Raw genomic sequence first — 144,179 nt, 5'->3', positions numbered from 1 at the left:
CCACGACAATGGTAAAGAGCACGTAGGTCGCCTTATTCCTGCGGAACCACTTAACGAATAATCCTGGCAAAGGCCAGCCTACTATAAATGCCGCCGGTATGTTGGTATGAATGCGTTCATTTTGGATTATTTCCGACAACCTTTGCAAGTGACTGCATGTGACCACTTCGTAGCTTCTGTTCAACTCAGCGATGGCGTGTGTTGTTCTTTTAGGCGAATAATTCTCATAGCAAGCTACGTAAGTAGACAAAATATCATGTGGAGCTTGGGCCTGAAGATCTGCGAGGAAAAACTCGATCTGGTTAGAAAGAGCCCAAAAGTGTTTTTCGGATTCAGGTGTTTCACACTTAGCAATAAAGCGGCTGGACAGTGTTGCAATAAAGCCGAGGAGAAGAAACTTGATTAGCATTGTTATAACTTTTCGTGAGTCGCTATATGCGTCTAGGAGGAGGAGGAATGCCTTTGATGATGAGTAGAAGTCAGCCTGGCAGCAAGAATGGCTTGCTACTACACATGAACATGAGAGGTGCGAAAGTGAAAGGAAGCGAAGACACAAAAACTCATACAGACACTACAAACACAAATGGGCACACACAAACTGGCAGACGCAGGATCGCGGTACATTAAAAAAAAAGAGGTTACGGAGATTTTTGTTCTGCCGAATGTTCCGCCTTGCCCCCGAGACTTGGACAAATTCTTGATGTCTTTGTTCCCGAAATCGCTCTTCAGGAATCGGAGTGAACTGAAAAGAAAACAATAAATGTGACTTTGTTGATCGTAGACACTGTTATCAGCGATACGAGATGTTACAAAGGTTTACGCATTTCAACGCTGACAGGAACACCCCTGCTTAAAAATTGAATCGACTTTAAATGTACGACCCTTGTTTGTGCTCATCACTTTGGTTGGCTGTCGCTCGACAACTTGCCAAAATTGGTAAGTGAAAACCTACCTTTTTTAAGTTAGTGATCGCTCACTTGTTGATTTGTAAACAGAGGGCTGGGGCGCGCTTTTGTTCGTTTAGTAGAATAAGAATAAATATTTGGAGTTAGAAACATTAATTTTTTATTACCTCGAACTTTTTTCTCGAATATTTAGCTCTAAAATTCTGTTCTCAAAGTATAATGACGGTGATGTCAAAAAGAGAAGTGTGTTTTAAAGGGGAACCGTGCCAGGACAAAGAATAAAAACAAGGAAGGCAGACACAGCGCTATAAACTGGCGCATATTATTCGGAGGAAGAACATATATAGCTTTGTGAATGCTTACTTGGCTTGTACAAAACAAGTCGCCTAGCTTTACTGACATAAAGTCGCGAGCGCTGTCAACAGCGAAGCTGCCTGGCTTTCTTCCCTAATAGCAAGGGTAATAAGCTTAATAGAACCTCTCGAAGCCAGCAGACCGACTACCGTTCACGGTAATTCATTTTTCTCGTGTTTAAGTTGCCTGGATTCACGCTCGCCGATGCCGTGTAGCGGCGCTGGCATCGAGGCACCCTTACCCTGTTCCGCTACTCGCGCCATCTATTCGAACCTTTTGTGACTTTTTGTTTTGCATGCCGTGTTTTTTTTGATATCGCAAAACTCAAGCAGCAATGTATTTTTATTTAAAGTAAAATGCAGATATCACTTATGTATTGACGTCTTGCCTCATATATTCCAACCGATTTCCTTTTGTTTAGCAATTATGGCAAGAATAAACACTGCCACCAGATTTAGTACTTTAGAGAACCTTTGCCTATATCAGCGTCTCGTTGGAGCATTCTTTTAACTTTCTGCATGCGTGCTTGGCGCTTTCTCTCCTTCATACTAAGACAGTCCCTCTCCACGTCGCTTCGACCGCGTTACCACATTTCGCCCCACGGAAGCCTCGACCAAGAATAGCTTCGGTGTTAAAAAATGAAATTATACTGTGTGAAAGGGCCTGCAGCAGTCACATAGCGTGCACGGCTCGGACAACCACACCGAACACGCTCTGTTCAAGCACGCCGCTTCTGCACTCAGAAGCGCGAGAGAGGGCGAACTCGCATAGCCTGCGCCTTTCTGGGCCTGTGCTTCGAAGGTCTCGTGAACGTCACAGTGTCTCCCGAGGTCTAAGGGGAAATCGTCGCTGCCGGCTCGAGCTACGCGTCGCTTCGCAAGTTGTTGAGCTCTACTGGCGAATGATTATCGCTGTTTTGCCAAGAAAGGCGCGTCGTCGTGCCATGGGCCAGCGGGTGCATACTTTTGTGGACGGGGAAGTCCGTAGAGATCCTGGAGGTACTACGCCTTGAACTGAAGTTCTGCCTGCCTTCCGCGACAGCTGTACGGACCATACTGTCTCTGGTGGGAGGCTCCGGCTCAGGGGCCAATGCAGACGTCCAAGATAGATGTATCGTTGAACGCGTGAAACAGCCTCCCCAGTGACCCTGGGACCAAGGTAGCCGCCCGCATCACCTGAGTGCTCCTTCAGCTGACCTCCGGCCCCTGCTGTGCGACTATTCGCAATGTTTCGGGCACATGAGCACAAGGCAAAAGCGGAAGAAGCAGTTGCGCGAATCTTCCGGCTCGTAAAAAGACCAAAACCGGAAGGAATCAGAAAGGACGCACTCCATCTGTGCGGAGGTACGGACGGACAAACCTCGCATCGCCAGTCAAGAAGACTGTGGGCCTGAGTTTTGGAGTATTCTTTACAGCCAATGCACCAGCGAGAAACGTTATTCAAGGTGAACGTTTGGTCATCAGCATCGACAAAAATAACAACAGCCTATTTCATCAACATATCAAAGCTCAGCGATTGGCAGAGAGCACTTGGTGACTTCTTGCAGGCGTCCTTATCTCAATTAAATGTTGATGATCCCTTCGTTGTCGGGAGCCCGCAAGCAGTGACCGAGTATTTCGAGACTGAATGACCAGGTATCCTGAGCTATTTCTCCACCGAAATTAGGGACCTGTAATTCTCGCTGCCGCAGGATCTAATGAGAGAAGCGGTCCAGGATACGATTGACATCTTTCGGGCGGTGTGCTTTGGGAAAGCCAGTGGCATGAATATTGGCAACTATTTTGAGAAACCAGTCTACCTTCTACATGCCCCGACAATCATCACGTTCAAAAACTGGATCTATACGTCCAGAAAGATATATGTACCAAGTCCTGCATAGCCTAAGGATGGAGAGCTTGCTTCGTGTACTGAACACTGACGTAGTAAGAATTTTTCGCTACGTCGATGATTCCCATGTTTTGATCACGCCCAGCACTGACTCCTTCTCACATAAAGTGGAAGAAATTTTCGGAATGTTCTGTGGTACAATGAATACGCTTTTGCTCACGCATGAAGTTCCAGTGCAAGGTCAGCTGCGGCTTTGCGACACCTGCTGGTCGTTACAGAGTACCGCGTCTGCTTTAGCTCCCTCTGCCCACACGATCCTTGTGAAAGGGGCATCGATACGTCCTCAGGAACTCGCTGCAGCAGTTCTGCCCCCACAAAGTATGCTCAGCCTCAACCCGGAAGTTCAGCGGTTGTTAGCAGCCGGATTTCCTAACCCCTTCCAATTCCCCGACTTTGAGACGCTGCTGTCGCTGTCATCCACTGGGAGGTCCCAAACACACCGGGGAGATACTGTAAGTGCGCTGTTATGCCGTAGGTCCACGGAATTTCGCTGAGCAGTGCCAAAACGCAAATGTTTGGTATACGTCATTGTAGATCGTTCATCTGCGAGTATCTGTAACGTTTACCTTCTTGAATGGCAGCCCGCTCTTCCGCAGAGCGAACTACGAGCGGCCTACTCAGGCCGCCCGAGAAGCTGTGACTGCCCGACGAGAGCCAGCGCCTGCACTTGCAATTTGGCGTGATGCGAGTGATGATGACGACGACGAGCGACATTTGTGCCCGCACGCACACGCCAGCTGCGAACTTCGAGCGAGACCTGCACCCGAAGAGCATGTGAGCAAACTTGGCTTCGCTTAATAAAAAATAATCAGTTGCTAGTTAGCGCCGTGTGTTTCTCCCTCCTTGTCTACTCTTCGTTCATTCGCTGTTTTTCTGCTACCTAATATGCACGCAACCCAAGTTTAAACTTCACACAGTTCTACCAAAGTGTTCTGTCGATTTTTTTAAGTTACTGCGAATTCTTTGGTAGAGTTGGCTTTAATAGTCCCCGTGAGTTTCCGTATAAACTACGCAGCGTACCAGCCTACAGCTAGGCGATGTTACAAACGTATTTCTAACAACTTCCCCTGAATTCCATTCCGTCCATCTTTTTGCACTATAGAGCCGAACATAATGTCACTCACCGCAGAATGCGCCGTTAAAAGGTTCTCTCTCGTCGTCGCGCACGGTTTCTTGTATCTGTGACGGTCGCCCATGCATTTCTACATCATGCCATGACCGAAGCATGAACCGGGACGTAGTGTTGGTTTCTTATTTTATATACAACGGGCATCCGTATTCGAACACTTTTTGTAACAAGAAGATCAACATAACTAACGCCTGTGCGTAGAATTTTCACATACAAGAAGTAGTGTTTACTGTTCAATAGAGCGCCACTTACTGCAAAAGATAACCCACGATTTAAATGGAACCGATCACCGTTTCACACACGGATAACAACGAGAGCTTTTATTTTTCGTCCATATTGACCTCTATCAAATAACTCTTCGCCCGGAGTGTTTTTCTGCGACAGACTTTTAAAGTGCTCGAAGCTCATGCCTTGAAGTTTCGATCGCAAGTCCCAACGTATTCGTGAAGACATGCAGCATTGTTTTTCAATACACTCTTTCTTCGAGGCGGCTAAGTGGCATAAAAAATGTTTGTTGACGAGTGCAAGCTGTGGCAGACTGGTGTGTTAGGGAACGAATCCATCTAAGGGTAAAGACATGCCAAACACGTTAACAGCCCTGGCATTGTATAAGTTTGGCGTACTTAATGTTCAAATACTGTCTTCATCCACATGGACTGAAATGATTTTTATGCATGTCGGTAACTGCCATAACAACATCAGGCCCAACGAATCCATCTAAGGGTAAAGACATGCCCAAACCTGTCAAGAGCCAGATCATAAGATTGGCGTACTTATTCTTCAAATACTGTCTTCATTCCCATCGACTGAAATTATTTTATGCGTGTCGGTAACTGCCATATCAACATCAGGCCCAAAGCATTAAGCGACCCTTTCTACAAAAATCCACGCCTGATGTTGTCCGGTCAGCGTGTTTCCAAACGCTTCGCTGCACAGAGCACCCACGTGACATGTGTGATGTCACTGCGCGCGCTATTCTTTTGAGCGCCTGCTAAAAGATTCTCTCCATTCGGGCTCGGTGCCCTCGATGTAGAGTACTGAGTACTGGCTCTGGCGGCTTGGGTTCGAGCCCCAGCACGTCTATCTGTTATTTTTTTAGATGCAAAGCATCTCTTGCTCGGGGCTATGTCCGTCCGTCGGCGTCCGTCCGCACCTCTCCCCCTCTCCCCACCAGCTGTGCGATAACGCCGCTCGCCTCCTCTCCCTCTCTCCACGCCACCTATGCGATAGCGCGCGCGCTGCTCCTTCTCTCCTCCTCTCCGCGTGCCGCTCCCTCAGTTGCAGCTTGCCCGATAAACTGAATGGACGCCAGCAATTCTGTCAGCGAACTGGCGAAAGTGAAGCCGCTTCGAAACGCCAGCGTCGAGCAGCGTCGAGAAAGCGAAGCCGCTTCGGCATGCCAACGTCGCCAAGCGGATACGGATGCCGCTCGTCAACGCGACCGCGCCCCGAAAGCGGCCGCGCGCGATACGGGGGGGTTGGGAACTCCGAGGTGCTTTGCATCACCACATAGTTCCCTTCCTGGAGATGGTGTAATTTTTTCATTGCTTAATTTCTTTATAAATTATTTTGCCTAAACACAAATCTACGTGTTTCTTTTGTTAATAATAGTAATGTGGTATGTTTTAGGCGGTTTAGGTTTGGGGCGCAGCCAATGGCGACATTGTGCGAACAGACATGTCACGTGGGTGCTCTGTGCAGCGAAAGGTTTGGAAATAGCGCGTCCGGTGAAGGAAACGGGCGCCATTGTAAAGAGCAAATAAAGAGAACGCGTGTGATCCGAATACTTTTTCGGAAGGAGGCGAAAAGCGAAAACGCTTGTGTCGACATTTTGGCGCACGTTAAAGATCCCGAGGCGGTCACAACTACTCCGGAGCCCTTCACAACGGCGCGCCTCATAGCCCGGGTGTAGCTTAGGCACGGTAAACCCCACAATCAATCAATCAACGAATCCATCAATCAATCAACCAATCAATCAACCAATCAATCAATCAATCAACCAATCAATCAATCAATGAACACAGTTCTCCTCAGTATCAGCCCGATGCACTACCACTATGTTATCTTCGCACTCTGTAGCGGTACAGCAAAAGTTGCCATGTTGTCCCTTATTTCGAGGCACATACCCTCTTAAGGGATTCGCTAGGAATCTTGAGCTTTGAGGGGCAGTGTGAGTGCTCCACAAAATTCACAAAATTTTGAAATGAAAACGTAAGAGATGTAGAATACTTCGTGCCGCATGACGCCTTCAAGGGACCCCGCAAAACTTTCGATAAACGCTTTCACTCTTTCCTTCGCGTCTGGAAGCACTCTGAAAGCTATAGTTATCGCCAGCACGGAGCGGCAGTGCGGGATTTGCTCGTCGCACCAGATACGTTTTCCGTTTCTGCTTGGTATTATGGCTTTATTTTTAAAGTTTCTATCAAAAAGCGTTCATTGTTGCAACTGAAGAAAAGCGGGCCCACAACCGCTACATGGCCTTAATGACGTAATTCGAGCGGTCGAAGAAGGTTAAGACTGGGAAATAGAGAAAAATCTTTTCAGCGAGTTTCGAAGTTATCTGATGGGCGTAGAGCAGTAATTTTTGTCTGAGGTGCTTTGCGACCCCCTAATCTAAGTAGTTGGTATGCTGGGTGACTACGTTCTGCAAGCATTTAAGATTTCAAAAAAAGTTCGAAAAAGTGTTGCAGGGCCCCTTTAACGTGGTGGCGCGTGAATAAAACAGTTGCACAGAGCCCCGCAGTACTCAGATTCTAGGGAATCAGTGGCATGTGCCAGTCTGCTTATCATCGTAAATTTGGCGCCAGACGAAGACACCAACGCGATGAAAGAGAAGTCAACACGGTGTAGCAAAAAGGATGCCGGTTGAGTAATTAGCGCCAACAACAAAGAAAACGAGACGCAAGAAAGAGAAGCAAATTCGATGCTGCAGTAAAGAAATTGACCATAATTATCTCCAGCATCTCGCCTGCAAAGGATGTAAGCAGAGTGAAGTGCCCCAGCAATTTGGTTCGCCAGAATTTCGCTTTTAACGTAATTTTCCCTGCAAATTACAGCGCCAACAAAGTACGGTGAATAGAAAAATAAAGGCTAAATAACGTCTTGCTAGCCAAGAAATGGCACTTACTGTTGTGGGCTTTGACTACAGATCATGACTTTTTTGTGTAAAAATATATATATATATTTTAAACCTGCATATCCGGCGTTGTTTCCCAACCATTTTTGAGACGGGGATACGACCCCACCAGCGTTGCGCTAAAATGCCGCCCAGTAACTACTAAGTGTTCCTTGAGGAATAATCGCCAAGCTAGCTTTGTTCTAGTTGACTCTGGGGGTAACACAGAGGCAAAAACTTTCTCGGTGCACTCAAGTCACCTTAGGTACTTTGAAGGCGGAAGTCTGGCGATACGAACTCGTTTCTCTTTCCAATCTGCCTCTCCTTCTTCTCTTCCGTTTTGTGGATCTTTTGGTGGAAATTACTTCGAGCGGCTTTTTTCCTGCCACGACGCGTACGCGTCTCTGTTTTCGTTTTCATTTCTTCTACTTACGGCGCGAATTACGCCAGCACGGCCACGCCACCGCCTCCCTGGAGTCCCGGTACTACGATGGTTCTGCGCCTCTGGAGTGCCCCTGTTCTACTCACGTGTAATCCCGTTCAAATTGCCCACTGCACGCAATTAAACTGCTGTTAAACTGCATATCTATAACTCGTTGTGTATGTCTCAACTAAGTTACTGCTTTCTTGTGTGGGGAAACACAACCAAAACAAACCTGTACCGAATGCACGTGTTACAAAAAAACGCAATACGACGTGTAGCTGGCGTAGAACATAATGCACATACAAGAAACCTATTCAACAAACTCAGTTTGATTTGTGTTCACAAAATTTATAACTTACACCTAGCAAAAACATATAAATCTCAATTAATCATCATGACACCTTCATGACATCAATTGCGAACCTAACATAAACAGCATACAAATATCCAACACGTTCACAAGAGATATATAGACTGCAACATTTTCACGTACTACCTTCGGAAACTAAATTATTCGACACATTTTGCCTTCCCTTTTAAACCACCGTGTCGCCAAATGAGATTACTACTGAGCATGCAAACTGTGCTTTATTAAAACATTTCTTCGTTACAGCAGAATGATTTCTCAAAAACTGTGTATAATGATGCAACAGAAACGATTTTATTTCAAATATATATACTTTGACATGTCCATTGCTGACTGTAACTGGGGCTCGGACTATTTCAAGTGAATTAATTTCACTTTTTCCGAGCCCCCCACTTGTCTGGAATAAGGTTTTATCTTATCTTATTTATTGTTCTACAACTTTTACGTTTCAAATTAAACGTTTTGTACATTTGTGAAGCGGGCACATCAACGCCTCAAAGCTATCCCGGCTATGCGCTCGCTTCAGAAAATTCACAAGACGGCAAATTTGCAAATGCAAGACTGCTAATAGCGCGTGCCGCGTGGCCCTCGTACATGGTGGCACGTAAGTAAAGCAGTTGCACCCCAGCCAGGCAAAACCCTGATTCTAGGGAAGCTGTGGCCTGTGCAAGTCTGCTTGCCGACGTAATAGACCTTATGCGAAATTACTTGGTGATCTAGCAACACTGATGTAAACGAGACCGTCCGCCATACTGGTACGGGCGCCGATCGGGAAGTCTCGTATTGTTTACTGTGGAAGACTAGGTGACGGTAACGAGTTATGGCTCATACTGGATGGCGTTTTCCGGCTCCCGACCGTGGATTGTGGAGGAAAGACTTGTCTGCGCTGCCGACTGTGTCTGAAGACTCATTCCACTCGGGGTGCGGCGCCAAAGACCCGTCCGAGCGGCAGCGGAGCAGGGCATGCCGCCTAGCCACCGAGGCGCATTTCTCGCCTTCATCGGTGCGGACAAACACGTGCGACTCGCAGTAAGTAAATCCTTCTTTGTTTTTTCCTTGACGCGAGTTAACCGGTATGAGCATTTGTATAGCACTTTGTTCACCGTTGTTTACCATGCAAATGCGTAGCGGCGACGCCGTTGCAGTAACCCTGAAAAAGGAAAGCGACAATCGCCAGATCGTACCGCTAGTGGGTGGATTAGGTATTTTCAAATGCTGTACATCGAATTTACGGGATGATTTTTGGCGAAGATGTTTACGGAAAGGTTGCGGCCGTTTTCAGTGACTGTCGTCCGCCCGCGCGTTTGCCGCAAAGCAATCGCGCTTTGCGGCAAAGTCAACTACAAAAGCGCACATACGCCTTGAATTTTCTTTTTTTCTCATTATTTATGGCGCATGTTCTGCCGCAAAAATCTGTTTCTGTGTCTTTCTTCTCCTTTTTTGGCGGTGGGATGGTTGTATTTGTTTCTAAAGCGCATGTTTTTGGTGTGCACGAGTAGATAATACAGTAAAACCTCGTAAGCTCGAACTCACTGAACTAGAAGATTTTTTTAATTCGATGGGTCATCGGTATAGCCCGAATGTTTACCTGTTTATCTCGAAAGGTTCTGGAAGTGAGTTCCAGATATTCATAATATTGCTCGCTTAAGTTATGACGAACACGATTATGCGGGTACTGGTATCATTCATTACCAACGGTGAGGTTTTTAAATGTTAAACTTCCTTCTCTTGAAAATGCATTAACAAAGCATGCAGAGATACTTGCACGCTCCAACTTGACAGAAAAATTTGACATCATTGCTGTTTGAGGTGTAGATTATTACCCTTGAAAGAGTGTTAAGGAAGACACAAAATCTGGTCATTTTGAGTCTGTTCCTTGCGGCCACTGTTTTCTGCTCCGTCCCTTTACCATAAACTGTAGCGGACTAGTCCTGTTCTTCCCTGAGTGATATTTACTGTTACTCTCTGTTCTTGCAGGTTAGGCCTCATCCATGTGCTCAGCAGCTGCTTTCGCGCCCAGAAGAAAAGTGGCCCGCCCTATGTTGTTTGCCACACCTTTGAGACGGACAGTGGGGCGATTGTGGATGCAGCATGCGAGTGCCGGGCGGGTTGCAGTGGAGCATGGAGTCACATCCTGGCTGCTGTGCACCTACTCGCGCTCTTGCAAGCCGAAGGTTTTTAGAGGCGCCACCGGAGCTTGCGTGCACTGAGCTGCCACAACAGTGGGGACGTCCGAGACAGCAGGGCATCAAGCCAGCGAGTGTCCAAGACATTGACTGGAAAAGCTCGGAGAAAATGGCCCCTCCCTTCCCTTGCCAATGCGTCTGTTCGATGCACGTCGAGTACAGGAGCAATGCGAGCAGCAACAAAGTGCCGTGCAGGTGCTTGGGAGAAAACTTAGTAGCCTTGGCAATGGGTTTTTTTGTCCCAGTTGTGCTGGCCTCACCCCCCACATTGACAGAAACAAGGACTGGCATGGCACCTGAAGGGTCACCTATGAGCTACCAGCAAGCATTCATGCCACATTTCGCCGTGGTCATCTCGCGAGCACGCAGAGGCTGGGCAACGTCGTGTTTACTAGACCGCGGCACGCAGGGGTGCGCGAATGCTTCCCTTTGTTCCATTTATATCCACAGTTTGCTATACTGCACGTGCTATAAATCAGCGAAGTAGTTTAATTTATTGAGATTTTTACTGTGGATACAAAAAATGCAAAAGCACTCAAGCTGATGCGCGGCGGCCTGATGCAACTCTGTCCGTCTTTTTTTTTTTTTACTAAAACTTGAAAATTGTCTCAGCTACCTACATCAATGGCCACTATCATTACGTCGGAGGCATGCATGCAGCATGTGACAAACTAGAGGAGTGAGTGTGTATTGTAGTCGCAAAATATTCGACAGTAAATACATCGTGGCTGAAATGACAATGGGCACCAAGTTAACTTGATGTAACAACAAACCTTTCAGTATACAAATCGGGAACCAAGGGCAAAAGCTCGAATTTTCCACCGTTAGATCATCATAAAACAGTTTACGCCACTTCTGCAATGACACGCGGCTAAATGCAACGTAAAAGAAACCAACAACGCACTCCCATACCGTGCGCGTCCGCCACAGAGGAAATCTTCAACCGCGCCGTGACGGCGTAGTGCGGCAAGAAAAGTTTGTTTACAGCCCTAGGTAAGATAAAGGCTCGTGTAGGGGCTAAGCGGTACCATTTAACAATTAAAAGAAGCGGGTGCAGGGCCACAGGGACGAGTAAAGAAACAGCCTAATTTTGGCAACGTGTGGTAGTGTTTTCCCGATCGAGCGCCGCTGTCAGTCGCGTGAATAGGCGGCGCACGCTCAGGCTTCATTTAGAATACAAAGGCTGCACAACAGAACTCCAACGCAGCTGTATTTTTCATCCGGACAGCGACTACGGAATTCCGCGCTTAGCGAACCAACGACAAATATTGGCTCCCAGCGCACCGCGCCCGCAGCGTCCCACAAAGGTTGCTGGCGACGGCATAGTTCGCGTCAGAAAGTTCATTCCAAAGCGTGGAACTTCACATATCTTTTCTCCATTTGGACCGGTATTCCCGCATTGCGTGCTCTGCGGCACGAAGCAATGCTCCGGCATTGTAGTCCATCGCCAAGAGCGGTCAATGCCCGCCTTCTATGTTTTGCTTATTGGTTTCGGTTTCAAACGACCGTACCAAAATGGCGGACCTAGTTACCGGAGTCGACGTGAGATGGTGGGGCGCATTTTGCATAGGGTCTATTAGTGCCAGACGAAGACACGAAAGCGACGAAAAAGACACGTACAGTGTGTAGCAGAAAATTAGGCCGATAAAGCAATTCGCGCCTCAATACGAAGAACCGAAAGCGAAGAAAGCGGTGAAAATACGATGTTGCTGCAAAGTAGTTGTCGAATAAGTATAGCCAGCTTTTCGCCTTCAAACAATACAAGCACACTTCGGTGACCGAAAATTTTTTTGTTTACTTCCTTCATATCGTTTTAAGAATATTACCACGGAATGCAACCTTTAAAAATAACTACGTAAGCGCTGATTGCATCGCAAAGCACCGCAGGTTCACCAGGGCTATGTGGCGCACCAATTTACGGCAGGCTGAATAATTTAGACCTTCTGTGCACGGCTCTTGTGCGTAGTCAAATTACTACGCCCACTTTCTTTTCTGCCTCTCGCAAAAATACGTTTCCGATACCAGCAATAGACCTGTGGCCTAGTGCACCACCCAACCAATGGTTAAACACACAGTTATTCGTAGTTGTGTGTTTGCAGTCAATTATTGGTCGGTGGTGTAACGTTAATTTTAAATAAATTTAAACAGCTCACGTCGTTGTACTGATCAATGTGCTGGCAGTATTTTCGTCCCACTGTTTAAAATATTACGGCAATAATCTTTGAAATTGTCAAACCTTTGCATTTCCCGTAGGTGAACCAAATACTGAAGTATGAGGACTACTACAGCATAGTCTTCACTAAACATTTTTCGCCCCAATTTCTAAATCTTGTGAGGAGGGGAGGAAAAAACTCCCACCTCCCCTCGCGGGAACCCCTGTGTAGATGCGACGCATAGGCGGAGCGGCGAAGGGAACGCGTTTTATAGCGCTCATAACGTTGAGGGGACTGCGTAAGCTGGTCCCAGTCGATGACGACGTTGGCGTACTTGTAAAGCGGCGTGGACTCTAGGTGTTTGAGCCAAGCGTGGATGTTGCTTCGCCGGAGAACGGCACACCGGTTATATGCGCAGCGCGCCCGAAGGAGAGGAAACCGCGGAAGAGAGAGTACTGCACATGCGCCGGCCCCAGCGCGTCTGCCGCGGCTATGACGCAACGCAATCCAACACAATCCACTTTAATCCAATCCAATCCAAATCCAATCCAACCGAATCCAATCCAAGCCAAGCCAAGCCAATCCAATCCAATCCAATCCAATGCAATCCAATCCAATCAAATCCAATCCAATGCCCCTCGCGAGAGAGTGTTCGTTATCGGAGAGGAGAGGGGGTGAGCGGCGGAGTGCGGCGGAGAGCGCAGCTCGCGCGGCGAGGAGAATGGCAGAGGGGTGGACAACGCCGACAACAACGACGACGACGCCGGAGGGACAAGGCGAGTGAATCAGATGCTCTGCATCTAAAACCCCCTCTGCAAGTTCTTGAGTAGTGTGTATTCAGTGGCGACTGGGGGTAGACACAGTCACCAGTTAATCAGACGAGGGCGCTTTGAGAGGTTATAAAGAAAACATGTATTACAGAACAAAGCACGATGCAGACAATAATACTTAGACGAGAGACTACCAGAGAGCTAACAAAACACGAAACGTCTAACTAATGCACAGGAAACCCTATAAACCTAAGCGCTAGAAAGTGCCACAAAAAAGTTCATAACGAGTTCACCGTGACGTGGCGTAGTACTCGGGGCGTCGGGGTGTCTCGGTGCGTTGCGCTGAGGGCTGCGTCGGGAAGTCTCGCGTGCTGGGCCGTTGACGGTGCAGCTCCGTCGCTGCTCCTCCAAGAACGGTACTTGCGGGAGCGGTCGTGGCCGGAACGGTCGTGGCCACGTCACGGAAGGCCGCGGGCAGTCGGCACCCGGGAGCCGCCGGTAGACGATGATCTCCCGGCCGTGGTCGTTCAGGACCGGGGCACGACGCAGCGCGTGTGCCTGCCACGGGCCAGGACACTGGGGAATAGGACGCTGGTCAGGGGAGGCTTTGGCGTCAGGTAGATCCCTTTGAGCTTGGATCCCCGAGACCCGATGAGCTCTCGATCTGCGCCTGGACGCCGCTCTCCTCGAACCGCCCTCTCGGAACTCCTCCACTGGAATGGCCGTCCTTCCTCGTTCCCGTCTGGCCTCGTCACCGCTCCGTCGTGGCCGACTCTCATAGGGCCCTCGCGTTCACCGTCATCGGCTCGTGTGACCTGCCACTTCGTCTTTTTCGGCCGTGCCGAACCGAGGACAATCCCTTCACGGGCATGTGTCCGCGACGTCGTCGTCGTCGTCGTCCCCGCCGACTGAGCGCTTCACCTTACATGTGTTCCCCCTTTAGAAAGTTTTTTTCTTCCGTGAAAAAAAAACTGCACAAGGAGGTGAAGAATCACTGCTGGGTGGTCGGACGGGGTAGACGTAGTTGGCATCACGGTGAACACCATCCCGCACACGGTGAACACAATCACTTACATTCAGTGACTGTCACACACTCTCGCGCACTACAAGTCTCCCGTGAGTCACCACAACACTTCACGATTTGCAGTGTCATGCCACCACTAGGTACAAAAAGAACGTCTCCAAGAACACTTGGCTTGAACCCAACAACACCAACCACTGCACCGTTACCCTATTACCTCAATTATCTTAGTTATCGGCTGGCGGCAACAGGCGACTCATGTAATCCGCTCCTACGTTCTCGGACCCCTTGATGTACTCTACTCTGAATGAATATTCTTGTAGAGTTAGACTCCACCGGAGAACTCGACTGTTAAGGTGTTTGGCGCTAGCGAGGTACTTCAAGGGCTGATGGTCAGTCTGGACAACAAATGTTGTTCCGTACAAAAAGATGTAAAATTTCCCCACGGCCCAAACTAGTGCCAAGCATTCCCGTTCGATGGCTGAGTACCGGGTTTCACGAGGCAGGAGTTGGCGGCTGGCGTAAGAAACCGGGTACAGCACTCCGTCATGCTCTTGCATCAGTACAGCACCTAAACAACTTTCCGATGCGTCGGTGCGCAGTACAAATGTCTTCCGGATGTCCGGAGCTTTGACGACAGGTCCAGAAGACAAGGCAGCCTTCAAAATCTCGAAAGCTCGCACCCGTTGAGGGTTCCACTCGGCTTTGTTTTTCTCGTTCTTTCGGGTCATTTCAACCAAAGGCTGTGCCTTTTCAGCGTAACGTGGGATGAGGTCTCGGTAATATCCGGCAAGTCCCAAAAACGAGCGTACTTGCTTCTTGGTTTCTGGTCTCGGCGACTCAATGAGTTTCGTGACCACACCTTCCACAGGTTGTATTTTGCCTTCTCCCAAACGATGTCCGAGGAAAGTCACGGAAGTGGCGCCCAATTCACACTTTTGCGGCTTAACTGTCAGGCCAGCAGACCGAATCCTTCCGAAAAGTTCCCGGAGAGTGGCGAGATGCTCCTCCCAGTTATTCGTGGCGACCAGGACATCATCGATGTAGTGAACAACGTTATCCATGCCCTGCAATAACAGTTTCATGAGGCGTGTGAAGACCGCCGACGCCGTCTTGATGCCGAAAGGCATGTACTTAAACTGGTAGTGCCCAGAATGCGTTGAGAAGGCAGTCTTTGACCGTGAAGCTTCGTCCAAAGGCACCTGCCAGTACCCTTGGGTCAGGTCAAACTTCGAAAAAAAAACCTTTGTTCCGACCTCCGCAAATATAATGTCTGTTCTTGGGATAGGTTCCGCATCTGCCACCAGGATGTCATTGATGCGGCGGAAATCTATGCAAACTCGATAACTGTTATCCTGTTTCTTCACCGGAACTAGCGGGGAGTTGTACGGCGATTTGGATGCTTGTCTTTTACCTCTTTGTCCACAATTTCTTGTACCTTGAACGGTAGAGGATATTGCGGTGTGTTGATGGGGTTTTCCGTGGTTAATTCCAATTGGCACTCCAAGAGATTAGTCTTTCCTGGAAGCTCCGAGAATATATCCTTAAAATCTTGTAAGAGGTCATGCAATTGTCTCCTCTGGTCGTGATCCAGACTATCCGAAAGTTTAACGGACTCGACTCCACAGTGGTCACGAGCGCTGTAGTCAGGAAACCGGGATTCTGATTCTGCTTCCTCCACCACGATGAATGATGAGGTCTGCAACGCGATCTCCGGTTTTCGCTCTTCACAGCGTTTGAGCATGTTGATGTGAAATAGCTTTTTGGAGTGTCCAAGGTCGAGCCAGTAGTCAAAAGAATTTTTCTTTCCACAGACCCTGAATGGCCCCTTCCAGTGCATCAGTAGTTTGTTGTGAGTCGTTGGGAGCAGAATCAAAGCTTGATCACCGATCTTGAGTTCTCGTGCTTTAGACCGTCGATCATACCACCTCTTCTGGGACCCCCGGGCTTGGAGCAAGTTTTGTCGAGCCGACTACAGCGTCTTTTCAAGCCGTTCGCGGAGGTCTAACAGGTAGCCATATGTGGTTTTCGACTCTTCGTCGAGCTTTTCTCCAGTCCACAATTCTTGAAGGATAGTTAATGGTCCTCGCACCTGCCGTTCGTAGATGAGCTCAAACGGGGAAAACCCTGTGCTGGACTGGGGCGCCTCCCGGTAGGCAAACAGGAGAGGTGCCAAGTAACGATCCCATGCCTTAGGTTGCTCTTGGACCAATTTCCGCAGCATCTGTTTCAAAGTGCCGTTGAACTTTTCAACCAAACCATTGCTCATGGGGTGGTACGGCGTAGTGCCGAGATGTTTGATGGACAATATACGGTTAACTTCCTCCATCAACTTTGAATTGAAGTATGAAGCCCGATCTGTGAGGATGTCTTTGGGAAAACCTATCCTTGAAAACATTTCCACTAAGCCTTCGGCCACCGTGGCAGAGTCAAAATCTGGTAGCGCTACCGCATACGGGTAGCGGGTAGCAAAGTCGACCAAGGTCAGAATGTATCGGTTGCCCTTTGATGACCTTGGCGATATGGGACCAATGATATCGACCGCTACTCGTTCAAACGGTGTATCAATGAGCGGCATGCACCCAAGTGGTGCCTTCGGGACTCTTCCTTTTGGAAACGCCCTCTGGCAAGCGTCGCATGATCGGACGTACCGCTGCGCGTGCGCTTGCACCCCGGGCCAATAAAAGGCTTCCAACAGACGCCCAACTGTCCTCTTGATTCCCAGGTGTCCCGACATTGGACTCTCGTGTGCCAAGCTCAGTATTTGGGACCGAAACTTCTTCGGGACTACGACCTGTTGAAACACGTTGTCACTTGACATTTCGTATTGCCTCCAGAGAAGTCCGTTTTTGACGAAAAACGTGTGAACTCCCGCTCGCTTGCCGGTTACGGGTGTTCCAACCCTGTCCCAACATATCCGTAGAGTCGGGTCTTTTTCTTGTTCCCGCCGAAGCTCCTGCGGGGTTACTTGGATGACGTTCAAGGCCGCTGTGGTGCTCCTGCGTGTCGTAGGTCCTTTCGTCCCCATGACGACTTGGGTGGAGGGTGCGGCAGTCACGTCACCACTTGTCTCTGTGGCCCATAATAAGCTGCCGTTTTCCCTCCACGCGGGATCCGGATCTGAGGCATCGCGTGCCCCTGGAATATTTCCCACAATTACATCATATATTTGGGTCTGCATACACCTTGCGGTAGCCTTTCGGAGAAATAAGGCGTTAATACTTCCACAACTGCCTCTTCGACCTCGACGCTCTCCCCATTTGCTAGAAGCAACGTAGCTTTTGTCCCTGTCATCGCCGAATCGGTAACCAGGGACCTACGGACCACCAGTGTATTGCTTCCGGTGTCCCGCAACACAGAAACCTTCTTCCCGAAGAGTTCCCCTTCGAGCACTGGAAGACCAGGCCGCGTGGAGTTCCTTTGTACCACGCGGGCAACCCTCATTCATTGCCCCCTCTCTGGACAGGAATGATCACAAAGACGACTCCCATCCCTGTCCTTCGAAGAAACGCATTGGCGTTCTGTCAGTGACATACAGCAAGATGCCGTCTCCTTGCTGTTGGCTCGTTTAGGGCAAGACGACGTTATGACCAACTTGACGGCAATCCGAACAGTACGGTTGCTTTGGCCTCGACCGACAATCTGAGGCTTGGTGACCCAGCTTGTCACACAGAAAGCACCGAGGGGTTCTGGCTGGGTTCATCATATTCCTCGCCTCCTTTGACAACCCAGCGTCCTGCGCTCCATTAAAGCGCAGCAGGTTGATTTGATGCTGGGCCTCGAGGAAGTGATCGGTGGCCTGCGTCATTTCCGAGAGTTTCGTGCAGTCCCTTTCCCGTAGGAAAACTGCTAACGTGCTGTGGCAGTTGGTCAGGAATTGCTCCGAGACAATTAACTCTCGTACTCCGTCATAGGTTTTAGGAGTACCTCCCATCTCCACCCAGCGGTCGAAGAAACTCTCCAGTCTTGTCGCATATTGCTTCGCCGTCTCACTGTCTTGCGGCTTGCTCTGCCGGAACCTTTCCCTGTATCCTTCAGCCGTGAAACGGAAGCGTTGCAGCAGCGCCAGTTTAGTCTTATCATAATCGACGGACTCGTCAGGAGACAGCCGTCCGAAGACCTTCAAAGCTCCTCCGGCTAGACACAAACTGAGCGCTGTGGCCCATTTCTCTTTCGGCCAACGCTGTCCGTTCGCCACTTGTTCAAAGCGCTTCAGATAAGCGTCCAAATCATCACGAGCTTCATTGAAGACGGGAATGAAGTTGTGTGGATTGACATTAAAGACGGGGTTTTCCGCAGAATGCGCGTCACCAGCAATATCCCCAGAGCCTCTACTCTCCCCAGTTTCTGCCAACCTGAGTCTTAGCTGCAGGTTCTTTTCTTCCTGCTCGAGTCGCAATCGTGTAGCCTCTCGCTCTGCCGCCCTCTCATCTCGCGCCTTCGCTAGAGCATCGTCAACCCACGTACGCAACTCCGCCCCACGCAACCCAAGACGCTCCCCGACAGCAACTAACTCCTGCGCGTTCATCGTCGACCGATGTAGAGGTAACTGTCGCACCGTAACCTCTCAATGCGCAAACGCCCTCGTCCTGTCGCGGACGCCAATTTTGTGAGGAGGGGAGGAAAAACCCCCTCTGCAGGTTCTTGAGTAGTGTGTATTCAGTGGCGACCGGGGGTAGACACAGTCACCAGTTAATCAGACGAGGGCGCTTTGAGAGGTTATAAAGAAAACATGTATTACAGAACAAAGCACGATGCAGACAATAATACTTAGACGAGAGACTACCAGAGAGCAAACAAAACACGAAACGTCTAACTAATGCACAGGAAACCCTATAAACCTAAGTGCTAGAAAGTGCCACAAAAAAGTTCATAACGAGTTCACCGTGACGTGGCGTAGTACTCGGGGCGTCGGGGTGTCTCGGTGCGTTGCGCTGACGGCTGCGTCGGGAAGTCTCGCGTGCTGGGCCGTTGACGGTGCAGCTCCGTCGCTGCAACTCCAAGAACGGTACTTGCGGGAGCGGTCGTGGCCGGAACGGTCGTGGCCACGTCACGGAAGGCCGCGGGCAGTAGGCACCCGGGAGCCGCCGGTAGACGATGATCTCCCGGCCGTGGTCGTTCAGGACCGGGGCACGACGCAGCGCGTGTGCCTGCCACGGGCCAGGACACTGGGGAATAGGACGCTGGTCAGGGGAGGCCTTGGCGTCAGGTAGATCCCTTTGAGCCTGGATCCCCGAGACCCGATGAGCTCTCGATCTGCGCCTGGACGCCGCTCTCCTCGAACCGCCCTCTCGGAACTCCTCCACTGGAATGGCCGTCCTTCCTCGTTCCCGTCTGGCCTCGTCACCGCTCCGTCGTGGCCGACTCTCATAGGGCCCTCGCGTTCACCGTCATCGGCTCGTGTGACCTGCCACTTCGTCTTTTTCGGCCGTGCCGAACCGAGGACAATCCCTTCACGGGCATGTGTCCGCGACGTCGTCGTCGTCGTCGTCGTCCCCGCCGACTGAGCGCTTCACCTTACAATCTGTAACCCAAGAGCTGAACATCATCAGCTGCCTTTTTTCAAGGCATCTGGAATGAAAGTTAAGGTTGTTACTTGGCCTCAAGAAACCAAGGGCTCTTTTCTAACGTATTGATGCCATGGTGTGAACAAAATTTAACATTTTGGCATCTTTATACTTTTCATCCTTTCTCAACGTCGCATTTGCTTGCGAATGGCCCGTTCCCGTTGTCGTTTTTATACGTCGATCGGCCACTTACGCGTACCTATATCAACATATACTCATACTCAAGTATACTGATACGATCCACCCACCTCCAAAATATTGTTTCACCATGCGGGCTTTCCGCCACAGTTTTTTTAGTTCTTCGTTGCTATCCTATATTGGTATTCATAAAGGTGCCGCCACGTGCTGAACCAGTTATCGACACCACGCACGGTATAGCATATTCGATCCGGACATCTTGACCTGAGAACTCTGAATTTCACCACGATGTACAACCTTCACTTTATCGTGTCACGCAATAGCGACGCATCTACGCACAAAAACGGTGATACTGCAGCAACGGGTAACAGTCTCACGCCACAGCGTTTATTTGACGTAGGGAGCACTCGACGGAGTAAATAGCGGTTGTACCCGACAAAAAACCAGTTACATTATTAAGACGAAGGCCTTAGGTGCACAAGTCTCATAAACATGAAAACTGACCATATAGTTGTGTCGCTGTCGCCGTCAGCAGCAATTCTACCCAAACTGCCGCCGCAATTTGGGTAGTATTCGTGTTACCCAAATTGCACCAATTTGGATAGGACCAAATTGGGTTCGTGTAGAATTTGAAACCAGGTCGGCAGAGGAGCAGCCAGGAACGCTAACCACAGCGTTAAGCCAGCGCCTTCCGAGAACGATCAGTCTGATGTGTGCGCCGCAAAGGTGCACGCGGAGAGCTCCGACTGTAGGGATGCTGTCCGATGTATTGCGACCAGTTTCGCTGTCGGAGTGATTCGAGCCCAAGACGAAAGAACGAATTCCGAAAAAAAATGCACGCCAATCCACTCCGTGAAGGTGGTTGGAAAGCGAAGCTGTAAACGACACTCACAACGATTACCCACGCGACGTCACTTGAATTCATACGCGCGGCTCTACAAAGAATGAAACCAGAGACAAGTGAAATGCACTTGACCACACCTTTTATTACGTCAAAGAGATAATCTTTGCTAAGGTTAAATAAACGCGTGATCTGTGAACGGTGGTTGGTTGAGTTGTGATGAAGCACGTGAGTGGAAACTTCTTATATAAATTTAAAGGAAGCTCAAACATGGTGTTAGATGATGCCACTTCTCCTCCGTCTCTGCCTCCACCGGCGGAGGCGACGAGATCGGTGCCAGACACGGAGAAGTGCGATGCCATGCGCTGGTGTGAGCTTCCTTGAATTTTTATAACTCTGAGCGCATGCGCGAGGCGTGCACAGCCGCTACACGTGCCATGGACGGAGCGCACAGCAGCACGAGAGGTCGCGTGACGCTATCAAGTGGCATTCAGCGAGAACGCAGGACGTAAACCCGCAGCTGTGCTCGGTGAGTGCACCGTCTGCACCGCCCCCCTCCCCGTCTCCTCGTGGGCTCTCGCTTTGTTTCACTATTCGTTCAAGGTTCGTCGCCTGGGTGCCAGTAACTTATTTTATGTGTTGTCGGGAGTTTTTTGTCGGTCCTAACGGTCGCGACAGAAGCCTTAAGCGCGAGAGACATGGACGAGTGGTGTACGCGATTCGCATGCGCCTGGTCCTCACGAATCAGTCGCGTGCGAATCACATGCACCAGTCGTCCATGTGTCTCGCGCTTGATCGTTAGAACCGCTCTTGGCGTCGTTCGCTAGTCGGAGGAGGCTCACCACGTGCCAGTGGCAAGCCAGATGCAGTCGTGCAATCGTTGTGATCGCCGGGCGGTCACAGCCAATCAGAGCCAGAAGGTGTCATAGCTGACAAAGTTTCTTTCAAGGCCCCGAGAAGGGGCCAGTGGCAATTCCGAGTATACTGTGAGGGCAGCTCTCCATCGCCACTGCCAACCCGTGCGCTTTCCGCCTGGTAGACACATGTTGCCAACGGTACCTACAGCATGGAAGAGCGGTATCATGGGTGCTAAATGTTCCCCCACCGCTGTACTGAGCATATAAAAATGCAGTGCATAAGGCAATAGCACTACTCATTTTCACTTCAAGTTGAAATATTTTTTTTTTCCTGATCGGATTTCTCTCGCACATATCTAAATCGGCATGAGTGCGCCTGAGCAGGGAGGCAACCATGGAGCAAAAACAGTTGGCTGAGCTGCGCCAACGACCCATCGCACGCGCGCATCGAACCATCTGTCACAAATTCACGCGTACGGCTATTCGTTGCGACAGTCGTAACGATCATTCGCATGGCAATCGCATGCTGTAGTCATGAATGTACCCCGCGCTATAGGGGGTAGAGGTAAAAAGCTTGGCTTTAAAAGAGGCGAAAACACGGCGTGTCAGTAAAGAAGTCTGATAATCGCAACGCTTAGGCCTACCGAGAACGTAGACAGACTTAAGCCTCCGATTAATGTAGTATATATGTTATAACCAAAGACTGCCTGACTTTTTTATTTCTTCAAACATTGTTTATGTAATTTCTAATGGCAGGGTAGTCTTGCAATAGTCGATTTCTGTGAGATCCCCAATGCATACAAGGAGGTAGCTTCAATTGACAGGTAGTTTAGGGAAAATAATGTGTAACAGATGCTAGTTCTGCACAAGGGAATGCAAAGTCATTGATATGGTCAGTGAGATTTCAAGTGTGGGCAAGGGCAGTCGAAATACATTCCCAGTTACAATTTTGGTGGACGCTTCGTGAAACAAAGCCGAAGATATTTACTGGGTGTAAAAACACTGCGAAAATTATGCGCCCTATTCAGCCGCGGAACCAACGACCACTTTAGAATAACAATCAGCAAGAGCGGTTTCCAAACGTCTCTAACTGCAACACTTAGGATATTGTGGTTGTGATTCAAGATGCTGCACGTGAACTGTAATTCCTACCAAACGAATTACTTGTAGAGAGCCAATTTACTCGCGGCTGGTACAAACGCAAAGTTTCGGCGCTGCTAAGCTACCATGTGATTAGCATTGTTTCTGCGTGTCGTTGCGTACGTTCTATGACCCAGCCAATAACAAACATACCCGGTCGAACATCAGCATTCACAGGTTCATTACTTCCCAATGAAAAAATTTGCCGCGTATCTGCTCCTTTCGTTGCAAATGACGTCAAAAGACGATAGACTTTATCGGCTTTTGCGAAGTAAATGCCTCCCTTCGCTTTACCGCTCACCTCTCATGTTGTTCCTCTTGCGTCGCGCTCCTCCCAAGGTAAAGACGCCAAATGTTTGCTTAAATCATTTTAAATTTCCCGCGTTCCACTGCTCCAAACCGGGTGTCTCGATGCGAACGCTGCCGTACGGCGAAGACGCGCGTCAATCGAGGCACCCTACTTCAACGTTTATAGAACCGCGTTTCCCTACTTTACGTGAGTTGCAAGCAGAACGTGGAAACTATCTAGTGGAACCTTGCGTAACTGTTGCCGGTTGATTTCTTAAAATGGCGCCAGAAGCTATAGTGGCGCGGGCGACAGCAGGCGACGGCGGAGTGAATTCTTTTTCTGCAGTTGGTGAAGTATTTAATTTCGCAAAAGTCAAGCATGTTTGAATTTGTATAAAGGAACGCTGCAAATATCACTTCTGTATTGATTTGTTGTCTTATATTTGCGTAATGTCTTGTTCTTTTTCAACAATGTTGACAAGTATGAACATTACACCGGACCAAGACGGGTAGATTTAGCTGTGACTATATAAGACTATTGCGCAGGCATTGTTTTGCTTTGGCCGGGTGGCTGAATCGAGTCACAGACAGACAGACGGACAGACAGACATACAGACAGACCAAAATTTCTGGGTTTAAGTAGCCCAAGAAAGACTATCGTCTTTAATAACCCTTTGGAATTCACTACCCGACCATATCGTAGCATGCACTGACCGCGCATCGTTTCGAAAAAAATTGGACCATTATCACTGCTCCGAATAATGCTTATTCATACTCCTTACTAGTTGGAACCTGTGGAATCGCTCTTGCTTGTCTTTTCTTTTTCTGCGCTTTTTTAGTCTTGTAACTGAACCTGTGTATTCGGTATTAGTTTTCTCTTATCTCCCTTTTTTGTTGTTGTTGTGCTGACTGATGCATGTCAGTCACTATTTTTATTTTTTTATTTTTTGGGTGCCCAGTTGTATTTATTTTATACTTTTTCATTGTCTCCCCTATATGTATTTCCCCCACTTAGGTAATGCCTTCGGGCCCTTAAGGAACTAATAAATGAAATGAAATGACAAGTTTTCGCTTGCACGTAAGCTGACTTACTGTCTGACTTTTTTGCTTGGGTATTGAATATATCAGTTCCAAACAAAAATTACTCTAGCGTTATAATATAAGACACTCTCAAGATTACACGAGTTTTAAGAACGTAACACTCAGCGAATTTAAGGCGACGACAGTGTTATTAGAACGACTGGACATAGGTACAGATTTGCACTTCTAATGTTTAGTTTCATTGCCCATTCGAAGCAACATTCCGAAACACTTCAACGCCATGTAGGAGCTAGTGCCAATGAACGGATTTTGTATTGCGCTGCGCAGTACGAGGTAACAGTCGTAAAGTATATAACTGCTTATCAAGCCAAGCAGCATCAAAGAGCGCTTTTATAAGTGAGAAAAATGTCTTAGAAGGGAATTTTGCAGAATGCCGGATTTTATCGAAACAGCAGCCGGTGACCAATCATTAACAGGCCGGCGTACAGTTCATCATCATCATCATTTATTAAGCCCTACGGACCCCGGAGGGGTATTACATAAGGGGGGGGGGGAGGGCAGAGTTATTGTAGTACATATGTGGCACATGCAAGAAAAATACGGTTCAATACATGGTTCATTAGAAAATTTATACAACAAAATTAATTTGAGAATTTAACAACCAAAATTAATAATAAAATAGGAAAGGCAGCAGGGGCAAGTCGTGGGGATTATATGAAATTAAAGGCTATGGTGAGATGACAATAATTCTTTGAATTTGGCCGCATTGCGTTCACGGACAACACAGTCTGGCAGCTCTACACATTGAATGCTTTAGATGAGCCATGCAATCGTTGGATGCTCATGAAATTGAACAGACGGCGTGAGTAACGGGATGCTGTGACCAGTAGGGAAGTGCGGAGATGGCGAAAGTGATAATAGTTTGTGGAAGAGGAATATCTGTCTAATTTCACGTCTAATTGTCAGGGAGGGGAGAGAGAGGGGCGCTTTTATGTCGGTGACGCTGAGATGCCAGTCATATTTAGAAGTGATGAAGTGGGCTGCGCGGTTCTGAACTGATTCGGTGGCATTGATTAGGTACGACTGATGAGGGTTCCAAATAGCAGATGCGTATTCTAGCCTTGTTCGGATGAAGGACTCGTATGCCATTCTGCGTATGGTTGGGAGCGATAATAAAAGGGCGCTTGAGATGCTTCCGCAACGAGTTTTAGTATGTGTAGTATGTGTTCGGACAAGGTTAGGAAGGAAACTGTCGGTAAGTGCAACTGCAAGTGAGTTGATGTATGGCTGAGTCACATTGATGTCGAAGAGAACCGTAATGCCAGCAATACCTTTCGCCCACTCCAATCCATAAGTTGCAACTCTTCGTCGACGGCGACGATTTATTGCGAGTTCGGGGAAGGCCATTTAGCAACGACGCGTACGGAGCAGTTACCCACACTTCTACCGAAGGACACGCACTTTGCATAGCGCGTGACCCATAATGCCAACATACAGTTTCGACAGAGGGGCGCCAGACTACTTATCCCAATCCGGCCACAATTTTCGGATTCAACATGCCCGATAACTTGTTAGAACAGTGTTCAACGAAGTTTTCCTTGCCAGTGATTTGATTCGAAGTACCTAGTGCAAGAAGCGTCTTCACTCTGCAGAGACCGTTCGATTGTTGCCCACTAATGTTATCTGTCGGTGGGGGAGAGTTTTGGAACTTCTTCCTCTTCTACGCGGTAGCAGGCAACGAGGCATCATCATTACTTTCATCAGCAGCGTCCGACTGGTGGCACGCGCTCGCGCTGCATCCGCAGCCAGTTCCATTAAAGCTCTACCTCGCCCACCGTTCATGGCAGCAACGTCTCGTGCTTCAAATCGCGAGCTTGTGCATTGGGCTTCTGGTGCGGAACCGACTCTCTTTTTTCGGGACTCTTCGATTTCACCGTCAAACCAGTACTCTAAGTCCTGTTTAGCATATGAGCGTGTACAATTCTCTACGTTGTGGCTTTCTTCTCTCTTAACAATTCTTAAGGCGTCGGTAGCAGTGTTCTATTTGTTTGTTCTGGCGTGATGAAAGTGTTTATAGACGTCTTTTTTTTCTGTAGGCTCTGGTTGGAAAACCAGCCGAAGCTCCTGAATTTCTCGTATTCCACAATATATGAATGTAAGGTGTCACTTGTCTTTTCCCGTGACCTCTACATGGACCCTTTCCGAGGTCAATAAAGCATTGGAGGAAGCGACACGCTTTGTTTTCTGCAGATGCACCGGTCGTGTCCGAAGTGAAGTGGTATAAAAGAGACCGCAATATCGTCCATGTTTCGGTTACGTTTGTTTCGGTGTCATTGTAAAGCTTCCACGCTTGACAAGAAGACGGCGCCCTTCAAGGACAACAGGCGGCTTTATTGAGCGTCTCGCAGACCACTCTCAGTCCGCCTCCATGACCGAACATGAAGAAGACGAAGACGAAGTGCACGAGCTGGGCCTATACCCCGAGCATGCCGTGCAGGCCCAGCGCCACCATTCAATGTCACTTCTTTTTCCTCTAACAAAAAAGTTCCAACAGGCCTCTCAGGAAGCTTCGTCGTGACCAGTCAGGGATGTGAAAGATCGCATTTTTTCGTCCTTCCAAACAAAAAACTTCACTCCGCAGCTCCTGCCAAGCTAGAAAATCATCAATGTGCTCTTCTTTTCGAGCGCTTGGGCTTTGAACTTGCGCAGAGATGTCGAACTCTTCAAACTCGAGCAGTAAGTAATAAACTAATCGATGCACCACCCTCAACTGCATGTGAAGCAAGTCTAGAATTACAAAAATCCTCCGTCGCATGCCCCCGCGCGAGGGACACGAGTAAATGCAGAGCATTGGGGTCGTTTACGTGGCGTAGGGTTGGTGGTGGTGGTGGTGGTGGTAGTAGTTGTTGGTGGTAGTTGTTGGTGGTGGTATTCGGGTTTGAGAAAGAGAGAGACATACAGGAGAGAGACGTAAGTAGGTAACGTCAACTTCCGTGCACCCCGCCGGGAGCTTCCATCGCTTATCAACTGCGACCGCCGACGAACACAAGAGAGCGCAGGAGTTAGCCCACGCCAACCCGCTTTATAGGGGGTGGTTGTATTGCGGTAACGTTTAGTGTTTGGGTGGTTGGTGCTATCACGTGTACACCACGCAGCTATCACACCGCTAGCACGCCGCTGTGTCGCCAACGCACGCCGCTGACGACGTAGTTTGAATGAGTCAAGGATATAAGGCGCGTTCGTAGCCTTTGATTCTGTGTCGTTTTGTGGCGCAGTGGGCAGAGCACCATGTACCCTGCGTTCCGCCCGCAGGGTTCGTGGGATCGAAGCCAGGCGCCGGTAACTGTTATTTCTTTTTCTTTTTATAGTGTAGGGGGAGGCTGGCTGCTGCGGACGCCGACGAACGGGTGACATCGTGAGTTATACAAATGCTCTGCATTTAAAACGGGGGTCGATGTGAAAAGAGCCACGGTGCTAAACTCCATGAGTCATCCTGTCACCGTCGGAAAGCATGTTCTCTTTTGTCCAAACAAATGGAACTCCACTAAAGTTCTTCAAATAGATACTTGGGCTGCTCCGTTCAATTTCATTTGCAAAGGAAAATGGGCACGGGTATTTTGATGAAGCTAACTGCAAGCCCAAAAGTATCGCAAGAAATTTTAAGTCAGCGGGCAGGCATACCCTTAAAGGGATCTTCACTTCATCTACTATCACGTATCCCCTCTCAGCTACCACGTTAATTTCATCCAGCAATTCAGAGAAAGTTTCCCTTAACGGGAAAAAGCTTTCCGGAACATCAGTGATAGCAACAAGCCTGTGCAGCTTGTGGTTCTGCATGCGGTCACTTCGTCGAATGACCACAAACAACAGAGCAAACCACGAAGTTCGACGACTGACCTTGCAGCCATTCTCTTCCAGCTTTACGACGACTTGATCCTTGCCGAGGTCTGTTGAGTTCTTTGGTTCACTTTTGCAGACATCTTCAAAAGCTTTAACAAGCTCTGTAGCAAATCACACTTGTGCTCCTCGAAACTTCCCTGGCGTAGGGAAGATTTCTGTGTGGTGATTGAGGTCGTTCCTTAGCCTATAACAAGACGCAGTGACAGGATTTTCGGAATGTACTTAAACAGTTTCTTCCGAAAACTGTCGCTGACGTAATGATCGTCCAGGAGAGCTACTATATGTTCCAGAACCTGTCGATCTTCAGAACCCAGGGAGGAGAGAGATTTTTTTGTCGCCAAAAAACCTGTCCTGTGTTTTGTTCCGCAAGGACGACATCACGGTCTAAAATTGTCTTGTGAAGGCGGCAGTCTGCATCTCTGACAACGACAGAGCTTAACTCCAGTCCATAGCTCTGAAGCTGGTTGTCTAGCGAGCCATTATTCGACGTTCCAAATGCTTTGAGCTTGCGTTTTCTGGTATCCCTGCTGCCATCACCGGTGCGTTTTCCAAGTAGCTTCGTGGATTCAGATATGGCACATTGTTCTTCGAGTTTTTCACTTTTGCTTTCAATTGCGCCACTTCTTTCTCAAGCTACAGGACTTGCTGTGATTTTTCTTGGTCGACCTTTTCCGAAGTGGGTGTGCCAAGCTCTCCAAAAGCTGGAACAAAATGACCTTGTGTGGAGCTCACCTTCTTCATGTATTCTTGCTTGCTGCGGCCTTTCAGTTTTGAAAAACGGTGCGCCGCAACAGTGCAACGACATCTTAAGCGCTCCTCCAACTTTGGGAAGTGCTTGATTGCGTTTAGAGTGGTTGGCAGGTATTGTAGGATTATTTCGACATATCACTTTTCCAAAAGACGCTTTTCTTCATGTAGGGTACGTAATGGCCGTATTATTGTCAAATGACAAAATCAAGAAACCATCAAGTTCAGCTTAGCGAATTTCTGGGGAGACGTACGTGTACATTTTGTTTCTTGCAGTCCTATGCCGACGAAAACGAGGTGAAACTAATAGCAACTTACCTGCAGCTGGTCATTGGAGCTGTTTCTCTTTCAATCTAGTCCTCCATTTTCACACTTAGTTGTTAATTTCGCACGGGAATTTGTTAATTTCGCACTTAGTTGTTAATTTCTCATACGGAATTTGGTGAGCAGTTTGGTGGTAGAGCAGCACAGTCGTTCAACGGCCACATCTTGAGGGAAAAAAACATGGTCTCTTTTTGCATTCGCAGTAACCCTCGAATCCTAACTGAAAGCGATATTGACGTGATTTCTCCAAACTTGTTTACGGAATAATACCACGCCTATGGAGAGTCAAGACGATTGAAGTCCGACTGCCCGAAAAGTAGCCAACTGTGCTTGAGTTTGAGGCTTTTTTTTAAACACACAACGAAACATGCCCAGTTCGAAGTTTGGGATGAACAGCCTTCCATTTATGTTTTTTGAGGATGACACCTCCTTCTGGACGGCGCAAAAAAAAACTCGTTGTAGCTGCCTCCAAGCGACCTCGGGATGGTGGTGAGGGTAATAAAATGTACAGAGACAAGCATAGTTACGGTTCACTTTGGACTCAAACGTGCATCCCCATCTTGGAGCACCTTTCCACTGGACGAGGTAGTTTTTTTCTCTGAAATAAAAAAAGGCGCTTTCATTAACATGTGTAACCAAAGAATAAAAATCAATTCAAATATCTACGAATATTACCCACGTGAATAGAAATGATGTACTTTGTTTGAGAATAACATAGAACACATTGAGTGATTGATGGTGTGATAAAGGTAATAATATAGTTCACCGAATGCAGGGAGTAAATAATAGGTTCCAAACCAAAAACTTAAGAAAACATTCTGTTTCAGAACTCACTAAACACCTTCCAAAATCACACAACGACTATCTATAAACTTGTGGTAAAGGTAATTCTGATATTTTGGATTTTTATTTTGTCTTAAGGATTGCTCCTTTTTATTTATTTTGGTAGACCGAGTTCGTGCTAAACCAATGTTTCCGCATGATCGCCCAGTTACCGAATCCGAGCTACCCCAGCCTGAAATCAAACCCTCCACCTCGGGCTGGTGGCGCTAGCTCTCAGCCACTCAGCCGACGTGGCGGATAGAGGCGATCTGGCTGCAGAACGTGCACTATTGCGAAAACTGTGCACATTACGGTCTCGGCGTGCAGCCATGTTCTAAAGCAAAGCTCAAATGCCTAAGGTGTAATACACTGTTTTACACTTCAGAACAAAAAGTCCCATGTCCTTACAGTCCGGCGGGCTTTATAAGCGTGAGACGTTTCAAATCGAATTTTCGGTGTGTGGGCTGTAATAACGTGGTCACCACCAGAATCGCATGCTGTCCAGAGCAATGATTTGGATGCAGAGTACGAGGACTCGGGTTTGATTCCTGGCCGCGGCGGCCGCTTCTCTGATGGAGGCGAAAAGCAAAAACGCCCGTGTGTACGAGATTTCGGCGCACGTTAAAGATACCCAGGTGGTGAAAATTAATCCGGAGCCTCCACTACGGCGCACATCATCGTCTGCACTGCGTCGGCGCGTCAAAACCTTCAATCAATCAATCAATCAATCAATCAATCAATCAATCAATCAATCAATCAATCAATCAATCAATCAATCAATCAATCAATCAATCAATCAATCAATCAATCAATCAGTCAAATCAAGCGTGACACATGCGCTAACCCCCTCTCCTTTCGCATGTCCATCTTTCCGGCTCATGGCCAGTAGTACTGGCTTTGGCCACCACGTGCCGCATTCAGTTCAGTTTTTAAAATTCCAGGCTTCAGCGTCAACGTTTGTTTACCAAGCATAAATGTAGAAAGAAAACAGCCGACTTCTTCCTGGCAATGCGATTGTCGAACCCCGCTCCACCGACTGCGAATAATAAGGCAGCTGTAGTGCAGCATTGGAAAACAGTGGCCGTTACGCTGCGTTTTGATAGCGAAGCGTGGGTAGAGATGAATTGTTGGCCGGATTAAGAAGGTTGCTTTGGCGGTGGAACTTGTTGCATTTTTTTTTTCACGAGTGAAAGCGAGAGGCTACACTAGAGCCAAGCTCGCATAGAAAATGCAGGCAAACGTTAAACGCCCCCAGCTTACTTGATTCTGGGTTGAGCCCAGTTGAATTCGGTTGAACCTTCTTGCTCTCGAAGGGCTAAGCATGATGTTTGGCACTTTTAGAGCAAGATGGTTTTTGCTGTCCAACTTGCTACAGGTCGCGGGCACAGTACCGGGGCGCCGGTTAGACCCCGGCAAGCACTTTCTAAGACCCACTGCGCGCTATCTCAGTTGTCTTGTATATATGCTATATATTCCTGTACTTTATATAAAGTGCACATAATTTGGACACCAGACTTTCCCGCGCCCAACGGCGACACTAGACACGGCAACGCATTCCTGAAGGAGGAAAAGGCCTGAAATTTACTGTGATGTATACACAATCCCGAACATATGACTCATATGGGTGTTGTCCCACTCGTCAAAAAGCCATTTTTCGAAGGCCAATTCCTCCTAGTTAAACTGGTAGGGAATGCCAGCTTCTCATACGGAATTTCGCACGAGGAATACTTGCGTTTCGGGAATTGTCATCACAAGCAAAACTTTCATGAAGAGCTTGTTTTCAACAGTTCAAACATTGTTTGCGCCTGCTATCGCTCTTATAAAAAAGGTATAGGTGAGTGTGCATAGCTTTTAACGCAGAGAAGTAAGCTTGAATATATATACCGTCACACCTTATTAATTATATTGAAATGCTAATTGTAGTCAACTTTTTTATTATATGACACAGAAAACATAAAAAAGTAACGGTACAGATGACGCAGTAAACAAGTTGAGCATGACATTAACAAAGCTGTTTATTGCTCTCGGTTAACACGTCAGCTCAGGAGCGGATGTTCCGGGCAATTTTTCGAAGCATGTTGACTGGCGCTCCGCTGAGGGCAACAAGGGTAGACGAAGTTAACGTGATTTTACCGCACCCTATTCTTTCTGGCACTTACCAGACAGGGCTTCGTTTACAATGTCACGGAGGAACGAAATGCATGCACTAAAAGTCAAGGAAACTCACACTAACGCGTAAGATTTGAAGGTAGCGAAGCTGTGCGCCACCTTCACGACCATCACGACGCTTTAAGTCCACGATTGCAGCGGATTTGCTTCTTCTTCACTTCCACAACGACCTTTATTCCATTCTTGTTGCTATAAGTGTAGCTTCCGTCAGTATTTTTTTTAGTGTTTTCACGATTACGGTGAACGCTGGAGTTTTTTGCCAATCTTGGCCAATGCTTGGCTTGATAAACGGTGCCTGGGAGGCTGGGCGGTCGCCGCGAGGCACGCGCTCACGGCGCTCAGCGTTTTGTTATTTTTTTAACCGTCGGGTGGTCCCCGCGAGGTAGGCGCTCACGTGCGCCCGGTATTTTTTATTTGTCGGGGATTTTCGGATGCCGTAACCCATGGATTGCCCGACAGCATCTCTGTTAAAAAGGCACTCTGCCAGGTGGACATACTTTACGTGCACAAATTTGCAGTGTGGATTCCTCTGGTATCAGCCCCTCTTCCAGACACATGTGCAGGACGCAAATGATTTCTTCCGCCCCCCCCCTCCCTCGTGGAGAGTACTTATTTTTTTATAAATACTGTAACCCTTGTCAGGCTCTCGCAGGAAGTTAGCAGTCGCGGCGCGTAACATGCATGAATACAAAAATGGGTGCACTGCGTGGCGGTGCCTACTCAGCGGTAAAATGGACGAAACATCACAAATCGGCAACGTCGCTGTCAAAGCATGCAAAAAATATTTATGCGCTTTCTCAGCTGTACGGTTCAGTTACCACCCAGCTGTTGGAAAAACAAGTTATAATAATATTGTCACGAAGACAAGGACGATGCAGTTGTGTTGAATGAGAAACACGTTTATTGGAGCGAACTTGTGCTCCCCTAACAACTCAAAAGAATACAGAGGCGGCGAAGCAGCGGTCAACAAAGAGACTTGCACAGGCGAGTGTCGTGGAATCGAATGCCCCGGCGTTTGCTCTGCAGGCTTTTTATCTTTCGGCGCGCGTGGTTCTGGAACCGTCGATTCGCATCGAGAACATTGTAGATGCAAGAAGATTATTCCGGGATGTACACGTTAGACCGGAATGCTCTCCCTATCAGAACAGATAACACATGCGGCACAGAAAGAAAGAATGGAACACGCACTTCCCTTGGCACGGAGATAACACAGACCGGCGCAGCCGGGCGGTAAAAGCAAAACACAAATAAACAAACCCAATGCATGGTTCGCGGCATTACCCCCCCCCTCTAAGAGTGCATCGACCCGATGCTAACATAAGCGACAGTCCGAAAATGAAAATAAAAGTTCGTCATCGTCCGTAGAAAGGTTTTAAGCGAACCACGTGGACGACTTCAGGCCGTGTGCGTCGTCGTGATGTGCCGGAGTCACCATCGGGGATCACTTCGTAGGTAAGTTGGCCAACACGTCGTAGAATCTGGTAGGGTCCGAAGTACCGTCGCAGGAGCTTCTCACTGAGTCGGCGTCGTCGGATGGGAGTCCAGACCCACACACGATCCCCTGGTTGGTACGCGGCGTCTCGGCGTCGGAGGTTGTAGCGGCCCGCATCCACCAGCTGCTGGTCCGTTATACGAACTCGAGCGAGCTGGCGGGCCTCCTCCGCACGTTGAAGATATCCGTGGACGTCGGAGTTGAGGTCGTCGTCATCTACGTGCGGAAGCATGGCGTCGAGCATCGTAGTCGGCCTTCTACCGTAGACAAGCTCGAACGGCGTCAGCTATGTCGTCTCCTGGATAGCCGTGTTGTACGCAAACGTGACATACGGGAGCACTTCGTCGCAAGTCTTATGTTCAACGTCAACGTACATTGACAGCATATCTGCGATTGTCTTGTTCAGACGTTCTGTTAGTCCGTTCGTTTGGGGGTGGTACGCCGTCGTTCTTCGGTGATCCGTGTTGCTGTAGCGTAATACTCCTTGCATCAGCTCCGCAGTAAATGCCGTTCCGCGGTCTGTGATTAGGACTTCCGGGGCTCCATGTCGCAGCACAACTTGGCTTATAAAGAACTTCGCCACTTCTTGTGCAGTCCCCCTCGGAAGAGCGGCGGTCTCTGCGTAGTGCGTCATCTAGTCTGTCGCTACGACAATCCACTTGTTCTGTGATCGTGACGTAGGGAACGGGCCTAAAAGGTCCATTCCAATCTGTTGAAATGGTCTCGATGGGACGGCGATCGGTTGCAGAAGTCCGGCGGGTCTTGTCGGCGGCGTTTTTCCTCGCTGGCAGTCACGGCAGCTCCGGACGTAGTGGGTGACGTCAGAGGTAAGGCCGGGCCAGTAGTACCTCGCCTTGATTTTTTCAATAGTGCGGGCTGTGCCCAGATGTCCGGAAGACGGGTCGTCGTGGCACGCTTCCAAAATTTCGTCACGAAGGTCCGCGGGGATGACGAGAAGGTAATTCGCTCTTGTTCCGGGGCTGAAATTCTTCTTCACAAGGACGGAGTTTCTCAGGCTGAATGCTGGTAAGCTGCGTTTGAAGGTCCTAGGAAGGGCAACGTTGCATCCCTCGAGGTACTCGATTATGACGCGTAAGTCGGGGTCGGCACGCTGCTGGGCGGCTAGGTCGCTCTCCGTCACGATGCCGAAGAACGCGCTGTCTTCATCAGAGTCTTGTGGTGGTGGGTCGACGGGGGCGCGGGACAGGCAGTCGGCGTCGGAGTGTTTCCTGCCGGATTTATAAACGACTGTAACGTCGAACTCCTGCAGGCGCAAGCTCCACCGCCCAAGACGGCCAGAGGGGTCCTTCAAATTGGCGAGCCAACACAGCGCATGGTGGTCTGTTACAACCTTGAATGGCCTTCCATACACGTATGAGCGAAATTTTGAAATCGCCCATATAATAGCCAGGCACTCTTTCTCAGAGGCAGAATAGTTTTTCTCCTCCTTCGACAGACCACGGCTAGCATAGGCGATTACCCTTTCGCAGCCGCTTTGCTTTTGGACAAGGACGGCACCCAAGCCTATATCACTGGCGTCCGTATGCATTTTCGTTTCGGCATTTCCGTCGAAATGAGCGAGCACGGGCGGGCTTTGCAGGCGTTTTTGCAGCTCGCCGAATGCTCTTTCTTGGTCGTTTTTCCAGCTGAAAGGGGTGCTATCTTTCGTCAAGCGCGTGAGTGGCTCTGCAATGCGTGCGAAGTTTGCGACGAAGCGCCGGTAGTATGCGCACAGCCCGAGAAATCTCCGCACGCCCTTCTTGTCTTTCGGCCTTGGGAAGTTCGCAATGGCTGAAGTTTTTGCCAGGTCAGGTAGGACTCCCGCGGCGTTGACGACGTGGCCCAAGAGCTTGAGTTCCCCGTATCCGAAACGGCACTTTTCAGGCTTCAGCGTCAACCCCGACGTACGAACGGCCTCGAGTACAGACTCCAACCTTGCAAGGTGTTCGTCGAAAGTCCGGGCGAATACCACTACGTCGTCGAGGTATACGAGGCAGGTGTGCCACTTAAGGCCAGCTAGCACAGTGTCCATGACTCTTTGAAACGTCGCTGGTGCTGTCCACAGCCCAAACGCCATCACCTTGAACTCGTATAGGCCGTCTGGGGTTATAAATGCAGTCTTCTCTCGGTCTCTCTCGTCCACTTCAATTTGCCAGTAGCCGGTCTTCAGGTCCATCGATGAGAAGTACTTCGCGTGGCAGAGGTGGTCGAGGGCGTCGTCGATTCGGGGGAGGGGGTACACGTCCTTTTTCGTGATTTTGTTCAGTCGCCGGTAGTCAACGCAAAACCTTAATGTGCCGTCTTTTTTCTTTACGAGTACGACGGGCGCAGCCCAGGGGCTTTTCGATGGCTGTATAATGTCATCGCTCAGCATGTCGTCGACTTGAGTCCGGATGGCTTCCCGTTCGTGTGCAGAGACGCGGTACGGTGACTGTCGGGTAGGTCGGGCTCCATCTTCGGTTATTATTCGGTGCTTCGCTAGAGGGGTCTGACGTAGTTTTGCGCTCGACGAAAAACATTCTCTATAGCGACGCAGCAAAGCCAATAATTTTTTCCGTTGTTCTTGCGGTAGCGCCGGATTCACGTCGAATGGCTGAGGGAGCTTGAATATTTCTACAGGTGTGCGTTCAAAGTCGGCGACTGCGATCACATCACTTGCTTCTTGCGTTTCTTCGAGGAACGCAATTGCAGCTCCCTTGTTTAAATGCTGGTACTCTTCGGTGAAATTAGTTTCCAAAACGTGAGATTGGCGTTGCTTAAAGTGCGCAATGCCTCTTGCGACGGAGACACCGCGGTCGAGAAGCAACCTTCGATCACTCTCTACGATAGCGTCGATGTCAGAAGCAGCATCCTCACAGTAGACGGCGATCATCAAGCTTGCGTGGGGTGGCAGGGTGATGTGATCGTCGGCGATCCTGACAGCAGCACGGTGATCGGGGTTCGGCTGCGGCGTCGTGGAGTGATTGGAGGAAAATGTTATGGACTTGGTCTGCAGATCAATTATTGCGCCGTTGTCCGTCAAAAAGTCCATTCCGAGAATCACGTCGCGGGAGCAGTTAGGGAGAACGACGAACGCCGCAGGGTACGTTGTGCCGTCTATGGTGACGCGCGATGTGCACGTTCCACTTGGCGTCACGAGGTGGCCTCCTGCTGTGCGTATGTGCGGACCGTCCCATCTGGTAATAACTTTCTTCAGTTTAGACGCAAATGGTCCGCTCATTACCGAATAGTCAGCTCCCGTGTCTACGAGGGCGACTACGTCAAAGCCGTCGATGGACCCCTTGACGTCAGATGCAGTCGTCCTCGAGTTCCGGGTTCGTCGGGGCGTCGTATCTCTGCTTGTACGTGTTGATAGTCGGGCACTGTGCATCGTCGTTGTCGTCGTCTTTTCAACGGACGTCTCGGTCAGGTCGGGTACGCGTCGCGCCGTGTAGCTGTCGCGGTGTTCGGGAGTCTCGTCAGGGTTAGGTCGGGTCGTCGGGATGAGGGCATGTCGTGAATCACTGTCTTCAGCGCGTCCTTGCGTCGTTGGAGGGTTTCTAGTTTTTCGCCGTAGAGCAACTTCACATCGAGAAGTTGCCGCCTTTAGTTTCCCCCGCGTGGGCTGGGGGACCTTCCACGGGCGAAGTCAGCGTTGCTACGGAGGTTCGGCGATTGGTAGGGGTAGGGCGACGGCGAACGGTTGAAACGCGCTGGGCCACGGCTGGTTTCAGATAGATACTCCTCGATCTCACGTGGTCGTTGGCCAGGGAGAGGGCGAGGTGCGTCGACGGAGAAACCACGCAGTCCGAGTCTCTTGTATGGGCAGCGACGGTAAATGTGGTCGGCCTCTCCGCAGTGGTAGCACAGAGGACGGTTATCGGGAGTTCGCCATACGTCCGTCTTCCTCGGCGTCTGGTTTCGGGCTACCGGGGGTCGGGCAGGTGACAGTGGGCGGCGGTATGGCGGGGCCTCTTGACGGCGTGTTGGAGCAGGGCTGGGTCGACGAACAGCCGCGGAGTATGTCATAGCTTGTGGCTCTCGGGGTACCTCGGATGGCGTAGAAGTTCCCAACGCTTGTTGCACTTCTTCTCTAATCACGTCGGTGAGGGAAGCGACTTGGGGCTGCGGCGGCGTTGGGAGAAGTTTCCGCAGCTCCTCTCTCACTATTGCGCCGCGGATAGTCTCGCGTAGGCTGTAGGCCGGGATCCGCGTGCTGCCAAAGTCGTTCGCATTGGCCGCGCCAACAAAGTTGCGGTCATACTGCTTAGCACGCATTTCGAGGGCTTTCTCAATGGTGCTGGCTTCGGTCACGAATTCGGCGACGGTTTTGGGCGGATTTCGGACAAGTCCAGCAAACAGTTCCTCCTTCACTCCGCGCATTAAGAAGCGCAACTTCTTTTCTTCCGACATTTCGGGGTCCGCGCGGCGAAATAGCTGCTTCATCTCCTCAACGAAGATCACGACACCTTCGTTGGGGTGTTGCGTGCGCGTTTCCAACAAAAGGGCGGCTCTTTCTTTCCGCACGACGGTAGTGAAGGTCTTAGTAAACTCGCTTTTGAACTGAGCCCAGTTTGTCAAGGAGCTCTCGTGGTTCTCGAACCAAGCGCGAGCCGAATCTTCCAAGTAAAAGAAAACGTGCCGGAACGTTTCTGCGTCGTCCCACCTGTTGAATTTCCGGACGCGCTCCAGTTTCTCCAACCATTCTTCTGGGTCTTCTGCGGGGGCTCCTCGGAATGATGGCGGTTCCCGGGGCTGCTGCAGGACGATTGGCGACGTTGTTTCTTGCACCATGGTGTTGGTTGCAGCGTTCCTTTTCTTGGGCCCTTCTGGCATCAAACCGAACTCGGGCGGTAAATCTTGCAGGCGGGGGCTGGCTCTTGTTGGACTGGCTTGGCGGCTTTTCGAGGTTGTAATGGGCATGAAGGGTGCGTACCCAGCACCTCCACCAGATGTCACGAAGACAAGGACGATGCAGTTGTGTTGAATAAGGAACACGTTTATTGGAGCGAAGTTGTGCTCCCCTAGCAACTCAAAAGAATACAGAGGCGGCGAAGCAGCGGTCAACAAAGTGACTTGCACAGGCGAGTGTCGTCGAATCGAATGCCCCGGCGTCTGCTCTGCAGGCTTTTTATCTTTCGGCGCGCGTGGTTCTGGAACCGTCGATTCGCATCGAGAACATTGTAGATGCAAGAAGATTATTCCGGGATGTTCACGTTAGATCGGAATGCTCTCCTTATCAGAACAGATAACACATGCGGCACAGAAAGAAAGAATGGAACACGCACTTCCCTTGGCACGGAGATAACACAGACCGGCGCAGCCGGGTGGCAAAAGCAAAACACAAATAAACAAACCCAATGCATGGTTCGCGGCAATATTGTACAGACTTTTCTAACACAAATAACAGAGTAAGACACTATTAAACGCTACACATCATCGGTAAAACAAGGCGATAAATTGTAAAATCAAAGAAAGGCATGCATGCAAGAACAGGTGACGACCTGCTTGCCTTGTAATCTCGGCTGTATTAGGCACAAGAGCAGGATTAAATAACGTACAGGAGCCGTCGTAAGTAACTGGAACAAGGATTTGTGAATATCACAAACCACCTTGTCTTATAGGCTTTATGACATCCATTAGCGGTTTATAGGAAGCTTTTTCTATTGCGATGACTTATGTAAATGCACACCTATGCAGCCAGGCAGTTTCCGGAAGAAAAAAAGTTGCAAATTCACGAGACCATGTTCCAATTGCATTTCACGGCTCCTGTACACATTTTTCAAACGCCTTTACAGCTCCTTGGATGAAGTGAACCACAATTCTGCCTTCTTAACAAAGCGGTCAAACGATCCGGCGTTAGTAACATCGCTGGTACTAATACGTTCCACGTTTCAATGCATCAGGGGAAAAATACTTGAATGCATTTTTATGCGTGTTAAATGGCCTTGTATGTTTTTCATGATTGGTTCTTGTCCAGTTCCGATGTGGAGGTTGGATGTAACCACTTTTCTATATGTTTATAGTTCCCTAATACAAACCGTACATGAACTTCATAGCAGAAACACAACGACGTGACGACAAGGTTTAGAATTCGTGCTCGAATGCGTAGTGAAGTTACACTATCGTGTCTAGAATATTTAAAATAAAAATGCTGCTGAGCGCGAGGACACAGGTTAGATTTCCTGTCGTGGCGGCCGCTTTTCTGAGGGAGGCGGAAAGCAAAAACGCCCGTGTGCACGAGATTTCGGCGCATGTGGTCAGAATTAATCCGGAACCGTCCACTACGGCATGCCTCATCGCCTCTGTTGCATCGGCGCGCTAAACCCTACAATCAGTCAATTAATCAGAGTAAATGAAATGGAGTGCCTTATTCTGAATTTTTATCTAATTTGTGTACAAGATATTGCTGATGTGGGTTCCAAACTATACCGCCATACTCGAGGATGGGTTTTAGAAGCGTTTTATATGCTGCTAATTTGACGTGAGGCTGTGGCGCGGAAAATTTTCTACGGGGGAAGCACAATTGTGCGAATGCTTTGGTGCATGTGATTTCAATATGGGCATCCCATTTAAACATATGCGTGAAAGTTAAGCCTAATATTTCATAGAATTTGTTGGCGACACTTCGGAGACATTGATTGTGTAGGTGAATTCTGGACGTGACCTTTTCTGAGTTATGCTCACAGAGTTTGTTTTACTAGTGTTAAATTTTAAGTTCCAGGTCACACGAACGAGATGTACTATAGAGCAAAGAATTTAGTGTTTATAATTCCCATGTATTACGCACGATTGAATAAATCACTCAATCCTCACCAAGCAGTCGAACTGTGACTCTAGTGTCCCTAGATAAGGCTGTAGAGTGTCGGCACTCTTTTATCCTATTGTTCCAAGCTGCCGCCGTGATCATTGCTCAGTTCGCATCGCGTGACATTTGTTTACACTGCGACGCTTCATGGGTACCGCCATTTTGTTGTTTATGCGTTTTCTGTCGGTCAACTGTGGTCGTTTCAGCTTGTCCTGCCTGCTCTGGGGCAGCGCGCCAGTGGCCTTCTTCCGAACGCCGATCAAAAATAACGCGCTTAGCAGCATTTAAGCTGCATAGGTGACTCCGAAGATGCAGTGTTGCTGTGTCTTTGGCAGTGTTGTTTACAAATAACCTGGTCAATGTTAGCGGTGACGCCGAAGAAGCGGGACTTGGCAACACTGATAAACACCGAAATGGTTGCAAGCCTCAATGACGGTACTCTGTATTTTATCTAACGGCACTAGGTAACTCCATCTCAAACGCAGTAAGCAACGTCAATAAACATACGAGAAAAAGTAAGGGGCCCAAGAAGGAAACCTGTGGGACCCCTGAAAAAACGTCCAGACATTCAGGTTCCGATTTGTGCTGACTGTGGTTTGATAAATACGCTCTTTCCTACGATATTATTTGAGATTTTAGGCTAATTTACTTCAGTTTTTCAAAACTTGCGATGCCGGACATGGTCGAAGGCTTTAGTGAAGTCAGAAGTATTGTATTAACTTGGAGATTTGAATCTATTGGTGATGCAAGTGAGTTATTTCAAGAGGCTGAGTCCCCGCGGACAAACCCTTGCGAAAGCCGTGTTGCTTTGAGTAAAGCAGATTGTTTCTTTCTAAGTAATATATTATTGCTGTGTTGAGAATGTGTTCCAACAATTTGCAGCAGTAACTTGCTAGTGAGATTGGCCTGCCTGCAGTTTGTTGCCGCCTTAATGGATGGGAGTGGTTTTTGCACAAAGTCAATATTCGGGCAAAGTGGTCGTCCTCAGGAACGTTGTAAAGATTGCATACAAGAATGGAACTAGATGTTCAGAGTATTGTATAAAGAAAACACTTGATAAATTATCAGGACCGGCACTTTTTTAACGTCAATCTGCAAGACCAAGTTTTAAATGCCGGACTCTGTTATCTCTATCCCCGGCATTGCTGATGGAGACGTTGCCAGCGGTGCTACTACGACGACCCTAACTCGTGTAAGAACACTTGAAAATACTTATTGCAGAAGTTTGAAATCGATTTTGCGTCGCTTACAACAGCACCTGCTACTTGCACTGTGGTGTTGGGGGCAACTTGCTTAGACAAATATCGCCAAAACTACTCTGGCTGATTTATCATAAAACCTTTCAGTGTTGTTGAAAATAAATTATCTGTGGCTTTTTTTTTATTCTGATCTTTAATGTTCATGCGAGATTACTTTTGTCTGTTGAATCATTTCCCATTTTTCGTATTCTTTCTTTCTTTTAATATCAATGATAGCACATGTAATCCTAGGTGTTTTCCGCTATGTAGGATTCTATTTAGCAGGAACGGAGTTGGCATCGCAAAACTCTATTGCTTGTTTAAACTTTAACCATAACAAATTAATGCTTTTGTCAGAATAACATGAAAATTCCTCAGACACTATTTCTCAATGATCGATAATGGTTTCCTCGTTTGCCCTGTTATACTGCTCGATTGGAACCCTTAAGAGATTATGGTTGCGGCTGGAATTCTGATTTTATTTACCAAATGTAAGTACAAGCATATGGTGATCAGAATAGCTTTCTTCTATACTTACTTCAGGAGTTAATCGTCGGTACGGGATACAAAGGCCAGATCAAGTACTGAATGAGCGCTTTTATGCACGTGGGTGATTTTGCAAACCGACATAGCAAGTATCTATACATTATATGTAAAAGCCGCTCACAGCCTTTTACGTCGTGACTACCAGTTATAAGCTGATCCCAGTCAATGTCACCGAGATTGAAATCACAGTTATCAAAAGTTGAGTGCGCTCAATTAAATTCTGAAAAAGGAAATCGTGCATTTAAATGAGGTAATCTTTAATCGTCGTTTGGTTTTCTATCAATTCTCTCTATAGGAATTGCAGTATTATTAACCTTAATAGTGCACCAGGTACTTTTGTGGTACGGGATGCCTTGATGAGCGAAAAATGAAAGACTATTTTTATGGCAATAGGTACGCCCCTTATCCGTAGGTAGCACTATTCGGACGTCACTATTTGTACGTAGCAGGGTATATGGCAAAGAATTATGTATGCCAGTTTTAGACACGTTTCTGTTTTAACTACTATATCAGGGGAATACAGTAACAACAATCTTCTAATTTATCTGTTCAAAATACTTCTCGCATCGAAACATAGTAATGCAAGCGGTGTAGTATTCCTGGTGCGTCACGCTTCGGAATTCCTGGCATCAGAAGGTAAATCGTCATAGGATCGGTTTATTACCACTCGCTTATTCTGTGCGTGGTCCCAAACATAGGAGCTTTTTTTATTTTAGGTTTTCATACACCAGAATGCCTTTATCGCTGTTGTCAGGGTTAACTTTTATCCATTGCCACAGGTTCCGACGCGTTTCACAGAGAGTCAGTGAAAAATCATGCGAAACAGATATAGTTGAACACTTCAGTTTGAAAGAGTTCCGTACCACTGCCATTTATTTCTGTGGAGTAATAAAATCGAATCACAGGAGGTCGCTCTCGCGTGTTTTTTTTTTCTTTCCAACGCAGTATTTGCTCTCGACCGAGGTCACTTTTACCTTCACCCCGCCCGCAAAGATGTTGGTCACAACAGTTCCCAACAGAGCTCTATGAGCTTGACTGTCCTTTTCGTTTACGCCATACACAACTAGGCTGATTGATTGATTTTATAGTTTAACGCGCCAACGCTACACAGGCGACGAGACTTGCCGTAGTGGAGGGCTCGGGATTAATTTCTAGAACCTGGAAATCTCTCACATGCACTGAAATATCCAGCTCACGGGCGTTTTTGCTTCTCGCCTGCATCAAAAAAGCGGCCGCCGCTGCCAGGAATCGAACCCGCCTCTTGGTGGTAGCTACGCCGCACAAATACACAACTAGATTGTTCCGACGTGTACGATTGTCTAAATCATCGATATCTTAAATTCACCTCCTTGACCTCACCATGAACGGCAGTTACTGCTTCGGCACAGTCATCAACAACCTTCTCGTGGTGCTGTTTAGGTGAGGCAAGAGTGGCCACTATGTACGCAGTTGTGGTCTCTGTACTCTGTAGACCCGTCTGCAGAGTTTGTTGTGAAGATTTAACCGGTGCAAAGAAGAGTATCTCTTACAGCTAAGGGTCGGGACCAGGGTTTTTCTCGGTGTCGCCACTAAGTTGCAACAGCAACCCAATAATGCGCCATGAGTCAGACCAACAATCAATGATACGCTGATTCAGCAATGTTTAAAAAGTTCAAACCCATGTGCAGGTCGCACCATCGCTTGGTCACAAAGACCTCTCCACATTTTCCACAAGCACAGCTGTAACCACAAACCAGCTAGGTACCCAAATTCAAAGCCCCTGTATGATCAGCGCTTCAAACAAATGCAGGTCGCGCTTTCACAATCCACAATCCACCATCCTAAATTCCAAAATACAAACAGTAAAAGTCCGAAGCCAAACTCCTCTTCTACTACGTCCAAGTCCAGAGCCAGCGCATGCTCTATGACGGCAAATCGAATCCGTTGCGAGGCGAGTGCGATGATGCGTGCAATTGCTTGCCTGAGTTTTGATCTTTGTTCGACTGATGTCCTTGCCCTTTGCTGTCTGTTAGTGTTTATATTGTGTGTTAAGTGTCTTGTCTTTTGAAGTTTTCTAAAATTTCCAAGCATTAAAGAAAAAATGGTAGCGAAATCGGATAGATGGCGCTTTTATAATACGAGAGACCCTGGTTCGATTCCGACTAGGGGAGGCCTTGTTTTTCTTTCCAATTGGCTGCACATTTTGCTATTCCCTGCCGCTAGTAACCCCGTAACCCTCGTGCCTTTGGGATGGCCAAGTGGTAAGGTACCATTTTGAGGGCATAGAGGTTCGGGGTTCGATTCCCCAGATCCACCCCACCCGCACTTCTTTCTTGAAGTGCGCACTCTCAACACCTGCTTATGGGCTCCTTGCCTCCTCGCCACATCCGCAGGGACAGAAAAACGCTTCTACAGCTCTGCTCTTAGAAAGTAGTAGCAAGCAGTCGGCATACTTGCTTCGTACACCTAACGATAAATGTCCAAATCTGGCTGTGGTGAAACAGGCCAAGGATTTATCAGAAACCTCTGCCGAGTATTGTAACGTAATTCTGTCATCCTGCTGGTCTGTTTCCGTATTATTAAATGAATGTGCACCGCTAACGCGATAATCAAGCCTTACTAAAGCCGCTAATGCTGCAGAGGCACGTCTATGCTAAGATATCAAGGAAGAGTTGTAGAGGACATTTCTCTTCTTGAGATCTATGACGCGATATCGTTGTATTGGCGCCCAGGAGGCGTTTTGGAATAGAGTTATTGCGCTTCACGAGACTTGCGCTTCACGAGCAATGAGTCATCAGAGAAAGACTAGCAGCAAGTATTTTAGGGGCGAAGCCTCTTACTGGCACGGGCTGTTGGCGTCTCCTGTCGCCGTTTTATAAAATCGTGGTCTCGTGTAGTCACGGTGCTAAAACACAGGGAAACTAGTTTACGCCTCGCGCTAGAACATAACGCGTACTAAAAAAAAGCGCGACACTCGTTTACGCCTCGCGCAAGAGAGCTTCGGGCTTCGAAGACAAAAGACCTTTACAGCAAAGCCGTATACCTCTTCGCCCCCCCCCCCCCCCCCACGGTTTCATCTCTGTTGGCAAAAACGCCAAGGCGCCAAGAATACTCTTATACACTACACGCGTCGCCCTTCACCAGGTTTTACGTTAGTGAAGATGTCCAGATATTTTTAATCACCGCTTCCTAGGAGAGATAGAGGCCTCTGCGGTTCTGGGTATAAGGTGGGATCGTGAAAGATTGTAGCTGGGGGTGGTGGTCAATATAGAGAAAAAAAGCAGGGCAATGGTCAGTTTAGCGAGAAAGCGACATTGTCAGTGTTTTAAAGTGTTGTGCTATATTGTCTAGGCTGGACTGAACGGTGCAGTTTTGTGTAGGGAAAGAGTGAAGATGTTGGTTGTGGAAGGAGTTGTTAGTCTAGGAAAATGGGGTAGACAGATGGTAGAAAGTTCAAAGGTGTAATATGCGAAAGCTCAAAGGGTAGAATATGAAAAAGCTACTTTTTGTGCCCTCTCAGTCAGCTCGCGGTGACCTTGAGGTATCGAGGTAGTACAATCTGCCTTCCACGTGTTGATAGAAGAGGAATATACCGCATTGACACGATTATAAGTACCCCAATTCTAAGGACCCTCCCCTACTTTTGGGGAAAAATCACGAAAAAAAAAGTTTCATGCGAATCTATGCATCCCGTTTTCTAAGCAGCCATCGCAAGGAGGTGGATTTCAGACGACTGGAAGCTGGCTCTAGTTCACGTTATGTAGCTTTCAATTACAAACCGTGCACTCCTACGGAACAGAAGACGATCTGCTGGGAGATACTCAAAGCGGCAGCGCAAGCGGCACAACTAACTCGAATGGTAGTGAAGGTGTCTGGGTATCACACGAAAGCGGTGGGTTCACTGTACCTATCTTTTTGGTTCAATATTTATGAAATAAAACATTGTTCTTTGCGCCCATTTCGTCGGAAAATGGCCGCCAAAAAAGTGGCCCGGGGTGGGAGGAAATGTGGGTTTTTCAAATCTACGCACCCCCTCACTTTGGGTACGGCGATCTTGGAAAAAAAGGGTGCTTAGAATCGAGTAAATACGGTATAATGTTTGAGTGGTTCTCCCCATAGCATACGCTTGGAAATGGCTGGGCTACGCGTAAGAGGATGGATGTGTTCACGAATTTAGCAGAGTTTAAAGCTTATGTTTCATGTTCCCGCCAAACATATTCGCCCACGTAGATTTGTAGATACTTGTGTTGGTTTGTCATCTACAGTTTGTGATTCGTCAGAATTGAGACGCCTTATGGCACGGTGAGGTATCGTGTTTCTAGAGTACGACAAGGAGACGTTCTTAATGTTTTTTTTTGGAAATGGCTTCTCGATTAATCGCCAATGGCTCCTCGCGACCACGAATATTGCGGTAATCGTGGTCGCGAGGAGCAAGGTTCATGAGTTCACGTGTCTCTTTGTCGGTGCCTCGTTCTCTTCAAACCCATTCTGCCCAGGTGTCCAGATAACATTAACTTCTTTATTGTGGATGGGAGTATCTTACCAAAGCGTTTGGGTACTGTGGCTGAATCCTGTCTAATTATGGCTGCAGCCTAAAGCCTAATACAGACTCTAATGCCATTTGAGAGTCTATAACGATATCAGCGCATACATTCAGTGCTTGAGCTAGTCGGAATGCGGAGAGGATCGTGCCAACTTCCGGTTTTTCGTTCCAGCATGTAGGAGAGTCACGCACTCACAAAGATTGCCGCAACAGTTAACTACGACAATAGCTTCTTCGTACTTTTGCACATGCCGGAGTCAGTGTAGTGCTACCATAATTTTGAAATCCTGTTCTCATAATTTAGGGTCGACTGTGAACCCATGCTCTCACCTACCGGAGAGCGGAAGCCATCGCGGATATTTGCGGCCATCTTGGAACGGCTGCGCCAATGGCGGTATGCCGAACAATACGCATGGTCCATTTCGCGAGCGGAACAAGCCAAATAGGCGGCATATGGAAAGGATCTTTTCGTCGCCAGATAAAGATGACCACAGAAGGAAAAAGTTCACAATAATCACAACATATTCTCACGGAACATTGCTATTTATTACTAAATACTTCAAATCCAACCAACGTCAATCAGTCACTTACCCAGCTTTTTAATCAATCCTCAAATCAATCTCATTGTTTAATCGCGTACTATATATAGCGGTGTTTCAGCTAACTAAGCCGGACTTTAAAATATGCCGATGCACTCTAAGACGACGAGACCAAATGCATGTTGCTATATTTTATACGTAGTGTGTCACACTATTTTTTGCATCTTGCCTAATCGGATAATCAATCACGCTTAATTAGCCAACTTCTGAAGCAACGGAGCTAGGCAAAAATTTTCAATTTAACGTTGCACAGAGTTTGTAGTATTTCCGAACAAAAGTTTCCGTCTTTCTATCTATTCACAATTAGGGTTTTTTTCTTACTGGAAAAATACAAAAAACACCAGGTAACATGCCCGCTTGCGTGTCCTGACTGCAGTGCTCCCAAAAGTTTCGCCCGCAAACATCCATAGGCGTGCTGCCGCTTGAAAGGTGACAGGCGATGTGGGCGTGGGCACGGAGCAAGAATCTCATTCCTCCTCCGTGGCGTTGGCTGTGCCGTTTACGCCAGCGATGTGCTCCCCTCGCCACAGTTCGTTATAGCGATAAGCAAAGGCAACCTTTATCGTTTGCATCGGTGACCTGTCGCTTATTAAGCGGCAGTGTGCTTATGGTTGTTTGTACACCGAACGTTTGGGAGCACTGCAATCACGATACGCACGCGGGAATGCGACGTCATGCTTTTTTTCATCGCGGACGTCATGCATGAGTATGCTGAAAAATTCTACGGAAACTGTTTGTTCGGAAGCTTTGCAAACCGTTTTGCAACTTTATATCTGGATTTTTTCGCCTGCATTTGCTGCTTTAAAAGTTCGCTAAATAATCTTCACAAATTATCTAATTCGGCTAAATATAAAAAAAATATGGCTCCAATTCACGCTGTGAACGTAGTTGAACTGCGAAGCTCAGAAGGACACGCACAATTTTTACCAATGTGACGTCACTTCAGTTCTCACACGGAGCTCTACAAGAGTGAAACCAGATTCAAGTGAAATGTACTTAACCAAACTTTCCATTACTTCACAACGACATTTACGGCTGCTTTATGTTATTCTTCTGGCTGTTTCACTGATGTCTTTACTTTGGTCTACCCAGCGTAGCTGGGATTGAAATTAAGGAGCTGCACGCACGCACACACACACACACACGCACGCACGTGCACGCACGGGCGCGCGCGCGCGTGTGTAGGTGCGTCTGTGTGTATGCGCGCGCGCGTGTGTGTGTGTGTGTGCGTGTGTGTTAGCGCACGCACGCATGCACGTGCAAGCACGCATGTACACACACACACACACACACACACACACACACACACACACACACACACACACACACACACACACACACACACACACACACACACACACACACACACACACACACACACACACACTCACGCACGCACGCATGCACGTCCACACACGCACGCATGCACACGCATGCATGCACGCCCACACACGCACGCACGCACGCACGCACGCACGCATGCATGCGCACACGCACGCACGCACGCACGCACATTCACACTCACACAAGCCGCCGCGCGCGCACGCACCCACCGACGATTTGTAACAGCACCCAAAACCCGAACCGCCGCTTTATTTTTAGCTCCACATTATCCGTTTCTTCTTCAACGCGCCACTAACACGCGTAGGCTTTAATTTAAAAATGAGACTTATTTGGAACCCGGACTGATACAACGACGAGGCAAAGCACCCATGGAGTGTGGTCTTCTCTGGGGACGGCAGGAGCTTTTCCGCAATGCTTGAAGCTTCTCCTCAATACTCACACTTTAAACCCTTCAGGAACCTAGGGGAACCAATATACTTAAGCCATATTTTATATACGGGTAGTTTTCACTCCCAGAATAACCTTATCAGAAAAAGATTGCAGACCATTTCGAAACTTATGAGTAATCGCACTCAAAAGATCGCCGCCCATACAGTGACGCTCGTTCCACAGCGCCTAGTGGCCGATGCCTGATCTAGGCGTGAGCCAGAAAGCTGGGGATGGAGAGAAGCTGCAAACCTAATTTTACCAGAAAAAATGGTTGGGGATGAGGGTCCCACTGTTCACTGGCGCCATGTCATCCATCATGTGGTTTCGATGCTTTTATTGTGGTTTATTTTTACACGAATGCTGAGCTGTATCCTGCACGACTGATTAGCCTGACGCATCCTCTCGGTGTACTGCGCGAGAACTGCTGGGTTGGCACGAAATTTTCCGACCAAGGAAATACTAACAGCTTCGCTGTAAAATCCCTCATAAATGTTGTTTAAGTGCTGTTCATCGCGTATAGTTTTCTGTTCGCGTGTTTCGTCCATTGTGAAGCTGTCCGCATTATTTAGTTCTTTTTTTCGTTTTCCACATACTCCCTTACCACAACAAAATAAAAGCCTAAGGATTTTATCGCACAATAAACCGCAATTTCGGATGTATTAATAACGCTCTAAAGTTTGTTTTGAAAGCTTTCCTTTACAGCCTACGCTAAAGTGGTTTGTGGTGTAACTATACCGCGAAGGACACGACAGAAAAGAAGATGAAAAAAATTACACCATCTTCCCTAAGGGGAACCCAGAGTAGTATGCAAAGCAGCCATGGGGTCGATTCAAGTGCCCATCTAGTTTTCAGTTCGTCGTTTCCAATAGGTTGAGGTACGTAGTTACCGTTATATTTACAGTTTGGTTTCCATGGTAGCTACCACACTTTTCACTTACCGGGACTACGAAATGGGAAATTGCGTTGAGCCCATGGATGCTTCCCATACTACTCAGGGTTCCCCTATGGGAAGATGGTGTGATTTTATTAGATGCGACGGGCCTCCCTCCCTTGTCGTTGTTGCGCCGTCCACACCCCCACTGCGCATGCTCGACTTGCTTAACACCCGGTGATGTCTTACTCTTTAATAACTCCTGGAGCAACAGTGTTACCAGTGTCTTCCTGGGCTGGCCCAAGATGAGCCGAGCATGCGCAGTGGGGGTGTGGACGGCGCCACAACAAGGGAGGGACATAGCCCCGACCGTGAGATTCTGGAGCGACAGTGGTGGCGGTATCTTCCTGGGCCGGCACGAGACGAGTACGCTTCCCCTTAAAGGGCTCCTGGAGCGGCAGTGTTGCTGGTGTTTTCCTGGGCCGGCGGATGGGTGGACGACGGACGACGGAGCCGAGAGCAAGAGATGCTTTGCATCTAAAACACAGGTGCTGGCTCTCAACTGAAAATTTATCGGCAAGTTCTATTCATAAAATCAGCAAACATGATTTTGCGCATGTGCTGGCAAGACATAGCTGCACAGAGGAACAGTCATGATGAATAATATGGAAAACAAATAAAACAACAAGACAGGAAAGACATACAAATACAACGAAATACAACCGAGAATTGCAATGCAGACATCAATGGACTCGAGCAGCGCAAGGCAGGAGCGGCTGGAGGTCACTGAGAGAGGCCTTCGTCCTTCAGTGGACGTGAACAGGCTGCTGCTGATGATGATAATGAAAAAGTACAATGTTGTAAGCAGCGAAAAACGGGAAGCTATTCTACTCAGTTCCACATCGCAGACCCAGCTCACTGCAATCGAGATGGCAAAAGCCACCGCCCACGGCTGAGGGGGAGGCGGCTTTCGTGCGCGACGTTTCCTTTTCAAAACCCTCCGCGAGGATTAAATGTGGTCAGCTCTCTTTAACAGACTAACCCTTCTTGTAATATTCTCCTGCATGTTTACGCGTTCATTTTCTCATATATGATAGCTTCACTCAGCCCCAGCTCATCAATGTGGAGTACCAATGATGTGCTCAATGTTCCGGCGAAGCTCCCACGTCCTTGATGATCCTATATTCACAATGGCTATAAGCGAAGGCACAGTCTCGGTTTCAAGGCATCCATTGTTCCCACCCGAAGGAAAGCAGGAACTGCTCTTGAGGTATACTATTCGCCGCCTTGTATGTCTAATTAACTTCCTGCATTTACAGTTTACACTTGACACAAAGGCCTTATCGCAAAAGCCCTTCCAAAAATGCATAGTGTCGTCCCTCGGTGCGCGGCAATAACGTGAATTCCCGATTGCGCTTTCCGCCGTCTTTAGTTTCTTCCGTGCGAGTAAAGAGTCAGGCCGGTTTTGTTTCACACGGTATGGATGAGAGTCGATCTGGAACACTTATCTCGACAAAAACGCATAGAATGGACGATTTTGTCGCCCGTGCAAAGTTTACATGCACAATACGAAATGAACATTGTGCCGACCCGATAATGCGAAGTGCGACTTATCACATGGCGCAAGTGGGTAGGCCCTCAGCGTCTTCCCCCTTCGAGGCGTCACGTGACCAACCTTGCAAGACGGGGTTTATACGTTAGTTGCTCTTGGCAACTTTCAACTCCTTCCTTGCTGAGCACGATGCGTCAGAAACCCGCATAGTGGTAAGAAAAACTGGATTGAAGTAGTGAAGGCTTTTCGTTCCCTTGATAGCCACTGCTGTCAAAAACCTTGGTGCCAAATGGGCTCTTTCGCTGACTGCGGCTTCTGGCACCCACAGCACGCGCAAACCCTTTCTCTCTTGCCCAACTAAACAGGTCTTCCTGGGTCTGTATTTGATCCTAAAAGGCCTTTGAAGGCTTGCTCTTCCTGCGAGGCGCTCAACTGTTCCACCAATCCCGTCACACCCGCTCTTGCAGTTGGATGTAGCAAAAAGGTTCCAGTCGGCCTGAATCCGGTAGTTACATTAGTGCTGGCACAAGCTCAGAAAAATTTTGTTTTTGCATCGTGAAGAGCTCCGTCAGAGAAATAGTGAATCTCCTTAGTTCAGGCAAATCGTGCTTCAAACATTTTATCAGCTCATTCTGAAATGCCGACACCGCTATGTTATCCTGCTCGAGGCACTCAGAAATCATAGCGAAAGGCATCACAGACGGTCCTCCGGCATTTTTCGAGGCGTCGTACACGACTACTGGATGTATGGTGGCTTGCGCATACTCACCGAGTGATATGCCTAGGGTGCGTCTTCAATTACAAAGCTTTAGTTCCCCGCTAAGTCCAAGAGTGCCACCGCTTTTTTTGTTTTTTTTTTGTTTTTTTGTTTTTTTTTGCTCAGGTTTGCGTTCAGCTCTGGCAAGTATTAAGCTTGCTGCTTACTTAAATGGTGGACAGTCAGCTGACTTAACATTGACACGACTTCTCCAGAAATTTCTCTGGTGTCGAAATAAAAGATTCGAGCGTGCAGCGAATACCTATAATCCACCATAGGGTGTATCACTGCGTTTTGAACCGCGCGCGGCGCTACCTGCGCTGCGCCAACGACGCCATACGTGCGGTTGCACTCCGTCGCGCGTGCAGCGGGTTTCCCGACGCGAAACGTGGACTGCGGCGTGTTGTTGCGGCAAGATTGTCCATGTGGACGGTGTTTTTTCTGCGTGATTCCTGGGTTTGAGAATGCCCTGTCATGACGAGTGGTCGTTACGTGAACACACCTTAGTTACCTGAATACAAAGCCTAGTGAATACACCCTACAGAATTTGGACTTCGCCGTTCTCAATGTCAAAAACCGCCGCTTCGGAGAAAAGTCGGCGTACGTCGTTCCAGGGCAATCGCCACACCTCCCAAAGATGCACTTCTCACTGCCCAGTTCACAGACCGTTGTCTTCAACAGCTCTTCGACCATGCAGCTAAGCCCAATAGCATGCAGCAGCAGCGTAAAGTTACCATGCTCAATGCGGAAGCACACGCTGTGTGTGCCACTGGAGCCATCCAGAACACAGTTGGCTTTCGCAAACTGGGAAATTTCGAAGAGCCGCACCTTGGATTGTGCACCCTTTTCCACTCGTCGTGCATTTCTTTCAGGTTCATCAGCAGAAGGAGTATTTGGCGACCCTTAAGAACGTCCTTCCTACCAAGCAGGCAGTAGGAGACCGAGTCGTCCTCAAAAAAACTGAATTATGGAACACGCTGACCGCACGGCCTTGTCAGTTTTGTCATGTTCATAAAATGCCTTCAAGCACTTTACCTTTCAGTGCTTCACGCACCTCACTTTCCGACACGCTGAAAAATGTCATGATTTCATCGCTGGACCATGAATTCGGAGCCAAGTTTGGGAGCTAAATTCTCCTCTCTCAGCTATCTTCACCAGTTAACTTTTACTTTACCTCGTTCATTTGAACAAGGCAATCGCTAAGTCGAAAGTCTTCTTTCGTTTTCTGCCCCTCTGCTGACGGCTCATCCAGGCCTACGGACACACTCATTGCTTTCCCTGCTTTCGTTTGAAATTTCTGAAGCTTGGTTATAGCACAAGGCACCCGCCGTTTTCTCGCTCGCTTTGCCTGCATGGACCCTTCTCCGAAAGCGACAAGGGTATCATTGATTGCTTGGAAATTCGTACCTTGAACCGCACGCTGCTTTTCAGCAAGGGCACTACCACTTTCAAATAGCGGTACATGGGCGTTGCCTGACGAGTTGTAGAGAGGTCTTATGCGGTCTTCACATACTCCTTCTCCTGGAACAAGTGGCCAATGAAGCGTTCGCGTCCACTAAAGTCAACGTTTCTATTGTTGTTTCAACACCATTTCACCAGTGAATTTGAAGACCATTTTAAAGCAATGATTGACCTGTACTTTGTAAGGTAGAGGTGTAGATCACACAGTTTAGCGCCCCCCTGTAGTTCACGCTTCGAACGCAAAGCGAGAACCCTTCAATGTGTGTCACTTAACCCGTGCACGTAGTAAGCCGCTGGCGCCTGCAGTACTAGGTCCCAACGTTACTAGATAGGTTCAGTTGTAAAACTCTCCCCATGCGCCGTGCATCGCCGGTGTCTCCGTTTCTCGGCGTGCCGCGAGAGGGCGGGACCGCCGCATTTTGCTCTACCCGGCCGCTGCTCGTCGGGTGCAACGGCGCCTCTCCCAATGCCTCTTCGGCCTTTTCATGACGTTAGCGCGCGATAATATTAAAGACTACCCGCTACCCGCCAAGTTATCCGCGTCCAGACTACATCTAGGCCAGAGTACTTTCCAGTAGCTGCTCAGGATCGCTTAATGTGGGGCGTAAAAGCCGTTAGTTACGGCTCATTGTTTTGCTTTCTTCAACAGGTCAGCCGAAGCGCATCGTAGTTTGCGCGCGCTTGCGTCGGCTGCTCGCTGGCAGTCAACCACGAGCGTGAACGGTCTGCAGCGAGCTGGTAGCGTAGAATAAGCCTCCGTTAAAGCTTATTTTGATTGACTCTTCCGAATTTTATAAAAAAATCATGAAACCGCTCATTTTATTTCCAGCCAATTAGAAGCAAGGTCACCATCAATTGGAGCTACGTCACTTTGTGGCTCTAGTAATTAAGGCCACTCGAAGACGAAACTTCCTAATTTTATCGACGTCCTTTTTAGAATAGTATCTTTTCCATGTTTTGCCCTGACAACAGTTAGCTTTACCAAAAGTACGTCACTAAGAAGCGACGTTTCCGCAAATGCGAAATATCTCTAATTGAAAGAATTATTGAGTCATTTAACTGACGAAGTTAAACCAGCTTACATGTCAATAAGCATAAAGTTCTTTGCAGCAATTTATTGGTTTTTACAGTACACACTTTACGGCAGACACAAAGTAGAAAAATATATGCAACGTTTTTTTTTATTTACAATCAACTCCACATCGTTTTTGCTTAAGGTGATTATGGCTCGTTAAGAGAAACAAATTAATGAATAGAAACATGCAAGCATTTTTATTTAGAAATCAACTCATCTTTTTTGCTTACGGTGAATATGGCTACAAAATACCAAAGCATGTTAACAGAAAAAAAGTAATAAATAGATACATGTATGCAAGGTTTTTTTTTTTTTTCATTTAAATCGAACTCTACAACTTTAATTGCCAGCGTGCTTGCAGTAGCTTAGCGCGTTGTGCGCCGACTTAACCTGCACATTCAAGGCACATTCTCGCTGAAGGAATCTGGAATAGAAATGCACGTCACCAAATACGATTTGATGACGCGCGCAGAGAATTCCTCAGAGAGAACGTCATTGCATGTACGAACCATTTGTCGATGTCCTGTTCGTGAAAATGGCAATCGCACACTTTGGACTTTGTCGAAAGCTTCTTATCCGCTACAAAGGAATTCGAACAGCGCACATTTTAACGAAGGACGGACAGAGTTACACACCACAATGCTTCTTCGTTAAAATGTGCGCTGTTCCTTCCTTTGTATCTGACCGCCAACTAGCCCAACATGGTATCCTTTTCCTTACCCGCACGCGGGATGGCCTTAATTCATAGCGAGCGAAGCGTCGCATTTTTGGAAGACGAGAAGAAGTGCCTGTCCATGTTGCTCTTAATTGTTGCTGCTGTAGCCACTGGTACACCCGGGAATAAAGCAGGTCGGCATTGTCTGCATCAGCTTCACATGCAGAGGCCCACATCAATGGAATACAGTCGCTGGCAAATCACTAAACGTGCCACTCGAACGGCATCGCGCATTCAACACTACTGAGAAAGACCGCGCGAACAAGAAACGCCGGAGACCGCGGCACTGAATGCGCCGGCTACTGCGAGTACTGCTCTTCGGCAAAAAAAGGACCCGGAAGAACCACACAAGGGGCGAAAAAAATGTCATTGTGTCTGCTGTTCATTGTAGCTATTTGCTTCCGAGAATGTAATAATTACCAGATGTGTGCGCCTACCCAAGCGCCCGCGCACGCACAAGAAACGTACGCGCCGGGCGCTGAACTAGGAACGCGAAGGGAGAAGCATCTGCGAGCGCCCCGGCTGCCGAGCCGGTTGCGACTGCAGCGCCACAGAGAGAAGGATCGGTGGCGGTTCCGGGCAGCGCCGCCCAGTTTTACAACTGAAAATAATCTAGTAACGTTGCTAGGTCCTGCGGCAGCCGCTTGGACGTAGAAAGCGAGGGGCTTTACTGGAAAATAAAAAGGTAGTCTCTCTGTCGGATCACGAGCACTACTTTCGAGTACTGGTAGGCAACGGTGGAACAGCTGCACTGCACATTTATCTCCACGTAAATTCAACCCTGTAATAGAACTGAAATAATAGGTCTAGGTACAGTGCCCTTTTACAGCTTGGTAGCTGTGCCTTTCCATGTTTACACACGTCACCTTTTCTGCATTGACGATAGCTCATAGTGTAGCTTCTTGTGTTTCACTGTTGGTGCTGTTATTGTGCTTGACTCTCTCATTAGGCTCGTTTTCTAATCCCAAGTGCGAAAAAAGTTTTGTTTATTGTTTTAAATACCACCAACTTCAAACCCGGACCTTCCCTCACAATACACTATGGCATTGGATCTTCCCCACCCCTCACTCACCGCAGTGCAAGCTTTGCCCCGGAAGAGGTACCCTTTACCCCATCGTATGGGAATGCTCCCACACACCTGGCCTTCCCTCCCAATTTCCGCCCTTCCCCTTCACAGTGGGCGACGCAGCTGTCCAGCTCTGAACCCGGCTTCAGCTTAACCTGGTGAGACGGGCCCGGATGGCCAGCCAGAGCCAGAGACTCCTGGACTAAGGAGTTCCCCCACTGGTCTGCCTCCACACACGGAGTCAGATTGGGATTCAATAAAAGTTTATTCCTCCTCCTACGACCAACTTCTCTGCAGTGAACATAGGAGTGATGGCAAACGAGGCTAATGTAGAAAGTACCTAAAAAGCTGCCGCTTTGCGCGTGTAATTCTTCCCCACGTTGCCCGTGCCCATGAGTGCTGTTCGAAAAAAACAAGGTCATAAAAACGTATAACTGTACCTGTATCTTGAGACTCGGCGCGTGCGCAGTCGTCCATTTTATCAAGCCTGATCACACCATCAGTGTATAGGCTTCCGTGACCTGCAGGGGCAGCTAAATCTTCATTGCGCTTGGCACCAGTTTGAATTAGGTCCCATCGCCACCAGACACTTCAGAAACTCACGGCGTATTGCGCAAGCAAATGCAGCGATAGCAATTCCATTCACTCGTACGTTTTTTCGCTTAGACCCGAGCAGACGATACGTTTCGCGTCACCATCCAAAAACAGCCACTAAAAAGCCCAGTGGTGCATGTTAAAGCACTCCATAACAGGGAAGCTTTTCTGCAGTCTGGTAATTTTTTTAAAAGACGCCGAAAAAAGCAACGCGACTTTCTCAGGTCTACTATGTTAACAGACGATACGAACAATCGTCATGGTCTGCTATAAATCAAGGGCTCACAAACGACAAGTCGAGCTTCGCTTTGTGGTTCCTTGTTTCTTCCGTTTTCTCAGGAACGTCGAGCCGCCGCAACACCGACACATCATTATGGGCTTGATACAGCTACAGTAAGTCATTTATGAATTGCGGACAAGCACAGCTACTGATAAAAGCGCTGCACTCACGAAATCACTGAAAATAAAGGTACAATAAGATGTCTTTTGTTTATGCGAAAGTGCCATTGTATTGAACCTTACAAAACACGCCCATAAATGGCTCCTTCCGTAGTTATTATTCCGCGTTTTTTTTTACTCGAAGGGGCCATAAAGACAAAATACAACTGTTTTATTTGGAAGAACTGGGCTTCACTATCAGATCTATTGCAGCCACGAAAGACGCTTTTTAAATGAAAAAAACGCAAGAGGTATTGCAAAACCTTCAAATTTCGCGTTATGAGTGACGTCACATAGGCCAGCATTAAAAGCAACTTTCTCTGTGTAACGGCACGTTAGCATTCAGGGGATGAAATCAAATGGAACTAGAGACCAGCCCCAGTACAATAGCACAGCATGTATCTTAATTAAGCATGAACCGAACGGAGCGTTTTTTGCAAACGAAAACGCGCCGCGCGCAGGCGCGCTGACGCCGCCGCGGAAACCACCCGCATGGTGCCTGCGGCGCGGCAGGCACCGTGGCGGCAGCACCAGCCGTGAAACAGCTTTTAACGGCTCTGTAAAATGCCACTCAACGCACAAGCAAATTTGCTGGCGCAGGTAAGGAACTGATAATATTGGCAAAAACGTCACTATAAAACGCCATCCGCGCCGCTTATTATGAAAGCACCCAGCAAATATCCACCGCGGTGGTACGTGTAAACAACGTGGCGGGGCTATACGGCTGCCTCGAGCGCTTCGTACTCCCGCCATGACTTGCGTGCCTACCCATTGGCACAAATCATCAGGCTCCTTCCACTGCCGCGCGCGATGAGCGTTATTCATTTTCTAACCGGGGCAGAAGCCGACGCGGGCGCGGAATTGTCGACGCGGGCGCGAAAGAAACGCAGGCGCAACGCCTACGCGCACGAATAGCGTGCAAAAACGCGCCATGCGGTTCACGCTATTTCGATGGGTTAGCTCGCCGGCTTCCATGCAATAGCACAAACCACAATCTATGACGTCAGAGGAAAGTTGGCAGAAAGGGGCTAGGGCGTCGCAACTGCTTCGTGTGTTTTTATCATCTGCTTTGTTCAAGGTTTGTGATAAAATTGACATTGTTGCTATCCGGACAAAGCAGTTTCTATAATGATACAAACGTATTTTGCCTTCCCATGGTCCCTTCAAAGACAATGGTGGCAGTTCACCTAAAACCACGGAGCACCCGCCGCGGTGGCTCAGTGGCTAAGGCGTTGCGCTGCTGAGCACGAGATCGCGGGTTCGATTACCGGCCGCGGCGGCCGCTTTTCTGATGGAGGCGAAAAGCAAAAACGCCCGTGTGTTCGAGATTTCGGCGCACGTTAAAGATCCCCAGGTGGTCAAAATTAATCCGGAGCCCTCCACTACGGCGCGCCTCATCGCCTGCGTTGCGTCGGCGCGTTAAACCCCACAATCAATCAATCAATAAAACCACGGAGCAAGAATATATAGGAGAGGAAACGCCCATTGCGGCCGGCGCGATCGAGCGACCAGATAATGTCACAATGATAACTACGGCGACCTACGTTGCTGCGCAGATACGGCGGCGAACAATTTGACAGCGGCACCTGTTGAATGTATTAAAAGCAATACTGCTGTCTGCAGCATTTGACATAAAGCTTGAATCGGTATGCGCTCGAGCTGCTGCGCGACGCGGGGACGGAACGCGACGTTGCGCGCTCGCGCGCGTGCGCGCGTCATAAATTGGCCGGTGCACTCACCTCGCTTTGAGCGCTACGCACGCGAGATAACGCCGTGCGTTTACAGGTTTTACATTTTTTTGCGTTTACAGGTTTGTATTTCGAACTTGGGGCTCGCGCAAGATTGCTGACGCATTAAGAGAAAATGCCCCTTTTATTGGCTCGTACCGGCTGGTTTAAATTTGACAAAAAATTAGTCGCGAAGGCGGGCTCTTCAGCCAACGGAAGTGCAGAAGAGCGCGCACACTCTCACTTCGGCCAAGGAAAGTTTTGGCGGCCCGGCGAAATGCCGACGCGATGCCGCGGCCGGGTTGGACTGGGCGAGCGCGAACAGAACGAGCGCCGGCCGTGGCGATGAGCTTGCCGCCAGATGCCGGAAACTTGACGTTCACCAAGTGCTTGTGACGTTATCAGGCTGCCCCAGGAGGCTCAGTTTCCCCACCTATTTTATTCTTGCTCCGTGCCTAAAACCGTTACGGGTTTAAGGTGAACTGAACGCAATTTCATGGGGCACGAAATCGTGCCCCTGAAAATTGCGCTTTTATGCGTGTATAAAAGTGTCACCTGGAGCCAAATTCTCTCAAACGACGGCAGTCACTTTGAAGCGACGCTTTAAACACGGCGCAGAGTACGTCGTTCACGGTGTCACTTTGGGTCATGGAGCAACCGCAGTCACGGGGGAACGCGCTGTGCGTTTTCTACAGGTCCTCAGCCAAACGCAGGACCCCGAACCATGGAATAAATGCATTTTCCCACCATTATTGTGTTGTTTCAAACTTACAGCCAACCATTCAACCTCTCTGATCTGTGAGATAACCTGATTACCAGCAACCAAGTTGCTGGACGTCCACAAACTTCTGGCATCTGGGGCATCAGTCGTATGGTCAACACTTAAATTTCCAGACTAGGGAACCGCTCCTGCTTCTTGGTTCAATAAACTTTCGTACTACTACTACAGCCGTCGTTTTAGAGATCTTGGCCACTGCAGAAATAGGGGCAGTTTGATTTTTTCATATTGTATTACTACAGCAACGTTTCGTAAAGGATTGATTCCAAGCTACACCTGGCCTATGAGTAGCACTGTAGTGGAGCACTATGGATTAGTTTTGATGCAATGTGTTAAATGGCATCACGCAGAATTTTTGTACGCATCACAGTTCACGTGGCCAAAATAGTGAGCAGAAACACTGAACAAAAAATGGCAAATTTCAATGCACTTTTTCCACAAAGAATACTGCCGAATTTGCTAAAAAATTCGGCACACGGACCACACATTGTAAACAAGAATTTAAGTGAGGACATCCAACAATGACGTAAAGGCATCTGAAACTGCTGTGCAGTTCATTTTTGTTCACTGCGTACAAAATTCTCCACTCTCCACAGAACCGTCCGTGGGCGTGCTAACAGATAGAACCAGCATCATGTGATAGCGACCGATTATCAACATGGCTGCACATTGATTAAACCAAGCACTGAAAGTGCGACATATGTGCATATTCTTTTATTCGAACACATGCAAAAGCATCATTTATGGTAACTGTAGTATCAGCCAACGTCACTTTGACACGAAGCCTGGCCACAAACAGCAGCCGCACCTAAACCTGACCCTGCGATAATCACTGGAAAGAAAATAAATACCCAATGACATTTTCCACAGAAAGTGGGCAAGTGTGCAAAATGGGAGTTGCCAAGTGAGCCAACCAGCAAACAAGTAATCTTTAATTTGGTGCACAACTTTTTCATTCTTGGTGCACGATATGCCTCATACAACACACCACATGTACTGCTAACCGCCTAGGTCACTTCGATTTTCTTGACACGATCACCGTTAAAATCAGCGTGGCAACTGAGAGGTCTACACGTCATTAGCCAATCCTCGACGTATGAATGTGCCGCATGTGTATGCATCACCACTGTCGGTTCTCCTGGTAGCAAGTAATCCTCCATATATAAATGGTTCATCCTTGCCATTACCAATTCCATTTGAGGCAGATCCTACAAAATAAACTCTAGGAGTGTGGAAAAATTGGGTGAGTTGAAAAGATATCATGAACCGAACCAGCGTATAACTGTGTAAAAGCATAAAAGATACCTGTGGATCCAGTGAATGCATGGTAACCATGACAGTCTGTTCTGGCACAGGTACAAGTTCGGAACTTCCATTGTTGATTATTTGATAATGGGGGTTTAACGCGCCGACGCTTCATAGGCGATGAGGCGCGCCATAGTGGAGGGCTTGACCACCTATAGTGCCAAGCCCTCCACCTAGCGAAAATTCGACCACCTAGTGTCAAATTTGACCACCTAGTGTCTTTAATGTGTGCCGAAATTCTCTAACACGTGAGCGTTTTTGCTTTCCGCCTCTATCAGAAAAGCGGCTGACGCAGGCGGGAATCGCACCCGCATTCTTCGGCACTTCCAGTGTGACATAGACCATTATTAACATGTTAGTAGGCTGCAGTTCATGCCTAAACCCACATAACAAAACAAAATAACTCTTTTTCAAAAAGAATGCATAAAATGGAGCTAAAGAACACTTTGTAAAAAGAATCACGGGTCCGAGCAAAAAAATGTTGAAAGCGTGGGGGCTCGAACAAAGTCATTAGCGTCAAAACCTTCCCTCCAACCTAATGCAAGAGGTCAAACAGCACAGTCATTTTAACAGTTGCTCAGGAGAATAAAAGTGTTCCAAGCGAACCAGTATATGGTGCTAGTACATACTGATGTGCCAGGCTGGTCCCTACATGAGTGCCGAATGTCTCGCTGCGAATGTTCACTTAAAAACATGTTAGAGTGTGAATGTTCACATACATCTTGGAGACATGAACTGAAGCCTCCATGAGTAATTTGCGCACAATATTTACAGTATCAGCACATGGGCAAGTGGCAGTGTATGTTACAAGAGAATGTAGTGTTTTCTGTGGGTATGTTCCACACAATAATAACCAACAACAAAAAAAGGGTGCTCACATGTGCTCATACTTTTTGCATCAGCTTTGCAGCTAACATTGATATTTCACAAGTGAAAATTATGACTCTTCCGACTGTTGGGTTGTAAAGCACAGTTTCTCACGAGTTATAAAAAAACTTACATTCTCAGATTGAAAATCAAGACCTACATATGTGTTTTGATGTTAATGTGTAGTGCTGAGTGTTGTAATAAAGGAAACGGGGCTCTCTACGAGCATAGGACAGGAGACAAGCTCACCCATCTGGGCCAATGAAGAGGCAGTAATCACGCCTCTAAGTCGCCTGTAGCTGGCCACAGTACGTCCAGTTCCAGTGATGATCCTACGCCAAAGGTTAAGGACTCCCGTCTCGCCAATCCTATCAGCCAGGTCGCTGATCTGCGGGGTAAGCCATCTCTCCTGAGCGGCTCGAAGCGTGCACCAAGCAAAGTCAGCCTTCTTCGGCGGACTCAGGTGACGCGGGAGGCACTGACGATCCTCGCACTGCTGGCCCCTCCCTCGTTGTGACCGACCCTCGTCTCACCAACCCGATCAACCAGGTGCACGACTTGCTTCCTCCCCGACCCTCTCCACCGGATCGCCTAGATGCGTCCAAGCGGGCGTTGCCGTCGTCAGCAGCAGACACCGATGATGCCGACGACAACAAGAAACTGAGTCGAAGTCGACGTGCTGTCCGACGATAGTGAGTTTTGAGGATGGGAGGGTTAACGTGGTTTGTGCACTTATCACCTTATGCTGGTGCGTTTTCTTACTTTGAATGTCCAGGGCTTTCGGGACTTGGACAAGCAGAGGGAGGTGATGCACTATGCTCGGGCGCAACACGTTGACCTTTTTTTGCAGGAGTGTAATTTTCGTGCTACGTTCTCTCTTTTCGCGAGCGCTTTTGTGTGCAAGCTTTTTTCACCTTGTCGGACAGGATGGCTTCGGGCGTAGGCGTTGTATTTCTTCGCGAGAGCTTGCGCCGCAAGGCTTATTGTACCTATGGGATCGGAGGGCGCGTGCTTGCAGTTGATTTTTTCCTGCTTGCTCGTCGCGTCCGAGCTGTTGTTGTGTACGCACCCGCGCAACACTCTGACTCTTCCTCTTTTTTCGCATCCCTCGACGCATTCCTGCTCGAACCTTACCCAACATTTTTGGTGGGGGATTTTAATTGTGTAACCGACCCTCAGCGTGATGTACGGGGACGTGGGCAAGGTCGACCCTATACCGGTGCCCGGGAGTTAAGAGTTAAAGGACCTGATCGGTCAATTCCATCTCTCCAATGCGTGGGTGCAGCTCCACGGCGACGGGTTTGTCGCTACTTGGGAAAGAAGACAATCTGGCAGTCGGCTAGATAAGTTTTATTTTCCACCCGAGCTGAGCTGCTACGTGGAATGCTGTTCCGTCATCTCCTCTCCAACGGGGGCTCGTCGCGTGTCTGATCTCCGGCCCGTGTTAGCGACGCTTAACCTTGGCAACTGTGTGCTCCGCCACCAGATGTGGCGAATGGACTAGCGTGTGCTAACCGACAGGGACAGTTCAGCAGCCCTTAATGCTTCGTTGACTGCTCTGTGCGAGTTCAGTTCTCTGCCTTGTGATGAGTTGAAGGACCACTGGCGCGTGCTTTTAGTAAAGGAGGGTCGTGCGCGCAAGGCGCACATCACGGCCGCGCTTAACGACACGTTGTGGAGGCTTCGCATCGTCCAGAGAGGGGGCACCTTAACCTTCGCGATGCGGGACTATGTTAACCTGCTTAAGGTACGCTATGAGACCCTCTTACGGCAATCATCGCAAGAAGCGAGTTGTGCGCAGAACTTGGGCAGGCCCGTCTCGGACCCATCTGTACTAAGGCATATTAGAGCGGGCTCGCTTGACGAGGGTGGGCTAGCTACTGTTCCAGAGGTTACACTCGCTGACGGGTCGGTTAGCACGAGGGCTGAAGATATAGCCGAGGTCTTCGTGGGACACTTCGTGAACCTATTCTCGACCGAGAACGCGTCTTGGGATATAGAGGATTTTGAGGATAAGCTTAGTGCTTTTTGTGGGGTGCTGCCGTGCGTGCCAGATCACCTTGTTGATTCGCTGTGTGCTCCCGTGGATGCTGACGAGCTCCGCGAGTGTGTTAAAAAAATGAATGGTGCGTCGGCGCCTGGGCCTGACGGAATTCCTGCTGGGTTTTACAAGAGGTTTTTCCCGGCCATTCAGGGTGTGCTCCTTGACATGGTGAACGGCTTTTTTCTCCATGGAGTAAGGCCAGAATCCTTCCGTGAAGGTCGCGTAATCTTGATCGAGAAGCCAGGCGGGGATCCCACGCAGCCCCAGGCGTATCGACCGATCACACTCCTCAACACGGACTACAACATCGTAGCATACAATTTGGCTAGACGCAGAAGTACCGTTTCGCCCGATATTATAAGCCAAGCGCAAACGTGCACCGTACCAGGTCGCTCCATTTTCTCGTCGTTGGCATTGACGCGCGATTTGTTCAGTTACGCTACAAAGATTAGCGCTTCTGGGTGCTTCATCTCTCTCGATCAAGCCAAAGCTTTCGACAGAGTGGAGCACCGATACTTGCTGGGCGTTTTGCGCCATTATGGCTTTCCGCCAGAGTTTGTAGCTATGCTCGAGCTGTTGTACTCGGACGTGAGCGTTCGAATCCTGGTTAACGGGGTTTTAAGCAGTCTGTTCTCTGTCACCCGTGGGATAAGGCAGGGCTGCCCCTTGTCGCCTTTGCTTTTTGTCATTTGTCTTGACCCACTGCTCCGCCGTGTTGATGCAAGCACTGCCATCCGGGGCTTTCCATTGCCAGACATAGGCCAAGTTAGTGTCCGCGTATGCGGGCGACGTGTCCCTGTTCATTCTGGACGAGGGCAGCTACCAAGCGTTTATGCGGCTATTTCAGGAGTACAGTGAGCTGTCCGGAGCTCGACTGAACAAGGGAAAAAGTATGGCGGTGCGTTTCGGCGCATTTGCGTCTGGCTTGGCGGGCGACGTAGAATGAGTGACAGGTGTTCGAGTACTTGGCGTGGTTTTCCATTCCTCGGGTGAGGTGGCGCGTAGTACAAGGAAGCGCCTCCTTGAGACTGCGGAGCAGCGTCTTGCGGTTGCAGGAAAGTTCAGGCTTTCCCTCGGAGAGCGAAGCTACATAATTGAGTCGTCCGTCTCGGCGGCGCTTTTTTACGTAGCACTCGTAGCAAAACCACCGCGCCATTTCACCCGACAGTTCGCCACGAAGTTTGGATCACTCTTCTGGGCGGGCAAAACAGAAACAGTGTCACGAGCGCTGCTGAGGCTGCCCAAGTCAATGGGTGGTTTTAGTCTACCCTGTTTGGAAACCATGTGCAGCGTGCTGGCGGTACGTGCAGTGATCGACCTAGTAGACTCAGACGAGTATCCAGGGAAGGCGGTGCTACAGTACTTTTTGGGGACTTCCCGGTCATTATTTTATGACGTGCACATCGCCGGTCCTTCTGCTGAGCAGCCACCACCATTTTACGCGTATGTTATAAAAAAATGCGAAATCTCCAGTCTTCCTTGCCAAGCCTAAGTTTTAGGGAAAGTACGGCAAGTGAAGTGTGCGAAAAATTGGCAATAACCCAATTAGACAACCAACAGATAGGAAGGTCACGCGGTGTCCGTTGGCATTAGCTGACTTCGGCTGCACTTCCGGCTGATGTTCGGGATTTCGGATGGTTACGTGGCTGGGAAGTTCTCCCGACGTGTGATCGTCTGGCGAGATTCGGTGTTGTGCGTTCCGCACGGTGTCCACACTGCGGCCACACTGAAACGTTAGAACATGCCTTGTTTCACTGTCGTGTAGCGGCAACGTTTTGGACTGTATTAAGCAGGATGTTCGGACTCACACTTCGAATGAACACTCGTTCAAATGATGTGTCGGTGCATTTTCTGATGTGCGCTGGTGCTTTCGTTTTGTGGAGAAATCGTGGTGCTGCGTGTCTTCGAGCCCGGCCGCAACGGGCAATGTACCCTCTGCTGTGGCGTGTCCGGTCGATTCTCATGAGTCATTTGGAGCATGAGTTGGCAGCTCTAGGGGAAGAAGCCTTAATTTTGCGTTGGTCTACGCACTTTATAGTGGTCAGGAGCAACATCCTGAGCGTTTTCCTAGTGCCGTGCTGAGTTCAGTACAGTTTATGAACTCTTTCTTTGAACTCTGGTGGACTTTATGTGACTTCATTTGCAGTAGCTTGTTGCCCACGCCAAACATTTTTGTGCAGTGTGTAGAATGACCAGGTTACATGAAAACTGATTGGATAATTTTCTGTACTTAGGGCGGTGCTGTTATCACTAGTCGCTTCGCCTTGACATGTGGGTTATAATAAATTCTCTTTACCCCCCCCTTTCCAAACCCTTTGTCTTTGCAACAATAAACCAGGCGGCCACAAGCCATGGCCTGCTTTATTTACCCTGCCAAGCATGCACCTAATCGAAAATACGAGCCCTGCGGAGACCAAAGCCACAAGCACAACACTCTTTGCCGATTTGAAACCAAGTCGATGACACTGCTTTGATGACTGTGCTTACATTTTGTCAGCAGGCACAATTATGGCGAGATGAGGCAGCAGCACTCATCCCCACCAATACTTCAGATCACCAAATTTCTCCTAGGGCCATTGCAATTTCCATATCACAATATTGCATATCTCCCTAAGACGAAAAGTCTCCACTTGGGTCATCTTTTATGTTTTGGCCTGCACAGCACTTGCACATAGCCTCACTGATATTGCTCGTAGCTTTCATGACGCAGCGCTAGGGTGTATTGGTTTGGGCACATTTGCACATGTGTTGATAGATTTGAAGACCTGTACAATATGAATGATGCAAGCCCAGAGGTGTGTTTGATCAGAACTTTTGCAATGACTTAAATGCACAGAATGGCAAATGAGGAATGTCAGTGCATTTTTAAGAGAACCTGCAACACTTTTTTCAACTTTTTTTGAAATCCTAAATGCTTGCAGAACCCAGAGCTTAGATTAGGGGGTCGGAAAGTATCTCAGCCAAAAATTACTGTTCTATGCCCATGAGATAACTTGTAGTAGTAGTATGTGGGTGTTTCTGGTGCAAGGGCAGCTAAGGCCAAAGAGCGCCAAGAGCATATTTAGTGGTCCTTCGCTGTCATTTTAGTGTCTAAGATGTGTATGGTATGAGTATGATCCTATTACTAAAAGAGCTTAATATATGGGTGTAATGGTCCCTGATATTAAAAATATGAGGATGGTCATAATCGTGGATGAAGATCGGGAGAACGGGCAAAGGAGCTTTTGATGTAGTCATCAATTTCTTCCAAATCTTCCGTAGATTTTTGAAGGGGCTCCACACAGACCTGAACACAACTAAGAAGAGACTTTACGGTGCACTCATTTGCACCTTCAAGGTGCTCAGCAAATGCTTGGGGGATTCCATGGAGATTGCACCTTCAGGCGGCAACTCCAAAACCACCACTTTGAGGAAGCGTCTTTAGAGATAAAACGTCCCTGACTTCGCTATTACCACAACGGATGTTTCAAATCAAATCTTTGATGACCTACAAGTTCATGATTGTGTTCCTTTCACCGCCACTTCATGGTTGGAGAATGAAACCTGCAGAAAAAAATAATTTGTCATAAAAATAATTTTGATGAATGTGCTGCGCAGATCACATGCTTTGCCCCATAAGCTCAAAACGTCTCAACTGCTGAGCCCCGCATTTCACATCAAGATGCTGCACCAAGGTGACCGATGACAAGCAGACAATAAAACCAAAACATAATTTTCGGTCTTTTATTTAGACACATGTATTTGGCATCACAATTCTATGTTCTTTACTCGCATCCACCCTAACATACTTGTTCCAAATCAAACTACACGTATGCAGAAAACAGGTGCAGTTACCCCCGTTTACCATGATATGCTAGGGGCTGTTGAGGCCAATTTGAGCTGCTATGCCAGTGTTTCAACGCTGGTCCACTGGTTGTTGAGGTCATCCAACACAAAAGAAGTTCAAGGACTTGCCCAGTGTGAAAGCCTAAGAACCCACCCATTCTAGATGTGCAGGTCCCAGTGCCCCATAAAAAAAAGAAATGCCTCATACGGTATACTTAGGTACGAGTTTAAATTGGTTCCATGCCATGTGATTTGGTGGCAATGATGAGGAACCAAAGAAGCAACACACAGAGACCATTGCTTGCTAAAACTACCTTAGACCCTATTAATTCAGTCCCCGTCAGTTAGTACATTTCATTACATCGTATTTTTAGTACCCTAGCTTCTCTGATCTCAAGGGTGTTGGTAGGGCTTTGGAACGGGTGCTAGCCCCGTGCTGTCGCTACATATTCTTATTTCTGTCTTCTTTCTAACCAGGATGCCGCCTGACCTGTTGTTGTGTACTTTTGGCCTTTGCCATTGCAGAGCCAAAATGTGCCTTACTGGTACTCTTATTTCGCTCGCGCTCGCGGCCATCAAAAGCCAGCGGCCGAAACCGACGCCTCCACCTCCCGCGAGGGGGGTGCGAGGTATTAGGCAGTAGGTTTGCCCCTGCAACGTGGGCTTGAACGCAGGCCAATAAAGATGTTGTTTCTCTCGCTTTCTCTCCCGCTTAAATTTCTCCATCATGTACTACTGTTGCATACAAACCCATTCGTCTAGTACGAGGAGATGATGATGTGTCATTCCAGCTACAAACTGCAACCTTTTCGAAAAAGAGCTGGCAGTTTGTGTCAATCAACTACATTTCTAGACACTTCCGTATCAATAGCAAGGTGCACAAGCTAAAAAAAGGCGTTTTTCAGCGTCTTCATACAACGTTGACCCTCACCCCTGCAGTCCATACCTGTGCAGTGCAGCGGTTCAAGACCCCTTAAGCACGCCGAAACGTTTGGGGAGGTTGAAGCAGTAAAAAAAGAAAAGAAGCACTGTCCACTGTATCTAATTCTGATGCACAATCTGTTTAACTGGAAGCTGAGGAACATCAGTTTCTTTTCGGCTGCTTGTGTGTGATCAGCATGTGCTCTCCCACCTGTGAGGTCGCGACAACTTCAAATTAGGGAAATATGAGCGCACTGGATACTCATCCAATGAATGCTCTTTCCGGTGTGGCTTCCCGGTTCACTGTGTCAGTTCAAAGCTGCAGTGCAATCAGCCAAACACTGGCGAACCAGAGCCATAGTGAACGTGCAAGACCCCTGTGGTTGGTGCGCACGAATAAAAATTATAGACCCTATCAGGAGCACTTGGCCCAGACAGGAACCACATATTGCATGCGCTGCAACGAGCAGAAGAAAAACCTCATTTTGGTACATAGACCAAGGTCAGCATTATAAGCACAAGTTGAAGTGGCTATTGCAGCACAGGAAGTAGAGAGCATAGAAACGGGCTCTTCAACTTCGAATTGCGACTCTTCAGCAGGTAAACTGTGGCAACATTTTCTTGCCCCGCAATACAGAAATTCAAGGTCGCAACATTTTATCCACGCTATCGATGGCTACAAACATTTCATCAGCCTTCTTGAAGCTACTCTACAAGACAGATTGAAGGTGGGCCAGTTGGTACATAACTGACTTGTAAAACAGCGCTAGAAACAGGATCCTGTTTCTAGAGCTGTTTTATAAGTCAGTTACTCTACAAGATGATGCAGAGAGGATCAGCTGTTAAACCAGTGAGCTTTCCCACAACAGTCTCAACTCAACCCTGCCAACGCAGAAAAAGATAGCTAAGCCCGCCATTCAGTTTTGATCATCTGCGGTCACTTTTCTGTTTCTGCATACAAAAAGACAGGCTGGCCACACTTGTGACAATGCTCTTGCTTCCGCCAGCCATTATTCACAAGAATTACACAGACAACCACCGTGTCAACAGTGCAGGTGATCTGAGACTGGAATGGCTTCAGAACACATCCATTACCTCTGTAAACTAAAAGATAATAGCTGCCTACAGAACTACTTTACTAACAAAACCCACCCAGAACTTGTGCATACCACCATTTTGTTTAATGACAAGTGTATTTGTATTTGTTCGTGAAAAAGTTTGCATTCATGACCACTTTAAAATTTTCAGGTGACATCGAGAAAAGGTGGGCAACTTTTTGAGGAGAATGGCAGGCTCCAATGGCGTTTTGAACACTCCAACTGTCGATATTCTTATTGCCCTGCTCAAAGGGGGTAATATGCTGAACCAGACTACTCACCTCCTTGGTTGTTGCAATAAAATGACACCGATAGAGGGAAACTGGTGAAACATTAAAACAAATGATCAAGAGACAATTCAGCATCGGTAGAGAAGCCTTGTGAACAAGGCTTCCATAGCAAAGCCACTTAAGAGAACCGGCATGACACACACATGCAGCAGGAAAGCATTGCCAGGGGACGCTGTAAAGCTTTCATATTCAAAGGATGTAAGCAGACTTTATTGTACTTTGAAAGTAGTGTCTTGTGTGGCACAGGTGCACAGTAAAAGTTGGGCCACCTGCCTCTTACGCACAACCTTCGGTTTGACTCTTGAAATGGTATATTTTCTTTTTTAGTTGACGGGAAGTGGAATTTCGAGGACATCCACTACTTGCTCCACTATGTTTTTCATCCCACTGGGAACATAATGGTTTCGCATTAACAACTTATGTGGTAACCATATGGAGTGATGTTTGTAGGTGGCATGATGGCGATCCGTAATCGCTTGTCCCAGTTTCTCGCTCTGGTACTGATTCGGTACTCAATAGCCACATTATCGATAACTTTGAGAATTCATCGAATGAAGCCAGACCGTCTTCATGCACTGCCCTAGCCTTTGCTTCGAAACAGCAAAAGGAAGAAAATACCCGGCGCACTTGATTTCATCGTTCGGCCTGCTTCGGGTCTGTGGTTGCAGGAGACGTGAACAAGACATCCGGAATTTCGCTGCGAAAACAATGCCAGCTACTCGTTACAGCAAGGCATGGTAGACGTCGTCACCACCATACAGGTAGCGGCACCGCACGGTCCAAAGTCCAGTGAATACACCCTATAGCACATGGCACAAACAATGGTAGATTGCCGCCCCACCACTGAAAAAAGAGAAACGTTTTCCCAGTCCAGTCGACGTGGAACTCGCATAAAGAACTTGGAAAGACACACATGAGAATAGGGTTACCAACCGTCCTGGATTTTGCAAAACTGTCCTGCCTTTTCATACAATGCCCTGAGTCTCACGCCATCCCTGTTAGGACAGCTATAGCAAGAGCAATTGTTGCGGGCAGGATGTAGCCAGCTTAGGTACCACTTCAAGGGCCCGCAACAATAAAGAAACCATGGATTTGTCTGGAGGATACGGCAATTAAGAAAACTGATTTCATTGCCTTCCTATGTTAGGGTACCACCCCCCCCCCACCCTGCCCCGACTCCCTTTATTCAAGAGCCTGTAACCATATATGAGAATTGGGTTTAGCACAAATAAACAATTTTGCCAGGTGAAAAGTGGAATGGCTGGCTAGAGAGGAACTAAGACGCTCCAACCAGCTACTTTGCCGAAATTCAGTGTCAGAATGTGGATCCAAGAGCACGCATTTAGTTTCACAACTGCTTCGATAATGATAGCAATGCGCATAATTTAGGAAGCACAGTTAAATCTTGTTGATACGAAATTCCATACCATTCAAATTAAACACCGCATTCCACGGGGACGTCCGAAAAATTGCCGGGAGCCCAGCCGCTTGCTTTGAATCGGGTGCCTTTGCATTGCCAGGCTCCGTTATGTTGCTAGACAATGCAAATGACATCTTCAGGTGATAGTAGACAGAGAGGGGCGGGAGAGTGCGTGCGTGCGTGCGTGCGTGTGTGTGTGCGCGCGGGCACGCACACGCATACACACACACACACGCACGCACACACACACGCACACGAACACACGCACAAGGCGGCTCGGGACGTAACGAATGGAGTATCAGTAACCACAACTTCTACAGAAACAGCGTTTTTGCAGGAATGAGACAGGCTCCTGATCCTGCTTCTGCTTGACCAGTGCAACAGAGTGGCTAAAAAACGTAGTCATGGCCTATTCACACACACACACACACACGCACACACACACACACACACACACACACACACACACACACACACACACACACACACACACCACACACACACACACACACACACACACACACACACGCACACACACACACTTTCTCGAAAGAATGCATTGCGCATTTCACGTTTGCTTTTTAACACTTAACTTTTTAACAGCGAACGGGCTTTGCAGGCAAGTGACATCCGAGCTACCGAAGCTGTCCGTTGGACTGGGAGCCCGTACCACTTCACTCTTCGTGTATCCGAGATTTTTGCTGTTGTTGCAGTTGCCCGCAAACATATTATGCCCTTCATGTATGTTCCGTCCAACGCCGCCTGTATTAACATTGTCTGACGTGTCGCGCGCTTTTCAATGGGAAGGGTAGGGCGTGGCCTCCGCAATTTGCTACCGGCGGCGCGCCGTTGCTCCGGCCGTCCCATTCGGCGCGTCCACCAGCAAAAAAATGTAATGAGGCCCATTCCGCAACGTGCCGCGAGGTGGAGGTGTTAGCCGATGGTTCGGCCGCTCGCACCGGCTCCTCTGAATGGCTTGGCAGAGATTGCGCGGCTGAGTGTCTTCGCTGTCGTAATTTCTCTTGCCTCCCCTGCGGGCGTTTTGTTTTGATGAAATGAGAGACTTGACAATGATTTTATGAAGTAGGCTTGTCTCAGCAGCTTAGAGAAACTTATTTAACTTTTTATTTAGTAAATAAATTTTTATTTATTTTATTTATTTAGCCCTATTTTTGTATTGTTGCAATTGGGTATAACCGGTTGTACTACGGTGGTACCGGGGAGCTATTGAAAGCTCCATTTACTCGATGTGTGTCATGAGATCGACACCGGCACGCACGCGCCGTTGCGACAGCGACCTTATTGCGTGTCCTGCACCGAACAACGTGTCATTGATGAACAAGTCGCGGACATGCCGAAACGCAACGTCATTCGACCATCCGTGAGTCCTTGGACTTCTCCTGTGGTTTTTGTTAAAAAAAGAATGGGTCTATTCGATTATGTGTGGATTATCGCCCCCTGAACACAATCACGCGCAAGGACGTTTACCCGCTGCCTCGCATAGACGACACGCTCAACTGCCTGCAGGGAGCCGCGTTTTTCTCGTCATTAGACTTGAAATCCGGCTACTTGCAAGTGCCCACGGCCGACGCTGATCGTTCAAAGACGGTTTTTACGACGCCGGATGGCCTTTACGAGTTCAACGTCATGCCGTTTGAACTCTGTAATGCGCTGGCCACATTCGAACGAATGATGGACAACGTACTGCGGGGCTTGGATTGGAAAACCTGTCTCTGCTATTTAGACTACAATGTCGTGTTTTCGCATGATTTTGCAACCCATCTCACAAGCCTCAAACACGTGTTGACATGCCTTGCCTCCGCTGGTCTGCAGCTGCACCTTAAGAAGTGCCGCTTCGCTGCTCGAAAACTCACCATTTTAGGATACGTTGTCTCGAAAGACGGTGTCCTCCCGAGCCCGGGAAAACTTCGTGCCGTGTCGGAGTTTCCGAAGCCAACCACGCTGAAGGACCTACGAAGCTTCATCGGGCTCTTTTCGTACTTCCGCCGCTTTGTACTAAAATTTGCCCCCATCATTGCGCCTCTCACACAGCTTCTCGGCGGAAGTAAAGACATTGCCGAATGGTCCCCCAAGTGTGAGAGCGCTTTCTTAACGTTACGTCGGGTCATTAGGTCACCACCGATACTGCGGCACTTTGAACCAAATGCGCCCACTGAGATCCACACTGATGCCAGTGGTGTTGGCTTAGGTGCTGTGCACGCTCAACGAAAGGACGGATTTGACGAATACGTGGTGAGTTACGCGACCCGTACACTGACGAAGGCCGAAGTCAACTACTCCGTAACAGAGAAAGAATGTTTGACTATTGTATGGGCAATCAGCAAATTTTGTCCTTACCTGTACGGTCGCCCTATCCACGCCGTAACGGATCACCAAGCTCTGTGTTGGTTATCATCGCTGAGGATCCCGCCGGCCGTCTTGGCCGCTGGGAACTCCGCCTTCAAGAGTACGATATCTGTATTGTGTACCGATCAGGACGGAAGAATACCGACGCCGACGCTCTTTCTTGATCCCTGTTTGCGTCGGATATAGATAGCTTGTTCGCGGCAGACCACAGCCCGACCTCTCTCGCCATGACGGACATGGATGCGGAGCAGCGCAAAGACCCTTGGGTTTCTTCGATCATCGAATATTTGTCGCACTCACGGGCAGCTCCTGTGCCTCGATCACTGCGCCGTCAAGCTGCCCACTGCACTATTCGTGATCAGCTCTTATGTCACCGGAAATACTTCCCCGAAGGTCGAAAATGGCTACTCGTGATTCCTCGCCACTTGCGCAAGGACTTTTGTACTACGTTTCACACCGACGCGCAAAGTGCTCACGCTGGAATCCTTAAAACCTACGACCACCTCCGACTTCGCTACTACTGGCGCGGGATGTATACCTTTGTCGCCAAGTTTGTTCGATCTTGCCCAGACTGCCAACGTCGCAAATCTCCACCGCAGCACGTCAGTGGCCCACTCCAGCCGCTGCCCTGCCCACCGCGGCCTTTTGACCGGGTAGGCATCGATTTCTACGGCCCACTCCCAAGCACAGCCGCCAGTAACCGCTGTATCATTGGCGCCGTTGATCACTTAACGCGTTATGCCGAAATAGCTGCGCTACCAGCTACCTCGGCTCGAGACGTTGCGCCTTTCCTTCTACGCCGTTTTGTACTTCGGCACGGTGCTCCTCGCGAACTACTGAGCGACAGAGCCGCGTCTTTCTATCCGGAGTCGTGGAGGCCCTTCTAGCCGAGTGCCACGTGGTCCACCGAAAGAGCACGTCCTACCACCCCCAGACTAATGGCCTGACCGAAACATTTAACCACACACTTGGCGATATGATCGCCATGTACATCTCCTCGGACCATTCTAACTGGGACCTCGTTCTTCTTTCGTGACGTATTCTTATAATACTGCCACGCAGGCGACCACAGGATTCTCGCCGTTCTTTTTATTCTATGGTCGTGAGCCCTCCTGCATGCTGGATACAGTACTTCGGTACCGACCTGACGCCTCCGAGTATGCACCACTGTCTGACATCGCTCGATATCGCCAGCTAGCCCGACGATTTACATCGGAAGAGCAGCAACGCCAAAAGGAGCGTCACGATGACCCCATTACAGCTCCAACGTTTACGAAAGGATCACTGGTCATGCTTTCAGTACCGTGCCCGGCTCCCGCTCTTTCGTCGAAATTTCTTTCTCCATACCAAGGTCCTTACCGAGTTCTGGAACAAACGTCACCTGTGAACTATGTTGTTGAACCCGTAACGTCCACCTCGGACCGCCGACGTCGTGGTCGCGAGACGGTTCACGTCCAGACGCTGAAGCCATACTATGATCCGCTCGTCTTGTGTTCTCCGTAGGTCGCCAGGATAGCTCGCCTTTCGGCCGGTGGTATTGTAGTAAGCATGTCACGCCTATGAGAACTGTGATGAGCATCAGCCACAACGGACAAATCCCTCTACGTGGATATGCTGCGCCGGATGCCGCTAGAGGAAGAGGACGCGCTCGTTCAGTGTCAGTCTCGCGAAAAGCTGGTCGTTTCGGGTCACCCCGTCTGCGTCGACGCCTCGTTCGTGAATAAACAAGTCCAGCCTCTTACCGGAACGCCGACTATCTTCTTTCCAATATATATATATATATATATATATATATATATATATATATATATATATATATATATATATATATATATATATGACCGGCGATCGTCATTCTGACGAAGGCCGGTCCTTCGGCCGAAACGTTATACCATTCCTCTTTCGACGTGTGTATTTCTTTTTCTTGATATTTGCCGGTGTCCAAGAAACATTTATTCTTGCACTATATATATATATATATATTGTGAGATTAGTGGTAGCTTCGTTTGTGGAAGTTCGGAGCGCTGTATGCAATGTCCCAGTGGAATGCAATCATCACTGGCGCCCGGTTGGGGCCACGGCTTCTTTATCTCTGTATATACTCATCATCACTGATTCTTCTACCTTCTCAAACTATAATCATCGGTTACCTGGTTGGGTCGCCATCTTGCCGCGTTGCAGCTCGGCCTGCGCATAAAGCGGTTTGCGCTTACTGGTCTGCCTTCGCCTACCATCGGCCTTACAAGTGGTGGAAGGTGCGTTTCGTTCCCGTAATACACCTCTCAAGCTGCCCCACTGGAGCTCCGCTCGGGTCGCCGCCTAATGCCGGTAACTACAGCGATGACGCTGGAATCGGCATTCAACCGCTGGGACGATAACCTCAAGCGGCAAAATGTTTCGTTCTCCCTAAGGTTGCCGAGACGTGGTATCTAAATAACCGGCATACCATCACCGACTGGGCCGATTTCGTTGCTCAGTTCCGCCGGATTTTCAGCTCTTCTAAAGCTCGGAGCGACAGCGCGAAAAAGAAACTCGAGATCCGTGTGCAACATGCGCATGAAACGTACACCTCATATATCGAGGACGTTCTGGCGCCGTATCGTCGCGCCGACAATAACATGCCGGAAGCTGACCGTGTACGCCGCGTTCTGAAGAGAATCGGTGAGTTCGCGTTCACCACACTGGCAACGCAGAACCCCACAACCGTCTCGGACGTGATCTCCACTTGTAAGCGTCTCGACGAACTACAGTCCATCCGCCTTTGTCAAGACACGGCTCCTACCCACCATCTGGGAAATGAAGACCTGCGTGCGTGATATGCTCTATAATTCGCGAGGAGATTAACGCTAATATTTCCCAGTATTCATTTCGTTGTGTTCGCGAAGCTCCTTCTGTGCCTGGCCTACATGATATCGTTAAGGAGGAGCTCGCGGCAATGCCCGTACTTCCGCCTCCCACCCAACCTGTTTGTGGCAACGCCATCTTACTCGGATGTGGCTGGTCGGCATCCTCTACCGCTCACTCCCATTACGACACAGGCCCCGCCCGGTTATGTGGCCGCCATGCCTCGGTTGCAAACCACGCCGACTTATTTCCCGCCACACCACGACCCCAACGTTGGCCTGGCAGTCTGCTATTATTGTGGCATCCGGGGCCACATCTCCCGATTTTGTCGAAGGCGCCAACGTGACGAACGACGCGGCTACGCAGCCTGCGAACGCGATTATGTACGCCCGAATTACTTCGACTACGTGCAGCGTACCATCGCCACCCGAGCCACCAACCGACCTTCCTCGTAGGCCGCGCGATACGCGACGCCGCTCACCATCGCCAGGCCGTGGGATGCTGTCGCCCCTTCGGCCTGCGACCTACGTCACCGACCTGCACTCGGAAAACTAGTTAATGCAGTTTTGGGAGGGGAAACTGCATCAAGTGGGAAACTTACAATGCCTCCGGAGCGTCCGTCGAACATGTTGTCAGTTTTGGTTGAAGGTGTTTGTGTAGATGCCCTTATTGACACTGGTGCCAGTATTTCGGTGATAAGTATGAAAATGTGTGCACGACTACGCAAGGTTCGAACACCCTACAATGGACCTTCTTTGCATGGTGCCAATAGCAGCACGATCAAGCCATCCGGACAGTGCACGGTACGAATTTCATTCGGTCAACTTTGTCAGCACGTTCAGTGTGCAGTGTTGTCACCGTGTGCGCATAACCTTATCTTGGGCTGGGACTTTTTGTCATCCGCATCCACCGTCATTTCGTGCCAGCAACCGCAAATTGAGCTCGCAGATACGGAGGACACCAAGATTCTGGAAGAAAAGCCACAACTGAATTTGACAGCAAGTGCCGATTACGTTTTATACCCGGGCCACGATACAATCTTTTCAGTTCACTCAACCCAAATTTGTGATGGTTATGCGGTAATCGTTCCGTCTGCGTGTTTTATTCCTCAAGGAATCATTATCGCGACCTGCTTTGTCCGTTTTGCACGTGGGTCTGCGCCGCTCGTCGCTACAAATTCCACTTCTGAGACCACACTCCTCCCTGAAGGCACCACGCTCGCTTCCGTTGTGGCTAATGACAGTCTGTCTCTGGTTCCCCTCTGCTCTGTGTCTTTTAGTCCCCTGTCTTCAGATTCCAGCCCCTCACGTCCCACCCTGGCAGCCACGATTAGCGAAGACCTCACGGCGTTCGAAACGAGACTCCTACTTGAGCCGCTCGAAAAACACACAAACTCATTTGACTGCATCTCCACCAACCTTGGACAGACGTCTGTGGCAGGGCATCGTATTGAGACAGATGGGACTCACATTGTTCGCCGTCGCCCGTACCGTGTGTCGTCGTCGGAACGAAAAATCATGGAAGAATACGTCGCGGACATGCTTCAACGAAACGTTATTCGACCTTCCTCGAGCCCATGGTCTTCTCCTGTTGTTCTGGTGAGAAAAAAAGACGGTTCCGTACGCTTTTGCTTGGACTATCGGACTTTGAATAGGATTACCCGGAAGGGTGTATATCCGATGCCACGCCTAGATGACGCGCTGGACCGTCTACAAGAGGCTGAATATTTCTCTAGTCTGGACCTGTGATCTGGCTACTGGCAGATGCCCATGCGCGAGTCTGACAAAGAGAAAACGGCGTTTGCGACTCTAGACGGCTTGTACGAGTTTAACGTAATGCCTTTTGGCTTATGCAACGCCCCAGCCACATTTGAGCGCATGATAGATACGGTCCTTCGCAGCCTTAAATGAAAAACATGCCTGTATTACCTTGACGACATCGTCATCTTTTCCTCAAGTTTTGCGGAACATCTGCAGCGTCTGGACGACGTGTTTACTTGCTTGGCAAAGGCTGGTCTGACTCCGAACACCAATAGATATCGTTTTGTTAGGAAATCGATAAAGGTTCTTGGTCACGGCGTCAGTAAAGATGGCATACGCCCCGACCCAGACAAAATTTCTGCTGTAGCCAATTTTCCTCGACCTCAGCAACAAAAAGCGCTGCGTAGTTTTCTCGGCCTAGCGTCCTATTTTCGCAGTTTTGTGCGCAATTTTGCTACTCTCGCTGCACCTCTGAACCAGCTATTAAATTCTGATACCCCCGTTTGACTGGAGTGATGGCTGCGAAAGGCCTTCCAAGACCTCAAGCAAGCGCTTAGTTCCGCACCTCTAATATACCACTTTGATGACTCGAGACCGGCGATCCTCCACACCGACGCTAGTGGGCATGGCGTTGGCACCGTTCTGTTGCAGCGCGATGCTCACCACCGCGAGAGGGTTGTTGCTTATGCCAGCCGCTTTCTAACACGAGCGGAGAAGAATTATACGATAACGGAACAGGAGTGTCTGGCCGTTGTGCGGTCTGTGCAAAAGTTTTGGCCATATCTCTACGGCCGACATTTCACCATCGTCACAGACCATCACGCTCTGTGCTGGCTGTCTTCATTGAAACAAAACTACCACCTGGCGAGCCGGGTCACTGCCCCGGCAATGGAAAGCTGGCAAGACCATCTTGATTCCCAAACTGGGCAAGCCACCCAACATTGAAAACATCCGGCCGATCTCGCTTACATCCTGTGTGGGCAAAGTGTTGGAGCATGGTCTCATGAACAGGTGGCAGAGGTACCTGGAAGATTCAGGGCTCTACCCAAACACCGTCATCGGTTTCCGAAACAACCTCGGAACTCAGGACGCCATGATACAACTAAAAAATGAAATCCTCGATGACACTACCAACACGCAAGACAACAGAGCCATTTTGGGTTTAGACCTGCAGAGTGCTTTCGACAAAGTGAGGCACTCTGCAATCCTGGCACAGGTGTCGCGGCTAAACATGGGCAACAGAACCTATGCGCACATCAAGGATTTCTTGACGGGGCGGACCACCGAGATCAACGCCGGGGACCTGCGGCTCAAAGAGAAGAAGCTCGGCAGTGTCGGGACCCCCCAGGGCTCGGTCATCTCGGCATTACTTTTCAACCTTTCAATGATTGGGGTGGCCGAGCGGCTCTAGCGAGTCGCGAGGGTCCGACACACCATCTATGCCGATGACATAACGCTATGGGTCCCAGGTGGAAGCGACGGACACATCAAGGGTGCATTGCAAGAGGCGGTTGATGCTATCGAGGAGCAGCTGGGCGGGTCCGGGCTCGTCTGCTCTCCACGCAAGTCTGAGCTGTTGGTGATTCCACCGAAAGGGGCAGCTAGGAAGGCGAAAGGCAACGATCCTACGAGAGAGCAAGAGAAAATCAAGATCAGGACGAGCGGCGGTCACACGATCCCAGAGGTTGAGAAGATCCGAGTGCTGGGTATGCTGATTGAGTGCAAACGAGGGAACGGCGAGACGATGAACCATCTTGCGGCCAAAGTCCCCACGGCAATTTGCCTCATAAAAAGGATGTAAAACAGAAAAGCAGGCATGAAGGAAGAAAGCCGCACCTGGCTAGTGCAATCCTTCGCTATAAGCCACATTACATACGTTGGTGCTTTCCACAACTGCAGGCAATGCGAGCGTACTAAGATCAACGCGCTCATACGCGAAGCGTACAAGGCAGCACTCGGACTTCTCGACTGCACAAGCACCGAAACGTTCCTGGCCCTGGGAGTGCATAACACCTTGGAAGAAATCGCGGAGGCGCAGAGGACAGCCCAGCTCGTGCGGCTATCGGAAACAAGAACGGGCAGACAAGTGCTGCGTGACCTAGGCCTGGAGCCAAAGGAAGGGGGATCCGAGAATACAGACGTGCATGTACCAGAAACAATTAGCAGACGGTTGCGGGTATGTCCTGTGCCAAGAAATATGAACCCCGAGTTCAACAAGGAGCGGCGGGCAGCGAGGGCCAATGCGCTCATCGATCTCCATGCCAACGACAGGGGTGCTGTGTTTGTGGATGCGGCTGAGTATCCAGACGGCAGAAGAGCATTCACCGCAGCAGTTGTAGGGGCAGCGACCGGTGCTACACGGACGGCGGCGAGTGTGCGGACTCGAGCGCCGCATCGAGCAGAGGAAGTGGCCATTTCCCTAGTTATCGCCGACCCCGAGTGCACGACTGTGCTCTGTGATTCTAGGACGGCAGTGAAAAACTACTCCAGAGGAAGAGTGTGTGGTGAAGCCGCACGTGTGTTGCCTGCGGTCGATCTCGCGAGTGAAAGTAGGTGTGTTCTGATTAAGTGATTTCCGGCGCACATGGGCAGTGATGTCTCGGATCGCGGCAACGCAAACCACAACGAGACGGCGAACGCGGCGGCGCGAGGACTAACCAACCGTGCCGCTGCTACTGCGGTCGACTTGACGTGGCGTTGGGAAACCAAGGACAGGATGACCTCTTACAATGAAATCGTGAAGTGGTACAGACTAGATAGAAGGACTATGCCACCACCTCATACGGGCTTGACCCGTGAGGAAGCAGTAATATATCGACAACTACAGACAGGGTCGTTACTCACCCCGGTTCTGCTGAAGCACATATGTCCGAGTGTTTATGTAAGTGACCTTTGTTGTGTGTGCCGAAAGGAGAGAGCCGCTGCGGCTCACATCCTTTGGGACTGTGCCAAGAACCCGCAGCAAGCTACAACGATGACAACGATCCCACCGCGGCTCGAGGCCGCAATGCGTTGCTACAATCAAGAAGTCCAAGCCCAGGCCGTCCAGCAGATCTCGGCGGCCCCCGAAAGGCAACAACCGAGCGAAACCGGAGGGAGGCTGCCACCCCAAAACAGGGGCAGGCACAGTCGACCAAAGGGAGTAGTGAGGCCGCGGCCGGAGTAGAGGCGCCAACAGCCGGGAAGACGTCATGGCCGCGTCACGGTGACGCCTTCCTTACATGGGAGGGTTAATCATTCTGCAGGCATTTTCAATAATTTGCTTCGCTCGCTCACCACCTCCCCTCGCGGGAACCCTGTGTAGATGCGACGCATAGCGGGTTCACGTTGCAGCGTTGGACAGCGGAGGAACGGCGCCGGAACGATGGAGCGGAGCGGCCGAGGCCCCGCGTTTTATAGCGCACATAACGGTGAGGGGACGCGCCGGCGCCAGTGCGTCTGCCACGGCTATGAAGCAACACAATCCAACAAAATCCACTTTAATTCAATTCAATCCAAATCTAATCCAATCCAATACAATACAATTCAATCCAAGCCAAGCCAAGCCAATCCATTCGAATCCTCGCGAGAGAGGGGCATCGGAGAGGAGATGGGGTGAGCGGCGGAGAGCGCATCTCGCGCGGCGAGGAGAATGGGGAAACAACGCCGACGACGCTGCATGGACAAGGCGAGTGAATGAGATGCAGTCGCATCTAAAACTTGTCGGGACGCCTGAGCCGCTGGATTCTGCGATTGCAAGAGTACGACTTTACGGTTACCTACAAGTCCGGACTCAAACATGTAGACGCAGACGCACTCTCGCAATGCCCGCTGATGCCGTCTTCAAACGACATGGCGTCACTTTCTCATACACCGTCATCATCAATTGCACCTGTCGACTATGCACCGGCTGACGACCGCCGCGACTTGGTCGATCATGAACGAGCAGACAGTTACTGCCGGAAAATAATGTATCGGCTCGCTGGTTCGACACGTCCACCGAATAGCCGCCTACGTCGCCAACTACGGCAGTTCCAGCTCATAGACGGTGCACTGTATCGCAGAAACCACCACCCAAATGGCGCCGCATGGGTCCCAGTTGTGGCTCGTTCTCTCCGGAGTTGCGTCGTACAAGTTTTTCATGACGACGCCACCGCCGGCCACCTTGGCTTTCAAAAGACGTACGACCGCATTCGAGGTCGCTTCTTTTGGGTAGGACTCTTGACCAGTGTGGTGAAATACGTCGCATCTTGTTCACTCTGTCAGCACCGAAAACGCTCTACGGCACCCCCTGTCGGTCTCCTCCAGCCTGTTCCGTGTCCAACCATGCCGTTTGAAGTGGTCGGTATTGATTTGTATGGGCCCTTACCGACGATATCCACTGGTCACCGCTGGATTGCCACGGCTTGCCCGCTACGCGGAGACAGCGCCACTTCCCTCAGTTAGCGCTGGCGACGTCGCTGCCTTCTTTTTGCGACACATCCTGCTACGACATGGAGCCCCTTGCGTACTGTTAAATGACCGCGGCAAGAAGGTTCTATCTGAGATTCTTGCCGAAGTGCTTCGTGCATCTAATACCTCCCACAAAATGACAGCAAGTAACCATCTACAAACGAACGGGCTCACCGAATGTTTTCACCATACGATCTCTGACATGATATCAATGTACATACGCCCTGACCACCGAAATTAGGACGCTATATTACCTTCAGTCACCTTTGCCTATAACACGGCAGTTCAAAGCACTACAGGTTAGGCGCCTTTCTACCTTGCCTACGGCCGTCATCCATCGCACGTGCTTGATACCTGTTTCTTTACCGCTCCTGTGTCCGCTTCTGCATCGTTTCCAGAGCAATTCGTGTATCGGATCTACCACTGTCGGCGACTGGCTCGCATGCGCACAGAAGCAAGCCATCATCATCATCATCAGCCTATCTACGCCCACTGCAGGGCAAAGACATCTCCCATTATTCTCCAATTACCTCGGTCCTGTGCCAACTGTGAAAGAATTCATCCCGGCAAACTTCTTGATCTCATCTGGCCAATCTAACTTTCTGCGCCCCCTGCAACGCTTGCCTTCTCTAGGTATCCACTGTTACCCTTAATGACCAGCGGTTATCTTGCCTTCGCATTACATGCCCTGCCCACGTCCATTTCTTTTTCTTACTCTCTACTAATATGTCCTTAACACGTGTTTGTTCCCTGACCCACTCCGCTCTCTTCTTGTCCCTTAATGTTAGACTTATCATTTTCCGCTCCATTGCACGCTCAGTCGTTCTCAATTTAAGTTGAACCCTCTTAGTGAGCCTCCAGGTTTCTGCCCCGTAGGTGACTAGGCGAAGCAAGCTAACAAGACCGCAAAGAACGCTACGACGCTGTTCGCCGGTCCATTTCTTTCCGACCTGGTGACGAAGTCTTGGTCTGCACACCGGTTCGCTCTCCAGGCCTCTGCGAAAAGTTCCTACACCGGTTCCTTGGTCCTTACAAGGTTCTTGAGGCTACCTCTCCGGTGAACTATCGCGTCACCCCCGTTTGTGGAAGTTCGAAGCGCCGTCATCGTGGCTCGGAGATTGTCCACGTTTCCCGCCTCAAGGCTTTCCACCGGCCTAATCCGCAGTAAAACACGACCAGGCGACCGCTTCCGCCCCGGGGACCAGTGGTAGCCTCGTTTGTGGAAGTTCGGAGCGCTGAATGCAATGTCCCAGTGGAATGCAATCATCACTGGCGCCCGGTTGCGGCCACGGCTTGTTCATCTCTGTATATACTCATCATCACCGATTCTTCTACCTTCTCGAACTATCATTATCGGTAACCTGGTTCGGTCGCCATGTTGCCGCCTTGCAGCTCGGCCTGCGAATAAAGCAGTCTGCGCGTACTGGTCTGCCTTCGCCTACCATCGGCCTTACAATATATATAATATATATATACATATATATTTATTATATATATATATATATATATATATATATATATATATATATATATATATATATATATATATATATAAGAAAAGAAAACTTTGAACAAGGTAAATGCACGATTGTTGCCAACATTTCAGCAAAGAGAGTTGCTTTCGTCAGGGCAAATCCTCGCTTGGCTGGCACGGCTTAGGTAGGGTTACGTCCCCAGGTTAGAGGTGACAAGAAGTGGAATTGAGAAAGCGGATAGGTTTTATAGTATGTAAGCGGAGATATAAGGGGGAAAGAAGGATGTATAGTTTGAGCCCCGAAGTCGGTAAGAGGGAAGTCAGCCGAGGGTTGATATTCTGGGAAATGCTTGGCCAGAGAGGATGACAGGGGTTTGTTGCCCCACCACGCAGCCTATGGGAAAGTTATAAGAAACGCCGGAAGCAAAACAGGCGGTGCGAGGAGACCTTATCAATAAGCTATCTGCAACCCCCAGGTCAAATGAAAAGGTAGAGAAGGGAGAAACCAAAACAACAGCTAGGTCAAGGAAAAAAGAAAAGACAAAGAAAAAAAGAAAAAATTCCCCCGCATTTCCCCGAGGGGGAGAATGTGAAAGTGCGAATGCACGGTTGTCGGCCCGCTTGCGGCGCTTGCGCTCGGCCCCCGCAGCCCACCGCCTCGCCGCCTTCTCTTCCATCTCTTGCATCGGGTTTGTAGTATCACGTGTACACCACGCAGTTATCAAGCCGCTATAACGCCGCTGAGTCGCCAACGCACGCCGCTGACGACGTAGTTTGAATGCGTTAAAGATATAAGGCGCGTTCTGACACCGATATCAGCGTCGCGTCCGTGGCTTATTCGGTAGAGCGTAGGGCTGCGGCCCGAAAGTCCTCGGATCGAAACCTGCACCGGATGCTGTTTCTTTATTAAATATAGAGGAGCACTGCGGACGCCGACGCCGCCGCCGACGCCGGCGGTGGATGGTTTGGGGTCGCTTATAAAGTTTCGCACTTAAAACCACACAACCACAAAAGAATAAGCAATAACCGCACAGCATAAATGGCACGTGTCGCCAACAGCAACATTCCTGGAATAGGCCTTTCCTGAAACTCAAAAACGAACAGATAAAGTTAAGGGGACGAACCGGCCACAAGACAAAGCGGAGCAAACACGACAAAGAAAAATAAAAATAAAATCGAATTACTGAGAAAAGTTTGGGCGGATGCCTGCGCGTACTAACTGGAAGCTAAGGAATGATAACAAAAGGAATTAGGTGGCCACATCAGGAGCAGAGGGAGGGGTCATATTCTTCGCATAAGGTACGAGCAAGACAGTGCCCAATGCTGTATTCCCTGTGAGTATCGCAAGGATTCCAGGTTGCCCCTAGACGAATTAAATAGGGTTGTCGGTATTTTCTGTCCCTAGGAGACTTAAAGTGTGACTGAAGTATATGCAACTTAAGGTCATCAAAATTATGGCCTGGTTAATTGAAATGCTGCGCGGCAGAGTATCTGCCTGGTGACCGTTAAAGGGGTACTGACACAAAATTTTGAAGGCGAGATAACTTCGGAGATAGATTGGTGTGACACATATACATCGTCTGCAAAATATCAGCGGCGCATACAGCCTAGAACATATTGCAAATCAATTTTAAAGTGTGCGAAACGCAAATGAGCATCCAGCAGAGGACCACGCGCAATCGACATCCCGTGGATATTGTGTAAGTAAACAACATCCAAACACGTCACGAGTTTGTGTTTGCTGCTTCCGCACTGCCGGCGTTTTTCGCCGGCTCGCCCGGCTCGCCGCTCTAATCGGAGGCCCGGAGGGCGGAGCTTCTGCTCTCGAGAACGAACGACCCGATCGTTCGTGGCGGAGGCGCCGTGATTTCGTCGTCTCATCGTGCAGCTAGCCGCGAGCAAAGTTCTACAGCGATTCCAGGCATTCTGTTTCTATTACTTTTTATTTACATTGGATGCGAACACGCGCCAGAGACACGAAAAGCCCACTGAGCGAGCCGCACGGTCGCTGTGCAGGCGGCGGCCATGGCCGCGAAGTGGCCCAGGCCGGCACAGGTAGCTGGAGTGATAGCTTGTTACCGCTGCCAGGTCCCAGCCATGGCAGCTTATATGAGAAAGGAGTAACTGATGCGATGGCGGGTTGCATTAAAAATTGTCATCTGCACCGCTTACGAGTGTGGCAATGGAATATCCGCCGCAGTGCTAAGCCGAACACATCTGTAGGCGGACACACTGTTTCGAGCGTCGCGCGTCGTTCTTTAGCCGCGGTAGTATTTGCACTCGCAGCGCCTGCGTCACGTCCACGATCGCTTTTTAATTAAGCGGCACACGAAATCAGTACCTGGGTGCATTCGCAGAAAGTGCCGGCAATGCGGATTCGACAGTGCTACGGCAGCTCTGCTATGTGATATCCCTCCGACGGTCACGTGGTCAGCTTTGTTCACACAAAATCCATCGTTTCGTGGTACCCGCTGAAACCGAAACTGCGAGTGGCCGCATTGAAAATGCCTCTAATTAAACAACCGTCGCACGCTGAAGCAAATGAGGTTTCTACAGGTTATAAGTATGTCACTAGCTACTTATCGCAACAAAAAAAGCAAGATGCAAAATTTTTGTGTCAGTGCCCCTTTAAGGCGTAGGCTCATAGGTTGACTCGTTTCGCCTACATACTGTTTGTGACACATTGAGCATTCTAACATAGACACAATGTTTGATGAAGTGCAAGTAAAACTTGAATTAGTCTTGTGAACATAATTACTGGCTGTGCTTTTTACAATGCAGTCTATCTGCAGGTTCCTGCAAGTCTTGCATCTGGGATGAGAGCAGCTGGCTATGACTGGTTGCTTTGAAGGCCCGGTTTTAGCATGGACTAAAATATCTTTTAGATTGCTATTTCTTCGGTAGGTGACGCATGGTGCTTCGGGAAACGTCTTTTTAAGTCGGTCGCTACTGGGTAAAATGGGGTAGTATTTCCGCACGAAATTGTATAGGAAGTTTGAAAATTTAGTCATTAGGGCAGGTGGCTTGGCGCTTTCGTTTTATCGCTGTTTGTTGAGCATGTCATCCCTTTTGAGATTAGATGCACGTTGGTTAGAATTCTCAATATATCACTAACGGTATATATATGAAACCAGCCAACCTGCGAGCCTTCGCCTTAACGGTCACCGGGGCAAATACTCTTAGCAAATCCTTCGTACTTGTAGCGCTGCATTTCAACCACCAAACAAGGCCATAATGTTGATCATCTTAAGTTGTATATACTTCTGTCAAACTTTCAGTTTCCTAGGGACAGAAAATACCGAGAATCCTATTTAATTCATAAATTCAACTCCATGGAGCCTGCTGGAATTAATGCGTCTAGGCGCAACCTGAAATCCTTGCGATACTCCCAGGGAATACGGCATTAGGCAACGTCTTGCTTGTACATGATGCATAGAATATGACCCCTTTTCTGCTCCTTATGTGGCCACCTAATTCCTTTTGTTTTTATTCCTGAACTGCCAGTTTAGTACGCGCACGCATCCCGGCAAACGTTTCTCTGGAATTCCATTTTATTTTTATTTTTCTTTGTCGTTCTTGCTCCGCTTTGTCTTGGGCCTCTTTCGACCCCCTAACTTTATCTTGTCGTTTTTCGTTTTTGAGTTTCAGGAAAGGCCTGTTCTAGGAATGTTGCTGTTGGCGACACGTGCCATTTCTGTTTTGCGGTTATTGCTTTTTCTTTTGTGGGTGTGTGGTTTTCCTTTTTTTTCTTTCTCTTTTCTTTTTTACTTCACCTAGTTTTTTGTTTTGTTTTTCCCTTCTCTACCTTTTCTTTCGACCTGGGGCTTGCAGATAGCTTTTGATAATGACTCCTCGCACCGCCTGTTCTGCTTCAGGCGTTTCTGAGAGCCTTTCCCTAGGCTGCGTGGTGGGGCAACAAACACCTCTCATCCTTTCTCCCAAGAATTTCCCGGAATATCAACCCTTAAATGACTTCCTCTTACTGTCTTCGCGGCTCAAATTATACAAGCTTCTTTCCCCCTCAATATTTCCGCCTACATACTCCCAAACCAATCCACTTTCTCAATTCGACTTCTTCTCCCCTCTCACCTGGGCACCTGCCACTATATAAGCCGTGCCAGCCAGGCGAGGGTTTGCCCTGACGAAGCCCCGTTATTCAAATACTATTGTACAAAACTGGCATAAATGAAGTCCGCCAATGAAGTTCCTACCGCGAATAGTTTGGGCTTCAACAAGTGGGCCCCCCCGAAAAAACTTTCTGGCTACGGGCCTGGTTCTCGATGCTCGCCACGTCTCGGCGACGGCGCTTCGAGCAGCGCTGCGGCCACGCACTCGCTTGTTCCCTTTAATAGTGTGCCGCACTGTACATCAGTGCCGAAAGGACGCACACGAAAAAAACCCCGGAAACTTTAAAACAATGAAATAAACAACGTAGGCCGCTAATCATGGCCAAATCTGGCTATAAAAAACTCGCAATAAAGACCGGCGGCGTAAGAATACAAAATAAGTTCAGTTACAAGTTCAGCGCATTTGTCGTCGTCTGGCCTGGGTACTTGTTTTTCCTTTGCGCTGTTTTTTTAATGATCCACTAACACGCCAGTTTCTCACGTTAGGCGTAGGAATACTACGCATTAGTAACAATTCTTTGATTTTCCCCTTCTTAATTTGCTTGTTGAGAACATTGCTGCTTGACACCAACAATATGAATAATGATGAGCGTTACATGCCCTCTTCCAGGGGCCGCAAGTGGTGTGTACGTTTCAGGCATGCAGCCTCGCAGCTTTGTGGAGATAAACACCCCAAGTCCGCCACAAAAATATCAGTGCGTTGGTTTGTAAGCTGCTTCCAGAAATCTGGAGTTGCTGAAAGGCTTTTTGAGACACTCGTGACGTGACACCCTGGATTAATGTCATTGTCACAACTGCGACCAGAAGAAGTGTCACTTCTCGGGCGGAATTATGAGCTTTGTGCGTTTCAAGAATTTCACTTCGGCGTCCATTTCATAACCTCGTCACACTTGCGAACTCTCTGACCAATAACATGCATAGAAACCGACGCCTCGCACTCCGTCACGTCAGCGCCGTCTTCTTTCAATTATTCAAGGCTCGCTCAAAATGGACACCTTGCAATGCACAAGAAACGGACAAAACTCAGAATTCCGCACCTGGTTATGACGAAAAATCCGGCACCGGCGCAGTCCCAAATATCAGTGGCATTTCAACACTGTGCCGTGAACCAGCAGTGGCTTTGAAACTAGCGAATGCTGGAATGAAGAACGAGGTTAAAAAAGGCATCGAGAGAGTAAGCGCCAAGCATCAGAAGCAGAGTACATTCGGTTGTAGTGACATTTATTTGCGTGGCGAATGTCGAGATTTTGTCATGCGTGCTTTCGATCAACCCAAACACCGGATACACGCGACAGTGCTACCAGTGATACCTTAAAGGGACACTGAAGTGAATTTGTCAAGCTCCCGTTTTTGCTTGCACTGCGTAGACTGGCTCAAATTAGGACACTTTTCATCGTTTATCCGGTTGACAAATCGGTAATTATTTTACAAAGCGCGAAAGAAGAAAAACTACCATGCGCGGTTTGCGGCGGCCGCACCAACTAAGGCTGTGACGTTGAGAGGAGGGGCGCCGTGATTGGACGATGCCCAAGGTTAGCAATCACACAAGTTTCGGTTTCGGTTTCGGTTCTGTAAAACATAACCAATGGCTTTGTTGGATGGGCATTCTCAATATCTGAGTAATCATCGTACCGCGCTTCTGCCATGTTGTCGGCTGTAAAATGCACAAGATAAGCCTCCAAGGACGGCTTGTAGTCGTAGCATTCACTAGCCGAGACCTACGCAGTGCATGAACGCCCTCCGCGTACCCGCAGACGCCCAAATGTCATGCGCTTTTCCCCCATATTTGGAGCTTGCCTCCCTCATGCCTGTATCGTAAAAAGCGTGTTCGCACCAGGCCAAGGGTCTGTTCATTCTGGCCTGTGCCCACTGCCTGCAAGCAGTCGGTACTTATGGCAACAGCACGCCAACGAGAACTCGCTAGCGCGCCAGTGCCAGCCTGCGCGCGTTTTGTGAACTAGTTCGTGTAGCCATGAACGTTGCGGCCCCAAAAAAGGTGAACTCAATATAGAAAACATCGGCGGAAAACAAAAAAGTTAACTTACAAAAAAAAAAAAAAGCACGTACCCGCGGGGATTCGAACTCGTGACTCGCAAAACATTTGCAATGAATTCCTAGCGCCTCAGACTATTAGACTACGGAGCGGGACGCGGAGGGCTTGCTAATATAGGGTATATATTGTACAACCGGTTTACACTTTTATTTAGTTTTGGCATTTCAAGCCGCTTAGGTGACTATTTGTTGTACTGCGATCGTGCAGTAAGCGTCGCCCGAGTTTCCACAGTAGCTCACGTCTAGCAATTGCATTTCGTAGACGGAAAAGCGTTCGCAGATGCGTAGTCGTGCTGCTGACCGCTGTGCTTGTTCGCCCAGCGCAAAAAAGTGCTTCCCGCGCCCTAGTTTTACGCGGTACGGTAAAAATATCAGTTGATTTTATTTGCTTAGTACCTATATTGACTTCGCTGACTCTTCTCCCGCCTTCAAGAGGCCTTATATTTTCCTACTGGCGTACCAGTCAGCGAAGCGTCGCATGTGCAGCGCTTGTGTGAAGCGACCTTGACTTGGAGCTAGATACAGTGTACAAACAAACCAAGTAAAGAAAGGCACATTCTTCCATTCACAAACGTGTCCTGGCTTCGTTTCAACTAAGCGAACGAATTGCGACCAAGCAATTTCTTTTAACCTCCTTGATTGCGACGACCCGCCGGCGGCCGTCGGACGAAACGCTGGGCCGACTGACTCTGTCGGCCGGGGAGCCGTGCAGTAGCGCAGCCGTGGCGCAGCCAATTGCCAGCTCATCCCCTCCTGACGTCACACGAAAACGCCACAGAAAATGGGCGAGCGTAAAGAGAGGAGGACAGCGTTTTCGAATTAGTTTTTCTACTAAATAAAATCGCGTAAACGCGCCTAGAGTGGTCGAAACATGGCCTGGGGACTCCGGACTACAATTTGCGCTAGTAATCCCGCAATGTTTACATATCACTTCAGTGTCCCTTTAATACTCATGTGTGTGATACTTGCATTCAAACATGGCAGAAACTTGCTCGTGAAATATGTGCAGTTCATTCAGAAAACCAAGTGTGCGTCCAGTGAAGGTAAAGACTTGTATCCATACGTTGCAAATTGGCAAAAGGTTACAAATATATATATTTTCATTAAATCCGTGATGTTTTACGTAACGTGGATAGCACGGTGCCTGTGTAGCCTGCCCAATGGCTGTGCCACCCTTGTCCCAATGTTAAATAGAACACGTGTATTCTTGTGTAACGAACTCATTGACTGTCTTGATAGGTGGTTGTCATGATGAAAGGTGAGCACACAGATTTATTGTCGTGTCTTTGTGGCTTCCTTCAAAATCGCAAGGGCGACTACCGCCGCCTTGAGGAGCCGGACTAGACGAGACACACGTGTCGTTGAAATGTACCTGCCACCGCGGGAGGGCGGAAGAAAAAGCTAGCACGCAAGATCTTAGAACGATGACAACAAGAGGGCGCTACGGGCGTGGAGATGGCGAACACGCACCGCTCGTACAGCGGGATACATTTGGTAAACACTTGGACTTAAAGCAAGTGTAGGACCCACGTAAAAGCAAGCAAACACGTAAACAAACAAACGCACAGACACAAACACCTCGCGCTGAAAAGACACGTGGAATCGCTAGATTGTGCTCCAATGCGGACGACTACCGCCGCCGCGGGGAGCCGGAGGAAGCTTTCACACGATCGGTTGGCGCGGAAAGGAGGCTTTACTGTTTATTTTGTTAACGGAGAAAAAAGTACACGCGACTTCAGCCATATCCAACTTCGCTGTAAAAGGGGAGTAAGATAACAAAAAAAACCTGATTACATGCGTCGGGGGCTACGTACCAAAGAACGGAACTCGGACTTCTTGGAGATAAACGATGCGATGTAGAATACTGACCCCATATTATACTGTGACGCCGTTGTTTTCTGCTAAAACAGGCCCCGACTTTTCTTCTGTAAGGCGCCTCTTATTTGGGTTCAGCACCAACCAATACGTTACCACTTCCAAAACTATGGCGAGAGTGGACGCTAAAACTCCATGCCCAAAGACGACGGCAAAGAGTTCCCATGATATAGATATGTCGACGAGCTCTACTGGTTTACGACACCTAACTTGTTCAATTGCTTCTGCGCGCAGAATCCACCCGGTTTCATGGACACGGCGCAGCAGTGTGTTGTAAGCGTAGCGAAGCTCGAAGTCCCTGCGAGCTACTGGAGACTCAATTACATATCCGAGAGCTTCTGTACCCCTTATGATGTTGTCTCCAAATTCTCGTTCCAAAGCACACTGCAAAAGGGTTCGCAATAAAGCCGCATGCGTTCCTTTCCGGACACCGTTCATGCATACTGGCCTGTAAAATGTACCGTAGCACCGCTTGTTGCCCTTGTTAGCAAAAACTAAATCCATGAAGTACTTCTTCATATCCTCGTTGACCAGTAACAAAATGGGAAAAAGTTCGAGGTCGATGCAAGGGCAGTAGTGGTCCCCTGAAAAGGCCTTGCTGAGGGCGTCTACTGTGTCGAGTCCTTTTGGCTCAATTGACACAGAAATGCAAGACGTCAAGATGCACTGAAAATATACCAGCGTAACTAAGCACCCAAGAGACCAAACTGCGAACAGAAATCTCCTCGTCGAACTCATGATGCAACGTGACGAAACATCCGTCCCGTGGGCGACGGTGCATGCGGCCATCAGAAGGATGACGTCATTTACCGGCTCTCGCCGAACATAATTTGAGACCAGCACAGCGATCGATACAGCGGTGAATTCAACGGCCAGAATTATTGCTGCAGTCTTTAAGTTGCGGCCAAACCACTCAAGAAAATCCGTTTTCTCCATGGCCTTTCGCTCGTCTTTTACGTAAAAGGAAATGTCACTGTACCGAAGAGGGACGGGGATGAAAGCTTTTCCATCAACGCGGATAGTAACCAGACGTACAGAGAAGTCAATGTCAATTTCGTGACGGCGGAAATACTCGCTTATGTCAGGAGACTGCGTAATTATTCTAACCACACTTGCGTTGACACCTTCGAGTGCATCAATCACGACTCTTACGTCAGCTTCTTGGCAGATGAATGGTTCCCAAGACCTCCCACAAGAGACCCTAACAACCTTGTGTTTCATCTCAGACCAGTTCTTGCTGCTCGGTAAATTCAGCCGCGGGTAGCAGGGAGTCGCATTGTGGCGCGTCAATACCAGGGAATTTCTGTGCAGTTCTTTTACTATAGAACACACTTCATCTATCTCACCTTCTTGAGCCACCACGACAATAGTAAAGAGCACGTAGGTCGCCTTATACCTGCGGAACCACTTAACGAATAATCCTGGCAAAGGCCAGCCTACTAGAAATGCCGCCGGTATGTTGGTATGAATGCGTTCTTTGCCGATTATTTCCGACAAAATTTGCAAGTGACTGCATCTGACCACTTCGTAGCTTCTGTTCACATCAGCGATGGCGTGTATTGTTATTTTAGGCGAATAATTCTCATAGCATGCTATGTAAGTAGACAGAATACCATGCGGGGCTTGGGCCTCAAGGTCGGTGAGGGAAAACGCGATCTGGTTAGAAAGAGTTCTGAAGTGTTCTTCGGATTCAGCTGTTTCACAAGTAGCCATAAATCGGCTGGACAGGCTTGGAATAATGCCGAGGAGAAGAAACTTGATTAGCATTGTTTTAACTTGTCGTGAGTCGCTATATGCGTCTAGGAGGAGGAGGCATGCCTTTGATGATGAGTAGAAGTCAGCCTGACAGCGAGCTTGGCTTGCTACTCCACATGAACATGAGAGGTGCGAAAGTTAAAGGAAGCAAAGACACAAAAACTCATACAGACACTACAAACACAAATAAGCACACACAAACTGAAAGACGAAGGATTGCGCTACATGAAAAAAAGAGGTTACGGAGATTTTTGTTGGGCCGAATGTTCCGCCTAGCCCTCGAGACTCCAACAAATTCTTGATGTCTTTGTTCCCAAAATTGCTCTTCAGGAATCGATGTGAACTGAAAAGACAACAATAAATGTGACTTTATTGATCGTAGACACCATTAACAGCGATACGAGCTGTTACAAAGGTCTACGCATTTCAACGCTGATAGGAACACCCCTTTTTAAAAATCGGATCGACTTTAAATGTACGACGCTTGTTCGTGCGCATCACTTTGGTTGGCTTTCGCTCGACAACTTTTCGAAATTGGTAAGTGAAAACCAACCTTTGTTAAGTTAGTGATCGCTCACTTGTTTGTGTTTAAACAGAGGGCTGGGCGCGCTTTTGTTCGTTTAGTTGAATAAGAATAAATATTTGGAGTTAGAACATTCATTTTTTTTTATTACCGCTAGCTTTATTCTCGCATATTAAGTCTAAAATTCTGTTCTCAATTATAATGACGGTAATGTCACAAGAAGCAGTTGTTTTAAAGGGGAACAGAGTCAGGAGAATGACTCAAAAACAAGGAAGGCGCACACGGTGCTATCAACTGGCGCATATTATTCGGAGGATGAACATATATAGCTTTGTGAATACTTAGTTGGCTTGTACAAAACAAGTAGCCCAGCTTTACTGACTTAAAGACGCGAGCGCTGTCAACAGCGAGGCTGCCTGGGCTCCCCTAATCGCAAGGGTAAGCTTCATGGAACCTCTCAAAGCCAGCAGACCGATTCCCGTTCACACCAATTCATTTTTCCTCTTTTTAGGTTGCCTGGATTCACGCTCACCGATGCCGTATAGCGGCGCTGGCATCGAGGCACCCTTGCCCTGTTCCACTACTCGCGCGAGCTAATCGAACCTTTTGTTACTTTTTTTTGATGCCGTATTATTTATTTGGTATCGCAAAAATCAAGCAGTAATGTATTTTTATTTAAAAGCAAAATTCAAATGTCGCTTATGTATTGACGTCTTGCCTCATTACTAACAACCTATTTCCTTTTGTTTAGCAATTATGGCAAGAATAAACACTGCCACCAGATTTAGTACTTTAGAGAACCTTTGCCTATATCAGCGTCTCGTTGGAGCATTCTTGTAACTTGCTGCATGCGTACTTGGCACTTTCTCTCCTTCTCGCTGGGCTATTCTCTCTCCACATCGCTTCGACCACGTTACCACATTTCGCCCCACGAAAGCTTCGACCAAGAATAGCTTCGCTGTTAAAAAATGAACTTATACTGTATGAATGGGCTCTGCAGCAGTCACATAGCGTGCTGGGCTCGGACAATCACACTGAACACGCTCTGTTCAAGCACGCAGCTTCTGCACTCAGAAGCGCGAGAGACGGCGAACTCGCATATGCTGCGTCTTTCTGGGCGTGTGCTTCGAAGGTCTCGCGAATGTAACACTGTCTCCTGAGACCTAAGGGGAAATTGTCGCTGCCGGCTCGAGCTACGCGTCACTTCGCAAGTTATTGAGCTTCACTGGCGAAAGATCATCGCTGTTTTACCAACAAAGAGAAGTGCGCTGAGTACACTGAACTCCTACATATAGCCTTCATAGATAATGAGAAAGCATTTGACTCGGTCGAAACCTGAGCAGCCACTCAGGCATTACGGAACCAGGGGTAGATGAGAATTATGTAAGAATACTAGAGGATATCTACAATGGGCCCACAGCTACCATCATCCTCCATAAGGAGAGAAGTAAAATACCTATAAGGAAGGGCGTCAGACAAGGAGACACAATCTCTCCAATGTTATTCACAGCATGTTTACAAGTATTATTCAGAACGTTGGATTGGGAAGAGGTGGGAGTAAGGGTTAATGGCCTACGTAATACCTAATACCTAAAGAATACCTAAGTAACCTCAGATTTGCTGATGACGTTGCCTTGCTAAGTAACTCGGGGACGAATTGCAAAGCATGCTTTCCGCACTGGACAAACCGAGCAGAACCGTGGGCCTGAAAATTATATACAGAAAATCAAAGTAATGATCATTAACCTCGGGACAGGACAGCAGTTTAGGATAGGGGGCGAGGTTGTGGAAGTGGAAAACGAATATATCTACTTAGGCCAAGTTGTGACCCCGAATCCCAACCACGAGTCAGAGATAAGTAGAAGGGTAAGAATGGGTTGGACTGCATACGACAGACAGTCTCAGATAATGAATGACAGCGTACCATTGTCCCTGAAGAAGAAAGTGAATTACAGTTGCGTCTTACCAGTACTAACCTACGCGGCAGAAACTTGGAGCATCACTAAGAGGGTTCAACTTAAATTGAGAACAACTCAGCGGGCAATGGAGCGGATCGTGATAGGTGTAACATTAAGAGACACGAAGAGAGGGGAGTGGGTCAGGGAACACGCGCGTGTTAAGGACATCTTAGTAGAAATTAAGAAGAAGAAATGGTCGTGGGCATGGCATGTAATGCGAAGGCCAGATAATCGTTGGTCATTAAGGTTAACAGAGTGGATCCCTAAAGAAGGCAAGCGTTGCAGGGGGCGGCAAAAAGTTAGATAGGGAGAAGAGATCAAGACGTTTGCGGGGATAAATTGGTCGCAGTTAACACAGGACCGGGGCAATTGGATATTAATTGGAGAGGCCTTTGCCCTGCAGTGGGCGTAGATAGGCGGGTGATGATGATGATGATGATGATGACCAAGAAAAGTGCGTCATCGTCCCAAGGGCCAGCAGGTGCATAGTTTTGAGGACGGGGAAGTCCCTAGAGATCCTAGAGGTACAACGCCCTGAACTGAAGTTCTGCCTTCCGCGCAAGCTGGACGGACCGTACTGTTTCTGGTGGGAGGCGGCGTTCAATACAGACGTCCAAGACAGAGGTATCGTTGAACGCGTGAACGTCCTCCCCAGTGAGTCCTCCCCAGCGAGTTTCAGGAAGGCCATTGAGCAACGACGCGTACGGTGAAGTTACCCACACTTCAACGGATGGACACGCACTTTTCATGGCTACTGGTCCAGCATGCCCACGGACAGTTTCGGCAGGGGGTACCAGACTACTTATCCCAATTCCGCCAGAATTTTCGGATTCAACACGCCCGACAACTAGTTAGAAAGAGTATTCAACGAGGTTTTCCTCGCCAATCATTTGATTTGAAGTACCCAGTGCAAGACGCGCCTTCGCTCTGCAGAGACCGTTCGACTGTTTCCCACTAGCGTTATTTGTCGGCGGGGGAGATGGAATCCATTGAAACCGCACATTGAAACCCTTGCTGCTGAGTTCTTGCACAAGCCCTAAGGAACGCTGATAGTCGTTTTACGTAGGGATCCCACACTGCAAAAGTTGTAGTGCTGCTTTTGCGTCAGTCAGAATTACAACTTTCTGCGGCTTATATGACTTAAGTTTTCTCAAAGCAGCCGCGATGTCAATGCACTCGGATTCGGTCAAGGACACCACATGATCCAGGCGTGCTGCCCAGGAAGCCCGGGCATCAGGCATGACATACGCCGCTAACCACCGATCAGGTGGCACGGAGTGCGCTGCAATTTGCACCAACCGTTAAAGTTTCCTCCAATCACTGGAACGACTTCAGGCGAACAGTGGCCCAACATTTCAAGTCCTTGGGAAATCCCTATCATCAGCCTTGCGTCACAAAGGGACTTACAAGATCGGAGTGTACCGCATCCGAACGGGCTCAGCGAAGACCACAGCATGGCTATTCAAGGTGGGCCTCGTGCGATCGCCTCAGTGTTCGTCATGTGCAGTGACAGGGGATGTACACCCCTACGTAACATGTTGCCCAGAGCATGATGTCGAGTGGACTGCAGTACTCTCAGCTATTCGGAAGCTGGCAGCTCCACACAGCACTCTGGACCACATCGTCTTTCCAAGGGGACATTGGATGCTGCACAGAGACGTGTCGCGCCTTCTCCTAAGCTTCCTTCAGGAGACGTAACTGGCGAACTATCATTGGCAAATTAGGAGGAGCTTGGGCGGAGCAATTGCGGGCATATCAAGCCAGGTTAACCCCGCTTGATCCCACACAACCACCACCACCACCATCAGCGAGGGAGAGTTTTGGAACTTCTTCCTCTTCTGCGCTGTAGCAGGCGACGTGGCATCATCTTTAATTTCATCAGCACCGACAGAGTGCTGGCACGCGCTTGCGCTGCATCCGCAGCCAGTTCCTCATTCCAATTTGACGTGCACTTTCCAATTTCTCACAAGGGCTTGGCAGCCGGAGGGCCTCGAGGTCCATCGATCTTCATTTGAAACATTGAAGTGTTTTGGAACAAGAGGTGAAACAATCTTCATGACGGACAACGCTGCTTCGGGGCACGTAGTATTTTGCTAAGCGTTTCGGCGTTTTTGGACTTCATAGTGACTCTCAAAGCTTTCACATCCATCCTAAATTCCCCTCGCATCATGGAAGCAACGTCTCGTGCTTCAAATCGCGAGCTTGTGCATTGGGCTCCTGGTGCGGAACCGGCTCTCTTTTTTCGTGACCCTGGGACTACGGTAGCCGCCCGAAAAACTGAGTGCTCATTGAGCTGACCTTCGGCTCTTGCTGTGCGACAATTCGCAATGTTTCGGGCATATGAGCACAAGCGGAAATCGGAAGAAGCAGTTGCGCGAATTTTCCGGCACGTAAAAAGACCAAAACCGGAAGGAATTAGAAAGGACGCACTCCATCTGTGCGGTGGTACGGACGGACAAAACTCTCTTCGCCGGTCTAGAAGACTGTGGGCCTGACTTTTGAAGTATTCTTTACAGCTAATGCACAAGCGAGAAACCTCTTTCAAGGTCAACATATCGTCATCATAATCGACAACAATAACAACAGCCTATTTCATCAAAGTATCACAGCACGGCAATTTGCAGAGAGCACTTGGTGACGTCCTTGCAGGACGTCTTGCAGACGTCCTTATTTGAACTAAATATTGATGATTCCTTCGTTTTCCGGAGCCCGCAAGCAGTGACCGAGTATTTCGAGACTGAAGACCAGGTTTTCCTGAGCTTTTTCTCCGCCGAAATTAGGGACCTGTAATTCTCGCTGCCGAGGGATCTAATGAGTGAAGCACTCCAGGAGGCGATTGACATTTTTCGGGCGGTGTGCTGTGCGAATGCCTGTGGCATGAATATTGGCAACTATTTTGACGCACCAGTATACCTTCTACATGACCCGACAATCATCACGTTCAAAAACTGCATGTATACGTCCAGAAAGATGGGAGTATGTACCAAGTCCTGCATAGCATAAGGATGGAGAGCTTGCTTCGTGCACTGAACACCAACGAAGTAAGAATTTTTCGCTACGTCGATAATTGCCAGGTTAGGTCACACCCAGCACTGACTCCTTCTCACATAAAGTGGAAGAAATGTTCGGCATGTTCCGCAGCACAATAAATACGCTTTTGCTCACGAATGAAGTTCCAGTGCAAGGTCAGCTGCGGCTTTGCGACACCTGCTGGCCGTGACAGAGGACCGCGTCTGCTTTAGCTCCCTCCGCCCACACGATGCTTGTAAAACGGGCATCGAGACGTCTTCAGGAAATTGCTGCAGCAGTTCTGCCCCCACAAAGTATGCTTAGCCTCAACCCGGAAGTTCAGCGGTTCTTAGCAGCGGGATTTCCTAACCCCCTCCAATTCCCCGACTTTGAGACGCTGCTGTCGCTGTCATCCACTGCGAGGTCCCAAACAAACCGGGGAGATACTGCAAGTGCGCTGTTATGCACTAGGTCCACGGGAATTTCGCTGAGCATTGCCGAAACGCAAATGTTTGGTATACGTCATTGTAGATCGTTCACCTGCGAGTATCTGTAACGTTTACGTTTTTGAATGGCTAGCCGCTCTTCCGCAGAGCGAACCACGCGAGGCCTACTCATTCCGCGCGAGAAGCTGTAACCTCCCGACGAGTGGAGCGAGCGCCTGCACTTGCGATGTGGCGTGATGCGAGTGACGATGACGACGATGCGCGACACTTGCACCCGCACGCCCGCGCGAAACTTCATCCGGCGAAATCTTCCGTGATGCTACTCACCGACTCCTTGTCCGTGTGCATGGCTCTCTCCTCAGAAACTGCATCCTATTGCCAAAACGTTTTATTCCTGCGTCCCCACTCATGTGCGGGAGATTCGGCTTGTTTGGCTGCCAGGCTACTGTGGGTTAACCCTCAATAAAACCGCTGACATATTAGCTAAAACAGCTTTGGCTTTACCGATCGTCGAGGTTCTTCCCCCGTTTTCTTGCGTGTTGTTGGCACTGTATCGCCAATGCCTGTTCAATCAAGATGCCTCCGACCATGGTCTGAACACTTCTCCTGAACTTGAACACCTCAGGTACAGCTGGGAGAGCAGTTTATGCCAAACTCGCTTGTGCGAAGTATTGATAACTTCTTTTCGTTGTGGTGTGCCATCACTTAATCGGTATTTATACAGGGCAAATCTGATAACCACCCCTTTGTGCCACTTTTGCCAAGAAATTGAATCCGGTTAGCATTTCTTTCTTTTTTGCCGCCGATTTTCTAACCATCGGAGAAGGCTGCTGGAGATTCCCCTGCTACGTCTTGGACTGCCTTGAACTGTACCGGTGCTTTTGTCGTTTGGGGGGACTAGGCTGGGCCGATGCCATAGGGAACTGTGCAACGCCATCCACTCCTTCATTTCGGAGACAGCTCGTCTGCAGTGTTAAAAACACTCCGATTAGGCTGACTTTTACTATAGTTCTCCTATTCTTCTCTCTGTTTTTTTTTTCGTGTTTCCTCTCTCTCTCTCATTACCCTAGACCAAATTATTTCTTCTGCTCCATTATTTTGCCTCGCTTGATTGATTGTAATGAAAACATAACTCTTCTTGGCCAATCCCCCTAAGTGGGTATGCGCCATTTTTCGGGCCACCACCACCACCACCACCGCCAGCTGGGAACTTTGAGTGAGAGCTGCGCCCGAAGAGCATGTGAGGATAGTTGGCTTGGCTTAATGAAAAATTAATCGGTTGCTAGTCAGCGCCATGTGCTTCTCCCTCCTTTTCTACTCTTCGTTCATTCGCAGTTTTTCTTCTACCTAATATGCACGCAACCCAAGCTTAAACTTTACACAGTTCTACTGGAGTTCTGTCGATTTTTTTAAGTTACTTCGCACTCCTTGGTAGAGTTCGCTTTAAGAGTCCCCGCGACTTTCCGTATAAACTACGCAGCGTACCAGCCTATGCGCTAGACGAAGTTAGAAATGTATTTCAAACAACTTCCCCTGAATTCCATTCCGTCCATCTTTTTGCACTACAGAGCCGAACATAATATTACTCACCGCAGAATGCGCCGTAAAGAGGTTCTCTCTTGTCGTAGCGCACGGTTTCTTGTATCTGTAACGGTCGCTCATGCATTTCTACATCATGCTAAGACCGAAGCATGAACGGGTACATAGTGTTGATTTCTTATTTTATATACAACGGGCATCCGTATTCGAGCTCTTTTTACATAATCTTTCCACAACAAGGAGATCAAAATAACTCACGCCTGTGCGTAGAATTTTCGCATCAAAGAAGTAGTGTTTACTGTTCAGTAGAGCGCCACTTACTGCAAAAGATAATCCACGATTTAAATGGAACCGATCACCGTTTCACACACGGATAACAACGGGCGCTTTTATTTTTCGTCCATATTGACCTCTAGCAAATAACTCTGCGCCCGGAGTGTTTTTCTACGACAGACTTTTAAAGTGCTCGAAGCTCATGTCTTGAAGTTTCGATCGCAAGTCCCAACATATTCGTGAAGACATGCAGCATTGTTTTTCAAAACACACTTTCTTCGAGGCGGCTAAAGTGGCATAAAAATGTTTGTCGACGAGTGCAAGCTGTGGCAGGCTGGTGTGTTAGGGAACGAATCCATCTAAGGGTAAAGACATGCCCAAACATGTCAAAGCCATGGCAATGTATAAGATTGGCGTACTTAAAGTTGAAATACTGTCTTCATTACCATGGACGGACAAAAATTTTATGCGTATCGGTAAATGCCATAACAACATCAGGCCGAACAAACTCCGCAGCCCTTCACAACGGTGCTACTCATAGCACGTGTGTAGCTTCGGCGCTGTAAACCTCACAATCAATCAATCAATCAATCAATCAATCAATCAATCAATCAATCAATCAATCAATCAATCAATCAATCAATCAATCAATCAATCAATCAATCAATCAATCAATCAATCAATCAATCAATGAACCCAGGTCTCCACAGTACCAGCCCGATGCATCTTCGCACTCTGCAGGGGTACAACAAAAGTTGCCGTTGTTGTCCCTTATTTCAAGGCACACACCCACCTAGGGGATTCGCTAGGAATCTGGAGCGTTGAGGGGCAGTGTGCGTGCTTCACAAAATTCACAAAATTTTGAAATGAAAACGTAAGAGATGTAGAATACTTCGTGCCGCAACGACGCCTTCAAGAGACCCCGCAACACTTTCGATAAACGCTTTCACTCTTTCCTTCGCGTCTGGAAGCACTGCGAAAGCTATAGTTATAGCCAGCACGGAGGGGCACTGCATGATTTGCTCGCCGCACCACATACATTTTCTGTTTCTGCTTTGTTTTATGGTTTTATTTTAAAGTTGCTATCAAAAAGCGTTCACTGCTGCAACTGATGGAAAGCGGGCCAACAACCCCTACATGGCCTAATGAAGTAATTCGAGCGGTCGAAGAAGGTCAGGACTCGGAAAGAGAAAGAAATCTTTTGAGCGAGTTTCCAAGTTATCTTATGAGCATAGAGCAGTAATTTTTGTCTGAGGTGCTTTGAGACCCCCTAATCTAAGTACTGGGTGTGTTGGGTGACTACGTTCTGCAAACATTTAAGATTTCAAAAAAAGATTAAAAAAAGTGTTGCAGGGCCACTTCAACGTGGTGGCGAGTGAATAAAATAGTTACACACAGCCGCGCAATACTCAGATTATAGGGAACCAGTGGCGTGTGCCAGTCTGCTTATCATGATAAAATTCGCGCCAGACGAAGAAACCAACGCGAAGAAAGAGAAGTAAACAAGGTGTAGCAGAAAGGATGCCGGTTGAGTAATTAGCACCAACAATAAAGAAACGAAACGCAAGAAAGATGCAAATTCGATGCTGCAGCAAGGAAATTGACAATAAGTATCTCCAGCATCTCGCCTGCAAAGGATGTGGCCAGAGATAAGTGCCCCAAAAATTTTGTTTCGCCAGAATTTCGCTTCCAATGTAATTTTCCCCGCAAATTCTAGCTTCAACAAAGTACGGTGAAAAGAAAAATAAAGGCTAAATAACATCTTGCTAGACAAGAAACGGGACTTCCTAAACTGTTGTGGGCTTTGATTACAGATCATGTCTTTTTTGCGTAAATATATATTTTTTGAAACCTGCATATCCGGCTTTGTTCCCCCAACCGTTTTTGAGACCAGTATACGACCCCACTAGCGTTGCGCTAAAATGCTGCCAAGTAACTACTAGGTCTTCCGTGAGGATTAATCGCAAGACCAGCTTTGTTCAAGTTGGCTCTGGGGATAACACCGAGCCAAAAAATTGCGCCCGCCTCCCCTCGCGGGAACCCTGGTGTGATGCTACGCTTAGGGGGGTTCAAGCGCAAGCGGAGAGCAACCGTCGACCGAAAGGCCGCCGGAGAGCGGCACACCGATGCGCAGCGCGGCCGAAGGAGAGGAGACCGCGGAGAGAGAGAGTACTGCACATGCACAGCACCGCGCGCAGCGCCGCCCACCCGCGGAGTGAGAGCGCGCTGGGCCGCACACGCTCTCACCTGGGCACGCACCGGCGCCAGTGCGTCTGCCGCGCCTATGACGCAACACAATCCAACACAATCCACTTTAATCCAATCCAATCCAAATCCAATCCAATCCAGTCCAATCCAAGTCAAGCCAAGCCAAGCCAAGCCAAGCCAATCGAATCCAATCCAATGCCTCTCGCGAGAGAGTGTTCGCTATCGGAGAGGAGAGCGGGAGAGTGGCTTCGGACAACGGACGCACGCGGACAACAACGGACGCACGCAGGAAGGACAGGGCCGCCGACAAGAGATACTCTGAGCGTCGCATCTAAAACTTTCTCTGCGCACTCAAGTCAGCTTAGGTGCTGTGAAGGCGGAAGTTGGCGATACGAATTTGTTTCTCCTTCGAATCTGCCTCTCCTTCTTCTTTTTCGTTTTGTGGATGTTATGGAGGAAATTAATTCGCGCGGCTTTTTTTCCTGCCACAACGCGTACGCGCCTCTGTCTTCGTTTACATTTCTTCCACTTACGGCGCGAATTACGCCAGCACAGTACACGCCACCGCCTCCCTGAAGTCCGGGTACTACGATTGTTCTGCGCGTCTAGAGTGCCCCTGTTTTACTCACGTGTAATCCCGTTCAAATTGCCCACGGCACGCAATTAAACTGCTGTTAAAAATCATATCTATAACTCGTTGTTTATGTCTCAACTAAATTACTGCTTTCTTGTGTTGGGAAACACAACCAAAACAAACCTGTACCGAATGCACGTGTTACAAAAAACGCAATACGACATATAGCTGGCATAGCACATAATGCAACTACAAGAAACCTATTAAAAAAACCTAATTTCATTTCAGTTCACAACCTTTATAACGTCAACCTAGAAAAACATACAAATCTCACTTACATCCTCATGATACTTTCATAACATCATTTGCGAACATAACAGCAAAAGCATACAACTACCAAACACGTTCACAAGAGATATGGACTGTACCATTTCCGCGTACTATTTTTCGAAACCAAATGATTCGACACACTTTGCCTTCCCTGTTAAACCACCTTGTCGCCAATGATATTACTACTGAGGATGCAAACTGTGCTGCATTAAAAATTTCTTCGTTACAGCAGAATGATATCTGAAAAACGGTGTATAATGATGCCACAAAAACGATTTTATTTTAAAAAATATACTTCATGATGTCCGTTGCTTACTGTAACCGGGGCTCGGACAATGTCAAGTGAATTATTTATCTTTTTCCGAGCCCTTGGCTTGTCGGAAATAACGTTTTATCTAATCTGATGTTATCTAACCTAATGTTCTACAAATTTTACGTTTCAAATGAAACGTTTTGTAAATTTGTGAAACAGGCACATCAGCGCCTCAAAGCTATCCGGGCTATGCGCTCGCTTCACAAAATTCACAAGACTGCGAATTTCAAAATGCAAGGCAAAGTTATAACATAAGCCGTGCCGCGTGACCCTTGTTCATGGTTGCACGTAAGTAAAGCAGTTGCACCCCAGCCAGGCAAAACCCTGATTCTAGGCAAGATGTGGCATGTGCAAGTCTGCTTGCCGACGTAATTGGCGCCAGACGAAGAAACGAAAGCGACGAAAAAGACACATACAGTGTGTAGCAGAAAATAAGGCGGATAAAGTAATTCGCGCCGCAATACAGAGAAACGAAAGCGAAGAAAGCAGTGAAAATACGATGTTGCAGCACAGTATAGTTGTTGATAAGTATCGCCAACTTATCACCTTCAAAGAATACCAGCAAACTTATGTGCCCGAAAAAGTTTTTTGTTTACTTCCTTCATATCGTTATAAGAATGTTGGAACAGACTGCAACCTTTACAAATAGGTCCGTAAGCGCTGATTGCGGCGAAAAGCACCGCAGGTTCACCAGGGCTATGGGGCGCACCAATTTAAGGGAGGCTGAATAATTTAGACCACCTGTGCACGGCTCTTGTGCGAAGTCAAGTTAGTATGCCCACTTTTGTTTCTGCCTATCGCAAAAATACGTTTCCGATACCAGCAACAGATCTGTGACCTCGTGCACCACCCAACCAATGCCTAAACAAACAGTTATTCGTAGTTGTGTGTTTACACTCAATTATTGGTCGGTTGTGCATACGTTAATTGTAAATAAATTTAAACAACTCCCGTCGTTGTACTGAGCAATCTGCTGGCAGTATTTTCGTCCTACTGTTTAAAAAATTACGAAAATAACCTTTGAAATCGTCAAACCGTTGCCTTTCCGCTAGGTGAACCAAATACTGAAGTATGGGGATTACTACAGCATAGTCTTCAATAAGCATTTTTCGCCCCAATTTCTAAATCTGTAACGCAAGAGCTGAACATCATCCGCTGTCTTTTTTCACGGCCTCTGGAATGAAAGTTGAGGTTGTTACTTGGCCTCAAGAAACCAAGGGCGTATTCTCACGTATTGATGCCATGGTGTGAACAACATTTACCATTTTGGCATCTTTATATTTTCCATCCTTTCTCAACGTCGCATTTGCTTCCGAATGGTCCGTTCCCGTTGTCGTCTTTATACCCACCTCCAAAATATTATTTTACCATGCGGGTTTTCCGCGACAGTTTTTTTAGTTCTTCTTCGTAGCTATCCTATATTCGTATTCACAAAGGCAACGCCTCGTGCTGAACAATTTATCGACACCACGCTCGGTAGCAAATTCGATCCCGACATCTTACCTGCGAAATCTGAATTTGATCACGGTGTACATCGTTCGCTTTATCGGGTCGCGCAATAGCGACGCATCTACGCATAAAAGCGTTGATACTGCAGCAGCGGGTAGCAGTCTCACGCCACAGCGTTTGTTTGAGGGAGGGAGCAGTCGGCGGAGGAAATAGCGGTTTAACCTGACAAAAATACAGTTATATTATTAAGACGAAGGCCTTAGGTGCACAAGTCTCATAAACATGAAAACGGACCATATAGTTGTATCGCTGTCGCCGTCAGCAGCAATGCTACCCAAACTGCCGCCGCAATTTGGGTAACACTGGTGTTACCCAAATTTCACAAATTTGGGTAGGACCAAATTGGGTTCGTGTAGAATTTGAATCCGGGTCGGCAGAGGAGCACCCAGGAACGCTAACCACAGCGTTAAGCCAGCGCCCTGCGAGAACGATTAGTCTGATGTGTGCGCCGTAAAGGTGCACGCGGAGAGCTCCGACTGTGGGAATGCTGTCCGATGTATTGCGACCAGTTTCGCTGTCGGAGTGATTCGAGCCCAAGACGAAGCAACGAATTCCGAAAAAAAATGCACGCCAATCCACTCCGTGAAGGTGGTTGGAAAGCGAAGCTGCAAACGACACTCACAACGATCACCCATGTGTAGTCACTTGAATTCGCACACGTGGCTCTACAAACAATGAAACCAGAGACAAGTGAAATGCACTTGACCACACCTTTTATTACTTCAAAGAGATATTCTTTGCTAAGGTTAAATAAACGCATGATCTGTGAACCGTGGTTGGTTGAGTTGTATTGATGAAACACATGAGTGGAAACTTTTTATATAAATTTAAAGGAAGCTCATACCCGGTGTTAGATGATCTCACTTATTCTCAGTCTCTGCCTCAACCACTGGAGGCGACGAGATCGGCGGCAGACACGGGGAAGTGCGATGCCATGCGCTGGTGTGAGCTTCCTTCAATTTTTATAACTCCTAGAGCATGCGCTAGGCGTGCACACAGCCACTACACGTGCCGTGGACGGAGCGCACAGCGGCACGAAAGGTCGCGTGACGCTATCAAGTGGCATTCAACGAGAAAGCAGGAGGTAAACCCGCAGATGTGCTCAGTGTGTGCACCGTCTGTCCCCCTGTCTCCGCGTGGGCTCGCAGCTCAATTGGTAAGACAACGGGCTCTCGCATGTTTCTGTATTCGTTCCAGGTTCGACGCCTGACGGTGCTAGTAACTTTTTTCATGTGTTCTCGGAAGTTTTTTGTTGGCCCGAACGGTCGCGACAGAACCCTTAAGGGAGCCATGAAGAGGAGGAGGAGGAGGAGGAATAAATGTTTATTCCACGAGCGCTGGTGCTGCTGTTAGGGCACCCGCCCGGTGGGGGGCGTCCCTAGTCCGGGATGCCCTGGGCTTGGCTGGCAGTCCAGGCCCTCTTCACCAGTATACGCTGGGTCCCAGGGTCTGGACTTTTCAGGTAGGCCACCCACTGCTCGTAAGAGGGGGAAGGGTTGGGGGGTAGGCCTGGGGTTTGTCCGCACTCCCATACTTGGTGGTAAAGCGTGCCCGGCAAGGGACAGAAATTGCAGGTGGCCGGGTATATGGTGGGGTAGATCGCGTGAAGGAGGGTGCGATGGGGATAGGAGTTCGTTTGTATCCTTCTCAGGCTGGTGGCTTCTTGTCTCGATAACTGGGGATGTGGAGCCGGGAATGATGTTCTGCTTTGGCGATAGTGGGCCAGAATGTCTCCATATTTGACAAGAGGTTCTGTTTTGGGAGCGGCAGGCGATGTTTGTCCCTCGTAGATAATGGCCCGGTGTACGTGCGCGCGGGCAGCGGCATGGGCCGCCTCATTACCAGCGAGGGATGTGTGTCCGGGTACCCAGACGATTTCTATTTCAGGTAGCTGACCCTTGGTTTCGAGGATGCGGAGGGCTGTTTTGGAGATTCGTCCCCGTAGATAGCTGCGGCACGCTGCTTGCGAATCCGTAAGCACTGTGATTGCGTCCTCGCTAGTCGTTGCGGCCAGAGCAATAGCCACTTCCTCTGCGGTTTCCGTCTGCGTTGTACGGACAGTGAGGCAGGTCACTTCTTGCCCTGTTGAATTGGTGACGCACTTTCGTGCACTGAGGTCGTAGTACCGGGAGATGAGGTCAAATCCGCCTGCGATAAGGACGGGGCACTTTCGGCGGCGGGTCCCTGCTTGTTAACGTCTTCCGAGCGACAGTCTTGTTCTTCAGCCCGACTCCTCAACTGGTCCAGATGCCGTCGCTGGACTCCCTGTCCTCAGTCAACCGTAACCATCCGTGAGCCCTGGTGACAGCACAACTCCGGGAATTCACCGTCGACCTGACCCAAAACTTCGCATCCAGACGGGGTCACCGGCATTAAACTTATCCCTTATTGCTCTAGGTTGGATTTCTGCCCTATCCTTGTCCGGTGTGATGCAGTCCATTTGGTGCTGATCTGATATCCCAGTAACAGCTCCGCAGGCGACTTGCCATCCTTGATAGGCGTTCGGCGATATTGGCACAGAAACCGAGATATGCGTGTCTTCAGGTCTGTTCCAGGGTTTTTCTTTAGCGCTTCTTTGAGGGTGCGCACCGCTCTTTCAGCTAATCCGTTGGACTGTGGATGATACAGGGCAGTTGTGAGATGTTGCACGCTGTTTGGTGTCAAACTCGCGAAAGACAGCGCTAAGAAATTTCGGTCCGTTATCTGAAACGATAGTTTTTGGAAGGCCAAAGCGTGCAAACATTGACCTTAGGGCATCAACCGTTGATTGCGCTGTGGCAACTTTCATAGGAACTGCTTCGATCCATTTTCTTTTAGCGTCCACCACAACCAATACCATCTGGCGGTCTATCAGACCGGCGAAGTCTGCATATAGTCGGCTCCATCTTTCGCCGGTGTCCGGCCACGCCAAAGGTATCTGGGCTGGTGGCATCGCCGAGGCCTGAGCACACGTACCGCATGATTTGACGAGCCGTTTAATGTCGGTATCCAGGCCCGGGTACCAAAACAGGGTTCGGGCCATGCTTTTCATGAATGTCATTCCGGGGTGTGTCTCATGCAGCAGACGCAACATGCGTTTTGCCACAGCTATGGGAAGAACAATGTGGTGTCCCCAATATACCAAATTGTGGCTTGTGGTTAGCTCTCTTCTCCGGTTAAAGTGCGGACGGAGGTGTTCCCGACCCTGTGGTAGGGAAGATGGCCATCCCTCTGCAATCCACTCTTTGACCTTTCGGAGGATGGCGTCTTGATTAGTCAGTTGTGCCACGTCGCGAGCGCATATCGCCGTTTCTTCCAGGCCTTGGGTATAAAAAACACATACGTCGGGGCAGTCGTCCCGCGGCTCCATGACCGGCAATGGCAGACGACTGAGGGCGTCAGCATTAAAATGTTCACTGCCCTTGCGATACTGCAATGGGTAGTCATAATTTCCCAGAAATAAGGCCAAACGCTGGATTCTCACTGCAGCCATCGGTGGAATCGCCTTACTTGGTTTGAATGAGCCAGTGAGAGGTTTGTGATCTGTTACTAACACAAATCGATATCCATACAAATAGTCCTAAACCGCGCGACGCCGAAGACAAGAGCCAGCGCTTCTTTTTCCAACTGGGAGTAATTGCGCTCGGCCTTTGTAAGTGTCCGGGACCGGAATCCGATGGGGTAGTCAACACCGTTGACACGGTGCGACAAAACCGTCCCAATGCCTACAGGTGACGCGTCACACTCCAGTCGTAGCGGCTTATCAGGGTCGAAGTGAGCAAGGAACTTGGAAGCCGCTATTGCCTCCTTTACTGTTCGGAATGCTCGCTCTTGTTCCCGCTCCCACTGCCACCGGGACCCTTTAGCTAAGAGGGCATATAGCGGGGCCAGCATGGTGGCAAGATTTGACAGAAATTTGCCGTAATAGTTTACGAGTCCCAGGAAGGCTTTCAGCTCACTCACCGTAGTGGGTGCTGGGGCTTCGATGACAGCTTTCATGTTGTCATCCTTTGGCCGCAGGCCTTTAGCACCAATACGATGACCTAGGAAAGTGACTTCATCTGGCCAGAACTTGCACTTCCCTTTGTGAAGTCGGAGACCGTACTCCCGCAGCCGCTGTAGGACCTGTTTTAGCCTGGACAAGTCATTCCTTTTCTCCGCGATGATAATGTCGTCCAGGTATACTTGCACACCAGGAATATCGCCCAGAAGCCCATCCATCTGCCTTTGGAATATGGCCGGAACAGAACTTACGCAAAAAGGCAGCCGGTTGAAACAAAACAGGCCCTTGTGCGTGTTGAGGACTGTCATCTTCTTGGCCTCTTCATCCAACGGTAACTGGTTGTAAGCTTGACGTAAGTCCAGAGTCGTGAAGACTTCTCCTCCGTTTAGCTTCGCAAAGATGTCATCCACTCGACGCAATGGGTAACGTTCCATCAGCGTGGCTGCGTTTACTGTCATGCGAAAGTATCCGCACACTCGAATGGAACCATCGCCCTTTACCACGGGTACCACTGCTGTCGCCCATTCGGCGGTTTTCACCGATGCCAGGACATCTTGGGCAACCAGTTGGTCGAGCGCGTCCGACATCTTATCCCTCAAGGCGTAGGGTACCGTGCGGGCGTTGCAAAACCGTGGACACGCGTTTTCTTTCAGCTTCGGCAGCGGTGGCTCCTTGCAGAGGCCTAGCTCCGGAGCGAACACGTCGGCGTAATCGTTGAGCAGCTGTTGTAGTTTCGTTCCTGCCGCTTTTACCTCGGCTGGTTGCACACTCGCGACCACATTAGACAACATTTTGACGCCCACTTCGTTGAACGCCTTGATTGTATCTCTGCCGCACAAGGATAGCCCTGAGGAGCTGACCACTATGACTGTGCCAGCCACATCTTTCCCATCACACATAGCAGTCATACTAAGTTGTCCGACGACTGGAAGTTCCCCCAAGAGACAAGAGAGCCGTAGCTGCGTATTTCGTAATGGTGGCCACATCGTCTTGTACTTCCGGAAGACCGTTTCGGGAATGACACTTATGGGCGATCCCGTGTCCACCAGCATTCTAATGGGGACGTTATTCCAGGTAATCTCCTTGTAAATTGGCTTAACCTTGCGGATGCTGGCTTAGGGTGAAGAACCGGTGTTATAGTGTGCAGAGCTTCATTTTCGGTCCAGTCTGTGTGCGCTTCCGCTGTCACTGCATAGGAGCCCTGGCGCCATTGTCCACACATCCGGCGTAGATGCCCTCGTTTGCCGCATCGGTGGCACTCGGCGCAACGGTGTTTGCATTCGTCCTCTGAATGCGATTCGCCACCAAATCTTCCACAAGTGTGGCGCTTCCCCTGTTCAGGGCGTGACTTCCATGGACGTGCCTTTTCTCGGGCAAGATGTACCGCATCCTACTCTGCAGATTGCATGCTTTTAGTGTTCTCAGCTGCTTCCTGTGCTGACACAACAAAGTCTTCAGCCTGGTCCAGTGTTAGCTTTCGTTGTGTCAATGAATTTCTCCGCACGTCTTCATCCCCCACACCGAAAACAATTCGGTCTCTTCACATGCGTTCCAGTGAAGTTCGGAAGTTACACTTCTCTGCTAGCCGCCGCATTTCCGCAATGAAATCCTGGGCCCTTTCTCCTTCTTGTTGTGAACGCCCGAAGAAAGCATAACTGGCAGCAATCTCGTTGACTTGCGGGGCGTAGTAATATTCCAAATGCCCGATCACTTCTTCGTAGCTGAGCTCATTGACTTTTTTCGGGGCACATCGCGCTTGCACCACTCGCACCGCACTGTTCGTTAGCGAAGCTATAAGCAGTGCTCGCTTCTTCGTCGGCTCCTCGATGCTATGAGCTTCGAAGTAAGCTTCCAGGCGAACCCGGTACGTAGGGCACGTACCCTCTTCGTCGGCGAATTCCAGTGGCCTCCCGGCACTCATTCTCGCGTGGGACTACTCGCCTAGCACAAGCGCGATCCTCGTCGCCACTGCTATATCGCTTCCGAGCGAATAATACTGAGAGCACCAGCCACGAACGACATGGCAAGATGGAAGCCGGTTTTAGTCCACGCAGCCAAAATCCCGATGATGATGATTCCTTGATTGTTGGTGATGATGATGATGATGACATATTACAGAGCACAAAAACGCACGATTTAGCGGGAAAATCAGAATTTTAACTTACATTAATTAATGTGGCAGTGAATGAAGCATTGTTTGCCTTCGGACAAGTGCTGGGGGCACTATAAAACACGAAATCTTTCGCATAACGCCAACTTGTGTTTTGTCTTCATGGCTCCCTTAAGCGTGAGACACATGGACGACTGGTGCATGCGATTCGCATGTGACTGATCGTTACGACGGTCGCCACGAATAGCAGTACACGTGAATTTCAGACACATGGTCTGATGCGCGCGTGAAATGCGTCGTCGGCGCCGCTCCACCCACTGTTTTTTCTCCATGGTTGCCTCCCTGTTTAGGCGCACTTATGCCGATTTAGATATGTGCAAGAGAAATCCGAACAGGATAGGACGACGCCAAGACCGATCCTGACGAGCAGTCGTAACGATAAGTTGCATGCGAATCGCATGCACCCGTCGTCCATGTGTCTCGCGCTTGATCGTTAGGACCAGCCTTGGCGTCATTCGCTGGTCGGAGGAGGCTCACCACGTGCGAGTGGCAAGCCAGATGCAGTCGTGCCATCGTTGCGATCGCCGGGCGGCCACAGCCAATGAGAGCCAGAAGGTGTCATCGCCGACAAAGTTTCTTTCAAAGCCCCGAAGTGGCACCAGGGGCAATTCCTAGTATATTGTTTGGAGCAGCTCTCCACCGGCCCGTGCGCTTTCCGCCTGGTGTACACGTGTTGCCAACGGTACCTACAGCATGGAAGAGCGTAATCATGGGTGCTAAATGTTCCCCCACCGCTGTACTGAACATATAAAAATGCAGTGTAAAACGTAACAGCAATATTAATTTTCAGTTCAAGTTGAAGTATTTTCTTTTCCTGCTCGAATTTCTGTCGCACATATCCAAATCGGCCTGAGTGCGCCTAAAATGGGAGGCAACCATGGAGCAAAAACAGTGGGCGGAACGGCGCCAACGACGCATCGCACGTGCGCATCAGACCATGTGTCTGAAAGTCACGCGTACGGCTAGTCGTGGCGACAGTCGTAACGATCATTCGCACGCCAAGCGCATGCTGTAGTCATGCATGTGTCTCGCGCTTTAGGGGGTAGAGGTAAAAATCTTCGCTTTAAAAGAGGCTAAAACACGAAGCATTAGTAAAGATGTTTTTGATAATCGCAACGCTTAGGCCTACGCAGTACGTAGGCAGGCTTAAGCGTCCGATTAATGTAGTATATGTATCATACCCAAAGAATGCCTGAGTTCTTTATTTGTCCAAACAGTTTTTTATGTCGTAGTCTGAAGTAGTCGATTTTAGTGATATCCGCAGTGCGTACCAGGAGGTAGCTTAAATCGACAGATAGGGAAAATGCTGTGTAATAGATTGTAGTTCTGCACAATGTGGTGCAAATTCATTGATATTGTCATTGGATGTCAAGTGCGGGAAAGGACAGTCAAAAGATATTCCAAATACGATTTTCATGGCACGTTTCTTGAAACAAAAGGAACGGTATTTATGGGTTGTGTAAACACTGCGAAAATTAAGCGCCCTTTTGAGCCCCGGAGGCAGCGATCATTTTACAACAACAATCAACAAGAGTGGTTTCCAAATGTCTCTAAGGGCAACACTCATGAAAATGAGATTGTGATTCAAGATGCTGCACGTGAACTGTAATTTCTACCGAAGGAATTACTTGTAGAGAGCCCATTTACGCGCGGCTGGTACAAACGCAAAGTTTCGGCGCTGCTAAGCTAGCGTGTGATTAGAATTGTTTCTGCATGTCGTTGCGTAGGTTCCATGACCCAGCCAATAACAAACTTACCCGGTCAAACATCAGCTTTCACAATGCAATAACCCTTTGGAATTCGCTACCCGACCATATAGTATCATGCACTGACCGCGCATCTTTTCGAAAAAAAATTGGACGACCATCATCACCACTCCGAACAATAATGCCGATTCATAATCCTTACTAGTTGGAACCCGTGCAATCGCTCTTGCTTGTCTTTTCTTTTTCTGTGCTTTTTTTAGTCTTGTCAGTGAACCTGTGTTTCGGTATTATTTTTCTCTTATCTGCCTTTTTTGTTGTTGTTAGTTGTGCTGACTGATGCATGTCAGTCACTATTTTTATTTTTACTTCTAATTTTTTGAAATTTTTTTGTATGCCTAGTTGTATTTATCTTATACTTCTTTATTGTGTCCCCTATATGTATTTCCCCTTCCTCCCGTATGTAATGCCTTCGGGCGCTCAATTAACTAGTAAATTAAATGAAATGACAAAGTTTGTCTGGCACGTAAGCTGACTTACTGTTTGACTTTGTTGCTTGCGTATTGAATATATGTGTTCCAATAAATTACTCTATGTGTACGATAAGATACTCTCAAGATTACATGAGTTTTAAGGACGTAATGGTCACGGAAGTTAATGTGACGAGTGTTATTAGAACGACTGGGCATTCGCACAGATTTGCACTTCTGTTTAGTTCCATTGGCCATTCGAAGCCACATTCCGAAACACTCAAACGTTATTTTAAACTTGTGCCAATGAACGGATTTTGTATTTGGCTGTGCAGTACGAGGTAACCGTCAAAAAGTATAACTGGTGATAAAGTCAACCAGCGTCACAGAGCACTTATATCAGTGATAAAAAAATGTCTTAGAAGGGAATTTTGCGGAATGCCTGATTTCATCGAAATAGCAGCAGGTGACCAATCATTAAAAGGCTGGCGTACAGTTGGAAGGAAACTGTCGGTCAGTGCAACTACAAGTGAATTGATGTATGGTTGATTCGTCACATTGATGTGGAGGAGAACTGTATTGCCAGCAAAAACATCTCTCGCCCAGTCCAATCCAGGTTTCAAGAGAAAGAGAGAAAGAACAACTTTTATTGTGAGCATTTATCAGAAGATCATGTAAAAGTGGTTCCCTATTCACGGAAATCCATTGGCCGCCTTGACCACGGCTGCCCTCTTGCCGAGAATGAGCCCGTCCGGGAGGGATGGGCTAGACAGAAGTGTCTCCCACTGCTCTCTCTTTGTCAACTACAACTATTTATTCCGAGTTTGGGGAAGGCCATTGAGCAACGACGCGTACGGAGAAGTTACCCACACTTCAACCGAAGGACAATCACTTTGCATGGCTCGTGATCCAGCATGCCCACGGACAGTTCCTACAAGGGGGTACCAGACTACGTATCACAATTTCGGCATGATTATATGGATTCAACACGACCGACGACTAGTTAGAAAGAGTATTCAACCAGGTTTTCCTCGCCAATCATGTTATTTGAAGTACCCAGTGCAAGAAAAGCGTTCGCTCTGCAGAGACCGTTCGACTGTTTCCCACCAGCGTTATTTGTCGGCGGGGGAGATGGAATCCATTGAAACCACACATTAAAACCCTTGCTGCTGAGTTCTTGCACAAGCCGTCAGGAACGCTGATAGTCGTTTTACGTGGGATTCCACACTGCAAAAGTTGAAGTTCTGCTTTTCCGTCAGTCAGAAATACAACTTCCTGCGTCTTATATGACTTAAGTTTTCTCAAAGCAGCCGCGATGGCAATGCACTCGGATTCGGTCAAGGACACCACATGATCCAGGCGTGCTTCCCAGGAAACCTGGGCATCAGGATTGACATACGCCGCTGACCGCCGATCAGATGGCACGGAGTCCGCTGCAATTTGCACCAACCGTTAAAGTTTCCCCCAATCACTGGAACGACTTCAGGCGAACAGTGGCCCAACATTTCAAGTCTTTGGGAAATCCCTATTATCAGCCTTACGTCACAAAGGGACTTACAAGATCGTAGTGTACCGCATCCAAACGGGCTCCGCGAAGACCACAGCATGGCTATTCAAGGTGGGCATCGTGCGGTCGCCTCAGTGTTCGTCATGTGCAGTGACAGGGGATGTACACCAGTACGTAGTGTGTTTCCCAGAGCATGATGTCGAGCGGACTGCAATACTCTCAGCAATTCGGAAGCTGGCAGCTCCACACAGCACTCTGGACCACATCGTCTTTCCAAAGGGACATTGGATGCTGCGCAGAGACGTGTCGCGCCTTCTCCTAAGCTTTCTTCAGACGTAACTGGCGAACTTTCATTGGCAAATTAGGAGGAGCTTGGGCGGAGAAATTGCCGGCATATCAAGCCAGGCTAACTCCGCCATTTCCCACACAACCACCAACCATCGGCGGGGGAGAGTTTTGCAACTTCTTCCTCTTCTTCGCTGTAGCTGGCGACGTGGCATCATCTTCAATTTCATCAGCACCGACAGATTGGTGGCACGTACTTGCGCTGCATCCGAAGGCAGTTCCTCATTCCAATTTGACGTGCGCGTTCCAATTTCTCACAAGGGCTTGGCACCCGGAGGGCCTCGAGGTACATCGATCTTTATTTGAAACGTTTCAGTGTTTTGCAACAAGAGGTGCGCACAATGTTCACGACGGACAACGCTGCTGCTGAGCACGTAGTATTTTTCTAAGCATTTCGGCGTTTTTCGACTTTGTAGTGACTGCCAAAGCTTTCCCCTCCATCCTAAAGTCCCCTACCATCATGGCAGCAACGTCCCGTGCTCCAAATCGCGAGTTTGTGCATTGGGCTCCTGGTGCGGAACCGGCTCTCTTTTTTTCGGAACTCCTCGACTTCACCCTCTAACCGGTACTCTAAGTCCTGGTAAGCATATGAGCGTGTAGAATTCCTACGTTGTGGCTTCCGTGCCTCTTAACTATCTTTAAAGGAGCCATGAAGAGAAAATGCAAGTTGGTTTTATTCGAAAGATTTCGTGTTTTATAGTGCCCCCAGCGCTTGTCCGGATACAAACGGTGCTTTATTCACTGAGAAATTACACAATTTAGGTTAAAATTTTGATTTTCCCGCTCAATCGTGCGTTTTCATGGTCCCAAGTGACATCACAGGAACCGACCGCTCTGCAGCCTAGAGTACCTTCATTCACGCATCCGCCGTACAGGGTAGAGACACGTATACGCTGGCGCCGCCATTTTCGGTTGCTCGCTCGCCGCCGAAGCAAGTCATTGTGTCAAAACCGCGCTAAAATTATCGCCGCAACGCGGTTTACTGAAGAAGTTTGAATCATATTGTCTGTTTCGCGTTGCTAGGTCACGTGGGAAACGAAAAGAATAACGCGTTGAGCCCGTTGGCCCAATTGCGGCGGCACGGGACCGTTCAAAGGTTGTCTCCACCCTGTACAGCGGTGTTGGTTTGTTCCCGCGTTTCTTTACGTTCCGTAACCTAGATGGCGCCACCATACCGTGGCAAGCGTTTGGTTTGTTTTTGTCCGCATTTAAACCTGGCTTGTTTTTGTTCTGGGAGAAAATATTCGTTCCCTGAAACAGTGCTAGCTCGACAAATGGGGTCACGTAAGACACCGTTGCTTGCGTCAATCGGCCAGTGTCGTCTGAGACAACCCCAAGCCCCGTAGTGCTGTGCAGCTAAACCAATCATGCTGTGCGCAGTACGAACAGCAGAACACATCAGTACTTCTATTTTTACATGTGCTTTCGTAACTTCCACTGTTTGTCCCATCATTCTTATTGCTTTGTAAAGAATGTGCCCTAAATTTAAGCGCAAATCGCTCGTTCATCTAGTTTGTGAGCTCTACCTAATTTGCGTCTGCTTCTGCCAGCCTCCGCCAATCGCAGAGCTTAGCTCATGTGACATCACAGGTTCTGTTGCCGGAAATGAGCTGGTGGGTCGCATGACCATTCCCGTTTTTCCTAATTATGTAGCTTATTTGAGCGAAGTTTACGTTAAAAGTGGTGTCAGTATGATTCTAATGAGACAATCTTTTGAATGAACCAAACTTGCGTTTTCTCTTCATGGCTCCTTTAAGGCGTCGGTAGGAGGGTTCCATTTGTTTGTTCTGGCGCGATAAAGGTGTTTATGGACATGAATTTTTTCTCTAGGCCCTGTTTGGAAAACCAGTCGAGGCTCCTGAATTTCTTGTGCTTCTGAGATGCGTAGTGACACAATATATGAATGTAAGGTGTCACTTGTCTTTTCCCGTAACCTCTACGAGGGCCCTTTCCGAGGTCAATGAAGCGTTGGAGCAAGAGACGCTTTATTTTCTGCAGATGCGCCGGTGGTGTCCGAAGTGGTCTAAAAGAGACCGCAGTATCGTCCATGTGTCGGTTACGTCTGTTTCGGTGTCATTGTGAAGTTTCCCTGTGGGCCTCTCAGGAAGCTTTTGAAAGAGATCAGCGTCGTGACCAGTCAGCGATGTGAAAGATCGCATGTTTTCGTCCTTCCAGAAAGAGAACTTCAGTCCGCAGCTCCTGAGCAGCTCGAAAAAAACATCAATGTGGTCTTCTTTTGGAGCGCTTGGGTTCTGAACTTGCGCACAGACGTCCAACTCTTCGAATTCTAGCAGAAAGTTATTAACTAATCGATCCACCATCCTCAACTTCATAGGGAGCAAGTCTGGAATTACAAAACAGGGGCCGATGTGAAAAATGCCGCGATGCTAAACTCCATGAGTCATCCCGTCACGGTCAGAAAGCATGTTCTCTCTTGTCCGAACGAATGGAACTCGATTAAAGTTCTGCGAAGAGATACTTGGGCTGGTCCGTTCAATTTCATTTGCGAAGCAAAATGGGCACGGGTATTTTGATGAAGCTGACTGCAAGCCCAAAACTATCAGAACAAATTTTAAGCCAGCGGCCAGGCAGACCTTTAAAGGGATCTTTACTTCATCCATTAACACATATCCCCTCCTCAGCTGCCGTTTTAATTTCACCCAGCAATTCAGAGAAAGTTTTCCTTAACGGGAAATAGCTTTCCGGAGCATCCGTGATTGCAACAAGTCTGTGCAGCTAGTGGTTCTGCATGCGGTAACTTGGTCGAATGGGAACAAACGACAGAGTCAACCAAGAAGTTCGACAACTGAATTTGCAGCCATCCCCTTCAGCTTCACGACGACGTTTTCCTTGCCGAGGTCTGTTGAGTTCTTTGGTTCACTTTTGCAGATATCGTCAAAACCTTTAACAAGCTCTGTAGCAACTGACATTTGTTCTCCTGGAAACTTCCCTGGTGTACGGAAGATTTCTGTGTGATTATCGACGTCGCTTCTTAGACTGTTAACAAGGCCCAGTGACGGGATGTTCCGAATGTACTTAAAATATTCTGCCAAAAACTGTCACTGACGTAGTGATCATCCAGGAGAGCCACTATATTCTCCAGAACTTGGCGATCTTCAGGACCCAGGGAGGAGGGAGATTTATTTTTTTGTCGCCTAAAAAGCCGTCGTGTGTTTTGTTTCACAAGGACATCACAGTCTAAAGTTATCTTGTGAAGGCGACAGTCAGCATCTCTGACAACGACAGAGCTTAACTCCAGTCCATAGCTCTGAAGCTTGTTGTCTAGCGAGCCATTATTCGAAGTTCCAAATGCTTTGAGCTTGCGTTTTTTGGTCTCCCTGCTTCCATCCCCGGTGCTTTTTCCAGGTAGCTTGGTGGACTCCGATAAAGCACATTGTTCTTCAAAATTTTTCACGTTTGCTTTCAATTGTGCCACTTCTGTCTCAAGCTGCAGGACTTGCTGTGATTTTTTTGGTCGACCTGCTTCGAAGCGGGTGTGCCAAGCTCTTCAGAACATCGAACAAAATGAACTTGTATGGAGCTCACCTTCTTCAAGTCTTTTTGCTTGCTGCGGCCTTTCAGTTGTGAAAAACGGTGTGACGCAACAGTGCAATGACATCTTCAGCGCTGCTCCAACTTTGCGAAGCGCTTGATAGCGTTTAGAGTGGTTGACAGGTATTGTGGGATGAATTCGAGGTAACTCGTTTTCAAAAGACACTTTTCTTCGTGTAGGGCACGGTAATGGTCTTAATGGTGGCAAATCACAAAGTCAAGAAACCATAAAGTTCAGCTGAGCGAACTTCTGGCGAGACGTACGTGGACATTTCGTTTCTTGCAGTCCTATGCCGACGAAAACGAGGCGAAACTAATAGCAACGTACCTGCAGCTGGTTACTGGGGATGTTTCTCTTTCAATTTATTCCTCCATTTTCACGCTTCGTGGTTAATTTCGCACGTGGCACACGCCCTGTTTGGTGAGCAGTTTGGTGGTCAAGCAGCACAGTCGTCGTTCGACGGCGACATCTTGAGTAAAAAAACATGGTCAGGGAATAAACCGGGCATCAGCGAGGAAACGCAGAACCTTTTTCCGCCTGCAGAAATTCCCGAATGCTAACTGGAAGCGATATTGACGTAATTGCTCCAAACTTGTTTACGGAACGATACAACGCCGGTGGAAGGTCAAGACGATCGATTTCCGACTGTCGAGAAGAAGCCAACCATGCTTGAGTTTGAGACCTTTTTTTTTAAACGAACAATGAAAAATGTCCAGTTCGAAGTTTGGGATGAACAGCCTTCCATTTATGTTTTTTGAGGACGACACCTCCATCTGGACGGCGCAAAGAAAACTCGTTGTAGCTGCCTCCAAGCGACCTCGGGATGGTGGTGAGGGGTATAAAATGCACGGAGACAAGCATAGTTCCGGTTGACTTTGGACTCAAACCTGCATCCCCATCTTGGAGCACCTTTCCACTGGACGAGGTAGTTTTTTCTGTGCAATAAAAAACATCCGCTTTAATTAGCATATGTAAGCAAAGTATAAAAATCAATTGAAATATCTACGAATATTACCCACGAATTGAGAAATGATGTACTTTGAGAATAACATGCAACAATGCATTGAGTGATTAATGCTGTGATGCAGGTAATAATATAGTTCACCGAATGCTGTCAGTAACTACCAGGTTCCAAACCAAAAAACAACTACGAGAATCTACCTTTTGACTAAGGAAAACATTCTGTTTCAGAACTCACTAAACACCTCCCAAAATCATACAAGGACTATCTGTACACGTGTGGTAATGGTAATTGTGATATTTTGGATTTTTATTTTGTTTTAAGGATGGTTTGGAGGTGCCTTGAGTGGTTGTTCCTTTTTATTTCTTTTGGTAGTCCGAGTTGGTGCTAAACCAACGTTTCCGCATGATCGCCCAGCTACCGAAACCGTGGTACCCAAGCCTGAAATCAAACCCTCCACCTCGGGCAGGTTGCTCTAGCTCTTAGCCAGTCATCCGACGTGGCGGATAGAGGCGATCTGGCTGCAGAACGTGCACTATTGCGCAAACTCTGCAGATTACAGTCTCGGCGTGTAGCCATGTTCTAAAGCAAAGCTCAAATGCCTAAGGTGTGATACATTGTTTTATATTCCAGAACAAAAAGTCCCATGTCCTTACAGCGCGACGAGCTCTATAAGCGTGAGGCGTTGGAAATCGAATTTGCGGCGTGTGGGCTATAGGCACCGGACACTGCAGTTTGCGCGCGACTCCAGCGCCGCCTCTCGCCGCCGCTTAGCAACTCTGGGTCGGTGGATGTCACGACCGGCCGTTCAGAGCACGTAAACAGAAATCAACGCTCAAGAAGGCGATCCGTCTCCCTAGGCGACCCAGGGTGCCTAGGGAACCAAAAAAAAACATCCCCCTCGCGAGGGGCACGATCAAATGCAGAGCATTTCTGCGGGGGGGCGCGCCTGCAAGTCGTATGGATTAGGTATTGGTTGTTGTTGTTGTAATTGTTGTCTTCCAGCGCAGACATTGTCGATGAAGTCGATGGTGAAACGTGCCGTGAACCCCCTGCCGCGGCTATGACGCAACGTGGAGCAGCTATGACGCAACGTGGCGCGGCTATGACGCAACACAATCCACTTTAATCCAATCCAATCCAAATCCAAGCCAATCCAAGCCAATCCAATCGAATCCAATCCAATGCCCCTCGCCAGAGAGTGTTATAGCGCCGAAATTGTCACCACGCGAACGCGTGATGCTGACGTCACGATCACGCCACAGATGTTAGCGACCGTAGCGCGCGCGAACGACATATGTGGTTTAAGCGCGAACCGACCGCGGCGAGAGAGCGCGATGCGAGCGCCCCACCTGTTCTTGCACGCGAACCTAACGCGGCGAGAGAGGGTGTTGCGCACGTCCCCACCTGTTGTGCGCCCGAACCGAACGCGGCGAGAGAGGGCGTTGCGAGCGGAGAGAAGGCGAGGAGGACGCGGGGGAGAGGGCGCACCTCTGGCCGACGGTTGAATGAGTCAAGGATATAAGGCACGTTCGTAACCTTCCGTTCTGTGTCGGCTTTGTGGCTCAGTTGCTAGAGTACCGTGCACCTTGCGTTCCGCCCGCAGAGTCGTAGGATCGAAACGTGGTGCCGGCAAGTATTATTTTTTATATAGTGTAGGGGGAGCGATGCGGACGCGGACTACGGACGCCAACGCGGGTGACATCGTGAGTTACTGAAATGCTCTGCATTTAAAACACACGCGCTTATGAAACATAGTTATAATTGCAAGCTGCAGTGTCCGAAAGGATCAAAAGGCTGCAGGAAAGAATTAGTGGCAGCGCCGCTACTGCTGCGCGAAGGACAGCCACAATCGCGAAAGGCAGCCTGCCATCGTTCTGTGAAGGTTTCTCGCTCGGGCAGCCGTGAGAGAATAAGCGTCGCAAGAAATGATTATAGCAGTAAGAAAAGTCAAGGAAGTAAAAAAGTCATGACATTTGTTGTCAGTAAAAGGAGTAAACTTATGAGAACGATTACCGTTTATGCGCAGCGCAGGCACGAAGAGCCGTGAAACTAAAACGTTTGCTTTCAGCGTTCATACACATCACGCGCTGCGATGAATCGCATGCCGTCGTAGTAGTTGCATAACACAAGGTATTTCCGCTTCCGCCTCTGTTGTTTTATCAGCAGTAACCTTTTTTTTAGCGACATTCACGGCACCGAATGGATACCAAAACGCGGCAGAAGAATATGCATTCACAGCACTTCGCGGGTGATGCCAAAAGCAATGCCAAGACGGTCAATACGCATCCCGCTTACTGCCCTACTTTGTTCCCCGAAGTGCACATAGTTCGGTCACGCATTCCAAGCGAGAGCGTGGCAAACTATCAAAGGCAAGGTGCATTCCCTCGCGCTTACTTCTTTAATGCGTTTTGCGTACTCTGAAAGTCGAGGTTATTATTGTTTAAGCAGAGGACTCGCAGGAGGAGGAAATACTTTTTTGGAGAATTCCGAACGGCCTGAACAAACTGTATCACAATTAGCCGCTAAGACGACTCTAACATTGCTCACAAGATAGAAGCCGAAACTAAACCGAATCTTCGTAAAGGCAACCGCCGCTCCGCAGCAGATTTCGAACTTTGAGGAACTGCGTTTACTTTGTCAACAGCTAATAACGTTTGGAATGCGTTGTTAATTAGTGACAACACCAACCGAGCTGAAGAAGGGCAACCGAAAAAGTAACTGTAGTGTGGTTGCGCGAACCGAGGAAACAATAACACAAACACGCTTCTGGCGTGGAGCGCCGTTGTATACGCTGGGTACTGACCTGAATTGGCGCTGTAAATAACCTTCCCTTGCTGAGAATGGGACATCGCAACGATGTCTGTCCCGTGAATTTCTTTCACGGCGGGCACGCGCGTGGGAACGTACGATCTATGTAACTGCTCGCGCACGCGAGGCCGACAGTAGTAGTTAGCTTAAGTTAGCTTAAGCTTCTGCGGGGCGGCGCTGGGTGTACTTATTCGTCGCGCCCTCTGAGCAGTGACCGGTGCCTATAACCACGCTGTCACCACCAGAATCGCATGCTGTCCGGAGCACTGATTTGGAAGCAGACCACAAGGACGCGGGTTCGATTTCTGGCCGCGGCGGCCACTTTTCTGATGGAGGCGAAAAGCAACAACGCCCGTGTGTACAAGATTTCAACGCACGTTAAAGATGCCCTGGTGGTCCCTTCGCCATTTAGATCTCCTCGCAATTTAACCCTGTAAATAGGCATTTAAAAGAAATTATTTGAGCCGGACAGGATCTTTTACTTCAGTTATCTACTCGTTGTAGTCGAAAAGACCAACAAAACATGAGCAGGTGAGTGCAAATGATTGCCTCACTTACAATGTGCAAGTGATTGTAGTATTTTTTTTTCTCAGATGACTGAAACTATTACAAATGATAGACAACTCAACAATGCATTTCTGGACGTCATCAAAACCATCTCGCAGTTCTTGCCGGATAATTCTTCCAGTTTTATCATTTCCTGTACAGGTACTTGCTATTTGCAAAGGCTGTGTACAACCTCTTTGGTTGTAATCAAGTTTTGGCATTGCATTTCTTCTGGGTGAAACAGGTACGTGACGTGCCACTCCTCACTGCGCGCTACCAGCCTTCATCCTCAGGTTCCATTTTATGCATGACAAAGGTACAGCAAGTGTATCTTAACTGCCACCCACAACCGACAATCTGGAGACTAATTCGCATACTGACAAGCACTCCTAATGATTGCATGTTACTGCATAAATACAGCACCGTATGAGCAGCTACCTCCGAAGTTGCTGGGAATCAGAAAGGTAAACAAAGTGTCCTGTAAGTTGTTGCACACACGCAGCACCACATAAACGAACACAGCGTACTTCCAAGCTTCTGGCCACCATGAAGGAAAACAAAGTACCTCGACCTCATCACTTGCCACACAAGGCCAGCACCACATAACCAAAAAGCGTACTTCCAAGCTGCTGGGCATTGGAAAGGTAAACAGGGGGTTCTGTAAAATTCCAAACAAAAGCAGCACCACATAATCAAACTGAGCGTACTTCCAAGCTTCCGGTCACCAAAACCGTAAACAAAGCACCCTCCACACACGACCGGCACCACAAAAGTCAGCGCCCACCAGTTTCATCACAGTTCCTCTACACTGCTCATTTTGCTGTCACTGCAGTCACTGGAGCTGCTGGGGGAACCTAGCGTAATCGCGACGTTGTCGATTCTGGTGTCGATTGCACCATCCCGCGCCCAGGCCTTTTTCTCAAGAAGCTCCACATGAGCGCAGTCCCGGACCCAGTTTTCGCGAGTCACGAGGGCGATGGCTTCGTTGAGTAGTCGTTCAACTTCAGCGAGAGTGAATGTTGTTGGCAGCAACAGTCCCCTTAACGTGGTTCCACATCATTTCAATAAGGTTCTATTCACAGTGGCAAGGAGGAGGCCGAACAATGTCTTGACCAGCAACTCTGGCCAGGGCTTCAATCCGGTATCCAAAAAACTTGTGTTTGTTTCCATTAACCAGCCGAAGGAGCTCGGGCTTCAACTGGTCATCACACCACGGGATGGTTTTTGCAGCCAAACAAGACTGAATGTTGGCCTTGCGTCACGACGTCGAGAGCTGCTTTTCGATCTGAACACTGTGGTACGGAGAATTGTCCATGACAACAACACTCTCTGGCTCAATGTTGGGTAGAAGTTGTTCTACGAACCACTTCTCAAAGCGTGGGCCATCCATTTCACTATGGTAGTCAGTGAAAGCACTCTTTGAAGTACGGAAAATGAGACATACCCTGTCCACAAAGCACTTCTCAATTCCAGCATGAAGGACGACGAGCCGAGCACCTTTCCCACTTGGTGCACGAAGCACAGTAGCTAAACCCTTGCGAAATGTGTCTTCACGGGATGACACAGTGGTGTCCTCCCACTCCGTGCCGTTGGGGTGCCCAGCATTGACCCAAGTCCCGTCGAGGTAGTATATAGACCTGCGAAAATGAAAGGAATACGTGTCAGTTTTCTTTAAGGAGAGGGGTTAGCTTAGACAGAGAAGGCATTTATTGGTTTCACTTAACATCATTCTACAACGCAGGCAGGCATCTTTAGTTTTGGTGGCAACGGAAAATACCAAAATAAAAAAAGTTCGCAGACCGTACACCACCCACATGGCTAACGAAATCCAGTCAGTGAGTGCTATTCATACATTACTAGAACATGTCGATGCATACTTGTCCCTTCACTTGCTGAACCAGAATGGCATGCAGAATACGTACAAGAAGCAGGGATCCAGAAAAACGCCAGGAAAAAAGTAAACGGCAGTATGCATGCGGAGCGGTGTTGATAAGTAACTCTCAGCAATAAAATATTTGGCTGTTCTAGAACTTCAATCGTTATTTGTCCTTGTTACATTTAAACGGCCAAATAATGTTACATACGAAACTTTCATTTTAATCGCCGGAATTGATATTTATCTATCTTTCCGCCAAATCGAAACAGTAACCACGTACCGTTTCTGCTTTCGCATTTCAGAATGGTCCGCAGTTATTTCCGCCGCCACACGATGATGTCCTCCCTTTCCAGAAGCGCAGAGTAACGTTTTCGCTTCGGGAAAGCAAATCCAATGTTATTTAGACACGACTGACTGAGATTCCAGGACCACCTCACCTGCATGATAGAAGATATAAGCCTAAGTATTCGTGAAGAACTTCGCTTTCTGGCCGTACAGCATGCATATCCATGGACTTTGCCCTTCGGAATACAGATGATTCTTAAATTCCGCGAGCTTCGGTTTTTCGAGAAGCAACTTAGTGTCCTTTCAGCAAAAAACGATGTCAATGATTAGGGAAAACTGTACTCTATCCCCTTGCTCACCGCTAGCCCCTTGCCAACATGGTACGCGATGTGAAGCAGTGTCACTCTCATGGCTTGCCAAAAAGTACCGTCGGGGAACATGTCTTGAACTCATAGCTTGAGTTTGAGTAGCTGTAACTTTTGAACGGGCGAATGAAGAGCAGCTTAATCAAAACAAGCTCACTTAACTCATAGCTTTGGAGCATATGGTGTCATTCAGCAAGATTCTTGCAGATTTTTCCGAAGATTTGCACCTTTGCGGCAGCATTTTTTTTGACATTTTTGTTTCGTCTCTAATTTCATGCACCAGATTGCTTCAGCGGAATCCAAAGGATGAATATTCTTCAGAAGCGAAAGTGATAGGAATGTTTGGGAATTAGCTGTGATGAAGTGTAGCAAGCAATGAATGCGCGAAAAAAAAACTACAGCATTTTTACCTGTAGGTACGATGGCCTGGGTAGGCAATTTATGTGCCAGGACAATGTCCACGACTTCTCTCAGCGGAAGGTAGACTTCTCACTGATCACCCCCTTCGGAGAAGCTAAAGGAATAAAAATCCGAGCCGTTCACTCTATGAAGAATGAAGCCAGCGAAGCTGTAGCAGTTTTAGATTTTGCTATCGTGGGGTTTATCTACAGGGAAATTTATATATTATTGGCCCCCATCGTAGTTCTGAGCGGGCAAGCTGTTTTTGATCCGCGAGAGGGGTTCGCAGCTACTCGACGAGGTGGAGGTTAAGAGTGCCAGAGAGATAGAGAAAGAGAGATACACTTTGTTTAGCGACTCAAGCCCGAACCACGACACTATCATTCGTGCTCAGAGGAAGATCCACAGTCCTCCGACGGTGGTAGGTTTGGCGCCGGTGCACCGAAAGCTGCAATGTAGGCAGCCAACAGTTACCGCAAGCTACCACGTAGATTCTTGGGGGGGGGGCACCTGGACCACGAATACGGAATACTAAGGGGTAAAGGGTTTGGGCAAGAAATGTGGGAGACGAGGTGGCCCGCACACATCGCTAATATGTGGGCTCATTATCCGCATAACCGTCGCATACGTGACAGTGCGGATGGCTTATACTTGCGTATGTAATGCTTCAAGCGATCACGTGGGAGGGACAATATCTTCACCTGTCTCCGGTACGCAGTGGGGAGCTTGAGGCGGCAACGAAGGCGGCTGTACGTTCTGCGCCGGGGTTTTCCGTTATTTTCGCCCCCATTAGCGCTTCTGTTCGCGCCGACGACCTTTTCATTCCCGCTCTTCTTCCTCCAAGCGAACGTCACGCGTTCGTCTCATAGCCAGGTAAAAATGCAACCGCCAAAAAAGGCGTTAGAACCGTGATCAGTCAATGGCGTCACTTGTGAAGGAGGAATCGGTGTTGGTGAGGGGAATAAAACTTGTGAAAGGAACGTCGGTGATTGGGAGAAGGAGCAGAAAAGCGGTGTCGAGTAAATTGGCGCCTCCGGTAGGGAAATCCGGGATAGTAGGCATTAGTGCTTCGCTGTAAAACCTGCGAGAAGAGGAGGGAAATGTTCCCCGTTTGTGAAGCGGTGCCTGTCATTGGGCTCTTTCAATGTAATAAGACTATGGTTGCCCTACAATTACGCCCGTACTCGAACGTAACTAGCGATTCGAGGTCGTCCTCTCATAGAACGCCATTATCAAGAAGCCATTTCAGGGCATGCTTCCAAACAGAAGGACAGAGAGAGAGAGAGAGAGAGAGATCAAACTTTATTCGGCAGCTGAAGTCCAAGCCACGGAGTTATCAGTACTCGGAGGACGGGGGTGTTCCAGGGTTCTCCGACGGTGGCGGGCTTGGCGGAGGTGCAGAAAGAGTTTCAATGTGGGGAGCCCAGAGGAACCACAGGGCTGCCTGTATGTTTTCGGGGCAGCGGACCAGTTAGACCACGATTAGGGAATATCAGGGGGGTAAGGAAACGCTCCCTTACCCCGCTCCCCTTACCAGGGGGCAGCTGCAAGGTGGTGTGGAAGGTTTCGAGCAAGGCTATTGACGACCGCTTATTTACTGCATGCAACATCTTGTACAGTGCTACGTCGCCTTCAGTAGTAGCCAAATTGCTGTCATGACGCTGCTTTTATCGAACTTGCACAACTCCTTTCTGGTCAGGTATAGAATTTGTGACACATGTGCCATGTAAAAAAAGCCTACTGAACCACGGGATAATAAACGTGAAACCCCTACATGCAAAAGGAATAAGTTTCAGCAAAACCTTGCATCCTTCCAGACAGAGATGTACACCTTCTTTCTGCATCTTCACTTCGTCAAGTAGAGGTTGGAGAGCGATTCCTATCCCATAAATCCGCGCATCAGCATATTTAACTCTAATGGCGAGGTAAGAATGCTTCAGTTGGGAGCGAAGCCTCGGATAAATGCAAACAACGTCCGGTAAACAACGAATGTCAGGCGCACCGTATTATAATAGATGCTTGAACACACCATTGCAGGGGCAAGAAGGGTGGGCTATTTCTGGCTCGTCCACTTTTAAATAGATGTGCGCAACTTTACCACTTGCATTCATACGACTCTTTTACACTGAGCCATCGCGGAAGCCGCGCAACATTTTAGTTTGAGCGGGCTCAGGGTTCAGTTTACCAACCCTATACTGTCAAAAACCCTGTAAAACTTTAGCAACCAAAACATATTAAAACGACGCGTGGTCACGAGGTGAATAGCTACAGTGCTGCGGCATGGAATATGACAGGCTGGCTATTGCATACTGATTCCTTTCCTATTATGAGTGAGCCGCAACAAATATGCCCTCTAGAAAAGTGGACTGAGTGATCAAAGTGAGGAACAACGCTAGCGTACAAGGTACACTTATGTCTTACATGATCACCAAAACTTTGCAAGGATACACAAAACAGTATCTCGACTTTTTAAAGGACGCCTTCACAAACAGAATAAGGCACTAAAGGTCTATGATGAGGGAATGACCTTTAGTGATAACCCCTTCTCTTTCCTTCCTACCAACCCCGACCCTCCACCTCACAGGGTTTGTGCCTCCCTTCTAATAAAGCCTTTTTATTCCTTCCTTCCTTCCTTCCTTCCTTCCTTCATTCCTTCCTTCCTTCCTTCCTTCCTTTCTTCCTTCCTTCCTTCCTTCCTTCCTTCCTTCCTTCCTTCCTTCCTTCCTTCCTTCCTTCCTTCCTTCATTCATTCATTCATGCATTCATCGAGGCTTTCTATTTCAGTAAACGCGAAGACGTCTGTATTTCATTCGGAATGTGAAAAATAGGATACATTCTAATAAAACGGAAATTTTTGTTTAATTTCAGGTACCGTTTTGTGAGGTGCAATTGTATCAGTACTGTATGGCCTCACAAAAATACCCAATATGAAAAAAAAATAGTGTTGCAAACCTGTAATTCTCTGCACTAAATTTCTCTTTTTCTTTTTTTTTTTCCTTGGCGCAAACTTACTACAGGCCACTTTGGTTACGCAAGGAATGAAGCTAGATTGCATGCAAACATAAGCCGCATTGAATGCAACTTAGACTGCGTTTTGCGCACGTCGTCGGCACTCAGCGATGGGTCGTTACATCAGAAATTGTTGTTTGGGGCATCAAAAAAGTAGTTACTTTTAGCATTTTAGCACACAAGGAAGGCTAGAGGCTATAACACACACTTATCAAACATTTCTTTTAGTTTTATATTTTTTGGCGAGGCAAGTTGTCCGTCGTATCAGAGTTTACCAGCTGATACCATTTTAAGCCCAATAAGGGTTTGTTATAATCACGTGGGGTATCACACGGTTGAGTCCAAGTGTAGCAAATGGATAAATGACGACAACTTCTATGTTCCACTCAAGCAATACGGGGTGATGTATATTCTACCAGTTTTCGCTGTAGCTGCTGTCAAGTGTTTAAACCGCGTAGTACGCACAATGAATTTTGTCATCGACTGCGTGCTGTTTACAAGAAAAAAACACACCTGGAAACAGTTCAGGCAATTATTTTCGGACGCATTAACATACCTTTGTAAATGAATAGTATCTCCAGCTTTCCAAAACAACGTTCTGCCCTTTATTTCAAGTCGTTATTTTCCTCCCCAGGCGTAAAACTTGCTTTTTCTTGCATATGTTTAAACAACTGCACTTTTAATAAAGGTTCAAACTTAAAATCATCACGTTTTGTTGAAACCCAGTTTTAAAGGTATTGTCTAGCAAGTGTTTTGTGCCAGCAACACGCTTTCCGAGGCGCCTACGCGAAAGAAGCTTCTGTGAAATATGAGCACCTGGAAATGAGTGGGCTCCCGTGATATTGTACTTGTGCAGAGGCGGTTCGCAAGACGCTTTGCTATTAAGGTGATGGCTTCCAGACTCCTGACTGGCTTGCTCCCTGTAGCCGTATTAAGTATTGTTCCCGTTGTGGTACTCTATTTCACCTGTAAGTTCAAACCCGGAGTTATGATTATGTTGTCCAGAAGTGAAGACCATATCGTTAACGCCAAAGGTGGAACGAAAAAGTCTACGACTTTCATCATCTCGCCGACGACTCGCAGAGAAGAATACAAAACTAAGGATCTCGCAACATCAGCCAACTGCTTCCAGGAGGGCACATTACATCGACGTGATGCCGGTTCATGTGTCTGCCGCGGTGGTTGGAACGACGTCGACTGCTCTGTTCCGGATGCTGTGTGGTTCAGCAGTGCCTTTCAAGAATGGAAGTGAAGGGGCATCATAAAACGACGAGTAAAACCCCGTCGGATCGTTAATGGTCTCGTCCTCAACCACGAGCTCGATCTTCTAGAAATCAGGGTGAATGAACTACGAGACTCAGTAGATTATTACGTCATTGTGGAATCAAATTACACTTTCTTTGGCACGAGCAAGCCTCTACACTTACAATCTAACATGAGCGCGGGCTTTTTGAGGGAGCACGCGCACAAAATCAAATCCGTGGCAATAACCGTGCGGAACTTCAGTGACGACAGCGCATGGGCAACTGAAAACTACCTGCGCACATCCATCTGGCGTGAAGGTCGGCTGCAACTGCAAAACATCCAAGACGACGACCTTTTCTGGATAAGTGACGCTGACGAGATACCAAGCCGCGACGTTATGCTGTTCCTGAAGCACCACGATGGTTATGGTGAACCGATCGCACTAAACCTACGCTGGTTTCTTTACGGATTTTTTTGGGAGAACCAAAACCCGGTCAGAGTAGCAGGGGTATGCACCATTTATTTTCTGCGCAACATTTACGCCAATAATTCACTTTTAGTCAGACGCATGTCTGCGGAAATCCCACACGAGGTGTTACCAAATGTGGGAACGCACCACCAGGAGTGGACCATCATGGGAAAGTCACCACGTTACGCTGGTTGGCACTGCTCGTGGTGCTTCGACGCTTCCGGCATACAGGTAAGAAGGCTTGTTGTAAAACATCCTTCGTTACCCACGTCTCCGTAAATTGATGTATTTTCCTGAAGGTTCCCCCATGAAAGGAACATAACATAAGAGGTAGGGACACAAATTATCGGCAAGTACAAAAGGGGATGGGCAGCGAAGCGCTGTGAACAGTGTACCGGCGACATTATGCAAAGGCAGACAAAACAAAAACGTGTGAATTCATGCACAATGTCAAAGGACAATGGCTTAATTTCTTACAGGGTTTGAAAAAATACGACGTAAGGGGCCCAAGTGATCAGGAAGCACAATGACCAGCAAATACAAAAGTCCCTTTAAAGACATCAGTCGTGCAATTCATTACACATTATATAGTAGGTTTGATGAAAAAACAACAACAACAAAAAAAACGATCACTCAGACTCAATACGCGTTTACGGACTTTTTGATTGTTTCTCTATTGTTAGTTTTAATAACGTTATCCGGTAGGGCGTTCCCGTCTTCAGCCCTTCGAATAAAGAACGATTGGAAAAACGTTTTTTAGCAAGGGCATTGAACCTGCACGGTGTTGCCGCTACGATCACTTAAATGTGGGTGTGTGCTAATGTAGATGCCCGGTGAAGATGCGTGGCGGAATTTGTGGAAGTGTGTGAGTCGCGAAATGTTTCTTCTGTGCCTAAGGGGTGAGGGCAGCAAGTTTTTTTTTAACTCTGTTACATTGGTCAATAATGACTAATGTTACATTGGTAAATAATGAGTAATCGGAAAACGCGAATCTGGGAGCGGGGTTTTGTGCAGCTTTAATGTTTTCGATAAGGTTTTCTGGTGCGGGTACGGAGCTGCTTCCGCGTACTCTAATACTCTTGAACCGTTGATATGCGCTTTCAATTCACACCAGGGCGAAAATTGTACAGTGGGTAGTTTTTTTCAGTCACCGGTCTTTCTTTGTTGAAGAATGTGGGCACCCTCACAGCATCTTACAAAGATTCTCGAGGATGCATTTTATCGCGTCCTCACCCTGTCATAATTTCTGAACGCGTTGATTTTTGTCGCAGTAGTGTAACAGCCGTTGTGACGAAGTAGGTGTAACGTAATGGCGAAATGAAGTTAACAGAACTGCTTTAACTGAAATACGGCTGAATTTGAATACAGGTAGAAAAATTGGAGGAGTTTTAAAATGACTGGATGATAGAATTTCCATTTCTGTATTTGCAAACTTCACTTCCGGAGGCAATGAGCATTGAAGGAGAAATATTTTTACATAACTGCCCTTAGCTTCACATATGTATTGGGTACCGCATTGATATTGGGATCAAGGGAACTACTGATTGGATGCGCATGCCATTAAGATCTAAAAGGAGATGTCTGAGAGCCTGATTCACACGGATTCTTGAAATGATGACGTGCATGGATTTTTATATATAAATTTTTCGAAGGCTCGGCAAACAGCAATAAAAAGTGAATTGCATGAAAGAATAGATCTCGCTCCTGGGATAGTTGGTTCACAGTATTCGAAGGATAGGTCAGCGCAGAACAGGCGAAACACAGGAGAGATGTGCAGGACTGGGGCTAGCGAGCACTTGACGAAGGAGCACCGTCCAAAAGCCATCCGTCCAATAGCTACTGAACGCCGAAAACAAGCCCCGTCCTGAAAAGTCCTGAAGTGTCCAAGATGTAGCATTGCATCGGCAGGCGGTGTTGAAAAATTAAATATGCCGCCGCAGCTCATACCTCATAACCCTGATAACCCAATGCGCATACTCAGGGAACGTCCTCGCAAGCCATACCCTGACTTCAACATGCCGTGCACGGACGTACAGCCTTTGCCTCCGAAGAGTCCGTTATCCTGCGGAGGTTACGGTGCTGCTTGATCACATGGCAAGAAGCAGGGCGGATAGACGATGACAGTTCCAAAATCCCAGTGTCGCAGGTGTGGCGACGGCCTATCCGTGATCCACATCCTCATATAATGCAAGGCACCAGAAACAACACAACACCAACACTTCTCACAACTACAACACAATCCACTACACCCATCGTACTTTTTTGGGGACGACCCCATAATTGCCCACAAGCGTACTTTTAGGTTTCTTAGCGATGTCCAGTTTCTACACATCATCACTTACCATGCATGTCGACACCCTGGCCCTTTACACCAGTCATCTACATCGTCGTTTATGTCATTTCACGTATATTTTTAGTGAAATATTTTACATTTATATCACTTCGTCCTCATAAAATAACTTTTACTTGGCGCTCTTTGCCCTTAGTCGGCCTTGCGCCATAAAAAACCCAATCGTCATCACCATTAGACGATGACAGTGGTCCGGATGAGGGGAAATGAAAGTACGGCTACAAGAAAACCCGAATGCCTATGCACGTGCAGTGTACGCATAACAGTTCATCAATACAGTGCTAAAACGTCGGTCTTTCTGCCACGCCAGTAGCTTCATACACATGGTGGAGATGGAAACGAGAGAGGCGTTCTCAGAAGCGTTTATTACGTCAGGGAGGTGACATCTGTGCCAGCTTTTCTTCTCCCCTGGATCACGCGAAGTCCCACTTCGCCAGAAGAATCCCTCCTTTGTATTTCTTCTCAAGCTGCCCGCGTGATGGATTGCTCGCAATAAGTACTTTGAAACTTCTGTCTACGCGCTTTAGCGAGGAAGAAATGCCACCTATTGTCGTCGCCCCATAATTCGTTATTTGCGCTGCTCTCTGTTTACAAAAAAGAGCAGTTGCTGCGCTTTGTATTAACTCAAAACCTCGCTGCTGTTCTCCGAGCTTTTTAACGCGAATGTGTTGCCCACCAACATTTTCTGCTGAATCCGGCTCTCTTTATTCTGCGTATTCATTTTGCGTAGAACGCTCTCCTGTAACGTTCTTTCCGATGGCACCGGCAAGAAATGAATGTACACAAATACCCGCAACCAAATTAGTTGCACCGGCCAAATAATGCTAATTGCGAAAACGTTTGCCTGAACACTATCAGTAACGAAATTGCCAGACTACAAGAAGAAGAAGCATGCATGTGGGACGTAAGAGTTCTTTAAGTGCCAGAAAGGTTTGCTGACGGGCCAGTTGGTACAGTGTTAGACTAAGAAAACCAGCGCAAACGACAGGACGAAGAAAGGGATGACAAAACCACAGGCGCTGACGAACAACTGAGCGCTTCAGCAAACATATACAGAAAAATTACAACAAAACAAAAGGACCAATAAAGATCCAAGAGAGATATCACATCGAAAAAAAAAATGTGGTCTTTAAGCGGTCTGTACACAGCAAAAAAAACAAAAACAAAAAAAAAACAATGAATTCAAGAGGCGGTTGCATAGACATGCCCTGAAATGCGGCTTCATGCTATGTGCCGCAGAATTAAATTTTTTTATGGAACCAGAAATGACCGACTTTTGTAAAGTCCTTTTGAAAGGTTCCACTTAGAGACTGTAAGGGTGAACTCCTGTACCATGTAGAAGAAGGAGATAGTTTAAAGTGCACAGTAAGCCAGAAGAAAAACTCTGCAAGTAACATATTGTATCAGGGAAATACGAACACAAATTTGAATGACTGATTGATTGTGAGGTGCAAGGTGGAGGGCTCCGGATAAATTTTGACGACCTGCAGGGGATCTTTAAGGTCTCAAACACGCGGGCGGTGTCGATTTTCGCCTCCCTCAGAAAAGCGGCCGCCACGGCCCAGCATCGAATACGCGTCCTTGGGCTCAGCAACGAATACAACTTTGAAATGTGACCTACAGATCTAGCCTTCTTGGAAAGCGGTTCGGGCTAGTGTAGCGAACAGTAAACGTAAGATTTCTAAAAATGTCGGTCCCAATCCACTTTAGAGATCTTATTATCCAATTTTTGGCAAAAATGCCATAGTATTAAACCCACAAACATGCATTATTTCAAAAGCACATTGGTCGTGAATAAAAAAAAAACGTATTCAGCCGAAAAACGCATTATGCCGAATCATATCAACGAGATTCCACTGTATTCCGCCCCCTTTCAGTTCTTTCGGAAAACACCGATTTTAATTATTAGGTTACCAAATAAAGAGGACTACGGGGTATAAGGTGAGCTGCCATTTTGATATGTAAGGACTGTATTTGATCGAGGCCAGAGTTTGTTACCTTTTGTTTGCGTACGATACGCTGAGTATTTAGTCTGGAGTTGTGGGAAAGAACAACAATTTAAGTAGGCGAATTATGATTACTGGTCTCAATATAGATACGGCGAACTAGGTGTAATGCAAAAGTTTGCAAATGGATTAGTAATATTAGTGCGGTGACTATAATTGCTTTAGTAGGAGTCACTTTAACTAGGCTGTCACTATATGGGCTTATATATACAGGGTGATCAAAGTTAAGTCGACAGTTGTTCTAAAAATTAGGCCCTTAGTACGTGAAGACCACCTCTACAGTGAGGTTATGCGCCCTGGGGGACACAGAATGATGTGGTAATTATTGATATCATTGGCTTAATTAGTTAGAATTGAACAATTAACTTTTTAGTCGCTGCAGTAAGCAGGTATGTTTGTATTGAATAGTTAGACGGAATCGTGTCTCTACGCAGTTTCATTTGGCAGAATCGTTCTGGCGCATTCGTAATCCGAGATATCGAACTGCGATGTGTAGACTTAACGTAAACCTAAGCGCCTAATTTTGAAAAACGTGTCGACTTAATTTTCATGACCCTGTATAAAAATTGAGGCACAGTCCGCCATTTTTAGCGTAATTCCAGAATCACTTATTTTTCTTCATGAAACTTCCTTTCAGCTTATGTAAGGGCACGTTAATTAAATTGAGAACGCTTTGGTAGGAAGCACGCAACTTTGTGTTAAAGGGACACGAAAGGCTGAATCGAAATTTCTTTTAACTGAAAGATCATACGTTTCGTAGCTCTCTCAGCTTTTGCTCTAAGATGCGTTATTTGCTGAAAAGTAAGCAATCAAAGCTGACATTTCTGTCTGTCTCGTTTCCCTTTCATTCTTTCGTGACGTAGCCATTGCGTCACAAAATAGGAGCGAAGCCCCGGTGCGGTTCAGAGCGTAAACGCTGGCAACGGTAGCTTTTACGTCTCCGAGTCATGGCGGACTACGGCGCATTTCTGTGACCCAAGAAGCTGGCTTGGGCGTTTATGATTTTTCACGGACGGAATGAGAACCGCCGTTAAATGCTTGAGCGGCCGGTGTGCCCGTCTACTGCGGATTCCCAGACCACAATCAGCCGGCTGCAAGCGAAGCTTTTTTTGAAGCAACAAGCACCGTTTTGAATATCAACCGCGGCGTACCGGGCTATTTGCTGGCGCAGTTAAAGATGGCGCCTACTTTTAGGCTGGTCTGGCGACCACAGCCATCTCGTATCTTCTCGGGCACGGCGCCTACCCAGCGTGAAATAAACACACTTTACGGCAGCGCTGTCGGCAGTCGTTGCTCGCGCTCCCCTTGGCTCAAACATAACAAGGGCAGAGGCTCACAGACGGAAATTTCGGCATGCGCGAAAATGTGCACAGTGGCGGAGGTCACAACTCGTGCCCTCTTGTGAGCTGTAAACGACACACTTGGGGGAAATAGTTATTTATGTGATCAGGAGTTGTTCTTTCGTAAAGTTCTCATCATCCCTTTGGTACTCCCCTGTGCAGGTGAAGCTCTTGTCAGCGCAAAGGGACGACGGTGTGCGCTGGGGAGACATCGCCCAAAAGAGGGACCTGGCGTATCTACAGTCCCTTAGGAAGGCCGGACGATACCTGGACGACAGTTCTCTGCGTAGCTGCGACGCCCAAGAGGCAGCTCCGCCCTACGTAACTCATAACGCGGACCGATATCGATACCTCATGCAGCCGTAGAATTGACAGTTTGCGACCGAGACACAAATTTCATGTCATGCCACATAAAACAGAACTTTGGCGACCAATGTGGCTGTTGGCGATTTATAATTTACTGCCAAACGTAATGATGATCACGGAGGCGCCGACAAAGGAGTTGCACCTCGTTCGCACACACGGGGATTGCGCCAAGTACGTGCACCAGTTTAGAACGCTGGCTCATGGACCACTGTGCTCAGTTTAATGGCGCCCTTAAAGGGCGCCAGTGAACGCTGAAGATCGGCATCTCCTTTTCGCATCAGGGGCTACGTTTAACTGAAGCAACCATCTTTATTATTTGCGCTGCACTAGGCCAGACATCAGGCAAATGGGTATGTGCTGGCTCAATTCTGTGAACCAAGTATTATTCATCGCTTAATAATTTTCAATACAATTGAACGTATAAAGCCCTCCACCTGGTGGGCTTTGACTGGTTCAGACTTCTAAGCTTCCCGAGAATAATGTTTTTTACTACGGGACCTCAAAATGTGGTGTAGCGAATAAAATGAAACGTCCCTTTTAGTATCCTCATTTTTCACAAAAATGTCATTTCTTTTGATTGAAAAATTTTGCATCCAAAATCATTCATTTCTTTTTTTATCATTACGTAGAAAGGCTACTAACATGTTCATTCTAAAAATATTGTCGCTGGCGTGCTTGCCTCCCAATGATTACTTAGGTACAGCACCCATGACACTTTTTCTGCACATAATTTCTTTTTACCGTGTTCGAGTTCCTCCCCTCCAAGCACTGTTAGTGGATATGCGAGTGTAGCAGTCGACCGCGTAGCCACCCTAACTGCTGCTAGAATTGGATGTATCAATCTGTCAATCAGGCCAAGAGCAATGTTTGCCGTAATCTGTCTACCTTCCATGGTGAAAGATTACGTTGGTGAAAAAAATTACACCGGAAATTTTCGTTCAGCTTTTTTGAGTAGCAGTTGTAACGCACCTGCGCGCTCGCAGTTGGCACTAAACTGCGTCTTTCAACCTTTTTTTTGTTTGTGCTAAATTTCTATATTCGGACAGGAGATAGATGTGTCTTAATAACGGTATTAACGTTAGGACGTCTGGGTGGCGAGTGTTCAATAACGTGTGTCCATGCGGTTGCACAAAAAAATTAACAGGGGCTTAGTTCGGCTATGCCAGCATATACGTAGCGTGATCTAAGGTTCAGCAATCCAATCCAATCCAATCCAATCCAATCCAGTTCAGTCCTGTCCGGTCCACTTCAGTCCAGTCCAGTCCCTGCTCCTCGCGCATGCACAGCACGGCTCTCCAGGAGCCACGTGAAACGGCTATCAAGGGGCTGCGGCGCAGCGTCAGACTTGGCTACTGCGCAACCGAGGCGCACAGCTGGGCACGCGCCGGCGCCAGTGCATCTTCCGCAGCTATGACGTCACTCCTCTGGAATGCGCAGACTGGCGAATGTGCAGACCCAGTTCCCTACAAACCAGTAATCCAATAGGATTGGGTTATAACCAATCCAATTTAACCCAATTCAATACAATCCAATCGAATACAATGCTCCTTGCGCTTGTATGATAGCTACCATAGCGCTTGCACGGGTGGCTACCATACACACCATAGCACTTCCGCAGCACGGCCCTTCAGGGTCCACGCGAAACTGCTCAACCTCGGCCCATGTAGCTTACGCTACAAAACGGGATATGATAAAGCTTGGTGATGCCCCTTTGTGCATATATTAGCTTCGACAGAGCCCTTCTGTGCTTTCTGGTTAGAAAACGCCGGCCGCAGTTTCAGACAGGGACAAAATCTGCCGCCAGGGCCGCCGGTGTCACCGGAGGGCATTGATTGCACGCCCGCGCCACACGCGCGCACAGCGTACCGTTGAACCTGCTGCCCGTTCGAGGCGGTTGTCGACAGCGCATAGAATACTCTCCTATCACTCATATCTAGTTTGACATACAATGGGGTTGCTGCATTCGCGTGTGAAAAATTTTCTTCGCTTACCTTTGCAAGAGATCAACGCTTCGATGTAGCCAGTCATGCCTACTCAGCTATTATGCATGTACGTGTTGTTGCAGCAGTTTTGTTATCTTGCGCAAGGCAGCGTAAGATGGTGCTTTATTTAAGCGAATCTTATTTACTTGGGTGGGTAACACTGACGAAGCCTCAGATTTGGAAACTCGCAAATATGAGCCGCCCAGCGAGTCCTGCGGTGACGCCGATCGCGCCAGTTATATGCGATCCGACCGTTACGCGGCCGGTATTCGCCGCGGTGTAATATTTCTACGTGTTTCTGCTATCAGCCCCACCACCGAGACTATCATGCTGCGAATAACGCTCGTAGCCGCGTTAAGAGAAGTGAGTTGAGAAGTATAGAGGGGCTATCGGTGTCGGCAGGCGCGCATGCGCGTTCTCCTCTTTTAGTTTCCCACTGGTGCAGCTATACGGCGCTTCTGTGCGGTTCGGTTACAGCTCCCGTGCTCCGATTACTTCTGACGGCACCTGTACATCGATAATCTTGCCGAGCATGTTTCCGGCACTGTTAGACTAGGCAGATGGTAGTTGCGTTTACCGCGGGGTCACTTGCGAAACAGATTCAAATATATTCCAGAGAGATTTTGAATCTACACTTCCCTGGTGTACAACATGTCAAACGACCCTTCACCGTTCAAAATGTATTATAGTACGTTTACTAAAAACAGAAAACCGGTGGCCATAGTAATGTTTTGGGTGGTGTGAAATTGTCCTTCGCCTCGGAATACAAATATCTTGACGTGGAATTTACATATAAATTACCTCATATCATATCATATAAATTACCTCATAGCATATAAATTACCTCATTTGAAACGCAAGCCGATCCCTTAACTCCATTTGAAGTAATTTTCGACACCTCTTGTTGAACTCGAAGAAGCCCTGTACATGAGTGGTGTTCATCCGATATTGAAATATAGCTGTTCCACATGAGATCGCTAGACTTAACGAAATATAGATGCACTAGAGCATATTCAGAAATGCGCTGTGGGGATTATGCCAGGGGATCGAGACTTGAAGAAAAGCTCTTGAGCAATTCTTCCACTTGAAACCAAACGGAGCTATATTACAATATATACAATATATATACAAAAAGAACAGGAATTACTAGGGGAAAATACATCAGCCCACCAAGCTACGTCTTCACTCGAACAGATGACTAACTAAAAATACGGGAGTACAGGGCCAGAAATTACTTTCAAATACGCAGTTTTTCCAAGATCTCACGACTTCGAACAATCTGCCAGAGAATCTCGTCGTCGCCTCGCCTACATCATTTTTTACTACTTTGCAGCGTCTCATGCGTGCAATATTTGACACGGCGTGCAGCGCCTAATAATTGAATTTTGTTCCTTATACATACCTGTCTTAAACAAATAAACATTTCGTGCTTTGCGATTCTCTCATATGTATACTTATGGTGAGATTTCTATTCTTGTGGTCATTTTCGTCAATAAAGATATGAAATTGTGCTCGTTTTTCTGGTGATATTGACGCCTGTGATGCTTATCTGGTTCTGCTACTTTTGTTCTCTCGTCCTGTACTGCGCGCATAATTTGCGCGCATGTGCGATATCTTGTACAAAGCATGTTTACTTGCATCATGCCATGTGAACTATCGTATACTTGGATTCCCATTTCCATTTACGCCCACTTTTCCTGTCCTAAAATTATTCTCGATAAGAGCAAACAATAAAAAATTCCCGCGCCTTCCCGCGAGGGGAACACGAGTAAATGCAGAGCATTGGGGCCTCAGTACTGATTGAAGGCAGTGTTGCTTCTGTCAGGAACCGCGGGGTAGCAGTGCAGCGCAAGAGAGAGAGTACCAGCGTGGCAGGCTTTTGGAATCGAACTGCTTGTGCGTGCTCATGCACCCAGCACGCGCAGCTCGTCTCTTTATTGTCGTCGTCTTTAATAGCCAGCACCTTGGCGCCGGATAAGAGCGCTGACAAGAGGGCGCTACACTTCCATCGCTTCCTCCGTGATGCTGGAGTAGCAGACACGAGTAAACGTGTGCACGAGCGTCAACCAAGGATGGAAGGAGCAACGCAGTGACTGAAACACGAGCGAACGCTAGCCGCTATATTTGCAGCGCGCGCAGTAGAGGGAGAGCGCGCATGCGCAAGCAGCGCACGCCCTTCCACGCCCCACCGCGCTGCTATCACGCACCTGTTACGCCGAGACCGCGACGGAGCGAACGGGCTGACTACGACGCATGCGCGCGCCAGCTGCTGTTGAGAGAGAGGAGGGAAGGAGAGGCGCACCTGCTGCGGACGCGAAACTGTTGACACCGCCCGACGCAGGAACAGGCGAGGCTAAGAAATGCTCTGCGTTTAATACAGATGTACCACTTGCACCAGCTGCAGTAGTTGCTTATTAAAGCAGAAAAGGCCAAAGGTGACTGTTATGAAGGCGGGGTTCGTTATGGCTTCTAGTGATACGATTGAACACCGAATCATGTGGAGCAGTTTAAAGGATGCGTTAGCGACTGCGTCGAAATCGCTGTTCCTTGAAGCAGGCGGCGTGATGGTAGCTGAGCATTATACCGCATTTTGATCAAGACGAATGGATTTTTAAGTGCGGAACACTTTAAGGTTCCCCCTTGTCCTTGTAGCCCGTCCTGGATCATAGAGTTTCATGCTAATCTATATTAGAGGGAAATCTGTCGCTGCAGTCGCGGGCCGCCGTGGGCGGCGCCATTGCCGCTAGCGACGTTCCTCGCCTACTTGGCCTAGCTAGCCATATGGCTTTTTTTCTCTCTCAAAGCCAAAATCAACAAAAGGTGTAACATTTTTTTCTTGTTCGCCGTGCATGAAGCTCCTACATAATCACGGGCAAACTATTCTTTTTGGAGGTTCAATTTTATAATTACAAAGCAAATTTGATTAACCTTCTACAGTAATAGTGTCGGTTTCTCGCAGCCAGAGCCAACTTCTCAGCCTGTTTATGAGCCATGTCAAGGACAAATGGAACGTGCCTCCCCGGTACATGACGGAACGCTCGCTGAAGCGCGGGCTCCCCTAGACAGTGGCGCCAGATTTCCCTCTAGTGTACATTAGTATGAAACTCTATGTCGGGAATCACGGTGTCTAGCCACCGTTACAGTTACGCGGCGTCACGTACCCAAAC

General features: G+C 48.3%; 1 pseudogene; it reads left to right on the top strand.

Annotated features, from left to right (window-relative positions):
• The first annotated feature begins 81,073 nt into the window (after positions 1-81,073).
• On the top strand, positions 81,074-139,030 carry LOC144153412 (beta-1,4-mannosyl-glycoprotein 4-beta-N-acetylglucosaminyltransferase-like; annotated as a pseudogene).
• The last annotated feature ends 5,149 nt before the right edge of the window (positions 139,031-144,179 follow it).

This window comes from Haemaphysalis longicornis, unplaced genomic scaffold (assembly GCF_048455015.1).
Source record: "Haemaphysalis longicornis isolate Haplotype H1 unplaced genomic scaffold, Haemaphysalis longicornis Haplotype H1 scaffold_9, whole genome shotgun sequence".
Classification (NCBI taxonomy): domain Eukaryota; kingdom Metazoa; phylum Arthropoda; class Arachnida; order Ixodida; family Ixodidae; genus Haemaphysalis; species Haemaphysalis longicornis.
Note: the sequence above shows the minus strand (reverse complement) of the source record. Positions and strands in the feature narration are given on the sequence as shown.